General features: G+C 44.1%; 2 long non-coding RNA genes across 2 annotated transcripts; one reads left to right on the forward strand and one right to left on the reverse strand.

Annotated features, from left to right (window-relative positions):
* The first annotated feature begins 51,662 nt into the window (after positions 1–51,662).
* Positions 51,663–85,029, forward strand: LOC148149439 (uncharacterized). The gene is made up of 3 exons (XR_015757778.1): positions 51,663–51,728; positions 65,809–65,918; positions 84,786–85,029. It is a non-coding gene; the product is annotated as an uncharacterized LOC148149439 (long non-coding RNA).
* On the reverse strand, positions 58,718–95,743 carry LOC122553814 (uncharacterized). Its single transcript, XR_006312854.2, has 4 exons — positions 95,643–95,743; positions 86,411–86,493; positions 62,744–62,847; positions 58,718–59,825 (listed from the first exon to the last, which is right to left on the reverse strand). It is a non-coding gene; the product is annotated as an uncharacterized LOC122553814 (long non-coding RNA).
* Between the last annotated feature and the right edge of the window lie 48,436 nt (positions 95,744–144,179).

Genomic DNA, 144,179 nt, shown 5'->3' on the forward strand with positions numbered 1-144,179 from the left:
CTTTCCCCTCTCACCTTAAACCTACACCCTCTAGTTTTGGATTCCCCAACCCTGGAGAAAAGACTTTGACTGCTCATCCTATCCACACCCCTCATGATTTTATAAACTCCTATAAGGTCAGCCCCCAGGCTCTGATGCTCCAGGGTATGTAGCTCCAGCCTATTCAGCCTCTCCCCTATTATTCCAACCCCAGGAACACTCTTGTAAGTCTTTTCTGCAGCCTTTCAAGTTTTACAATGTCTTTCCTGTAGCAGGGAGACCAGAATTGAATGCGATGTTCTAAACGTGGCCGAACTAATGTCCTGTAATGCAGCAACATGATCTCCCAACTCCGATACTCAATGTACTGACTAATAAAGATAAGTGTACCAAATGCCTTCTTCACTGCCCTGTTCTTATTATCTGGTTCATGCTGAACAACAGCCTACTCTAAGGCACATACAAGCTACACATTCAAAGCCAGAGTGAATTGTTGCTCGCTTTCGGGTGTCTTCCCATGGAGCACACTGGGAAGCAGTGGAAGGAATTCTGTGCCAATTAACAGTTGGGCACAGTGGCATTATCAATGTTTTCATATCTTCACACTTTGCCCTTAGACCATAGTATGAAAAGATTTGCTCATTAATAGTCTGCCACACATTCTCAAGGATATCCCTTCCATGACCATTACTGTTGGCTGCCATCAATATCTTCTGAATGCGTGGGTTCTTTAGGGACTTATATGGTCTAGTGTGGGTGAGGGTAGCTCTCTTCTTCAAGAGTTTTATGCAGGAAATATATTTGCATCTCTGCAACAATTTACATGTTATAAGAATAGGCTGAGCATGACAGGTGTTGAGAGAACCTACTCATTGCGCTGTCTCCAACAAGACATTCTCTGTCTCCTCGCATAACAACTTACAAAATTCTGACAGGACTAGGCAGCATGGAAGGATGTTCCATTTGGCCAGGAAATCCAGAACCAGTTTCAAAATCTAAGGGGTGGGTTATTTAGGACTGAGTTGAGGAGAAATGTCTTCAGAGAGTGGTGAGTCTGGGAAAGTCTGTGTCACAGAAAGTGGTTGAATCCAAAACAATGAATGTTTTGAAGAAGGAATTAAATGTAGTTCTGAGGGCTAAAGAGCAAAATGGTCTGGGGAGAAAGCGGGAACAGGGAACCAATTTGGATGATCAGCCACGGTCAAATTGAATGGCGGATGAGAGTCAAAGGGCCGAATGGCCTACTGGTGCTCCTATTTTCTATGTTTCCATGGGATCCTCCTTTACTCCCCTCTGACCAAAACCCCTATGACATAATCATAGTGAGCAGTCCTTATTGTTTCAACCAAGTATTAACCCTCTCAGATCCCTCCAGACTCATGTTCAACAATGACTATCTTCACACTGGCTGCTAGTACAGTTCAACAGGGACCCGCTGGAATGATGAGGGCGGGCCGAATGGTCTCCTCCAGTTGTGAACATTGCAAACACGTCGTTCAGGAGTGAGGGGGATGTTCACAACAAGCAATGGTGTGAAGCTTACCAAATTACTTTCAAAAGATATCCCGCCTGCAACAGTCTGTCCACATTCCAATGGAACACCCTCAGGATGGTTGTCACTTTTGAGCCAAATTGCAGGTGATTTTGACACCCAAGCAAGATGATTGATCGATTTATTTATTGTCACTTGTATTTTGTTACACAATACAGTGTTGTGTAGTGTCGCCACTCTCTGGCACCATCTTAAAAACACAGAAAAATAAACCAAAATATAGAATTTAAAGACAGAACAATGAAGAGATAAAGAAAACGTATCCAATGTAACAGTCCTTCTTGTTAAGTGCTCTGCCATGGGCCAGGGGTCCAGGCGTGAGTCCCCTTGGCCGCACCACCGCCACTGGAACAAGTGTCTCTGCTCTTCCAGGCCATCTCATCTCCACCGACGCCCTCGCCACTGTGAGGTCTCGCTAGACTTCACCAATGCAGATGGCACTGATGGTGCCAGACACCGTACTGATCCAAACTCGACTCCGCCACTGCCACGAGTTCGCTTCAGACCCACCTCGCCGGTGCAGCCATTGTTGATGCCACAAGGTCTTATACTAGGCCCAGACCTGCCTCCACCTCCATGAATCTGCGCCGGAAGCAGACATCATTGGGAACCCAAACTCGCGTCCGTTGCAGCTGCCATGAATCAGAACTAGGACTGCCTCCACTCTGCAAAAGCTGCTGGGAACCCAAACTCACCTCCAATGCCACTAACATGAGTCCGTGCTGGGTCTACTCAAGTCCGCGCTACTGGGCCTACTCGAGTCAATGCTGCTGGGCCTACTCAAGTCTGTACTGCTGCAACTACTCAAGTCCATGCTCTTGGGCCTACTCAAGACCATGCTGCTGGACCTACTTGAGTCCATGCTGCTAGGCCTACTCAAGTCAATGCTGCTAGGCCTACTCGAGTCCGTTCTGCTGGGCCTATTTGAGTCTGCACTACCCAGCCTACTTGGGTCTGTGCTGCTTGTGCTGTGTCCCTGGCGCTGTGAGGTAGCAGTGCTAACCACTGAGCCACTGATTTCCATTGTTCTACTGTCGACTGCTCTGGCCGTTAGCTCTGCATCTGAGTCCAAAGGTCAAGGGATCGACTATTGATCTAGAAAATCCCATCGAGTGAAGACTGGCACTGTGACTCTGGTATACGTGTTGATATCCGCAGATTATTTGTCTGCAGTGGTTGCGCCTGGCACATAAAGCCATCATTCCTGATGAAGAGCTTTTGACCAAAATGTCGATTTTCCTGCTCCTCGGTTGCTGCCTGACCGGCTGTGCTTTTCCAGCACTACACTCTTGGCTCCAATCTCCAGCATCAGCAGTCCTCACGTTCACCTACATAAAACCATCAGATGCCCACAGGAATTAAACCCAGATAGACCTCACTATATAATACTTATTGTACCACAAGGTCTTAAAGGGCCATGCGAGGTTATGCTCCACTTGTCTGGTGGCAGCAGAACACGTTATGTATCAGATTATGCTGAGATAGCGGCCCCATATCCTCTGCGTTACCAAGACCACTTACTCCCACTCTAAACATTGTCCATCTATGCTACAGCCTCAGGTCATTTTTCAAAGGCACGTGGGCCAGTCCAGCATTAAATGCCCATCTCTAGTTGCACCTGAGAAGGTGGTGGTGAGCTGCTTTCTTGAACTGCTGTAGCTCACTCCTGTAGGTTGACCCACAATGCCATTAGGGAAGGCGTTGCAAGCTTTTGACCCAGTGACAGTGACGGAACAGCGATAGATTTCCAAGTCAGGATGGTGAATGGATTGGAGGGGAACTTGTAGGTGGTGGTGTTCCCAATTTAATGCTGCTGCTGTCCTTCTAGATGGAAGTGGCTGTGGGCTTGGAAGGAGCTATATAAGGACACATGGTGAATTTTAAAACCCACATTAAATCTGTCAGCTGTCGCTAAAACTCTTATGCATGTCTTTGTCCATCCTCAACTATTTCAATTGGATGTCTCGTTTCTCCCGCTTTTCAAACACACCCCCTCATGACTGAAACATACTGTAACCATCGAAGTCTTGGTGCCTCTCCGACTCTGGTCTGTCACACATCCCTGATTCCCTTCATCGCTGCATTCGTGGGGCCAATGCCATTAGACCTTTCTGCCCTTAATTCAGGAATTACCTCCCTCATTACCCTCTGACACGCCACATCTCCCTCCATCTTTAGGATGCTCACTAACCTATCCCTTTGACCTCAAACTGTCCTCACAGCTGCTTCTGATGCTTGCTCTCAAGTTTTGCACTCCCGTAAAGCAGCTTGGGATCTTCCACTGCATTAAAGATGCTACACAAATGCAAGGGGTTGTTGCTTGTATGAGGAACGCCAAAGGTGAGCCGCTGATACATGGCTAGCAGCTTGGTTACAGAGTTGATAACAAGCCAATCATGGAGCGAAGCCATTTAGCAGCTTCACCAGACCTGAGGGAGCTCAGTGCGTGATCTGACTTTATTTTCGTGGTTTCTGAGAGTGTGGGATGGGTTCAGCTGTGTTTATGGTGATATTAGTCACTTTTAATTGAGGGTTAATTGCTAGTTAGTATCAAATTTGCAGATTAGCAGCCGAGCCGACTGACAACTGCAAAGTACAGCTACAGTAAATGACTTTATCGTTGTTCTTGCTGCCAAACACTGGAAAGAGTGTAAATATAAATGATGCAATAACACCTTGCTATGCTAGGGCAGGCCTGTCAAAGACTTTTCAAGTAGTCACTAGAAGCTGCAACAGGGATTAATAAGACCTAAAGCAAAACAAACAGAGCACCAGTGTTCGTTTCACAAAAGTGGAGAAGTTATGTATAGAAACATGGTTACATCACACTCGAAAAACAGAGCACAGTTCAGTTCTGGGCTCTATGTTATAGAAAAAGTGCACTGAAGGAGGTGCAATGAAAGTATTGATGGGATAATGCCAGAATGAGAGCTTGTAATGATCAGATAAGACCTGAATGGATAATGGCCTAGAATAGAGGCCTTTACAATTACAGTGGAGTTCAATGGGATCAACATTCAAAGTGGAGTTGCTGCCAGTGATGGGGGAAGACAAAATTAGGGTTATAGATAAAAGATAAATCAGAAGGGAACCCAGAAGAGGTGGTGAGGGAATCAGCAAGAGAGAAAAACATACTTGACCTAATCTTCACCAATCTGCCTGCCATTGATGGATCTGACCATGACAGTATTGTTAAGAGTGACAACTGCACAGTCCTTATGGAGACAAAGACCCACTTTCACATTGAAAATATCCTCCATCATGTTGTGTGGCACTATCACTGTGCTAAATGGGAGAAGCTTCAAACAGATCTACCAACTCAAGACTAAGCATCCATGAGGTGCTGTGTGTCATACTCCAACACAATTTGCAAACTCATGGCCCAGCATATCCCTTACTCAACCATTGCCATCAAGCCAGGGGTCAACCCTGATTCAATGGAGAGTGCAGGAAGGCATGCCAGGAGCAGCACCTGGCATACCTGAAAATGAGGTGTCAACCTGGTGAAGCCACCAAACAGGGTAGCTTGCATGGAGGAGAAAGTGAGGACTGCAGATGCTGGAGTTCAGAGTCGAGAGTGTAGTGCTGGAAAAGCACAGCAGGTCAGGCAGATTCCAAGGAGCAGGAAAATCGACATTTCGGGCATAAGCCTTTCATCAGGATTGCTTGCATGCCACGGCATTAGCAGCAAGTGATAGAGTTAAAGGTTCCACAACCAACTGATAGGATCTAACCAATGCAATCCTGCTACATCCAGTTACGAATGGTGATGTACAATTAAACAACTCACTGGAGGAGGAAGGTCCATAAATATCCCCATCCTCAATGATGGGACCACCCAAGACATCTCAGGGCTTCCCAGCATTACCAATCTTCAGCCAATTTGATTCGGTCCACATGACATCAAGAAACAGTAAGAGACACTGGATACTGCAAAGACTATGGGCCCTGACAGCATTCTAGCAGTAATACTGAAGACCAGTGTTCCAGAACTCGCTGGTCCACCAGCCAAGGTCTTCTTGGTGCTCCACTAGCCAAGGTACAGATACGTCACTGGCATCTACCCGACAATGTGGAAAATTGCCTGGGTATATAGTGTACACAAAAGGCAAGTCCAGCCCAGCCAATTACTTCCCCATCAGTCTACTCTCGATCATCAGTAAAGTGATGGAAGGTGTCATCAACAGTGTCATCAAGCAGCACATGCTCAGCAATAGTCTGCTTAGTGATGCCCAGTTTGGGTTCTACCAGGGCCCCTCAGCTCCTGACCTCATTACAGCCTTGGTTCAAACCTGGTCAAAAGAGCTAATTTCAGTCAAGCCGCATTTGACTGAGTGTGGCATCAAGGAGCCTTAGCAAAACTGGAATCGGTGTGAATCAGGAGTCAAACTCTCCATTGGTTGGAGTCATAGGAGAATGGTTGTGGATGTTGGAGGTCAGTAATCTCAGCTCCAGGGCATCACTGCAGGAGTTCCTCAGGGTAGTGTCCAAGGCCCAACCATCTTCAGAGGCTCCATCAATGATCTTCCCTCCATCATAGGGTGTGGAGTGGGGATGTTTGCTGATGATTGCACAGTGTTCAGCGTCATTCATGACTGCTCAGATACTAACCACTAGTATTACTGCGGTATAGGAGAAAACAGGCCACTGACTAGTGAATCATGACGTCTAAGTGTATGCCTTTAGGGTAGGCAGCAATGCTACTTGGCTCATCATCTGGACCCTCAGAATCCAAAGATGTGCCGGTCAGGTGAATTGGCCATGCTAAATTGCCCATAGTGTTAGGTGCATTAGTCAGGGATACATATGGGGAATGGGTCTGGGTGAGTTACTCTTCAGAGGGTCGGTATGGACTTTTTGGGCCAAAGGGCTTGTTTCCATACTGTAGCTAATCTAATCTAATCTGGGGGCAAGGGATCGAATCTCACCACAGCACATGGTGAAACTTAAATACCATAAAAATCTGGAATTTAATGAAAGCTGGTCTAATGGTGACCGGGCAGCCATTATTGATTGCTGTAAATACTTATCTGATTCAGTAATGCCGTTCGGGGAAGGAATTCTGCTGTCCTTCCCAAGTCTGGCCTATACGGGACTCAGGATCCATGGCAGTGTTAATCTTAACTGCCCTCTGAAACCTGTTAACAAGCCACTCAGCTGAAAGGACAATTAGCGATGGGCAATAAACGCTGGCCCAACTAGTGACACCTACAAATGTATAAAGAAAAATGCCTGACCTGCCACTATAGGGTCAGGACAGGTCAGGAATGGCCAGGATTAATCATCATCCTAGTTTAGACTTCTCTCCACCCGGTCCTGGGAAAAGAGGGACCTGATGTCAGCTGTGACTCACTAGATAATACTCTAACCAGGCCCTGTCTGGATAACTAAGCATGTCATTTAGACAGACACTCCAGCCAGGAACGTGGAAAGCATACTGGTTTTAAAAGTTGAATCAAGGCTTTACTGGAAACAGATTTGTCCTGTGGGGTTGGAGAGAGCAGACAAAGGTGAAATTGGATTGATTCGAGCTGAGAGTTGGGGGAATGGGTAGCATTTTTTTGTAGGTGTGGATGGGGGAGCAGGTGGTTAAGGTTGGCACTTTCAAGATATTTCCAGACGATGCAGGAGTTTGGAGATGGGGCTGCTCTTCCTCATTAAGCAGGAGTGACTATCAGAGGAGTTTACCAGGAGGTCTCGGTTCCGATCTAGGAGGTGGGTCAGAAATATAGGAGGCTTGCGAGGTGAGAATCTTTGCAGGACCGGGTACGGGAGACTGATCGGGATAGGGGGTTCCATTTAGACCAGTTGGTGCAGCCTAACACCCGATCAGACCGACGGGCCTGGATGAGACACAGCAGTTAGAATTTACTGGCAGGAGGCCTAACCTGATGATGTGGAAGCCAAAGGAGGAAGCTGAATGATTACAAAACAGTGAGTGAGGCAGGGAAGGAGGAAACCTCCAGGAATGCTGTGTTACCCAACTGTCCAGGGTCATTTTGGTAATCGGACTTATTTACGCGGCAACCTGTGGAAAATCTGAGTCTGCAAGTCTCCTGTCTATTTTACGAACATGGGCTATTGGTCAGCCAGTGTAGTTGCAGTAACTGCCACCTTCCATCTCCTTCCATCCTTGATGGTCACCAGAAACCATGGCTTGCCTCCATTCTCATGGTCAACACTTATGGTCAACTCCCATTGTCAAGTGTCCCTTTCTTCATTTCATAATAGTTGGTCACCCTTGAGGTTTGGAGAAGATGATGTCTTGATGGGCTGAAGGCCAAGACACAATGACTCAGTGGTTAGCACTGCTGCCTTACAGCACCAGGGACCCAGGTTTGATTCCAGCCTTGAGTGACTGTCTTTGTGGAGTTTGCACGTTCCTTCTGGGTCTGCATGGGTTTCCTCCGGGTGCTCCGGTTTCCCCCCACAGTCCAAAGATGTACAAGTCAGATGGGTTGGCCAAGCTAGATTGCCCATTGTGTTCAGGGATGTGTGGGTTAGGTGCATTAGTCAGGGGTAAATGTAGAGTAATAGGGTAAGGGAATGAGTCTGGGTGGGTTACTCTTCGGAGGGTTGGTGTGGACTTGTTGGGCCGAAGGGCCTGTTTCCACATGTAGGGATTCTATGACTTTTGAGCTCAAGGTATTTCAATACCCAGAGGACAACACTCCTGCTAATTCTTGCTCACAATAAGCTTAAAAGCAAATAATCAAATTTACCAGGATGTTGCGGGATTAGAGGGTTTGTGTTATAAGGAGATGCTGGATAGGCTGGGACTTTTCTTCACTGGAGTGTAGGCGGTTGAGGGGTGACCTCATAAAGGTTTATAAAATCATGAGGGGCGTGGATGCGATGAATGGGTATTGCATTTTCTCTAATATGGGGGATTTCAACCCCAGGGGGCATATTTTTAAGGTGAGAGGAGAAAGATTTAAAAAGTGTATGAGGGGTAATTTATTCTTACACAAAGCATGTGGAATGAACTTCCAGAGGAAGTGGTGGATGTGAGTGCGATTAGAGCGTTTAAAAGATGTTTGGGTAAGTACACGAATAAGAAAGGTTTGGAAGAATATGGCCAAGTGCAGACGGGTGGGACTAGTTGAGTCTGGGATTATGGTCAGCGTGGACTGGTTGGACCAAAGGGTCTGTTTCCATGCTGTATATCTCTATAACTCTATGACCTGGGCCTCTTTTATCCTATTGTGCCCCGATCATTTGTTTTTTGTTGCTCAGCAACGGGCAGTCAGTAGCTTATGAGAATAAATAGACACCCACTTGCTTTAATCAGGAGCTCTATTCCAAGCTGCTGTAAATGATGAAAGTAAATGAGGAACACATGGGGCTGTGTGATTCCAGTTTTCTATTCCCCTCCAATGGCGTATTGGGAGTTAAAATCGAGGCTAGTGTGTTTGAGGTGTGTTGAAACAAGATATCCCTGAGAATAAGCCTCAAAAGCACTTTCTCAAGGTCAGTCTCAGTGGGTGGGTTAATATAGCAAAGTCCTCTGCATGGAAAAATGCTACAACCACAAAACAAAAACAAGTCATCTTCAAAGAGGAACCAAATGATCTCCATAGTCTTTGAATCTCAGACCAAATAGGACTACAAAGAGATTCGGGGATGCCAAGTGGATTGAATCATTGACCCCCTCATACCTCATCAAAGTGGCCCACAGTTTTATCTTTGCCCAATGATGACAGATTTCTCAAATGATGGCACGGTTGCCAACTCTGGTTTGGATGTATTCCTGAATGTTGGATCATGTGACCTCTCAGTCAAGCAGCCAGTTTCTTTCCCCTCCACCTCCTATAGTTTATGAGCTAATAAATTTCAGCGCTCAAAGAAAATGAAAGAGAAAGCACATTCTTTTTCACACCCTAATGGAAGAAACTGTTGCACAGTCTGGTCGTGAGAGACTGAATGCTCCGGTACCTTCTGCCAGATGGCAGGAGGGAGAAGAATTTGAGTGAGGGGTGTGTGGAGTCTTCCACGATGCTCTTAGTCTTTCAGATGTGCAGGGATGATGGATGGATGGATGAAGACTGGTGTGAGCTGGGATATGAGCAGCAGAGTTCAGGATGAGTTCAACATTGTTGGGGGCGGAAGGTAGGAGGTCAACCAGGAGAGCATGGGAATATTACAGGGTGGTGATGGACTCATGAAATTATCGCTGGACTGGTAATGCTCTGGGGACATATGTTCAAATCCCACCATGGCAGTTGATGGAATTTGAATTCATTGAAAAAATATCTGGAATTCTTTGTCAGTTGTCAGGAAAAGCCTCATCTGCCCTTCACAAATGCCCTTTGGGGAAGGAAACTGCCATCCTTACCTGGTCAGACCAATCCGTGACTCCAGACCCACAGCAATGTGGACAATTAGGAGTGGGCTATGAATACTGGCCCGGATAGTTACATCCTCATTCTGTGAACGAATATAAAAAAAATTCTGAACCCTGACTCACAATTTGCCTGTGCATTAATAATGGAGCCTGTTTTTTATTCACTCATGAGATGACGGTGCCACAGGCCAAGCCCAGCATTTATCACCCATCCCTAATTGCCCTGAGGGCAGTTCAGAGTCAACCACACTGCTGTGGGTCTGGAGTCACATGTAGGTCAGACCAGGTAAGGATGGCAGATAATCCACACCTAAATGACATTAGTGAACCAGATGGGTTCCTCCAAACAACCAGTGATGAATTTGTGGTCATTGTTAGACTGTTAATTCCAGATTTGTTTGAATTCAAATTCCACCATCTGCCATGGCAGGATTCTGTGGAGATCCGCAGAACATTATCTGGATTAACAGTCCAGTGATAATACCAGTAGGCCATTGCTTCCCTATGAGTCAAAATGCATCAAACGTTAGTAGTGCAATATGCTGGGGCATTACTGAAAACCATTGTAATTTATGAAGTGCATTGAATATAATATTATATCTCAGGGTGTTTCTGGAGAGTGTAATCAGGCAAAACTTAACACAGAACTGCATAAGGAGATATTAAAGCCAATAGCTGGAGGACTGGTCAGAAGTAGAGCAAACTCAAGGTAAAAAGGTAGTTAGGGAGGTTTATAAGTTCAATTTCAAAGGCTAGGCCCAGTCAACCAGGGCTGCATTGTTGGAGCAATTAGGGACATGCACTCTGTAAGGAAGAGAGTAGCACAGATATCAGAGGGCAGTAGGGCTGGAGAAGGTTACACTGATCAGGACAGACGATTACATTAAAGGATTTGAAAACGTGGATGTGAAAACCAAGCCATTACCAGACTGGGTGCCCAACTACATCAGCAAGCACAGGGCTGATAGGTGAACAAGACTTGGTTCGAATTGGGAGACGGGCAGTGGGATTGTTTTTGGCAGAACCAATGTTTACTTTAGGGGGAGTGGTGGGAGGCTAAGCAGCAGATCACAAGAATAGTTGAGTGTTGAGGTAGTTCAACTTTGATTCGGTTAAATCATCTATGAAGCTGGTTTGGATGAACAAAACAGGAAGAGTGTTATTTTTGGTCTCTGGTTTGTATTGCCATGTTTGCACAGATATCTCGTTTGGCTACAGCAGCCAGCAGAGAATAACTAATGACCTAATGAGTGAGTTTGCCTTTACTTTATCTTGGCATTCTTAACTCTGAAATACAATAGCCAAGTGCTGAAGCTCTCTTTTGTGTTTACTTAAAATGAGCAAAAAAACCTGGCATTTGCATTGCAGTTTTCACAACTTCAGATGATCCCAAAAAGCATTTCACACTCAGTGGAGTACCTCATGCAGCGTGCTCCAATATTAGAAACATGGCCATCAACTTGTGCACAGCAAGATCCCACAAACTATAAAGGGATAATGTGGTTTTCTTTTGTTTGGTTTTGGGGGACTCAGTATTAGCCAGGACACTGGGAAAGCTTTCCTCAAAATAACACTAGAGAGCATTTTTTTTTGTTTGTGGAGAGAGGGGCACCTAGGTTAACTTATTGAAAAGATACATATCCAGTAACGCAATGCGAACTCACTATTTCAACCGCAGCCTGGATGATGCGCTCATTTCTCTGAAGTGGGATTTTGAGCGCATGACTGTCATTACTTGTAAACCTATTGCAGATGCTGGAGGTCTGGAATAAAATCAAAAAGTGCTGGAGAAACTCAGCAGGTCTGGCACCATCTGTGGAGAGAGAAACAGAATAAATGTTTTGAGTCCAATATATAACTCTGCCAAAATTAGCTACACCAACACAATTAAGTTCTATGCAAGACGCTTCACTTTCATTCATTCGTGGGATGAGAGGGCATCACTGGCTAGACCATCATTTATTGTCCATCCCCAATTGCCCAGAGGGTAATTAAGAATCAACCACATTGTGTCTGGAGTCACCTGTAGGTCGGACCAGGTAAGGATGGCAGATTTCCTCCGCGAAAGGGCATTCGCGAACCAGATGGGTTTTCCTGATAATTGACAAATGGACATCATTAGACATCATTCCAGATTTCTTTTTCTTGAATTCAAATTCCATCATGTGCCTTGGTGAGATTTGAACCCGGGTCACCAGAACATTACCTGGGTCTCCAGATTAACAGTCCAGTGATAATACCACTGGGCTATCAACACCATCCCTCCCCAACCCCCCCCACCCCCCACCCCCCCCCCCCCCCACTCCCCACCCCTAGGCTGGTATATGTCATCAAACTCCCAACAGTGTATAAGAGGTGTGTAGCAGGCAAAATACTACACTTGCTGGACTTAAGAATGACTAACCAATGTTAAGGGGGGGGGTATTGTCTACACCATAGCATGAGTGTGGTCATGCAGTGGTAGTTCAAGTTATATGAGGCATGGAGGATGACTGAAGGAAGGGCTGGAATGTAAAAGGTATGAGTCAAGAGAATGGCTGAGGGTGGAAGTCCATGTAGCCCAGGGAGACAGACTGATTGGAGAAGGAAGCTGCTGGTGCCCAGTCTGAGTGATGCTTCTGGCTTGCAGTGATTGAGGGTCCATCCACATTCTGTTCAAGCATGAGACCAGGACCGTTGATCCCTTGAGATAACAGTGAGAATGTTGACTTCCAGCCCTTCCCTGCTACAAGATTGGCCACGTTCCTCACACATGCATGTGTCATGATCTGAGAGCCTTGGGATTGTATGGGATAGGCCAACCCACTGCCCCAGGATGGAACTGATCCATACCCACAGTTGGACTTAAACTATGTAATGGACGATTTCACCCTTTGAATGGGAGTATAATTTATTTATATGTTGTGCGCTAGTTGCTTTGGTAGACTGGACATTGTTGGCATTCCCTCCACCATTCAACTGATATCATTTCAGTGCAATATCACCGTTCATTGCTGTAGTTAGAGCTGCTTGGGACTAATTGCCCTGTCACCATGACATTAAGTGTACTGGAAACTGAAACAGTGACTGCTGTACTGACTTGTTGTGGGATTACATAATGTCTGTGCCAGTGTTCCCTCTCCATCTCTTTACTTACTCAGAGCATGCTTATAGCTGCATGATGCAGTGATTCCCAGAAACGGCTGCTTCAAGACAGCTCAGTCATGTTGGATCTCCCTCCATCACTAGGAGCAGAAATAACAGCAACAACATCAAAATGCATTTATTTAGCGCTGTTAACATAGTCTAACATCCCAGGAGATTTCACAGCAGAATACTCAGTTTATGCTGCACTGCTGAAGAAGCTATTAGGACAGGTAACCAAACTCTTTCTCAGTCAAAGAGGTCTATAATAATGACCATTGTTTATTTTATTATTCATTTGTTGGATGTCAGCATCACTGACTAGTTCAGCATTTATTGCCCATTCCTAACTATCTCTCAGAAGTGATGGTGAGTCTCTTTTGTGAACGATTGTAGTCCGTGTGGTGGAAGTACACTAGAGTGCTAGGTTCAGACCCAGTGACAGCGAAGAAACAACAACATAGTACAAGTCAGAATAGTGAAGGCCTTGCAGGGGAACTTGCAATTTGTAAAAGTAAAGTACTGCTGATGCTGGAGATCTGAAATTAAAAAAAAGAAGGTATTGGAGAAACTCAGCAGGTCTGGAAACATCAGGTGGAGAGAGAAACATCACTAACTGTTTGAGTCCTTGTCCTGTTGAATGGGTCGAGAGGTCAAGAGGAATCTTGCTGAGCGGTTACAGTACATTCTCTAGATGGCATACACTGCTGTCAGTATGTATTGGTGTTAGAGGGAGTGAATGTTGATAGTGGTGGATGGGGTGCCAATCAAGGTGGATGCTTTTTCCGGATGGTGTTGAGCTTCTTACAGTCACACTCATCTAGTCAAGTGTAGAGTATTCCACCACACTCCAACCTATCGATAGGCTTCGTTGAGGCTGGAGGTGAGTTACTCACCATGTCATTCCTAGCTTTTGACTGGCTCTTCCAGCCATGGTACTTACATGACTTGTTGAGTTCAGTTCCTGGTCAATAGTAACTCCCAGATTATTAACAGTGAGGATTCAGTGATGTCCAGGGATGATGGCTAGATTCTCTCTTGTTAGAGATGGTCATAGCCTGGCCCTTGTGTGGTGTGAATGTTACTTGTCACTTTTCAGCCCAAGCCTGGATTTTCTCCAGATCATGTTGAATTTGCACATGGACTGCTTCAGTATCTGAGGAGTCGCGGATGGTGCTGAACATTGTGCAATCATTGGCGAACATTCCCACTTCTGACTTTATGATGGAGGGAAGGTTACTGATGAAGGTGGCTGGCCTGATACATGACCCTAAGGAGCTCCTGCTGAAATGTCTCAGATCTGAGATGATTGACACCCAATAGCTAAATTCCTTTCGTTCTTGGTATGACTCTAGAGGGTTTTCTTCCTGCTTCCGATTGTCTTCAAATTTATTAAGAACCCTTGACTGAATCCTTGATCAGATGAAGAGTCCGGCCCGAAACGTCGACTCTCCTGCTCCTTGGACGCTGCTTGACCTGCTGTGCCTTTTCCAGCTCCACATTTCATCGACATTAAGAACCTTTGATGTCAAACGTGGTCAAATATTGCCTTAATGTCAAAGGCAATCGTTATAACTCACCTCTGCAATTCAGTTGTTTGTTCATGTTTTGATTCGGACTCTAATGACTTCCGGAGCCACGTTGCCCTAACAGAACCTAAACTGTGAATCAATGAGTAGATATTGTTGTGTATTGCCAATGACATCCTCCACCATTTTGCTGGTGGCTGATAGTAGGCAGATGGATTGGAAATTGGCAGGCTTGGAATTTTCATATTATTTATGGACAGGAAATCCTGCTCAACCTTCTTGTAGCTCAGAAACATGCCTGTGTTGAAACAGTACCAGAACAGTTTACTAATGGCACAGGAGCATGTGTCTTCAGCGTTACAGTCAGGTACTTGTTTGAAACATTATTTTCTGTGAAGGTGAGGACCATAGGATGAGCCTGAGACAAATCATCCACTTCATACCTCTGGCGGACTTTGGTTCCAAATACTGCAGTCCTCACTCTGTTTCACCCCAGCATTGAGGATAAAGTGAAAAATCACACAACACCAGGCCATAGCCCAATAGGTTTATCTGGAAGCACTAGCTTTCAGAACACCGCTCCTTCATCAGGTGGGTGTGGCGTAGGGCCATAAGATGCAGAATTTATAGCAAAAGATTACAGTGTCGTGCAACTAAAATGATACATTTAACAAACCTCACTTGTTGTTAAGTCTTTCATCTTTTAGAATGGCTTACAGGTTTCAGTTCATTAATGTGTAAATCCCAGAACTTCTTTTAAACCACATTCTCAAAATAAGTTAAGGTTTCATAATAAAAGGTGACCTATGATCTCAGCTCAGACAATGTCTTAAAGGTGTGACTCTGTCTATATCCCAATCTTGACTCAGACTGGTCCTATTTCCAAAGTGGAATTTACAAAGTATTATATAGATTGACTGTCTGCATTGACTGCCTAACTATTGTGCATTTTTTTGAGAGAACTAAAATGTATCTGTAAATATAATTCTGCAAATACAAATTCACCCCATAGACTTATATGTGTATGCACGTGCAGGAAAGAGAGAGAGAGAGAGAGAGAATGAGTGTGTGCATGTGTGTGTAAGTGCATGTGAGAGAGTGAGTTTGGGTATGTGCAGGTTTAGCAAAGTGTATGTGTGAGGGTGGTGGAGTATAAGCCAGTGAGAGAGAGAGAGAGAGAGAGAGAGAGAGTGTGTGCATGTGTGTGGAAGTGCATGTGAGAGAGTGAGTTTGGGTATGTGCAGGTTTAGCAAAGTGTATGTGTGAGGGTGGTGGAGTATAAGCCGGTGAGAGAGAGAGAGAGAGAGAGTGCGTGTATGTGTGTGTGTAGAGTGTAATGGGGTCACCTGTTGTGTGACATGAATGCAAGGTCCCAGTTGAGGCCATCCTCGTGGGTACTGAACATGGCTATCAGTCTCTGCTCGGCAACTCTGTGTTGTTGCCTGTTCCAAAGTCCGCTTTGGAGGATGGTCACCCAAAGATCCAAGGCCGAATGTCCCTGACTGCTGAAGTGTTCCCCGTTCGAGAGGGAACACCCATCTGGTGATTGTTGTACGGTGTCCATTCATCCATTGTCATAGTGGCTGCTTGGTCTCGCCAATGTGCCTTGCCTGTAGCATATGAGATAGACAATGTCGGCCGAGTCACATGAGTATCACTTCACAACTACCTGATGAAGGAGCAGCACTCTAAAAGCTAGTGTTTCCAAATAAACCTGTTGGACTATAACCTGGTGTTGTGTGATTTTTAACTTTGTACATCCCAGTCCAATCCGGCATCTCCACGTCATCATTGAGGATGCTATGTTCAAGGAACTACTTCCTTTTTCAGTTGTTTAATTGTCCACCACCATGTCCAAATAGTCCTGCCCACAACATACTCCTTCTGCTGTTTAACATGATGCATTTTTATAGACTAGATATTCACCATAATAAGCACCACATTTTACAGTATTTTGGCACTGCTCCTGATGTGGGCTCCTAGATTTCCCACTGAACCAGAGTTCACCCCTGGCTTGATGGTAGTGGTAGAGTGAGGGATATGTTGAGGCATGAAGTGAACTGTAATTCTGATACTGCTGATGGGACACAGAGATGCCCAGCTTTGAGCAGCTAGATCTGTTCTGAATTTATCTCAGTTACCTCACCTGAAAAGAGGAGAGAAAGTGAGAGAGAATGGTTTAAGGAGAGAATTTCAATCTCCTTGACATCTGAATGTAGGGCTGCACATGGACAGATGATCACAATTGGAGATGCCAGATTTAGAGGCTTGTAGGGATCTTGGAGGATAGTAGGACTGGAGCTGATAGTAGGGAGGGAACAAAGTCTTGTGGGGAGTTTAAAGTTGACGAGTGGGAATCCCTATAGCTCAGGGCCTATCAGTGTGTGTTTAATGAGTGGGCTTTGGTGTGAGGTGGGATTGCAGAGCTTTGGTTGAGCTGATGTTGATGATGGGTGAGCGGAATGAGAAGTGGTTTAGAGTGAGTCTGTTCAGATTGTGAAGGGGACTTGGTGAATGAGCACTCTATCCTGGACGATGGGCGCCACCAACCTATACTCCCAAAAGTGGGTCTCGATGGTGGCACTTTAAAACAGAGCCGGACCAAAGCAGTTTTCATTTCTGGATTCATCAGACTTGAAGACTGGCAGCTCCTGTCATAGTGTTCATACAGCTGGCTGAAAGCTCCTGGGCGTACTTTCCCAATTTGTTTCAGCTTCTCAACAGGAGCGCCCGAGTCAGGGAAAGAGGGCGACTGTGGGAACAACCGAACTTGTGAGACACAGCGAAGATTGCCAAGGCTTCCGGGGATTAAGTGATCAGAACCCCGACCCTGGTTGGGTCTTCTCCAGCTGCTGAATTGGATTATCCCATGGTTGTGGGAAGTGCTTACATGCAAGTCCTTCGTTCTTTATATGGCGTCCACCCCAGCCTCGGAGCACCAGAATGCAATGGCGTGCATTAGCGCTATAGTCCCTGTTGCAATGCAGGGAGAAAAAGATGAAGAAGTTAGAATCATTCAGCAAAGCAGGGTCATTTTGGTCCATCCTTCCTGTGGTGGCTCTTTGAATCAACTGTAAAATTACCCCACCGTCCTACCCTTTACCATATTCCCTGTGAATTTTTATTTTTAAAATGCATCTGATTCTATTCAGCAAGTTAAAATTGAACCCGCTTGCACCACGGTTTTAGGAGCCACATTCTAGATCATAACAACTCTGCAAATATCTCTCATCTCCCCTCAGGTTCCCTTGACAACTGCCTTAAATTTAGTGGCTGGTGGAGAATTTACTCCCAGTGAGACAATCGCATGCCCTAACAATCTGAGAGTCTGATTTATCAAAACAAAGATCTGTTCCGTGAAACCAAACAACATTAATCAGTGTGAAGCTAGTCCCTAGTGAGTGTGCACTCCAGATTGTTGACAACCCCTTGAGGACATGCTACAGCAAATGAGTGTCCCTTTGGAGCACACATTCAATTAGCATTGGGGTGTCGCCTGTGAAGCACATGTGGGTGTCACTAAAAGATGAAAAAAAATTGTTCCAAACTTTCTGTAAAGTTTGGGAGAACGCAAGATTTCTTCTCATAGAGTCACAGAGATGTTCAACACAGAAACAGACCCCTCCATGCCGACCAGATATCCTAACCTCATCTAGTCCCATTTGCCAGCTCTTGGCCCATATCTCTCTAAACCCTTCCTATTCATATACCCATCCAGATGCCTTTTAAATGTTGTAATTGTACCAGACTCCACCACTTCCTCTGGCAGCTCATTCCATACACGTACCACCCTCTGCGTGAAAACGTTGCCCCTTAGGTCCCTTTTAAATCTTTCCCCTCTCACCCTAAGCCTATGCCTTCTAATTCCGGACTCCCCAACCCCAGGGAAAAGACCTTATCTATTTACCTTATCCATACCCCTCATAATTTTATAAACCTCTATCAGGTCACTCCGGACCTAAGTGGCAACTTTTCCATGCAGAGGTGATGCGTGTATGGAATGTGCTGCCAGAGGAAGTGGGGGAGGCTGGTACAATTACAACATTTAAAAGACATCTGATTGGGTATATGAATAGGAAGGGTTTGGAGGGATATGGGCCGGATGCTGGCAAATGGGACGAGATTTGGTTGGCATGGACGAGTTGGACTGAAGGGTCTGTTTCCATGCCGTACTTCTCAATGACTCTATGTTACCTCTTGCTGCTGTGTGGGCTGTTCTCCAAAGCTAATTCCAATGTATGAATCCAGATTGTGGAGGTAAAGCCTCTGAATACAGGCAAGGGGACCTGAAAGCATGGTCACCCCTTGCCTGGTGAACAGAATGCAAGCAGCAAGTCAATTTGAGTTGAATCATTTCATGGTGGCACAGTGGTGAGCATTGCTGCCTCACAACGCCAGAGACCCAGCTTTAGTTTCAGCCTTGGGTGACTGTCTGTGTGGAGTTCACACACTCTCCCCTTGTCTGCGGGGGTTTCCTCCGGGTGCTCTGGTTTCCCTCCACGGTCCAAAGATGTGCAGGTGAGGTAAATTGCCCATAGTATACAGGCGAGATGGAGGGATAGGCAGGGGTGCTCTTCGGAGGGTCGGTGTCAACATGATGGACCGAATGGCCTGATTCTGCACTATAGCGACTCTCTATTCATTTGAATGACTCCTCCATGTCATCCATTGGCTGCATTCATCAGTCTGGAGTTAAGGGTAAATTATACCTCTACTCTAGGCATAGCTACTGAACATGTGTATAAGGAGCTATGTCATAGGGGTGACTGATCACATGGAACAGGGTGCTTAATCTGTTGGATACTACATCCCATCTATGTCGCTATGTTGAATAAAAAGCTTCTAATATCCACTCACAAAACCTAGACCCGAGCATACTGCAATCCCTAGGAAGTTGGGGGGGGGGGGGGGGGAGCTAAAATGTGTGAGCGTTAAAGAAAACTGGTCTGTGCTGCTTGGATCTGCCCTGTGCATTTTAAAAGCACAACTATACAAGGAGTGAATCTGACTGGGAAGGATTGGTTAGTGTCATCACTTGGGAGAGAACAGTGGACTGCTGGAGTTTTGGGCATTCCCCCAGGTGCCTTGGTGAAGAAGGTAGAAATTGGGTGAGATGCTGGTACCACAGAGGCCCTCCATCTGCACACATGTTGTGAAGGCAGTGGGAGCAGGTAGCCAGGGAGATAGTGCCACAAGAGCTTCAATGACCATGCTTTTAGTCGCCTGTCATCATGGCCATGGACGGAGCTCAGTGCCACATGGTAACACTGGTAACACTGTTGAAAAGAGACTTGGCATGTTTAATGCACTGAAGCCAAAAGCGAGTGGTTGCTCTTTGCTGGGCAATTGGCTGGTGTTGCCCATCCCTGCTCCAATCTGGAATGAGAGGTCATCGCTTTAGGCTAGGGGGCAGCAGATTTAAAACAGAGATGAGGAGAAATTGCTTCTCTCAAAGGGTTTCAAAATCTGTACAATTCACTACCCCTGAGTGGGATGAATGCTGGGACATTGAGTTAAGTGATAGACTTTTTAAAGCAGTGATGGGTTGAAGAATTATGGACAGTGGGCAGGAGAGTGAGTTGAGGCCAAGATGAGATCAGCCATGATGGTATTAAATGATGATATTAGAAGCTTTTTATTCAACAGGCTCAAGGGGCTGAATTGCCTATCCATTCTCTGAGCTATTATTGTAGAATCCCTACAGTGTGAAAGCAGGCCATTCAGAGTGCGTTCTACCCAGACCCACCCCCTGTAGCTCTGCATTTCCCATGGCCAATCTACCTAACCTGCACATCTTTGTACTGCGGGAGAAATCCCATACAGGTGGAAGGAGAACGTGCAAACTCCACACAGATAGTTGCCTGAGGCTGGAATCGAACCCAAATCCCTGACGCTGTGAAGCTAACAGTGCAAACCACTGAGCCACCATGCCACCCCCTCCCATTACAAGCCTTCCCCGCCAGATTATTAATTCTACCAGGAGGCCATTTCAAGCAGACATTTCAAACAATATAGATGGGAAGGTGAAGTCTGAAGAGTGTTTACTATTCAAATCCACATTAACAAGCAACATGAGGGTGCAAGCAAGGAATACAAAATGGATAGAAGGTTCTGCAGCATGTTGAAACTTGAAGTCAACCTTCTACAACTGTCCACCCTATCAATGCACCTGCCCCCACCCACCCCCAGTCCTCCCCCCAACCCCATCTCCTCTCTCCCCTCCCCCACAGAAATACCCCGAGTGATCCAGACTCGAGTGAGATCAAGCCACCTGGATGTGGTGTGGGTCCAGTTGCCATGGTGACACCGACCCCGGCAAGTGCTGCTGTGTGGTTTGAAGACCGTGACACACTGGGATTGTTGAAGTGAAAATCTGGTACAGTTAGAATTCTGCTGCATCTATCAAACATAATTCGCCCTCACACCTCCGAGTGTGTTTCAAGTCTCATTCCGTCAACTGAGAACCAAGTCTGGGAGGGTGGGGGGAACGCTTCCAGTGGAATTCTGATGCCTAGCATCACCAGTGTGGGTTTAGAGTTGGGTATGGTGGTAGTATTTCATCAGGCCAGAGGGTGCTGCATGGGGACCTAAATCTCCTTCTAAAACCCTGTGGAGCTCATTGTCATGGAGGGATGTGGAAGCCAAGTGGGATTCAGTGTGTTTAAGACAGAGATAGATAAGTCTTTGATCTGTAAGGGGATCAAGGGAAACAGGGAGAAGGCAGCGGAATGGGGTTGAGAAGCCTATCAGCTATGATTGAATGGGCGTAGTAGACCCAATGAGCTGTATGGCCTAATATGGCTCCTAATATCTTATTTATGGTCTCCCCCTGTGCATCCACCCCAATAAAGTCCAAGGATGGTGTGCACCTCAATGGCCTTCCCACTCCCCCAAGCCAATTGAGGTCCTTAATTATGTGATTAATGGCCACTTCTGCTCCCGTCTCCTGACCAATATTTATCCCTCAACCAACTTCACTAAAACGCACATGGGCCGGTGCTGTTTGTTGGAACTTGCTGTGCACATGTACAGTTTGCTGCCACATTTCCAATGTTCAAACAGTGAACGTACTTCGAAAGTGCTTAAGGAGCTTTAAGGCATTTTTGATGTCCCCAGCTTGTGAAAGTTGCCTCATAAATGCAAGTTCTTCTCGTTCTTTTGAAATTGGGCCCAATGAGGGGTGAGTTAGCACCGTCTTAAATTTATCAGGAACAGAACTTCTTTTTCCAGCACATTTCATGTTGATGTGCTTCACAAATCGGTAAAGAAAAGGATGTCGAGTCAAAGGATGAGTTTCCTAACTTGTTTGATGAAGAGATTGCTTTAAAAGAGAGTCTTAAAGGCTAAAGAAGAAAGTGGAAGGGTTGAAGAAGAGGAACGTCAAAGCTCATAGGCCTGGCCACCACTGAAATACAGGAGAGCACAGGACGCCAGAGATGGATTCCAAAGAGGAATGACTGGACATTCTTGGATAAAGTGATGGGCTATTAGATGATCTATGGAGAGATGGGGACAGTCTAAGAGATTGAGGGTGGGAGTTGCAGATGGAAATGAAGATTCTGACACAAAGCCAGTCGGGGATAAATAAACATTGCAATTGAGGGACCAGAGAATTTGGAAACAAGTACAGGATTTGAAGGTTTGATGTATTAAACCATGGAGTCTATTAACGCGGGCAGTCTGATTCAAACATCAGGAGAAAGTCATCTCAACACCAATGGAGTTTGAATCTTAAATAATTCTAAAATGCTTCAAAAGGATTTATACCTCTATTCTTCAAGCTGAGGATCAAGACCTTCCCTCAAACTCTAGTAATCAACTTAAGAGTAAAGAAATCACAGCAGAATTACAATCCTGTCGGTTTCTGTAAAGTCCATTGAAATCCATCCAAACTGATTGGTTTTCATTGTTTCTGCACCCATTTTTAATGGGTGTTTTGGTTGGTCAGTAGTTTAGCATGTCCACCTTTTTCGCAAGCAACAATCACCCACCTCCCACCACCACCCACTCCATTACAGAACCCTCAACTCTGATATTCTCACCCATTCCTCTCCCTCCCAGAACTATGATGGAGTTCGCACTTTTCACCCAACCAGCCTCCATGTTCAAAGGTTCGTCCTCTGTTATTTCTGTCTCTTTGACAAGGAGCACCACCAAGAAACACATCGCACCCTCCACGCTCCTGTCAGCATTCCAAAGGAACTGTTCTGTCCGTGTGACACCCTGATTCCACTACTCTATCAACCTCACACCTTGTTTCCCTCCCCCATCCACCTTCCAATGTAATGGCAGGGTGTGTCACACACGCCTTTTGTACTATACGAGGACCCAGATACTTCTTTCAGGTGAAGCAGAAATGTGTTTGTGCATCTTTCAATTCAATAATCTATCATTACTGCCCACAATGATATCCTCTCTACTCCGGGGAGCCCAAATGCAGACTGGGAGACCACTTAATGAAACGCCTCCACTCCATCTGCACGCAGGAGCCTGAGTTTCTGGTCACTTCTCTGTTTATTAAATTCACCACTTTTCTCTCACACTCATAATTCTGATCTTGGCCTGCTGCACTGTTCCAGCAGGAGCTGAAAAAACAGCACCTCATCTTCAGATTAGACACTTCACAGCCGTCTCTCAACATTGAATTCAACAACTTCCAACCATGAACTTTGCCCTCTGCTTTAATTGTGTTTTTATTTCGGCAAGTTACAGCCTGCATCTTGTTGAAGTGATTTTGCTCTCAGGCCAAGATGTTCATTATGCTGCTATTAACACTCACTGCGTAGCGATGTTTTGTTTCTTCACTATAACTGTTACTGCTCCCTTGCTTTCACTCCCTGACATCTTACTTATTTAATCTCTTCCACCTCCGAACCAGCACTGCCTTCCCTTTTGTTTTACCTACCTACTTCTCCCACTTCCAACAGCATTAGAAACTACTTTTGCCTCTGCTCAGTTCCAAAGATAAGTCAGTTTCAACTTGAAAGAGAGCTGTTGGGAATCTTGAAAGCGTTCAGATAAGATTTACAAGGGTTGGCGGGTTTGAACTTTAGAAGAGGGGCTGAATAGGCTGTGTCTATTTTCCTGGATCGTCAGAGGCTGAGGGGTGAGCTTATCGAGGTTTATAAAATCATGAGGGGTATGGAAAGGGTGAATAGACAAAATCTTTTCCTTGGGGTGGGGGTGTCCAAAACTAGAGGCCATCGGTTTAAGGTGAGAGAGGAAAGATTTAGAAGGGATCTAAGGGGCAACTTTTTCATGCAGAGGGTGATGTGTGTATGGAACGAGCTGCCAGAGGATGTGGTGGAGGCTGGTACAATTACAACACTTAAAAGGCATCTAGATGAGTATATGAATAGGAAGGGTTTCAAGGGTTTAGACCAATTGCTGGCAAATAGGGCTAGGTTAGGATAGAATATCTGGTTGGCATGGACGAGTTGGACTGAGGGGTCTGTTTCTGTGCTGTACATCTCTATGACTCTGAGAGTGTAATGGAGACTGACACCAGAATGGCAGGAAAATCCTATGGGGAAAGATTCATTTAATTGGGCCTGTCCTCACTGGAGTTTGGAAGGATGAGAGGGAGGCCTGATTGAAATGCATTAAATTCTAACAGGGGTGTTGGAGGGAGGATGCTTTCCCTGGATGCGGAGTAGAACCATTTTAGGGTATGAGGTAGACCATTTAGGCCTGAGATTAGAGAAGTTGCCTTTTTGAATTCTTTTTCCACAGAAGGATGTGGAGACCACGCCACTGAATATAGTCAAGAGAGCATTAGATAATTTTTCAGATTTTAAGGGCATCACGGGGTGTGGAGAGAAAGCAGGTGCATGGCATTGAGAGCCCGAATCGACGGCGATCATACTGAATGATGGAGCAGGCTAAAACAACTGAATAGGCGAAAGTGAAGACTGCAGATGCTAAAGATTAGAGTCGAGATTAGAGTGGTGCTGGAAAAGCTCAGCAGGTCAGGCAGCATCTGAGGAGCAGGGTAGGGCAGGAATAGACTGAATAGCCTATTCCTGCTACAGGTGTTTAGGCTCCACAGCTGCTGTCAGACCTGCTGAGGACTTCCAGCACTTTTTACTTCGAGATGTCAGTCAGACATTGTGTCTTTCAACTCTCACTTCAGGACAGCAGTCCCTCGAATTTTCCTACTGGCTGCACCTGTCTGTCAGGCCCATGTGCAGCAATGACCTCTGGAAGTGGCAGTCAATACTGTGGTTGCCATGCCAACACCAATCACCATGCGCAGACTATTGGAGGGGCTGTGCTCTCATAGCTTTGAGGCAACGTTGCTTCAGTGGTCATGTTGGCTGCCAAATTTCCTACACTTCAGAAACCACTTCACCGGCTGTATAAACACTTTGGGGCTTTGAGTGGGGAACTCTGTTAATCACAAAATACAAGTCGCTGCTCACTCTCTTGCGGGACATTGTTGAACCATGTGGCTTTTAATAACAAGATGGCACATGGGGTGGACACAGTTTCACAGCTGGCAATGGAATGAGGTTGACCCACAGCCACCCTGGTTCTAGCACCAAGCTGAAGAAATTGGCTTTCCACCACCGACTTCAAGGCAATTTGGGGCAGTTTATGAAAGCTTCCCTTGCTGCCAGAGCTCACATCCCAGGACTGAGCATTAAAAACAAGATACCTATTAAAAACCTACCGCTTTAACTAACATTTCAATTGCCTGTCCTGCTTTGAGATGGAAATTTAAATCACAGAAGATGAGCAAAGACAGGATTCTGAGGCTGGGGGAGGCTGGTAGAGATAGCTTGGTGATTTAATAGTAAGTGTGTGGGTGGTTAGAAAAAGGATTTTAAATGAAAGGTGAGAGGGGTGATATAAAATGACATGCTCAAAGGACCAGAGAAGTAGACATGCCAGGTAGGGAAGTTTGTGGAGGAGCAGGACAACTTGACAGCAACTTCCTGATTTCCACATTTAACCATTACTGCCCCATTTACTCCATTGCAATGATAAGTGCTGAGAGCCTCTCCATTGTGACTAATGCAAGATCTGGGCTGGAGCGCACAGAGAGATGTGAAATGGTTTGGATTAGTTCTTGTCTGCGAGCCATAATTTATGACACATGGAAAATCGGCAGGGTTGGTGTGTCCTTATCGAAAGCCCTGTCAGTGGATTTATTTTACAGTAACAGCGTGGCTTGTGGGTGTACATAGCAAACAAACACTTTTCCAGTCATTCCCTAGAGTGTGAAATCTCAAGAGAATCAGATCCCAGCCTTGGAAGTTCTAGTGCAAGACTGGTAGTTTTCACCACAAACTAAAAGGGAATGATATGCGTTCATGAACACCTTGTGCTGGATGTGAGGGATTTAGGTTTTGCTCCATGCTTGAAAGGCTTGATGCTAGACCATGCCTTACAAATTGTCGTCTCTCAGTCTTTCTCATTCCCCCGTTAGATATGCTAAACAGCCATTAGCATTGAACTGTCCCCAACCCAACAACTTTCTCAAAAAACTCTTGAGAGTTCATAGGAAACAGCTGTCTGGCTGTTCACATTGAAACAGTGTCTGACTCCACTGGGGAGACAGCTCATTCAGGCCACTTGTGGTTGACAAGATCTAGTCACTTTCTCCTAACTCACTTGCTAAAGTGGAATGTTAATCCTTCATGGGTAGAACACTATAGCACGTTGTGGCCATTACATTAGACAGTACTGGTAGCATTGACATTGGTGGATAAGCAGTTGGTTTCAAGAATCTTGGCTTCGCAAGTTGACTGAAATTCTTTTTGATCTGGTTCCCTTCAATATTGACTGGTTGACAGCACTCAGAGTGAAAGAGTGTATACCTTTTCTTTACATGTAGCTCATGAGTGCTAATGGCTGTTCTCAAACAGTGACTTTCACAGTTTACCAATCCACACACAAGTACCTCAGGCCACTAACACACCCAGAACAGAGATGACAGTCAATTTATAACCCATTCTTTCAATACTCCTGGAAGATCAACGCACAACTTTCTGCAGGAGATGGCCTTTTGCTAATGGATGAAGTTGATGAGGAGTCATTATCTCTTCCCTTTCGATCTTTCTGCTTGAAGTTTCCCAGACTCTGTGGAGAGATGACATTCTATGAATCCCCCCAGGACTCTGTGCGATGGTCACAATTTGACTGTATTGATCTTCTTTTAAAGAAGCACATGTTGAGATTACAAATTTGAGATGTCAATAAGTATTTCTAGTTCTCATCTGTCACCATGACAAAATGAAATTCTTCACTCAGAAAGTGGTGAATGTTTGGAGTTTTCTAGGCCAGAGGGGTATGGAAGGTCAGTCATTAAGCAAGTTAAAGACCAAGATTGAAGGGCTTGAAGTAAAAATCAGTGGCTATAGGAACAATGCATGGACATTGCATTGAGGTAGATGATTGGCCTTGTTCTAGAATGGTGGTGCCAGCTCACGGAGCTGAATGGCCTACATCTGTTCATATGTATCTATGCTTCTGGAATTGTTAGGCCAAAGTAAGCTATTTCTCTATATCTATCTCCTCAAACCCTATTAAGTGACTTTGATTGATGCAACTCTGTGAGTTAACAAAGGATTCTTTGATAAAGAGCATGCAAACAGAGCCATTAGATTGCTGATCAAAGGACTCCACTGACTGCTATAACATTGGAGTTGCCAAAGTGGATTGTGAAGTCTTTTGTAAACTTGGCTGTGTCCAGTTTAGCGAATTGTAACACTTCTAAATTCCTTCTTACTTGCTCAATTCCAACAAATTCAATTTGGGGAAGGCGGGGAGTTGTAGGATTTGAACTTTGAGTGCTTTATTCATGCAGTTGGTCTGTGTCTTCACATCTACAACATGTCACCATTAATATCCTTCAGCATTGCTGGCCTCTGGAATGAAGGAGACATGCTCCCTGATTTTTCTCTTATCTATATGTTATAAACTTAGGCACTGATTGTCAGGTGATGCAGAATTCTTTGTCCTTTGGATTTGGAGTTTAATGTCACATGCTCATATTAAAGTTCCTTCATCGCCTCATATCTCTCTGGCTTAATAAATTTCTCCAACTTTAAAACTCTCCAGGACCTTTGCATTCCTCTGTATATCCCCAACTTCCTTTGCTCCTCCATTACATAAGCTCTGGGAATCCCCCTACCGATTTATTTTTTAGATTAGATTGGATTCCCTACAGTGTGGAAACAGGCCATTTGGCCTATCAGGTGCACACCGACCCTCCAAAGAATAACCCACCCAGACCCATTCCCCTACCCTATATTGACCCCTGACAAATGCACCATGGGCAATTTACCATGGCCAACCCACCTGACCTGCACATCTTTGGACTGTGGGAGGAAACCAGAGCACCTGGAGGAAACCCACGCAGACATGGGGAGAACGTGCAAACTCCACACAGTCACCCGAATCGAACTGGGTCCCTGGTGCTGCGAGGCTGCTTCTCAACTCCCTTGTCTCCTCAAGGACACCTCTTGAAGTATACTTCCTCGACCATACTTTTGATGATTTGTAATAGCTTTTCCTTGTTTTAGCACTGCCTGTTTGTTACCACGTTGGAGATGGCATAATGAACACCTTCGATTTGGAAGCAAAATGTTTGGATGCGTTGTAAATCCTTTAAAAGGTTTGCGGTATCTGTGATGTTTGAAAGGGACCTTTTTTGAGATTGTGTGAATTGCAAAAGGATCGATTATAATTTTCTAACATTGGTCTAAGTTACTGGGGGAAACCTCAGCCTGGAAGGACTACCAACAGGAAGAAAGTTTAGAAAGAAGCCACTTGGCCAGACATGAATGAAAGTTGTGGTCACAAGGAGAGCCAGTGGAAGTGAAGGGTTAAAATTCTAATGCCAACATAAGGAGAAAGCATCAGAAATAGAAAGAGTAACACATCAAATACTTGAAACAGAAAGAGCAAATCACTCTCAGAAGTCAGTTTTTCTACTTGACATAAAAGAATGGTGGCTCAGTGGTTAGCACTGCTGCCACACGGTGCCACGGACCCAGGTTCAATACCACTCTCGGGCGACTGTCTGTGTCGATTTCCTCCAGGTGCTGTGGTTTCCTCCCACAGTCCAAAGATGTGCGGGTTAGGTGAACTGGCCATGCTTAAATTGCTCATAGTGACCAGTATGAGCCGGCTAGGTGGATTAGCTGTGGGAAATGCAAGATTAAGGAGAAGTAGGATGGGTCTGTGTAGGATGCTCTTCAGAGGACCAGTATGGATTCGATGGGATGAATGGCCTGCTTCCACTCTGTAGGGATTCTATGGTACTGTGTAAGCTGACTCCAAACATTTCAAACCTGGAAAGTTGTGGGAATAGCATGGAAGCACCGAACAGTTGGGTGTTTTTCCGGAAGCGCGCAAATAATGAGGGGTGATGTTATTGGTTGATTGGTTAAAACGGAACCTTGGAAAGTGATATTATCAGGATAGTGTGACCTGAGGGGGAGAGGGAGTTTGTATGAGTATATCTTGCTCATTGTAATTGCACCCATGAAACTCAGAATCAGATGCTATTATCAGGTAGGGCTTTTAACTTATCCCTTTGTATATAAAGTACAGTATACTGTGGAACATAAGCTGAACATTGTTGTGGTTGTGTAACATTTATTGTGCTGATGATTTAATGTGAAATTCATCTCATTACTTGAAGTACAATATGCATTTAAATTTACGTTTAAGTTGTTTGGTTCCAAGCCATGCTAAGGTAAAAGCTGTCAAAAAAGTTGAATCTCATTGGTGATTTCTTCATCGGGAACAATTCAGCACATGTGGTTATATTGGTTTTTGGTTCCCGGAGTGGTATATATAAATGCAAGCTGTTGTTATCTTCAGGCATGATGATAGATTCTCTAACCCCGGCTGTGGTTTGGCTTGTGGATGAATCACCCTTTGTGTGTAGGCATGAACATGAGAGCTGTCAGTAACTAACACAGATCAGAGCACTATTGGAAAATGTTCTCAGACACTGGGCTATCTCTTTGACTCTAAATAAACCTCCCCAGATGATTTAAATCTTCAATGATGCCTACAATGCTTCATAGTCGTACAGCCAAGGAAGTTTCCTGGCATGTTACCCTGTGCATGCTGATTTCACGAATACAATGGCCCTTAGGACATCTGGATGGGTGGGGTGGGGAAGGGGAGAAGTTGGCAGGAGAAGTAGGAGATTATCCCCAGTCTCCCTATCTCCTCAACTTCTTACAACCCTCAGCAATACCTCCACTCGCGCCTCTTGTGTATCTTCCGATTCCACTGTCCACCATTGGCTGCTGTTCCTTCAGCCACCTGGGCCCTAGCCCCTGGTATTGTGTCCCTGAATTCTCCTCCTCTCTACTGCACCAGGAACCTGGTTTTGATTCCACCCTCAGGCGACTGTCTGTGTGGAGTTTGCACACACTCCCATGTTTGAATAGGTTTCCTCCTGGTGCTCCAGTTTCCTTCCATAAGTCCAAAGATGTGCAGGTCAGGTGGATTGTTAAAAACAAGGACTGCTGATGCTGGAAACCAGATTCTAGATTAGAGTGGTACTGGAAAAGCACAGCAGTTGAGGCAGCATCCGAGGAGCAGGAAAATCGACGTTTCGGGCAAAAGCCCTTCATCAGGAATAAAACTAGGTTAGGTAGATTGGCCAAGCTAAATCGCACATAGTGTCTAGGTGGATTAGCTATGGGAAATGCAGAGTTATAGGGGACGGGAGTTGGGTCTGGGTGGACTGTTCTCCGGAGGGTCAGTGTGGACTCGATGGGCCAAATGGCCTGCTTCCACGCTGTAGGGATTCCATGACTAATTAATTAAACATGATGTACTTTTGTGAAGCTCTATGACTACTGTGGCATTTGCCGTGACTGCCAGTACGTGGTCTGGGTTAGATGTGATTCGGGATGTTTGCTGTCATCAACTCTCCTTTGTTTATATTGTGTCTGTGGGTTATCTATTGGTCAGCGGGGGAAATTAAGCAATGGGAGAGTCTAAAACAGAAGAGACTCTTAGTTTAAAGGTGTCTTCTGTTATAACAGCAATAAATGCAGCCACGTTCCTAGTCAGCCCTCATTACTAGGGATTCTTGGGAGATATACTGAATACATCAGTTCCATTGAAAGCCAGTTTAGAATTCCTGTCTCTACCCACACATGCGACACCATTAGATTAGGTGTGGCTAATGCATGATCTCTTCCACCAGCCATTACTTTACACAAGATTCCCACTCTGCCCTTTTAAAACCCTCCTTAATATTTTGGTCAGCCATCCTAAAATCTCTTGATGTATCTCGGGATGTTTTATCATAATAACACCTTCCATGTCCTGACACATCCCGGGATAAGCAAAAAGAAAGGAGAAAATACTGACGAAGCAGGAAAGACATTGCAATGCTCCCCTGCAAGCTCTGAAGGGACCACAGTGACTGCTGACCCTAGTCTCAATGGAGAACTACAGTCTGTAACTGCAGGTGCTAACTTGCATAAACCCACACGTCTCTATTTTTTTTTAAAGATTGTGGTCAACAGCACTGCTCTCTCCTAACTCACCCCAGACAAAGAGAACCACGTACCATCTCAATTAATTCTATAATTACTTAACTTGCAAAGAAAAACACAGAAATTTATATCATGTTCTCCACAATTTCAGGACATGCCAAAACACTTGAAGGTTGTCACTGTTGTAATTTAGGAAATGTGACAGCCAGTTTGCTCAGAACAAGCTCTCGTCAACAGCTTTTAGTGATAATTATTGGCCAAGACATCATTTGCTGATAGCGCCCGTATTACGATCATATTCTCCTCAGAAAATAAATAGGCTCTTGGTTTGAAATCAAATCTGAAAATTGTTTGCAGATCTGGTTGCCCAGTTATTGGAAGGATATCATTAAACTGGAGAGGGTACAGAATAGATTTACCAGGAAGTTGCCAGGAAGGGAAATTTAAGAGATAAAAATAGACTGGGAAAACGGGCTTTTTACACTGGAGCGCAGGAGGTGGAGGGGGTGACCTGATAGAGGTTTTTAAAACCATTGGGGGTGGGGGGGGGGGGGCATAGATAAGGTGAAATGACAAGGGTCTTTTCTCTAGGGTGGGGAAGTGCAAAACTAAGGGATGTATTTTTAAGATGAGAGGAGGAAGATTTAAAAAGGACATGAGGGGCAACATTTTTACACAGAGAGTGTGGAATGAACTGTCAGAGGAAGTGATGGATACATGTACAGTTACAACATTTAGAAAATGTTTGGATAAGTTCATGATTAGGAAAGGTTTGAAGTGAAATGTGCTGGCAGGTGGGACTGGTCCGTGGTCAGCATGGACTGGTTGGACTGAAGGGTCTGTTTCTATGCTGTATGACTCTATGAAAGACAGTAACTCCAACAGTACAACATACTCTCAGTGTTGCACTGGGAGTATCACTGGGCTTGACTCTGTGACTTGTCCTTACCCATTGATTCACAGGGTCAGTTTCCTTCTCCACTGGCAAATAGGATTTGGAAACTGTCAGCTTCAGTCCAAGGCTGATCTCCATGCGATGATATCAGAGGGGGTCCTCATGCTTGTAGACTGACCTCAGATCAGAGGCTGTAGGCAGGCTAATTTCACACTCAGAACCCAGAGGTTCATGACAAACAGCAGAATGACAGATGCTGAAAGCACTTTCTTAAGGGGCTGAGATACAAGGGTGGGGGGGTTATGCAATCATTACATAAAGCTCTGGTTTGACCACATCTAGAGTACTGTGTATAGCACCTCAGAAAGGATATGTTGACTTTAATGGGGGACTGTAGCAAGGCTTCACCACCGTGAAGGAAGGGTTGAACTGTGAAGACAGTTTACACAGGTAAGGCCTGAGTTCCTGAGTGAAGAGGTGACCTAATTGCACAAGATGATTAAAGGCAGTGATAGATTTGCTGTAGTGAAACTGCTCCTTTCTGGTGAGGTCATGCAGAACAAGGTGGAATGATATAAACATTGAAGTATGCCTGAATCCCTCCACACAAAGGCTTGTGGAAAATTGAAAACTGCTTTCCCAAAGAGTGCTGAGGCTGGGGTCAGTTAAAAATGTCAGAACTGAGGTCGGTAAATTGTTGTTAAAGCAAGGGCTTTGAGGAAACAGTGGGTCGATGGAGTTGGGGTAGAACCGCAGAAAAGACCCCAGAGGCTGAATGGCCACCTGCAGGTTTGCCCTTGTGTACTGGGATATCCTCTTCACTGCTTCAAGTCAACAGAGAGATTCCTGCCATTGAAATGCTTCGAGGGGAGGGCGTTTGGAGTTGGACTTGGCCCTGGTGCTCTCAGTCCTGCATTTGCTTTTGCCGACAGGACCCCCCTGAACAGCTCTCCTGGACGGTTATGTTCTTGCTGATAATTGAATGTTTGTTGCATTGCTTTGGGTGGGAATTCTCATCTAGAATGTAGTCAAATAAATTGCTCACAAGGCAGTGTGCTATGTTTATGGCTGCACATGCTTCCCTCCCAGTTATGCTCAAAATATTTTAAAAACTGGATTTTGTTTGCCCCAAAGTATCTGCATGCCTTCCTTTCGGTTGTGTAAGTTGCATGCTTCGCTACCTCTCTCCACCTCTCTCTCTCTCTCTCTCTCTCTGAGATCAGCTTCTTTGGTCATCTGCTCTACAAATCTCCTTATGGAGCTCAACCACATTTTGTCAAAGAAGCACCTGAAACATATGGTGTTACATAAATGTAATGCAGCGTAATGAGAATGTGTACACTAAAGATCCGTGATAAGTATAAGATGATATAACACTGACATCAACAGTACGGAGAGCATGATTTATTATTTTTCTGTATTTTTGATTTATATTGAAATTGGAGAAGAATTGTTCTAAAAACATGTCATTTCTGAAGGATTACTGCTGTTCTTTTGAAGCAAGGTATCTGACATTCACGTGAGCACTGTTTACACAGCTTCTTGTTCAAACAGTAGTATTTTGGAGATGAGCTGGAACTGCAGGAAGTGTACAAATTAAGATTCAACTGGGAACTAGTAGCTGATTGGTCTGTGGGCTAGTGACCAACTATTGATGACAACAGTCCTCCGCCTGCCAACAAGTATATGATTGGTTCCCAGGTAACTAAACAGCTTGGGGCTATGAGCAAGAGATTGAGAAGGTATCAGACCTGTGCTCGCTCAGAAGCTCCCCCTTTGCATTAAAAGCCACTTTAAGCCTGAGGAAAACCAGTATACTTTACTTTCAGCAGTTGCTGTAGACTGTGACTTGTAATTAATGAGCCAGAGACCTTTCATACATGTGAATCAGCCCATGGCTCTTGCAAATGATTGAAAGCCTCTCAAGAAGGAAAACCGAGAAGCAACAGTCTGTGCAGCACAAGAACCATCTCAGAAGTTCCTGTGAACAGAGACCACTGAAATGCTTTTCCTCATTTTCCCTCCATTCATAACACCTATATTTTTTTCCAGTCTGTGTCTGTCTGCATGCATATTTGTCAGGGAAAATTTATAAGGGAGTTAGAGTTACATTTAGTAGTATGCCAACTGTTCATAATTGTTTACCTGCAATAGAGTCAATTTAATTGAATGAGTAGTAATAGTTGTTAAGTACAAAAGTCTGGTCTGAAAATGTGTTGCTGGAACAGTGCAGCAGGTCAGACAGCATCCAGGGAACAGGAGAATCAACGTTTCGGGCATGAGCCCGAAGAAGGAATCCTGAAGAAGGGCTTATGCCCGAAACGTCGATTCCCCTGTTCCCTGGATGCTGCCTGACCTGCTGCACTGTTCCAGCAACACATTTTCAGCTCTGATCTCCAGCATCTGCAGACCTCACTTTCTCCTACAAAAGTCTGGTCCATGCTTTCTGTCAACCTGGGTCTAAAAATCAAAAAAACTTGGGGGATTTAAAATCTTTAACTTTTGTGACAACCCCACGAATAGTGTGACTTGATTTCTAGAGCACTAACCCTGTGAGGGTAACAGCAGTCACATACTATCAAGACCATGGAGAAGAATGGGGTGGCACGGTGGCTCAGTGGTTAGCACTGCTGCCTCACAGCACCAGGACCTGGGTTCGATTCCAGCCTCAGGTGACTATCTGTGTGGACTTTGCGCATTCTTCCCGTGTCTGCGTGGGCTTCCTCCCACAGTCCATTCATGTGCAGGCCAGGTAAATTGGCCATGCTAAGTTGCCCATTGTGTTAGGTGCATTAGTCAGAGGGAATGGACGAGGGTGGGTTACTCTTCGGAGGGTTGGTGTGGACTTGTTGGGACGAAGGGCCTATTTCCATGCTGTCAGGAATCTAATAAAATATAATCTAATGAACATTGTTAATTAGATGTTGGTGCATTGTTCTGTGCTGCATGATGGCTCAGTGGTTAGCACTGCTGCCTCACAGCACCAGGGTCCCAGGTTCAATTCCAGCCTCGGGTGACTGCCTGTGAGGAGTTTGCACATTTTCCCCTTGTCTCTGCATGGGTTTCCTCTGGTTGGTCCGGCTTCCTCCCACAGGCCAAAGATATGCAGGTCAGGTTGCTAAATTGCCCATAGTGTTAGGTGCATTAGTCAGAGGGCAATGGGTCTGGGTGAGTTACTCTTCGGAGGGTCAGTGTGAACTGGCTGGGCCGAAGGGCCTGTTTCCATATTGTAAGGAATCTAATCTAAGAACAACCTGTACTAGATATTACTAGAAGGATATTGCAGCTATATAGAAATTGGTGAAGCCATTGCTGGAAAACTGAATTCAATACTGGTCTCACTACTATAGAAAGGATGTTGTGAAGCTTGAAAGAATTCAGAAAAGATTTACAAGGATGTTAACAGGGTTGGACGATTTGAGCTATATGGAGAGGCTGTGTAGGCTGGGACTACTTTCCCTTGAATATTGGAGGCTGAAGGTTGACCTCATAAAATCATGAGCGACATGGAGAGGGTGAACAGTCAAGGTGTTTCCCCAAGGTAGGGGTGTCTAAAATTAGAGGTCAAAAGTTTAAGGTGAGAGTGGAAAAAATCAACAGGCACCTATTGAGTAATTATTTCACGCAGTGGATGGTGTGTGTATGGAATGAGCTGCCAGAGAAAGTGGTGGAAGCTGATACAATTCCAACATTTAAAAGACATCTGGATGGGTATATGAATAGGAAGGATTTACAGGGATATGGGCCAAATGCTGGCAAATAGGATTAGATTAGGTTAGGATAGCTGTTTGGCAGGGACAAGCTGGACCAGAGGGTCTGTTTCCATGCTGTTCATCTCAATACTCTGTAAATGAAATAATTTGCTGGAAGTTCACTCTTACATAAGGCAGAGACCTTGTGCAGCAGACTAAGAGTGGAGATGTAGCACAGATGATAGACCTCAGTAGCTCAAAGTTTATGGTGACTTAATGCACGAGAACTGATGAACTGAGAGTTATATCAATAAAGACAGATCAAACTGTCTTTATTGCAGGTGGGGTCAAACGTAATTTTCCAAAACCAAGGAGTGAACTCCAGTGATCTGAGATTGGAAGGAAGGTAACAAGGAATACATTTTTCACAAACTTTTCACTCAACAATAAAAAGTAATCAATCATAGGCTTTTAAAAGCAGCAAGAGCTGGTCATTACTCAATTAGACAATTGTCAATTTTGAGAGTTCAACTAAAGCAGTAAGATTTCCCTGTTGTTCAGGCTGCATCTCATGAGATGTTGATCTCAGTCTTCACCCACCTTGAATTGAGTAAAAACAGGAAGCAAAACCCCATCATGAAGAATGGATAGGAGAGATTTATAGGGTCAAAGGAAAAGCCTTATAATCACATTGGATGTACTGAGTGAGAGGCACCACTCCTTATTACATGTACATGAAGCCTAAACACCTTTGGAAGCACCTTGAAAGGAAAGGTCCTATGTTTAGACAGTGCCTTTTACAATTCCAGGACATCCCAAAGCACTCCACAGCCAACAAAGTATTTTAAAAGTGTAGAATCTGTTAACGTATGAGAAACATAACAAGCAATCTGTGCAGAATAAGATCTCATACCAAGTAACGTAGCAGTGATGAGATAATCTCTTGTGGGCTGAGGGATGAATATTAACCAGGACACCAGATCTGGACAATATCCAGGCTTGGGCTGACAAGTAGCAAGTAACATTCGTGCCACACAAATGCCAGGCAATGGCTAACACCAATAAGAGACACTCTAACCACCACCCCTTGACATTCAATAGTATAACCATCACTGAATCCCCCACTGTCAACATCCTTGGGGTTACCATTGACCAGAAACTCAACTAGACTCACCACATAAACACAGTGGCTACAAGAAAAGGTCAGAAACTAACGATACTATGGCATTAAACTCACCTCCTGATACCCCAAAGTCTATCCACCATCTAGTCAGGCGTGTGATGGAATACTCCCTACTTGCCTGGATGGGTGCAGCCCCAACAACCCTCAAGAAGCTTGACACCATCCAGGACAAAGCAATCTGCTTGATTGGCACTACATCTACAACATTAAATCCCTCCACCACTGGCGCTCAGTAGCAGCAGTGTGTACTGTTTACAAGATGCACAGCAGAAATTCACTGAAGATCCTTAGACAGCACCTTCCAAACCCCTGACCACTTCTATCGAGAAGGACAAGGGCAGCAGGTATCTGGGAACACCACCACCTGCAAGTTCCAGTCCAAGCCACTCACCATCCTGACTTGGAAATATACCATCGTTCCTTCACAGCCATTGAGTCAAAATCCTGGAATTCCCTCCCTACCGGCATTGTGAGTGAACTCATAGCAAGTGAACTGCAGCGATTCAAGAAGGCAGCTCACCACCACCACCTTCTCAAGGGCAAAGAGGGATGGGCTATCCATGTTGGCCAGCCAGCAACCCCCAAGTCCCACAAGTGGATTAAAAAAAAGGAGACTTCCATATTATGCAAGAACTTTGACATCAACCAGAAGGTGCCTTGGTTTAACTCCTCATCTGAAAGAGGGAAACCTTTGACAGTGCACTGAGTTTTAGGCATGTGTTAAATGTTCAAGAATTTGACTAAGACTTGAAACCCATTGCTTCCTCACCTAGACACAAGAGCATGATCCACTTACTGAGACATGGCATAAGATCCCAAAATAATGAATAAACCTGTACTGAACCATACACTCCTTCTGCATATCAGATCCCTTGCAATTCATCTACCTTCCAACAGGTCCACCGCGGGCACCATCTTCCTGGTCCTACACTCATCCCTGGAACATCTAGATAACAAAGATATCTATGTAGGCTCCTACATATTGTCTACAGCTCCACCTTCAACTCTATAATTCCAACCAAACTGATCTCCAAACTCCGAGACCCTAGGTTTCTGCTCTGCCCTCTGCAACTGGATCCTCTATTTCCTGACCCACAGGCTACAATCAGTGAGAATAGACAACAACATCACCTACACAATAATCCTCAATGCCAGCACCCTGCAAGGCTGCATACTCAGCTGCTTACTGTACTCCCTGTACACTCATGACTGTGCGGCCAAATTTTGTCCTAACTATCTATAAGTTTGTTGACAACACCACTGTTGTAGGCCGGATCTCAAACAATGTCGAGACGGAATACAGGAAAGAAATGGCGTGCTTGATGGCAGCAATCTCTCACTCACCGTCAGCAAAATGAAAGAGCTGGTCATTGACTTCAGGAAGCAAGGTGGAGGCATGCCCCAGTGTATATCAGTGGCGCTGAGGTGGAGGTGATCAAGAGCATCAAGTTCCTAGGAATGATGATCCCCAACAATCTGTCCTGGTCCACCCACGTTGATGCTAATGTCAAGAAAGCACAACACCTTGTCTTCCTTAGGAGGCTAAGGAAATTCAGTATGTCCATAAAGACTCGTACCAATTTTTATAGATGTACCATAGAAAGCATTCCATTTGGATGCATCATGCCTTCATAAGGCAGCTGCTATGCCCAGGACCATAAGAAATGACAGAGAGTTGTGAACACAGCCCAGTCCATCACACAAGCCAAACGTCCAACCATCTATACTTTTCACTGCCTCAGGAAGGCAGCCGACATCATCAAAGGCCCCTCCCATCCCAATTATAATCTCTTCCAACCTCTTCTATTGCGCAGAAGATACAAAAGCTTAAACACATGTACCAACAGAGTCATGAACAGCTTCTTCCCCGCTGTTATCAGGCTTCTGAGTGGATCTTTCAAATTTTTAATTTAATGTTGATCTCGCTCTTAGTGCATCTTCTCTGCAGCCATAACATTGTATTCTCGCTCTGTTCTATTACCCCAATGCACTTTGTGTGGTATGTTCTGCCTGCACTACACTGAAAGCAAAACATCACTGTACCTAGGTGACAGTAATAAATCGACTCAAATCAAAAGATTAGCACTTATGTAACAGCATCTATCAGGTAACTATTTTTTCCCTCTGGCATAACAAGCTCTACAATTAACAGAGCTGGAGGCACAAGTTTAATTGAAAGCTCCATGTCGTGGTCAAGTCCACACTTTTCCAGAGCTGTGCATGCTTCAACATGTTTATATCTTTGATCCATTCATTATTGTCCAAAACAGAACAGTCCTTGGCAATGAGCCCAACATGAGAGTGCCTGTGTGCTAGCATGGTATTGATAATTGCTAAATTGAAATAATTTTAAATAGCTGGAAGGCAGGTGCCGTCCGTCTGAGCAAGTTACACAAAGTGGGTTTTGGGTGAGACTTATACAGTTTAAAACGATTGAGTTGGCCGGGGTATGGGAGAGACTTAGACACTAGGAGTTCATGGACAGGTAGAGGGAGAGAGACAGCACTTGGTCATACAGGCAGAGATAGGGATAGACAAACTTCGATATCGCATGTACAAGGAGAAGGAGAGCGGGAGAGAGAAAGACTCCAGGATTATATTTTCAGAAGGGAGGCCTTGCTTTAGACCTAAGGATTGCCAAAAACATGACTAGCTCAATGTGAGATGGCCTTTATGCATGCAATAATGTTTCCCAAAACTGGTCCACAATGTGCCGGTTCTAAAGTCCATTGAAAGGGCACCAATCTATATTCACTGAAATTAGACTTTATAGACATTTATCCACATCTATCCTCTTTCTACAAATGTTGAAGAGTGTGGTGCTAGAAAAGCACAGCCGGTCAGGCAGCGTTCGAGGAGCAGGAGAGTCGGCGTTTCAGGCATAAGCCCCTCATTCCTGATGAAGAGCTTATGCCCGAAACATCTACTCTCCTGGTCCTCGGATGCTGCCTGACCAGCTGTGCTTTTCCAGCGCCATGCTCTTTGACTCTAATCTCCAGCATCTGCGGTCCTTGCTTTCTCCTAATACTAAAAACAGCCAATTGTTGTTTGCTCAGTGCCCCCTGCTACCAGTATTTCCACGCTCCACCTTCACAACCACCAACAGGCTGCACTGCAACGACTTATCGAGCTCACCACAACATCCTGCAAGGGCTGCTTTACAAGATCACATCCATCCTTTGATTCCACTACAAGTCGCATCTATCACCTACATTGCAAACACCCCACCCAGTGATACTGTGGAAGAATCTTCACCACTCAGTCTCCAATAGTTCACAGAGGAGACCAGCACCAGGGCAGGACCAATAAACATTGACCTTCCCAGCCAACATATACCCTGAGAGTGAATATACTTCAAGCACTGGGTTGCCTCTTTATGCATCAGGAGTAACTATGTAAATGCTGCTGTTTACTGTTTTGTCCTGAATATTGTCAAGTATTACTGGGGCTATTCCCACCTGGATGAGTATAACAGCACAGTCCTGACTGAAGCCTTGAAGGCAGTGGGGAGGTTTTGAGGAGTTAGAATTGAGATATTTGTGGCAGAGCATCTAGCCTCTGACTTGCTCTTGTAATGACGTGTACAGTAATAGCAATTTGCATCTGTATTTTAACGTAGCAGAAATCCCAAGAAAATCTACAGGAGCTTAATCAATAAAAACACTGACAACAAGAAATATTAGGACAGGTGACTAAGTGTGTTGAGAAGGTGGAAGAGCAAGTGGGGCATGGTCGTTTGGGAAGGAAATCTACAGCCTCAGCCTAGCTGGATCACTAATGATCATAGGAAGGAAGTGGGAGATGGTCACGAGGTGCTGTTGGAGGTTACAGAAGTGGGTGAGGCCACAGAAAGGTTGGAGCAGAGGGGTGAGTATTTCAAAATTAAGACTTGGGTGGACAGGATGCAATGTCGGCAGGCCAGCATTGTGATGATGGGCGAATGGAAATTGATGCAAATTAGGATACAAGCAATAGATTGTCAGTAGACTTAAGCTTCTTGACAATGGAGATCTCTGGGATGTTCGTGATGGGAACTCAGTAAGACTGATTAAAGATTGAGGGTGCTTTTTTGGGTGGTTGACATTTTTTTTACTGGAGGGAGTACTTTGGTGATTAACTAACAATCGTTAGCCCAAAGCATAATGTTATCTAGGGTCTGTGGTAGGCTAGCATGGGCTCTTTCATTGTTGAGGAGATGTGAATGGAGTCAAACGCAGTGGAATTACCATTGAAAAGCCTCAGTGTGACCACTTAAAAGAAGAAAGGTGATTGATAATGGACCTGAGATGGTTAACCCTGAGATAGTCTTGCAGTGATGACCTGGAGCTGATAAGAGGTCTGGCAACATAGGGAGAAAAAATAGAGACTTACAGTCATCCGGCATCTGTCACAACAGGATGCCCTCAAGCCCTTTACAGCTCCTAATATGCTTGATGTCTAGGTGTTGTGGAAAGCAGCAACTAACTTACGTAAAGCCCTACAAAATAATAGAGCAATTAATGACCAGACAATCTGTTTTTGTGGTCTTGATTGAGGGATAAATATTGCTCAGGACACAAGAGCAAACTCCACTGCTGTAAGGGAAGATGGGACCCCAGTTTCACATCTCATCCCCAAGCAGCCTTTGTTTGCTGAGCTTTTAGGGTTCTGTATCCAGGACTTTCAAACTCAGAAGTAAGTTTTTAAAAAGTTCTTTCTGAATTTCCAGCCTCTGATATACGTTTGTGGTCAGAATCTTCATTTGGCTTGACTAGTTAAGCTCCTGGGAGAAACTGAGGACTGCAGATGCTGGAGAGTCAGAGTCGAAAAGTATGGTGCTGGGAAAGCACAGCAGGTCAGGCAGCATTCGAGAAGCAAGAGAGTCAATGGTTCAGGCATAAGCCCTTCATCAGGAATGTGTTAAGTTTCTGGTCAATGATCATCCCCAAGAATGTTGATAAGGAGAATTAATTATGGTCATGTTCAACTGTTCAATGTCAAGGGGAGATGATTAATTTCTGTCTTGTTAGAGATGGCATTTGCCTGGCAGTTGTGTGGTGTGAATGTCACTTGCCACTTGTCAGTCAAAGCCTGAATCTTGTCCATGTGGCTAGGGACAGCTTCGATCACTACCTAAAGAGTTCCAAATGGCACCAACAACTATGCAGCCATCAGTAAACATCCCCACCTCTATTTTATGATGATGGGGAGGTAATAGATGGAGCAGCTAAAGATGATTGGGCTTAGGACTGTGCCCTGAGTAACTCCTGTAGTGATGTCCTGGGACAGAGGTGGATGGCCTCCAACAGTCACAACCATCTTCCTTTGAGCCTGGTATGACTCCAACCAGTGGAGACTTTTTTAGATTCCTACAGATTTCAATTTTGTTACCAGTGACCCAAAGTTGACACCTATCTAGCTCTTTGTAGATTCTATGATTTTGTGGCCTTGAGATAATAGCCAAGTTAGAAGTGTGAATAGCAGCTTGTTGAATGATATCATTCGAGTTAGCTCAAATATACGTGGCCAAGCAACAGCAATTGAAACAACAAATCACAGCTGGAGCCAAGATGATGAAACATCATTGTAATATATTTAATAGTAGTTTATGCAGTGTAATGTTTGCTGTTTGTGATATTACCCAAACAGTGTGGGAAAACGTGCATGTTTGGAGCACACCTGTGACTCTGTGTGTGTGTGTTTTCTAATAGAGAGACTTAATGTCCCAGATGAGCCCTTGGGACAACCACTAGGGGAGAGAAAAGCAGACAAACAGATGGATGGTCAGGAGCTACTGCAAGAGCTTTTATTTACATTGCATCTTTAACAATCAGATCTGCCAAGATGCGACTCAGGGGCATTTATCAGACAATAAATTGACACAGAACCAAAGTAGAAGATATTAGGACCAGTAAGCAAATGCTTTATCAGAGATGTAGGGTTTAAGGAGCATGTTAAAGTAAGCAAGAGGGATAGCGAGCTCTGAGGAGAAGGGTTCCTGAGGTCAGGGCCTATAGGGATAGCCACCAAAGATGGGGAGAAGGCGGGTGGGGGGTCCATAAGAGTTATTGGAGGTTGGAGGGCAGGAGATAGAATGGGACAATGCCACAGCCAGGTTTGTAAATAGAAGTGAGAATTTTGACACAGAGAAAATGCCCCCAGAGGAAGGGGAGACACAAGGAAACAAAGTCAAGTCGGCAAATCGTGAAAACTGAGCAGCATGGGAATGTTGGACTGAAGGGCCTGTTTCCGTGCTGTGGACCTCTATCACTCTCTGAATGGCATAGATATTGAGCGATGGGCAACTAACAAGCAGAGTCTGAACTGAAAGAGACAAACACAAAGGAACATGGGAACAGTATGTAACTCTGACATCCTTTGGATCTATCATTAGTTCAGCCAGTCAGCCTCCATGGCTCAGGAAGCATTGCTGTCTGAGAGCAGGAGGCTGTGAGCTCGGGTCTCCCTCCAGTGACCTGTATGTGAACTCCAGGCTGACATTGCAGTGCAGTATTGGAAGAGTGTTGCACCCTCAGAAGAGCTATCATTGGAATGAAACAAAGGCTTGGTCTTCACTCTCTTGAATTAATGTAAAATATTCCACAGCATTAATCAAGGGAGACCGGGGCGAGTTATCCCTTGGTTCCTAGGCCAATATTTGTTGGAGTTATTTTAATCGAACATGCTTTGACACGCCTCTGAGGCAGCCAGTCTTGATCCCAGGTCTGCTGGTTCAGAAGTAGTGACACCATCACTGGGTCACAAGACCCCGAAATATCGATTATTTCTTTTTGAGCACCATGGGAGGCACGGTGGCACAGTGGTTAGCACTGCTGCCTCGCAGCGCCAGAGACCCGGGTTCAATTCCCGCCTCAGGCGACTGACTGTGTGGAGTTTGCACGTTCTCCCCGTGTCTGCGTGGGTTTCCTCTGGGTGCTCCAGTTTCCTCCCACAATCCAAAGATGTGCAGGTCAGGTGAATTGGCCTTGCTAATTTGCCCGTAGTGTTAGGTAAGGGGTAAATGTAGGGGTATGGGTGGGTTGCGCTTTGGCGGGTCGGTGTGGACTTGTTGGGCCGAAGGGCCTGTTTCCACACTGTAATGTAATCTAATCTAATCTAAAATGCCATAAACCACATGACCAACTGCTGAATGCAGAAGCAATGCTAGCAGGAGTTTGCATATTAGTTGTTCATCATGGCAAGTTGTAGCTTATGCTGTTTATAAACCTGATTAAACTTTTCAACTAAGCTAGATCCATGCTACCCAATCCGTGTTACTTACTGATAACACACGAAAGCACAGCAACGTTTATCCCTCAACCCACCAATACTAAAACAGATAATCTCATCACTATCATATGGTTGTCTGTGGAAACTTGCTGTGCCCACATTTGGACCCTTACTTTCCTAGCTTGGCTGCATTTCAGAAAATGCTTTGTTGGCTCTAAAGCACTTTGAGATACCTGACCCATCTTACCACAAGCCAGATTTCAAAACCTGTCTGCGCCAACCTGAGCCACAATCCCCAGGACCTGACTTCCCCTCGACATGACTCCCCGTATTCTAGATCTCACACTTCCCACTCCAAATGGATCTCTCCCTGTAGCTGGACCTAACATTCCCACCCAATGTCAGACTATATCCTCAATGTATCCTTGCACTCATCCATTTGCCTGTGTAATGGAACCTCCAGAAATAGGTGGCGATAATGTGGGACAGCACGAAATAGGAGTGCTTGAGCAGTTGTGCTGAGCCCTTCAGTGATGTTGTGGGAGAGAGCAGAGCAGGGGGCTCAAGCAGTTTGTGTCTGAACCTCTAGCAAGAGGCGATGTTGGTGAAAGTGGACCACTAGAGTTGTTGAATGGTCCCTCTCTGGAACAAAAGATGTTATTTTGGGAAAAGAGACCTTGTAGGAAGAGTGGGCAAAGGATTCCTCAACCCTATCTAAAATAAGGGTTTAATTCCATAGAAATACTATAAATGCAATAAGAGTGGCATGATGGCTCAGCAGTTAGCACCGCTGCCTCACAGTGCCATGGACTCAGGCTCGATTCCCGCCTCAGGTAGCTGCCTGTGTGGAGTTTGAACATTCTCTGCGTGTCTGTGTGGGTTTCCTCCCACAATCCAAAGATGTGCAGGTCAGGTGAATTGGCCATGCTAAATTTCCCAAAGTGTTAGGTGCATCAGTCAGCGTTAAATATAGGGTAGGAGAATGGGTCTGGGTGGATTACTCTTCGGAAGGTCGGTGTGGCATTGTTGGGTGAAATGGCCTGTTTCCATGCTGTAGAGAATCTAATCTAATCTGCTTCTTTGTTTCATCTTAATTTCCCTTCATGTTTGTAATGATTCGATGCCACTGGAATAAAGAATCTCTGCTTCATGATCTTTTGGTTTTCTGTGTCGAATCACATTTACACCCTCCCTTGTTCTATCAGTCACCTGAATCCCTCATCCACGCGGCACTCTACACTCCTGACACCCTAACCCTACCCCCATACTTACCTTACATTTTTACCTTTGTCTCAGTAGCTGTCAAAGTTGCTGCAGGATACTTAATCTGTAAAATAAGGCTCTTAATGATGATAAAGGGCACGTGGTTTCCATGGTGATTCTCTCTGCAGCCAAATGTGAGCTTCCCTGCATTCTTCTTGGAAAACTGCGTTCAACTCTGGTCTCCCTGCTAGAGGAAGAATGTTGTTAAACTTGAAAGGATTCAGAAAAGACTTATAAGGATGTTGCTGGGGCTGGAGAATTTGAGCTACAGGGAGAGGCTGAATAGGCTGAGGTCATTTACCCCGGAGCGTCGGAGGCTGAGGGATGACCTTGTAGAGGTTTATAAAATCATGAGGGACATGGATACACTGAATAGCCAAGGTCTTTTCCCCAGGGTAGGGGAGTCCAAAACTAGAGGGCACAGGTTTAAGATGAGTGGAGAAAGATTTTAAAGTGGGCAACATTTTCATACCGAGGGTGGCGCGTGTATGGAATGAGCTGCCAGAGGAAGTGGTGGAGGCTGGTACAATTGCAACATTTAACAGGCATCTGGATAGCTATATGAATAGGAACGGTTTAGAGGGCTATGGGCCAAATGTGGGCAAACAGGACTAGATTAATTTAGGTTATCTCATCGACACAAATGAGTTGGGCTGAAGGGTGTTTCTGTGCTGTACAACTGTATGACTCTATCTCCACTGTTCTATATCAAGACGACCATTGGCCAGAAAATTCCAGGGCAAAACGGATCAAAAGGTAAGTATGTAAGTGTTAGCCCAATCAGGTCAGAGATTCTGATTGGATCTCTGGGCCAATGACCCCAACCTCCAGTCTGAGACAGCATATCACCATTCCTTCATCATCGCTTGTTCAATGTGCTGGAAATGACGTCACCAACCCAAGGAAACCTAAACACAAAAATAAAAAGCAGGCCATACCACCAGAGCTTCATCGGGAGGCTCATTGATTATGCTACCCAGTATGGTGATGAAACGTCTGAAAATGAACTTTCCAGCTCAGCGGGCAAACCTACATCCAGAACCTCAACCTGATCTATAAATCTTCTCAAAGTTTGCTCATGCTATCCTTCACTAACGCTGTCAACATGAGTGTTCGTCAGACAGAAAGTAGAAACAAATGCCTTTGTATAATGAGTTTTTGGAATTCTCTTCCCTAAAAGATGGTGTGTAGGATTGTGAGCCTTTCCCTAAAAGGTGGTGGTAGCTTTGAATATTTTTGAGTCACTGGCAAATAGCTTCTTGGTAAGCAAGGTTACAAGGGGTAGGCGGGAATCTGGATCTGAGGTTATAGTCAGATTGGTCATTTTGCAAGGTTTGTGAAGGTTTGTGGCTAAGGTTGAGGTTTAGGGTGTAGGTTTGCTCGCTGAGCTGCAGGTTTGATATCCAGACATTTCATTACCTGGCTAGGTAATATCAGTGGCGACCTCCAAGTGAAGCGAAGCTGTTGTCTCCTGCTTTCTATTTATATCTTTCTCCTGGATGGGGTTCCTGGGGTTTGTGATGATGTCATTTCCTGTTCGTTTTTTGTTTCAACCCCTCAGAAAACGAACAGGAAATGACATCACCACAAACCCCAGGAACCCCATCTAGTAGAAAGATATAAATAGAAAGCAGGAGACAACAGCTTCATTACCTAGCCAGGTAATGAAATGTCTGGATATCAAACCTGCAGCTCAGCGAGCAAACCTACACCCCAGACTGGTCATGATTTCTGCAGTGCAGGGAAGCTACCAAGGATACATACATGTAAAGCTGCAATTAAAATCTTCTATCAACAGTGACCTTAGAGTCAAGATGAAGTAGGTGTGACAAAAGGACACCTGTTGTCTCAACCTGTGGTGTTTAAACTTACAAAAGGGACTTGAGGGCACCTCACCTGAATGGGAGATTAGCAATTTTGCTCAAGTGATAACGTAACTTTTCCAGGACCTTCCTCTGAATTAATTGTGTAACCTTCTTAAGATGGCGGCAAGGTGGTGTGGGATGGGTATTCCAGAGCTTAGAGCCCAGGCGGCTGAAGGCATGACCTTCAGTGATGGATTGAGATAATCTGGGACGTTGTGCAGACTCCCAGCCCAGGGCCTGTTGCTTATCTACTCCGTTCGCCTTTACTACTTTTCTTTTTCTTTTACCATGTTTAATGTTTTTCAATTAGACATCAAATTCATCATACCTTCACTTAAAAGCTTCAGCTGTGAGCTTCTCCTAAACAATGGTTCCTTCTGGCAGTCCGAAGTGGTGGTCTTCCCCAGCGTGTTGGTCTTCGCCTGTGGAGCGGTCCCTAGGAGAGCGGTTTGTCCCGTTTTGTGATCTTGGCGGCATTCCGGCTCAAGCTTAATTTTGGGCGAGTGCTTCCGACTCGCTGTTCCGACATCCCAGCATGTCGTTTCATCGATGGGTGGCTGTCTTGCTCCAGCCCAGTAATCCGATGGCCCAGTGTTGTTATAAGTGGCATTCTTGGCAGCGGATTTTCTTCGGAGGCTTTCCACCCAATGGAGTGGCGTTTCCATATTTGTCCCGTTGTGTCGTTCTCATCGTGGATGTGGATCTCAGTCTGGCTGTGTGTATCGTCTCTGGATCAGCTTTCTTCGAGACCAAGAGTCTTTTGAATGGATTCTGATGAACTTTGTCTTATATTTACTTCTTGTAACTTATTTCATTAATATATGTGTCATGGTAACGTGACTTAGAACACTTGTTGTTGCATTTTTCTTGTAAACATACATCTGGCAATAAATACTCGGTTCACCAGCACTATAACTATCACGCAATTTCTGTATATCTTAAAAACATGGCCTCTTTTACATCCCAGAATGTCTCAATCCATCACTGAAGGTAATGCCTTTAGCTGCCTGGGCCCTAAGCTGTGGAATACCCGTCCCACATTACCTTTTTCTCCATATTTAAACCTACAATTTTGGCTAAGCTTTTGGTGCCGCAGATGGAAGTGAGGACTGCAGATGCCAGAGATTAGAGTCAAAACGTATGGCGTTGGAAAAGTGCAGCAGGTCAGGCAGCATCCGAGAAGCAGGGGAGTCGATGTTTTGGGCATAAGCCCTTCATCAGGAATGTTCTACGGTTCCAGATTGGGTAACCCAAATTGTTAAGCTCATGTCTGAGTGGTGTCAAACTGGCTCCCTTTCGTATGCACCCGGCCCCTCAGTTGGTCATAACAAGGTTAATTTATAATGGATTCCATTCTTTCTCCCAGATCTAAATGCTTTTGTATTTTAAAAGGAGGCGATTTAATCACGCGTCTGACAGCTCTGAGGACTGTGGATAGCTCCACTGAACTGGTCAGGAAACAGAGCTTGGTGTCGCCACCGGGCATATGAAGGTTGACCCCCAGGTGACAGCCATTGCTGTCCTGCCCTGACATTCACCATTCACTCATTGAGGCGGCTGGATAGTGACTTGCTACAGCAATCAACGGAGATTGACCACATCCCCCCCACCAGCCTTCCTTTCTGTAACACAAAGGGCTGAGATTAATTGTCTTGCCCTCTTCCTACTGCATCGGCCTGACATCAAGCACTGATCAGACGGCAAACTTGGGACTTTCCAAATGAACTAAGGAGTGCATTACTCTTTTATCCATCAGAGAACTAAGGTGACCTGTAACCTCGCTGCTCAATTACAGCTGAAGATTGGAGCGCCTCTCAATGATGACCTTTGACCCTGAGATAAAAGCTCTGGGAGCTCACTGCGCTTGTAGAAATGTCACGGACTCATGGCCAGTCCACACACACTGCCCATGCCTAGCTTGGGCACATTTCCCAAAGTGCTTTTGTCTGATTAAACATTGATGTACGTGGCATAGGACAGAAGGATTCAGTCATCTTTCAGAGTAGACAAGAGTTCCTTCCCCCACCACATTCACCGCCTCCTCAATTTCCTCCTTGCTGTCACTGTGACCTATGACCCCCATCCTCTCTGACCTATGACCTTTCTGCTTGTTACCCAGGTTTATGATGAGTAGTTAGTCTGACAAGATGCAGTAAATCAGCCTAGTACCAAACAAGAGGAATGCTTATTAAGTTCAACTCAGCAAAAGAAATTCGGGCTGTGTTAGTCTTTGCTGGCTGTGCTGTGTTGGAAAGATGCTGTCTACACATTTACCAATCTAAAACTCTCCATCAAGGGAGGTGGCAGCTTTCACCAACTGAGGGGAAAAAGGCTCAAAATGGAAGAACCTGTTTCTACATAAATGTAGCACCTGGATTACATGGACCTCGAAGATTCCTTCAGACCTGTGCTGAGTTAGTTGATCACATAAATGAGCTAGAGGGCTATTAGGTTTCAGCATCCTTGGGCTATGCAGGGAGAAGCAAAAAATACTTAACGCAATGATTTCCTATCATTGTGTCAACTGTGACACACTGTTAAGTGAGAAGCTGGTGACGTTTGAGTCAAAATTCAGACTAACCCACTCAGTGCAGTAGTGGTGGAATGCTGTAATGTTCAAGCCAGCTTTAGGACAAGACTCTCAACCAAGTGAACTCTCAGATGGAAGCAAAGCATTCTTGACACTGTTTCAAAACAGAGCGCATGAGTTCTCCCCTGTCCCCTCCCTTGGTTTTCTGGCCAATACTTAGCCTTCAATCAACATGTCTGAGAAGGAGTTTTTCCGGTCGTTTATCACAATACTGCTCATGGCACCTTGCCACTTGCAAATTTTCCGCCATGATTTCCTACAACAGGGACTCCATTTTGAACACTCATTACAACTGGTCCCTGGGTGAGGTTCCTCAACTTGTTATGGTTCCAAAAAGGATATCCCTAATTGTTAAAGTTCTGGGTGAGGAGAGAGGAACTGGCTCCCATTTTGTTTTCACCTGCAGCCCCCTCTCAGCTGGTCACATTAGGTTAATTTTAAAATAATCCTTTGCGAATATCTTATTCCCAGATCGAAATGTGTTTATGTTTTAGAAGGAGCCAATTTTAACTAGGTTTCCTTGTGTCAATGAAAATGTTAGCTTATCAGTTATTAAATATGAAAAGACAAAATGATGCAGCAAATAGACACACAGATTAGGAATAAATGAATCCAAAAATAAAAATCTGTCTCCAAATCACTCTTGAGGATTAGGTTGTAGAACATTGCAGTCATTGATGACAAAGGTAGCATTGACGTTGATAGTTAATTGGGTGATTTTGAGATTCTTGCCTTTTCAGATTGATTGAAATTCTTATGTCTTGGTTCATTTTGATGGTAGTTAGTTTGCAGAGTGAGCGGGTGTTCTTTTAGCTATCTTTACCCGCAGTGCAGGAATGTTTAACCACTCTTCTCAGACCCGGACTTTCACATTATTCTGATCTCTGGAACATCAGAGTCAAAAAATGTGATGCTGGAAAAGCACAGCAGATCAGGCAGCATCTGAGGCGCAGGAGAATCAGGAATCGATGAAAAGCTTATGCCCGAAACGTCGATTCTCCTGCTCCTCGGATGCTGCCTGACCTCCTGTGCTTTTCCAGCACCACACTTTTTAGATTCTGATCTCCAGCATCTGCAGTACTCACTTTCTCCCTGAAACATCAGGCCACAAACACAACCAAACCAGGGGATGCAATCAGTTTTGAATCCTTTTTTTATTGTGTACGCCTGGGTGAGTAAATATGTCTGCCTGAGTTGGCTCACACCTGAGATGGAGTTGTGTAGTCAGCCTCTTGTTATCTCCTCTGTTTTTGTCTTTCTGTGTGAAATTTCCCTGATGCCGTACAGACGGGACATTACACGGGTCCACACAGGACTTGACAGACAGTCACTGGTTGTAAACCTCCAGTCATTCTTTGGTTGTAGCATTCCTCTTTTGAAAAAAACATGCGTTGAAATTAAAAGTTTCTTATTTCTGTACATAATTCAGGGTTCTGATCCACCACTACGATGGCAAACCTCATTGACCTTAGAGTGCGCTGGGCCCACTCTTGAGCTGCTGGAATGTGTGGTCAGACTTCAAGCCTTTGTTTGTCTCTGCCTCTGTCAGCTTGGACAGGATTGAACTTTCCCCTGACTTCCCCAACAGCTGAATAACCCGAGGATGCTCGCCACTAAAGCCCACACATAAAGGCAGGCAGGCAGGCTGGAAACGAGCAATAGTTGGAACCGCATTGCAGCGGCGCTCATAAGGTCAGAAGGAATCCAAGCAGGAATAGGCCATTCAGTCCATCAAGAGTCCTCCGTTATTCAGTAAACTCATAGCAGAACTGATTGAAGCATTAAATCCAGCTTCCTGCTCCCATAACCCTTCACCCCTTTGTTTATTAATGATCTGACTAACAAGGCCTCAATGGTGTGGCCTCTAATAGCGTTCCCTCTGATTTTTTTTTTCCCAAAGGCACGGTTTCCGAGGCCTGTGCGTGGCTGCAACTTCCAGGACCAGATGCCCATGCCGCAGTCATCGTGCCAATGGCCGTGTGTGGCACATCGGAGCAGCCACCCTCTCACACAGCTTGGATGGAAGGTAGGCCTCCACTGTACTTTGGGAAGCATCATTTCAAAGACTAACAATCCTCTGAGAGAAGGAACTTCTCTTTACCACATCTCAAACGGAAGACTCCTTTTTCTGAAAACGTGCGTTGTAGCTTTTTTTTTATTTCCCCAAGAGCGGAAACAACTGATCAGCATCTACCTTGTCAAGCCTCCTCAGAATCATATGTCAAGACCAGTTCCTTTTCTCTAATAACAATATGGCTAAGCTCCTTGACCTTTCCTCATACAACAACCCCTTCATCACAGGGATCAAACTTGTCACAGAGTCATAGAGATATCCCTCTTCAGTCCAACTTGTCCATGCCGACCAGATATCCTAAATCAATCTAGTCCTATTTGCCAGCATATCCCTCTAAACCCTTCCTATTCATATACGCTTCCAGATGCCTTTTAAATGTTGTAATTGTACCAGCCTCCACCACTTCCTCTGGCAGCTCATTCCATACATGCACCACCCTCTGCGTGGAAAATGTTGCCCCTTAGGTCCCTTTTAGGTTTTTCCCCTTTCATCTTAAATCTATGCCCTCTAGTTTCCCCTACATTCAGGAAAAGACCTTGACTATTTACCCTATCCATGCCCCTCATGATTTTATAAACTTCTTTGAGAGCCTTCATTGAAGGGCTTCCTTTGCTAATAAGGAAACCAAAACCGTATGCAGGACAGTGATTGTGGTCTCAGTAAACGTACAATTGTAGCAAGACTTCCTGACTTTTATACCCCCATTCCCTTTGCAATGAAGGCCATTAGTCCTTTTACCTTCCTAAGTATTTGCCAGTGGCTCAGTGGTTAGCAGTGCTGCCTCACAGTGCCAGGGACCTGGGTTTGATTCCAGCCTCAGGGCAACTATCTGTGTGCAGTTTGCACGTGCTCCCCGTGTTTGTGTGCGTTTCGTCTCACTATCCAAAGATGTGCATTTTAGGTGAATTGGCCAAGCTAAATTGCCCATAGTGTTCAGGGATGTATACGTTAGGTGGATTAGTCAGGGGTAAATGTAAGGGAATGGGTCTGGGTGGGTTATTCTTCGGAGGGTCAGTGTGGACTTGTTGGACCAAAGGGCCTGTTTCCACACTGTAAGGAATCTATGATTCTACTTGCTGCAACAGCACGCTACCTTTTTTTAAAAGCAGTACAGGCCCTTTGGCCCTCAATGTTTAGCCGACCTGTGAAACCAATCTGAAGCCTATCTAACCTACTGTTTCAGGCAGGCAGTTCCATGGCCCTACTACTTTCTGAGTAAAGAAACTACCTCTTACATCTGTCCTATATCTATCACCCTTCAATTTAAAGCTATGTTCACTCACTCTTCCAAGGAAAAAGGCTCTCCCTGTCCACCCTATCTAACCCTCTGATTATCTTATATGTCTCAATTAAGTCACCTCTCAACCTTCTTCTCTTTAATAAAAACAGCCTCAAGTCCCTCAGCCTTTCCTTGTAAGACCCTCCCTCCATAACCAGGCAACTTCCTAGTAGATCTCCTCTGAACCCTTTCCAATGCTTCCTCATCCTCCCTATAATGCGGCAACCAGAAATGTACGCAATACTCCAAGTGCGACCATGCCAGAGTTTTGTACAGCTGCAACATAACCTCATGACTCCAAAACTCAATCCCTCTACCAATAAAAGCTAACACACCATGCGCCTTCTTAACAACCCTATCAACCTGGGTGGCAACTTTCAGGGATCTATGCATATGGACACGAAGGTGCTACTAAGAATCTTACCATTAGCCCAGCATTCTTTATTCCTGTTATTCCTTCCAAAGTGAATCACCTCACATTTTGTCTACATTAAACTCCATTTGGCACCCCTTAGCCCAGCTCTGCAGCTTACCTATGTCCCTGTATAACCTGCAACATCCTTCTGCACCCTCCGCAACTCCATCGACCTTAGTGTCAACCTCAAATTCACTAACCTATCCTTCTATGCCAGATCATTTATAAAAATGACAAACAGCAGTGGCTCCAAACAGATCCTTGTGGTACACCACGAGTAACTGAACTCCAGGATGACCATCTCCCATCAACCACCATCCTCTGTCTTCTTTCAGCTAGCCAATTTCTGATCCAAACTGCTAAACCACCCTCAATCCCATGTCTCCGTATTTTCTGCAATAGCCTACCATGGGGAACCTTTTCAAACACTTTATTGATATCCGTATACAGCACATCAATGCTTTACCCTCATCCACCTGTTTGGTCACCTTCTCAAAGAACTCAATAAGGTTTGTGAGGCATGACCTACCATTCAAAAAACCATGTTGACTATCCCTAATCAACTTATTCCTTTCTAGATGATTATAAATTCTATCTCTCATAACCTTTTCCAACACTTTACCCACAACTGAGGTAAGGCTCACTGGTCTATAATTACCAGGGTTGTCTCTACTCCCCTTCTTGAATAAGGGAATAACATTTGCTATCCTCCAGACTTCTGGCACTATTCCTGTAGACAATGACGACGTAAAGATCAAAACCAAAGGCTCTGCAACCTCCTCCCTGGCTTCCCAGAGAATCCTAGGATAAATCCCACCCGACCCAGGGGACTTATCTGTTTTCACACTTTGCAGAATTGCTAACACCTCCTCCTTATGAACCTCAATCCCATCTCATCAGTATTCTCTTTGATCAACATTGTCTTTTCCTGTGTGAATACTGACGAAAGGTATTCATTTGGTGTCTCTCCTATCTCCTTACACTCCATGCACAACTTCCCACTACTGTCACTTTTCTTGTGACTCATGTGTGAGGCCACCCAGATCAAGCCCTCTGTACTGCAACAGCCTGTCTCAGTTTAAGCATTTTTCTGCTTTTCCATTCTTTGCTCCACGGTGGACCATCTAACATGTTCCCACATTGTCCTTAATTGCTCAAAGTTTTGGCCACTCACTTGAACTTTCTCAAATCCCTCTGCAGTCTCTGTATTATCCTCACATCTTGTTTTCTTGCCTGTCTCAGCAAGTTTAGCTACAATGCAGCTTTCCCCTTCACTAGTTACTCACTAAAAGTCTTCACTGGGGCCAGGTCTACTTGGAACAATGTCCATCAATATAGTTCAACCATTTCTTCCTCAACTGAGATCAAAATGGCTCAGTAAAACAGCTTTTTTAATAACTAGGGAATAAAGCTTAGTTCATCCACAGGAATTCCTCACAAGCCATTTTTGAACATCTATATATCCAAGGTGGCAAGAAAAATGGCTGCCTTTCTTAAAAAAAGCCGAAAGAACTACGGAGACTGGAAGTCAGAACCAAAACAGAAATTGCTGGAAAAGCTCAGCAGGTCTGGTCGTATCTGTGGAGAGAAATCAGAGTTAACAGAGTCTAGTGACCCTTCTTGAACAAAGCTGCAGGTCTGGCAACATCAGTTCTGAGGAAGTTAATGTCTTTGGTTTGCCTTTCATATTATTTTTCCTGCAAAAGCAAAATGAGACTTTTGAAATGAGCTCAGTTCACTAGGAATTCCTGAAATCCAGAGGAGTTTCCAGGGTTTTACTTGAAAGTAAAACCAAAGAATGCAGTTGCTGGAAATCTGAAACAAAAACAGAAATTGCTGAAAAACGTCAGCTGGTCTGGTAGCTTCTGCGGAGAGAAATCAAAGTTAACGTTTCATGTCCAGTTCTGAAGAAAGATTACTCAACTTGAAACGTTCAGTCTGCTTTCTCTCTGCAGATGCTGCTCAAATTGCTGAGTTTCACCAACACTTTCTGTTTCTGTTTGACATTAAAGTGATGCCCCGAGTGAACCCAGCAGATGTGCTTTGAGTACCTCAGCTCACCTTTATCAACTTACTTAGTTCTGCCAATCTCTGGATTGCCCCGGACATAATTACAATGAGTATTTCTTATGGGTGAGAGATGATTGGTCTGTAATGTTGACTTCATGGACCATCTATACTGCCTACAGCAGCATAACTGAAGTCATATCAGTAAAAGGAGGCATAGTCTTGATCAGAAGAGGCTGTGAGCTCTGAGAGATTGATGGCATAAACTGAACAGATTACTAGAGCAATGAGAATGCCAAGAACTGGAAAACCGTATTCACGAAACCAGAATATGACAGAAAGGACAGGTCAAGGCCCAACAAGAATGTATATCCTAAGGGTGAATGGGAAAGGGAATTGGTGTTTTGTATAAAATAGGAAGCTAGAGAATAATTAGCTTCTTTGAGATCTACACATTAAGAGTGAATGGAAAGGGGCTTGGGGTGGTGTAAGTGCAAATGGGAAGGGGTTTGGAGCTTTGGGATTCAGTAAATGAGTTTGAATAGGAAAGGTTCTTACCCATTGGGATTCTAAGTGGAATGAATGGGAACATCATTGGATCTGTTGGGATTCTAAGTCATTAGAACAAATGGAAAGGGGTTTAGATGCAGATTCTATGCAGCAAGATTAGCCGGGACAGAGTTTGATACCTTGGAACTTTATACATCTTTTCACAGTGTCCCACTTTAGTTCCCAGCCTTTATTGTTCCACTGTCAATAAACAAAGTTAAGCTTTGCTCTCCTATAGCCCAAGACAGGCTGAAATCTGCACCATAAAGAGCCTGATCTGTTTAGGCTGGGCCTCTTCCATCAAACCGTTGAGGGGGAGGAGGGACAAAGAAAAGGGTGGTCATTAGCCAGGTCTCCTGGACGACTGCAGGGCCTTTGTCCAGGCACTAATTTATTTATGAAGGGATCCTGTGTACAGACAGACAGTCGGGGTGTTATAAAACCGAACACATTGCCCCAGGGACAGTCTGAAAGAGAAGGGGGCTGATCTTGGCAAGAGAAAATAGCAGCTATTCCCCACAGGCTTCAATTACTAGTCATTACTCAAGAGCAAAAAAAACAGTGTGTATCTGTGATAGTTAACATAACTGGGGAATTTTCCTAAGTATCCAGGTGTCTTCCCAGAGAAGCTGTTTCTGTGTAACGCTGTTCAGAGATCTTTCAGCTCTGAGCACTGTTTAAGAAAATAGTTTTCAGTAAGTCGTGAAAGTCCTGCGTTTAAATGTCAATCAACTTTCAGGAGTGCCCACGTCGCAGCATAAGAATCTGTCTCACTTTCCTAATTACTTGCTCAGAAACCTTCAGCCAATTCAAACAGAAAAGAATTACCGCCAGCGATTTTATCAAGGGGCTTAGGCGGTTCATAATGAAAATCAACAGCACCTACCCCCACTCCCTGCACTATTCCACCACCCCACCACCACCTTCGCTGTTTAAATGTCAGAGGTGGTGGAAGGAATTGTCACAGTGAGGGAGCGCTGCGTGGTCAGAGGGGAATAATCAAGACTTCATCTGCTGTTTTGAGTGGAACAGAAAGATCCCATAGCACAGAAGAGCAGGGGGAGGCCTCCTTGGCATCCAGATGGAAGTGTATCCTTTTAACTGAATGTGAGAGCAGATCTTCTGGTCATTTATCTCATTGCAGTTTGTGGGATCCTGCTGTGCACAGGTTATTTTGCGATAGTGATGATACTTCAAAGGTACTTCGAGGCATATAAAATGCTTCCACAGAGATTCAAAAGGGCAGATAGAGTATTTACTTTAAAGTCTTACCATAAAGACAGCTCCACCCCAAATCATTTGCACTCCCTCACTACCACCCTGTGACATCAACCCAAAATACGGGCTCAGGTTCTAGATTAAGGCTTGAATCTCAATGCAACTGGTTTGAAAGTCAGGTGTACCCACTGAGCCAAGGCTGACATTTTTGTTAAATAACTTCCAGGACAGGAATGCTGCAGTCTATCAGGTACTGGGGACTCGCAACTCCCTAGAATTGTTAGGCATCAGGATCTCATTCATCAAGTAATGGCGATTGAAACAAAAACAAAATAATGTGGATGCTAGTAGTCTGAAACAAAGCCTAAAAACATTAGAAAAACTCTACTGGTCTGGCCGCATCTGCAGAGAGGGAAACACAGTTCACGTTTCGAGTTCAATATGACTCTGCCTCCGAACTATCGGACTCAAAATGTTAACTCTGTTTCTCTCTCAACAGGTGCTACCAAACCTATTGGCTTTCTCCAGCACTTTCTGTTTTTACTTATGAAAGATTTATGTGTTTGCATGCAACACCAGTTATGTTTGTTAGCTGGTATCATGAGGATCTAGCATAAATGGTCAATACTTCCCATAAAATCCCTACCATGTGGAAAGAGGCCATTCAGCCCTTCGAATCTGCACCAAACCTCGACAAAGCATTCCCCCATCCTATCCTTGTGACCCCAGATTTCCCACAGCTAATCCACCTCGCCTGCACATCCCTGAATGCTGCAGACAATTTAGCATGGCCAATCCACCTCACCTGCACATCTTTGACACAGACACAGACACGGCGAGAATGTGCAACCTCTACACAGACAGTCACACAAGATGGAATCAAACCCGAGTCCCCAGCACAGTGAGACAGCAGTGCTAACCACTGAGCCATTGTGCCACTTATAACCATTAACTTTTACTTCAAGTTAAAAACCATGCTCCTCACAGTGCTGTCTTTCTGACATGTTCAGTCAGCGATAATAGGAATTTGCATTTTTGCAGAATCCTCAAGATACTAGTCAAAAATCACACAACACCAGGCTATAGTCCAACAGGTTTATTTGGAAGCACTAGCTTTCGGAGCGCTGCTCCTTCATCAGATAGCTACTTCCAATTAAACCTGTTGGACTATAACCTGGTGTTGTGTGATTTTTAACTTTGTCGACCCCAGTCCAACACCGGCATCTCCACTTCAAGGTCCTAAACGCTCCCTGTGACTTCACGGGTGTGTACACAAGCTGAAATTTAACTCAGGCCAAATCAGGACATATCGGGCTTATTTTATTTGACCATGTGATAAAGGGAACCAATATCATATTTGACTTTCCAAAAATGTTTGATAAGGCTCCACATAAAAGATTACTGTCAGATAATGAATTATATTAGGCAACTTTCCCTGAAGGGCTAAATATAACAGACTGTGATTGTTGTTTTGAAAATTATGCTTTATTCTTATAAACATCTATAAGTACATACAAAGGTTCTACATCATATCTGTACAGTCTTTGCACAGAGCAAAAAACACAAACAAAATATTGGAATTTTGACATTTCTCACAGTTTCTCTACAGTTGCAAAAAAAAATGCTTTTCCTATTTATACAGCTAACAATTTAATGACCATTTGGAGGCACTCGAAGAGTTTGACAGTAGAAGAGTCCCTCATCATATCATGGTAGAAAGAACTTAAATGGTTGGGTGCCATGATTTAGTGCGTCCCTCAGCACGTACCCCTGGACCTTGGAATGTGCCAGCCTCTAACACTCGGTCAGGGTCAACTCCTTGCTCTGGAAGATCAATAAGTTCCAGGCAGAGCAAAGAGCATCTTTCACCAAATCGATGATCCTCCAGGCACAGTCAATGTTGTCTCAGTGTGCAAGCCAGGTTACAGACTGTAGAGCACAGAACTGCTCAGGACAAACTTCGACGCAAACCACTGCATCTTTCTCCAGACTTACTTTGCAAAGGCACATTGCAGCAGGAGATGTGTGACAGTCTCAATCCCCCACCCTGCCCCCCCATCACAGCTGCTTCGAGGGCAGCATACGGTGGTACAGAAAGTCTGGACATACGTGAAGGATCTAATGGGTATTGTCCTTCTCACCACCAGCTAAGTGATGTTTTGGTGCTTGAAGAAAGTTCTGGTGATGGGGCATTCTGCCAAATGATTTTGACAGTCTGTTTGGGGAGCCACTCGACAGAATCCACCCTCTCCTTTTCCTGCAGGATTTCGAGGATGTGAAATGCTAACCACTTCCTGACGGATTTGTGGTCAAAGGTGTTTCTCTTTGCAAGTTTTTCTACGAGAACATTCTGCGGTGCCGAGGCCAGTCCCATCCTTCACGACACCAGGGACAGGTAGAACCTCAACACGTAGTGACACTTGGTGTTTACAAACGCACTACTTGATGCAGCCACACACAAAAGTGGCCAACAGGGTGAGGGCAGCATCCAGGGCGTTCATCCTCCCTTTATCTAGAGCTTTGTACACGGTGTCCCTGCGGACATGGTCCATCAAGGTGAAGTGGAAGATGGATCAGGTGACTGCAAAAGCACAGTTTGGGGAATAGGTCAGACCTGCACATTCAGTGACACTGAGAGCACTTTGTGTCTATAATGGTCTGTGGTGTCATAAAGAAGGATCACTCTCCTTAAGCATGGAGACCAAAACTTTACACTACTTCAGATGCAGGCTCATTAAAACTTGAACAGCTGTGGCAAGAATCTCAATTTTTGTACTCCATCCCCTTTACAATAAATTTCCTAATTACTTGCTATATCTGCACGCTAACGTTTGTGATTCGTGTAAAAGAGCACCCAAATCGACCCATTTATACGACAGAAATGGGTGGCACGGTGGCTCAGTGGTTAGCACGGCTGCCTCACAGTGCCGGGGACCCAGGTTAGATTCCAGCCTTCTGTGACTGTCTGTGTGGAGTTTGCACATTCTCCCCGTTTCCTCTGGGTGCTCAGGTTTCCTCCCACAGTCCAAAGATTTGCAGTTTAGGTGAATTGGCCATGCTAAATTGCCGATAGTGTTAGGTGCATTAGTCGAGGGAAAAAGGGGTTTGAGTGGGTTACTCTTCAAAGGGTCGGTGTGGACTTGTTGGGCTGAAGGGCCTGTTTCCTCACTGTAGGGAATCTAATCTAATCTAAAATATACCATCTCTCTTCATTTAAATAGTGTAGCACTTAACACGTAAAGGGTCCCAGTTTGTAACTGGGCAGAAACATTGATGCTACCTTATTAAGAGAGTCAATTAGTGCAGTTGACTAACCAGTTGGCATGGAGACCCTCAGGTTAAACTATCACTGGTCATCTCTCTCTGTCTAATGACAGGGCAGCCCTATGGAGGGCTATCCACTCGGACTATGGCGACTTTACCTTTTGCTTGTATTAGAGAAGATCCATTCAACTGATTCCTGGATTGGAGAGAGTTTCGTGAAGAGGGGAAGTTGAACAGGTTGGGCCTATTAATCATTGGGGTGTAGGAGAATGTGATGTGACCTTTTTTGTAAGTATATGCAGTTCTGATAGAGAGGATGTTTCCCTTCATAAGCCAATCAAGAACAATGGGATACTAGGTCAAAATGTGGGCCATTTATTTAAGACATGGCCGCTGATGAGGCATTTCTTTTCTTACATGGTCTTTAAGCTTTGGAATCCACTAGCTCATTAAGCAGTTGACACAGGGTCATTGGATGTATTCAACCCAGGGTTGTAGGGGGAGCTGATTGGAAAGTGGAGTTAAGGCCACAGTCAGATCTGCTATAATCCTATTGAATGTTGAAGAAGGCTGGAGGGGCCGAATGGTCTACTCCTGTTCCTTCTCCTTATGTCCTCATGTCAGTTAACAAGGCAAATCCCAAGGAGGACCCAAAAGGAGGGGAGAAAGATGGAAAAGTTTAAAGACAGACTTCCAGAGTCTCGGGAGGAGCTACTGATCGATGTTTCAGAATGATGGTGAGAGGCAGATAGATTAACAGCAGGAGATATACAGTCAGTAACACAGGGTGCTGGGGGAGAGGGGTTACTGAGTGACAGTGCGAGGGAGTTGGATTAATATCAGGAGAGATACAGTCAGTAACACAGGGCACTGGGGTGTGAGGGGTTACTGAGTGACAGTGCGAGGGAGCTGGATTAACATCAGGAGAGATACAGTCTGTAACACAGGGTGCGGGGGAGAGGGGTTACTGAGTGACAGTGTGAGGGAGCTGGATTAACATCAGGAGAGATACAGTCTGTAACACAGGGTGCGGGGGAGGGGGGTTACTGAGTGACAGTGTGAAGGAGCTGGATTAACATCAGGAGAGATACAGTCTGTAACACAGGGTGTGGGGGAGAGGGGTCACTGAGTGACAGTTTGAAGGAGCTGGATTAACATCAGGAGAGATACAGTCTGTAACACAGGGTGTGGGGGAGAGGGGTCACTGAGTGACAGTTTGAAGGAGCTGGATTAACATCAGGAGAGATACAGTCTGTAACACAGGGTGCGGGGGAGAGGGGTTACTGAGTGACAGTGTGAGGGAGCTGGATTAACATCAGGAGAGATACAGTCAGAAACACAAGGTGCTGGGGGAGAGGGGTTACTGTGTGACAGTGTAATGGAGTTGGATTAACATCAGGAGAGATACAGTCTGTAATACAAGGTGCTGGGGGAGAGGGGTTACTGAGTGACAGTGTGAGGGAGCCGGATCAGCATCAGGAGAAATACAGTCAGTAACACAGGGTGCTGGGGGAGACAGCATACTGTGTGACAGTGTAATGGAGTTGGATTAACATCAGGAGAGATGCAATCAGTAACACGGGGCACTGAAGTGATTTGTGGTTGAACAAGAAATATAAAATATCTGTGAGCGGAGAGTGAAAGAGAAAGGAACTGTGGAAGATGGAAGACGGCATCTTTGATTGGATGAAAGGGAGTTCTATTCTATACACTGGCAAAAACCTAAGGAGGAAAGTTATTCAACTGTAAATAATATCAAAGTGTGTTGTTTGGTCCATCAAAGAGATGAACTCTGTACAACAAACTCCCCTGTGCAGCAGATGGCTTTGTGGTTTGGACTCACTTCCCTTTGAGGCCTGTGTGCAGAAGAGGATTGCTGAGTTTGTGGTGGAGCTGGGCACCCTGCAGATTTGTGCCTTGCATGGGCCATATTGTGTAAAAAGTGATTGGTAGGTGGCTGCATCTTTCATCTGGGATCAAATGAGCATTTTTATAAAGGGTCAGTGGGGATGGGCTGTGCGCAAAAAGAAGTAACCACACAGATCCAGACTTTGCAAATGCACAAGCAATACTGTTGAGTAAGTCCTGGTCGATTGTAACTCTGTTCCCATAGTAATCGTAACACGTGCACCAGTTTCCTCAATTTTGCACAGTGCCTTAATTTTATTTATCAAGTTGGTCAAGTCGAACGCATTGGGCAATGCAAATTGTTCTGAAGCTGTGGGTGCACTGTACCTTTAAGAGAGTTAAAAGCTTGAAGTGACAGCACCAAGTGTTCTCAATAAAATACAATATAACATGTAGCCCCGGCTACTGGGTTAGCTAGGGTTGCTGGTTGCCTGGAAATGACAAAACAGGTTCAAATTAGGCCAATCAGTTAAAATTACACACCAAAAACTAACAAATTCCAATTAAGTTTGAATTGAGTATATTGACAATCTTAAAAGCTAAAGACACAATCCAATGCTTGAGGTATAAGACCGGGGAAAATTGAACAGTTGGGAGGAGAACTGCTACCAGACCAACAGCTATAGACTGCCAGTCAGAACTCTCTGAGAGGTACCTGTCTAGAGAAGGAGTTTGCACAGGGAAAAACCTTAACACTGACCTGGAGAGCCAATCTACCGACAAAGATGAAGAGAAGATTTGACTGCTGGCTGGTTTTAAAATTTGAATTTTCCTGTAAATCTTCATTGGGAGTTTTTATCAGACTAGTATTCTTGAAGGGAAAGTAAAGATTGGCGAGAGAAAGGAGGTGTAAATAGTTGTGAGTTAATTATTCCCTGTTATACTTTAAGAAATAAAGTTGTTAATGTTTACTTTAAATAGTTCATGACCCCTCAAATCTAGAGAGATTACTGCATAGGATAAATCTTTTCTGTGTTGCAGATTTAAATTAAGCAGAAGGGGTTACCCCTTGTCGTAACAAAATTCATTCAACGAAGAGCCCTATATGTTTTCCCATTCCCTCCTTCAGATGTCCTCACTTTGTCACTTCAGTCCTGAAAACGTTGAATATGTTGGACCAGTGTCCTCTTGCCACTTGAGTGGTTAAAGCTGATGTGTGACAGTCTAAATGATATTTTTCTGCAGACTGGGGGTGCTGAGCACATCATTGCCTAGCTGCCAGCCATATGCATACCCTTTCTGAACCCCTTCTTTACAGATCGCTTCTGGACTACATACGCCCCGATCTTTACTGCCATACCACTCACACTCCCCAAACTCCAACTGACCTCCTCCTCTAGTGCTACAATGCTGAGATCTCAGCACCCGTCCAATCCTGGCCCTGTGTATGTCGTCCACTCCATTTGCTCCCAGCTTTGGTGCTGTTCTTTCAGCCACCTGACCCCTAAACTCTGGAAGACAATGAGGTCTGCAGATGCTGGAGATCAGAGTTGAGAATGTGTTGCTGGAAAAGCACAGCAGGTCAGTCAGCATCCGAGGAGCAGGAAAACCGATGTTTCGGGCCAGAGCCCTTCATCAGGAATGCCTAAACTCTGGAGTTTGCTCTTTCTCTGTCTCTGTCTCCTCCTTAGTGATTCCTGAAACACTATCTCTTTGACCAAGATTTTGAATACTTGTACCAAGTGATAAATATTGTTTGATAATCACAACTGTGCAGCCTCTTTATGTTTTTTTTTAAACAATGTTGATTGTGCTGCATGCATTAGCTGCTGTTATTTTGCAACAGATGGAGAACGCAGGAACTTATTTTTAATTCTTTCAAGGGATGTGGGTGCTGCTGGTTAGGCCAGTATTTATTCCCTGTCTCTCATTGTCCATTGGGCAGTAAAGTGTCGAGCGTTTGCTCTGAGTCTATAGTCACATGTAGGTCAAACTAGGTAAGCAGTTACCTTCCCAAAAGGACATTACTGAACCAGATGGGTTTTCCCCGACAACTGGTGGTGGATTCGTAGTCATTGTTAGATACTTAATTCCAGATTCCATCCACCACAGTGGGATTTGAACCTGGGTCCCCAGAACATAACCGGGGTCTCTGGATTAATAGTCTAACAATAATGCCATTGGGCCATCTCCTCTCCATTGCTTAATCTGTAACAGATCCAAAAAAGAGGTGAAGAAAACTCCAGTGGTGAAGAACAAAATCACCATTTTTTTTCCAAAATTGTCACATTTGCCACATGTCATGTCTTAGTCAGTCATGTATTGTCACCAAAAATATCACTTTCTGAAAAATGTCACCGAAGTTGCACTTGAATCCAACCATACTAATGGCGTCCACTGCCTCCTTCTGGACATTTAGTGCTTTGAAATAACAGAAAACGGCTGTAAAAGCTCCAAATGTCAGCTAGCAGAACTGATGAAGGGTCATTGATCTGTGTTTACTCTGTTTCCGCTAATACTATCGGTCCTGCTGAGGGGTGCCAACCTTTTCTTTGATGTTGATTCAGCACCTGAAATCTTCTCTGCCATTGAGTTCCATCACAGTTAATCTGCACCTCCCTCCTACTTCCTGCCAGGGCTCCATATCACTTGTTATCTTCATGCGACAATGATCTATCGACCTCGGTCTCGAAAGCTCTGATTGAACCCAGCAGCCACAGCATTTTGGAGTGAGACAGTTCCACATTTCCCAGCACGAGTTGTGAAGGCCTAGGTCTTTGAGCTCAGTTGGCTGGATGCCCCATTTCCAATACAGAGCGACACTAACAGCATGGGTTTAATTCCCACACCATCTAAGGTTACCCTAAAGGACTCTCCTTCTCTACTTCAACCCTCACCCGAGGCATGGTAATTCTCAGGTTAAACCATCACATCAGCTGTCTCCCTCTCTCTAATGAGAGAGGTCTGGTCTGGTAAGACTATGGCAACTTTATCTTCTGAAGCTCAAGCACAATTAAGAAATTCCAAATGGCCATCAATATGCCATGGGGATCACAATATTTAAGGAAGGATAACAAGGTGGCTCAGTGGTTAGCACTGCAAGCTCATAGGGCCAGGGACCCGGGTTTGATTCCAGCTTCGAGTGTCTGTCTGTGTGGAGTTGGCACATTCTCCCTGTGTCTGTGTGAGTTTCTTCCCGGAATCCAAAGATGTGCAGGCCAGCCATGGGAAATGTCGGGTTACAAGGTTAGGGTGGGCCGAATGGCTGGCTCCCAGACAATGGGGTCCTATGAAAGGAGATAAGTTGAACTGTAGTAAATATGGGTGCACTACATTGAGCTCAATAGTTATCAAATTCTTTTAAATTTCTTTTTAATCGCCTCCAAGTGATCGCAGAGGGTTCCTCCAGAATCTCAATGTGGCTTCTCATTCACCAATTTGTTCCTTCACAGTGCCCCAAGTTCAGGTAAAGAGCAGAACAAATTTGTCACTGCGCTCTTCGATCTCACAAAATCATCAAAACTGGTGAATCAAACTGCCCCCTGGAAGGTGCAGCAACAAGGTGAGTGTCTGGCAAAGTTCGCAAACACCACCCATCTCCTAAAAGATGGCCCGAACACAAACGTACTATGGAATGCCATACAGCCAACCCGCTCTGTCGCAACATGGGTCAAACATGGGCTCCTTTAGAGTCATAGTGATGTACAACACAGAAACAGGCCCATCGGTCCAACTTGTCCATCTTAAATTAATCTAGCCTCACTTTCCAGCACTTGGCCCATATCCCTCCAAACCTTTCCTATTCATGTACTCATCCAGATGCCTTTTAAATGTTGTGATTGTACCAGCCTCCACACTTCTTCTGGCAGCTCATTCCATACACACACTGCCCACTGTGTGAAAAAGTTGCCCCTTAAGTCCTTTTTAAATTTTTCCCCTCTCACCCTAAACATATGCCCTTTAGTTCTGGACTTTCCGACCCCAGGGAAAAGAACTTGTCTACTCACCCTATCCATGCCCCTCATGATTTTATAAACTTCTATAAGGTCATCCCTCAGCCTCCAATGCTCTAGGGAAAACAGCCCCAGCCTATTCAGCCTCTCCCTATAGCTCAACGCCTCCAACCCTGGCAACATCCTTGTAAATCTTTTCTGAACCCTTTCAAGTTTCACAACATCTTTCCGATAGGAGGGAAACTAGAATTGTACATAATGTTCCAAAAGTGGCCTAACCAATGTCCTGTACAGCTGCAACATGACCTCCAACCCCTGTACTCAATACTCTAACCAATAAAGGAAAGCATACCAAATGTCTTCTTCACTATCCTATCTACCTGCGACTCCACTTTCAAGGAACTATGAACCTGCACTCCAAGGTCTCTTTGTTCAGCAACACTCCCCAGGACCTTACCATTAAGTGTATAAGTCCTGCTCTGATTTGCCTTTCCAAAATGCAGCACCTCACATTTCCCTAAATTAAACTCTATCTGCCACCCCTCAGCCCCTTGGCCCATCTGAGATAACCTTCTTCGCTGTCCACTGTACCTCCAACTTTGGTGCCATCTGCAAGCTTACTAAGTATACCTCCTGTGTGATCAGGCTTCATTCCTTCTTTCTTTTGGTTTACTCTGGACAGGCTCCCACAATTGGGGTAATAATTTATGCCATTTACTATAAGCTCTTCAACTTCAACCAGCTGAGGGTGGGGCATGAAGAGGATGGCTGCACATGGAGTTGACCACCGGGGCCTGTGCCCACTGGAGGTGCCCAAGCTTGGCAGCATCGCCCCTCATGACCAATCACAGTCAGGGTGTCCTCACGTGTGTAAGAAAGAGAGAGAGAGAGAGAGAGAGAGAGGCAGAATCTGGGAGGAGCTGCAAGTGAGCAACTGATGCAGGAGAGAAAATGGTTGAGTTTGAAGTAACAGCTTGGAAGGCAAGTGGTTGCCTTGAGCAAGTCACTCGGCTTTACTTTAGCCAATTCCACATCTCAGGGGTGGCATCGTGTGGCTCCAAGGCCAAGGGGTCGACCAAGTGTGGCTCCATGTCACAAGGATGGTCGGGTAGTACTCCAGGTAATGGTGTGTCTCAGTACTGCTCTGCAGGGTGCCACCTCTTGTGGGCCTGAGGGGGGGGTAAGGAAATGTAGAAACTGTAAGGAAGAAGAAGGAAGAGTCTGCACAGGTGGGCAAGCTGCAAAGGAGACTGTCAGCTTGCAGAGTAGGGGTCTGCAACACAGGAGAGCAAAGATTGAGGCTGCAGAGAAAATGGAGAGGCAAGGGATGGATGGAGAAAGTTCTAGAAAAGGAAAGAGAACAATTTGAAATCTGCCAACAATGGAATACTCAAGTACTTGGGGGGCCAGAAAAACTTGAAATCAGTGATGTCATGAACATGTTGAAAGTGACGTGGAATCTCTAGCTTAAGGCAGCATAAGATCAGGAGCCATTATTTGGGAGAAACGTAATGGATGCTATTATAATCAATACTGACTGTAGTTAAATTGATATCTGTGATTGAGATCTGAAATGCAGTAATTTGGGAAGTACAATGTACAAGTTGTGTGCATATTCAATCAAACACACTAGCTGTGACTTTGTGAATCTGTCAAAGGTGTGTTTCAGGTGCTAGCCTGTTGGCTGGTGGCAATTTAAATACTGTGCTGTTTCAGAAATTAAAGCTTTTCTGTGTGTTGTAGCTTTATTTTTAATGCAGGGTTGAAATTTGAGGAAAATGATGAGTCCTTGAAATTCTGTTTCTGTGTGAGTCCAAATATCCTGTAGGCCAACTCAAATACAGAAGACGTTGTTATCTTATCTGACTACATCACCTAGTAAATGAGTTAGTGGGAATGAAGATGTAGTCCCTGAAAAACAAAATGTAGCCTATGGAAATTATAGTGTATCTCTCAAGCAAATTTCAAGAAAAGCCCTCAGTAATGATTGTTTTGACATTTTTTTGATTTAGTTTGATTTGATTTATTGTCGTCATATGTACTGAGATGCAGTGAAAAGTATTGTTTTCTAGTATGCTAATGTATGCTATCCAGACAAAATCATACAAATCAAACAGAGTACAGTATATAGTGTTACAGCCACAAAGGAGCTGCAGAGAATAGTCAACTCTAATATACGAGAGGTCTGTTCATAAGTCTGATAACAGCAGGGAAGAAGCTGTTCTTGAATCAATTGCTATGTGTTTCCAAACTTTTGTATCTTCTGCCCCAAGGGAGGAGGGTGCAAGAGAGTACAACTGGGCCAGGGAGGGATCTTTGATTACATTGGCAGCTTTCCCAAGGCACAGAGATGGAAGGCTGGTTTGCTTGATGGATAGGGCTGCATTGACAGCTGTCTGTAATTCGTTGTGTGGTCTCAGGCACAGCAGTTGCCATACCAAGTTGTGGGACAAGTTCACAAAAACTCAAGGCTGGTTGAGCAGTGAATGACCAAGTTGTGTGTAATTGTCTGATGAAGTAGTGATCGCAAAGTGCATCATACTGAACTCTTAGCTTTCACTGGCCTTGATAAATAGAGACAGATACAAGAGCACAGTGTTTTACTGAGCTTATGGAAAATACATCGACCGGATCGTGACTATGGTTTCCAATTCTGGTCACCAGGAGGATGTGAAGGCTTTGAACAGGTTGCAAAGGAGTTTTACTAAAAAAAGCACCAAGAATGAGTGATTACAGACAAGTTTAGATTACTTCACTAACAGCCAAGAAACCTGAGAAGATTCGATGGAGGTGGATAAATTTCTGAAGGTTCAGATAATATAACCAAAAATTGTTTTCAGTGGCTGAAAGATCAATGATTCAGATTCTAATTGTTCAGGAAAAGAACCACAGAAGTAACATTATATAAGGATTTGAAGTATACTCCTTCCCCGAAATCGAGGTGGCTACTGATTCAAATTAATGTTCAGGAGAAGATTGGATAACCGAATGGTGTGAAGGGGTAAACAAAGATTGGATTGGTGAGGGCTAACGTTCTGTCTGAGCTGTGCCTGCATGCAATGTTCCACGCATTGTGATTGATATGCTAATCAAGGCATGGGCTTCAATTTCCAGAAGTCACTGCAGCCGGTAAGAAAATTAGAGGGAACGCTGGAGGCGGTGGGGGGGTGGGGGGGGGGGGGGGTGGTGGCAGTGAAAGGAATGATAGGATTTCTTTCTGAAAGAACCATTGCGGACCCAATAGGCTGAAAGGTCTCCTTGTGGTTTGCGCCATTCCAAACAATAGGACCCAAGATTCACCATCAGGGTACTTGACAGACGCTCCAATTTGACAGAGAAATAATGCAGCAGACTTAGAGAGGGTACGACGGACGAAGTCAGGCGTCAGGGAAAGAATGTTAGGGTCAAGGCCTGCAGCAGGGAGAGGAGCTCAAAATGGAGTCAGGCCACAGTGAGAGCATGGGAAAGACCCCCAGTCTAGCAGTGGAACGGAGATCTGTCCATCAGACGAGAAGTACATGGGCAAATCTACAGCAGGGCAGCAAGCTCTGGAGGCAGCCTGCAAAGCAGTCCAGGAACAAAGGAAACACTCAGAGCAGGGAACGTGGCAAGCTGCATGAATCTGTTGGCTGAACACTTGGCTGAACACAGAGCTCTATGGTTGCCATTTCTGGGTGAACATGCAAATGGCAGGTGAGAGTGCGTCTTCTGGACTGTGCGAGTGGCCCAACTGCGCCAACTGAGATTACTACTCTAAATGCTATTGGCTGACTGTGGACCTCAATCACATTGGATAGCTGGGCTTTAGCCAAGGGATGAGATTGATAGGGTAAGTACTGGACGGTTGAGGGCCTTCGCCTCACATAGATGTGTTGAATCCGAGCGTGTGGCATCTTGGGGAAGGCCACTGAGGGCATCACAATGATTGCCCACTCACCTCACATTGATGGCAGTCAGCCATTATTTTACCACAGCAACAAGGTGCCATAAACACGGGATTAAAGATATCGCACGGCGCAAGCAAATATTGCATCAGTAAAGGAAAAATCAGAAAAAAAATGGGACATAAGAGGGCACGGTGTCTCACAGTGCCAGGGTTTGAGTTCAGCCTTGGGTAATTGTCTGTGTGGAGTTTGCACATTCTCCCCGTGTCTGCGTGGGTTTCCTCCGGGTGCTCCGGTTTCCTCCCACAATCCAAAGATGTGCAGGTTAGGTGGGTTGTCCATGCTAAATTGGTCACCATAGTGTCCAGGGGTGTCTATGTTTAATGGACTAGCCATGGGAAATGCAGGATTACAAGGATAGAGTAAGGGGGCTGTATTTGGGTGGGATGCTCTTCAAAGAGTTGGTGTGGACTTGCTTGGCTAAATGTCCTTTTTCCACATTGTAAGAATTCCATGGTTCAATCCACACTACCTAATCAATTCAAATCCTTGTATGAAAATGAAAAGTGCAGGGAAGGTTTTGAATGTCCTGGTATTGTCCAATGTTCCACTTAGTTTGCAGGTTACAGTATTACAGTACAGCTTTCTAAACATCTCACTCTCAAATGAAGGGATCCAGAATGCCCACATTTGTCAGATCTTGATGAAGGACTTCCCAAGGCTCCACTGTATTTGGATCCTTCCCTGTCTTCAGTGGTGCGCGATGGTGAAACCTTTCTTTGTTTCCTAGCTTCGCAGTAACTTCGATCCATGCCAGAGCATCAGCCTCCAGTTAGTGTTTATGGCAGTCAGCCTACTAACTAAAGTATGAGCAGCTCAGAACATGAATCCATAGATCCACCAGAATCAGCTTCAAGCTCAGGAGAATGGAGATGTGGCTACCTTCAGATCATCAGAGGCTGGAATCCCATCTGATGAAGGTATTCCTTCCAATGGGTTGGGGGGGGGGGGAAGGAGGTAAACAGAACTTATTCATCCCAACTGCCATAAAAAATGGCCAAGAATATGGCTCGAAATTGAAGTCTTAGCCAGGAAGAGGCTTTGAGACTTAGGAGTGGGGCATGGTATGAGGAAGTAATGGGGAGGCAATGGTCAAGTGGGATTATCATGAAGCTGTTAATCCAGAGGCCTAGAGAATGTTCTGGGAACCCGGGTTTGAGTCCCTCCATGGCAGATGGCAGAATTTCACTAAAGAATCTGAAATTAAGAGCCTAGTAATGACAATGAATCCATTGTTGATTGTCAGAAAAACCCATCTGATTCACTAAAGTCCTTCAGGGAAGGAAACTGGTGTCTTTACCTGGTCAGGCCTACACTTGACTCCAGATGTGCAGCAATGTGATTGACTCTTAAATGCCCCAATTAGGAATGGATGAATAAATTTTTAAGTGAAAATGAAGAAATTGTTAAGGGTCAAGTATTATTGGTTAAAAGGGGTACAGTGAAAGACTTCAGGGGAGGTGTAGCATATTAGCATTCTATGATATAGTCATCAATGATGCCATGGTGAGGACAGAACAAGATGGACATGGGACCTGTGATTCTAGGGTCTCAGAATGAGTCCCTCATCCTCTCCCTAATGTACTGTGGTATGTTTAATAAAACCCGTTGGTTTTAGCTTGCCAAAGTGCAAAGCTTATCCTACTACAGCTAGACATTTGAAAATTACCAATTGCCTCAGATGCATCAGTATCCTGGGGCGATCACTGGGATCAGAATTTTAAAATTGCACCGCTACTAGGTCCCAACTCCACAATCTTTTGCAACCGTGGCCCCAGTTGATGCAAAATAAAAATCGATGGCAACCTTTCCTTTCACAACTCCGATGGCTTCGGAGATGAATCCAGCTCCAGTGAAGAAAAGTTCACGAAACCATCCATCGCTGGAGACGGGAAAAGATTAACCACAGGGACAGCTGATTTCGGAATCCCCAACCCTTAGAAGAATCCCGAGGGATGAATACAATTAATTGTAAGGCCAAAGTCAACAATAAGAGAATTGACAGTCCGGAATATTACAGGCACCAACTCAGGTGCGGGACAAACTGAGGCTCTCGACTGTTTAACAGGGTGGAACGACACTCAGGCTTCATTGAACATCACTGCTTTCAAGAGGGATGTTAAACTAAAAGAGCTGGTTGACAGGTCTTAAAGAGAGAACATCACATATCCTGTGTGCCCAAGCTATGGATATATTTATATATTTATAAAGAACTGGAACAGTTTATTAAACAGCCCCTGTTAAAGTTGACAGGATATCAGGATCACCAGGAACACCATTTAAAAAAAAAGTGTAGCCTTAGCATCGCCATTAATTAAAGGACTCTATACCATTAGTAGACCCTGTTATAGGGGGGATTATATAACTCTTTTATGTTGGGTATGGCCTCAGCCTGCTTTCCTATTCAATTCAGGATCCTCTGTGTTTGTGTAGTTTAAGACCCTGTGCTAAAGGATAGCACACTTATAGCCCCAGTGTGTACCACATTGCAAGATGCATTAAGAGTGTTAAACAAAAGTGCTGGGCCTCAGCTATTTACAATCTATGTCAGTGAGGTGGTTGCGAGGTACAGGTATAAAGTATTCAGTTTTGCTTATGATACAAAGTTAGGTGGGAGAGCGTGTTGTGGACCATAGCACCATGAGACATGGGAGCAGAAGTAGGCCGCCGAGACTGCTTCATCATTCGGTGAGATCATGACTGATCTGGTCATCCTCAACTCCACTCTTCCCCCAACCCTTGATTCACTTTCTGATGGAAAATCTGTCCACCCCAGTCTTGAATGTACTTAAAGACACAGCCTTGACAGCCCTGTGAGGCAAAGAAACCACGAAGTGATATTGACAGGTTAGCTAAAGTGGGAAAGATCATGACAGATAGAATATAAGGTTTGAAATAGTAAGGTTGGCCATTTTTGGATGGAAAATAGAAAAGTACAGCATTTTTAAAATGGCAAGAGACTTGGGAAACTTGGGATGGAAGTGTTCTTGTGCAAAATCAACGAAGATTAACTTACAGCTATAGCAATTGGAAAGCCAGTAATACCGTTAGCCTTCATTAGAAAGGGATTGGAGTTAAGAGTAAAGATCATTATTACCCCATACAGAGCATTGGCAAGACCCTGTCTGTAAAGGCTTGGTCTCCTTAGCCAAGGAACTACATATTTGCATTAGATAGAATGCAGCAAAAAAAAAATCAAAAGATTGATTCCTGGGTTGAGGGAATTGTCTTAGGAGATTGAGCAGACTGTACCTACATTCTCTAGAATTTAGAAACTGACAGGTGACCTCATTGAAATATATAAGGTTCTTTAGGGGCTTGTAAAAGTAGAAGGTTCCCCTAGTGGCAGAGAGTAGAATATGGAGTTACAGAAGGGATGACCATTTCAGACAGAGGAGAAATTTCTTCTCTCAAAACTTTGTGAATCTTTCAAATTCTCAACTCCAAATTTCTGTGGCAGCACAGTAGTTGAATGTCTTTAAAACACCAGTCACTAGATTGTTGGATATTATGAGTATCAAGAGACATAGGTGCAGTGCAGGAAGGTAGAGCTGAGGTAGAAGATTAGTCATAAATCATATTGAATGGTAGAACAGACTTGAAGGGCTGAATTACCTTCTCCATCTCCTACCTACTGTATTCTTAAGATGCACTAGAGCAATTTACTAAGGTTTCTTCAGCTGGATCTTCCTGCCATCATCTAGGACATCAATGTCAATGGAAATATGGGGCGCCATCATCTCCAGGTTTTGCTTCAAGCCATCCTAACTTGCTTCATATTGGACTAAATTTTCCTAAAACTTGGTTAAATGTCAATTTCAGGGACTTTCATGAAGGGTTTTTCTCTATGCAGCCCTATTGAGCTATGCCCTGCAATTCTCTGTTGCTCAATGCATTATGTACACACCATGCCTCTACAGCATCACTCCTGCATTCACCGGTGATGGAAATGCTCGCTGCTGCTGGGACCCTTCCAGTTTCCTGACACCAAGCCCATGTTTAAAACCCAACAGGGCATCACGTCAAACAGTGTCAACCAGGAATTACCCTTCACATAGACATATTCCAAGGGAAATAAAATGGACAAGTTTCTAAGGCACTTAAGTGACCACAGACAGCATTTCATTGGAAATAGTATATCTTATTTGTAAAATTATTGGCATTTTAAGTCATTATCTGTCTGACCAACTACCATAGTAGCTGAAGCTACAGGAATGAAATGACAGTGCCCACCCTTCTTAAGTAGAACTACTCTTTCCCTGATGCCCATCATAACATAACATCTTGTCCGAGCTCAAAGTTGTAAAACCATCAAACAGTTGTTAATGTTAACTTTTTTTAAACAATCAGTAAAGTGAAGAAAGAACAAAAAGAAAAGGTTTATTTCTTTCCAGGAGTAAACTGGGACAACTTTCGAGCAACACATTCACAGTCAATGGACAATGCCTTCACCTGACACATCTCCATTGGGAACCGAATGCCAATTAAGTCATGTCAGGCATTTTATGCCTAGTGTTGCTACGTTCTGTAATGATAAATGTGATGTTCCTCCTGATTAATGCCTCCATCCTCCTTGTCAGAAGACTGCTTCTGCTCTCCCAGCTCTTCAGTCTCCATCAGTCCTTCCTCTTTGCTTGCTCCAGTTGTGCAGACCCAGCTTGCTAGAGTCATAGTCATAGAAATGTACAGCATGGAAACAGACCCTTCAGTCAAACTCTTCCATGCTGACCAGACATCCCAACCCAATCTAGTCCCACCTGCCAGCACCTGGCCCATATCCCTCCAAACCTTCTGATTCATTTACCCATCCAAATCCCTTTTAAATGTTGCAATTGTACCAGCCTCCATCACTTCCTCTGTCAGCTCATTCCATACACGTACCACCCTTTGCATGAAAAAGTTGCCCCTTAGGTCTCTTTTATATCCTTCCCCTCTCACCCTAAACCTATGCCCTCTAGTTATGGATTCCCCCACCCCAGGGAAGACACTTTGTCTATTTGTTCTATCCATGCCCTCCATGATTTTACTAACCTCTACAAGGTCACCTCTCAGCCTCCGATGCTCCAGGGTAAACAGCCCCAGCCTATTCAGCCTCTCCCTGTAGCTCAAATCCTCTAACCCTGGCAACATCCTTGTAAATCTTTTCTGAACCCTTTCAAGTTTCACAACATCCTTTTGATAGGAAGGAAACTAGAATTGCACGTAATATTCCAAAAGTGGCCTAACCAAAGTCCTGTACAGCTGCAACATAACCTCCCAACTCCTGTATTCAATACTCTGATCAATAAAGGAAAGCATACCAAATGCTGCCTTCACTATCCTATCTACCTGCGACTCCACTTTCAAGGAGTTATGCGCCTGCACTCCAAGGTCTGTTTGTTCAGTAACACTCCCTGGGACTTTACCATTAAGTGTGTAAGTCCTGCTAAGATTTGCTTTCCCAAAAGGCAGCACTTCGCATTTATCTAAATTAAACACCATCTGCCACTTCTCAGCACATTGCAATTACTTCCCTAGCTTCCCACAGTGTTCTAACGTACACCTGATCAGGTCCTGGGGATTTATCCACTTTTATGTGTTTCAAGACATCCAGCACTTCGTCTTCTGTAATATGGACATTTTTCAAGATGTCACCATCTATTTCCCTACATTCTATATCTTTCATGTCCTTTTCCACAGTAAACACTGATGCAAAATACTCGTTTAATATCTCCCCCCTCTCCTGCGGCTCCACACAAAGTCCGCCTTGTGAGCTTTGAGGGGCCTTATTTTCTCCCTAGTTACCCTTTTGTCCTTAAAGTATTTGTGAAAACCCTTTGGATTCTCCTTAACTCTATTTGCCAAAGCTATCTCATGTCCCCTTTTTGCCCTCCTGATCTCCCTCTTAAGTATACTCCTATTATCTTTATACTCTTCTAAGGATTCAATCGATCTATCTTGTCTATACCTTACATATGCTTCCTTCTTTTTCTTAACCAAAACTTCAATTTCTTTAATCATCCAGCGTTCCCTATACCTACCAGCCTTTCCTTTCACCCTGACAGGAATATACTATCTGTGGACTCTCAATATCTCATTTCTGAAGGCTTCCCATTTTCCAGCTGTCCCTTTACCTGTGAACATCTGCCCCCAATCAGCTTTTGAAAATTCTTGCCTAATACCATAAAATTAGCCTTTCTCCAATTTAAAACTTCAACTTTTAGATCTGGTCTATCCTTTTCCATCACTATTTTAAAACTAATAGAATTATGGTCACTAGCCCCAAAGTGCTTCCCCACTGACACCTCAGTCACCTGCTCTGCCTTATTTCCCAAGAGTAGGTCAAGTTTTGCACCTTCTCTCGTCGGTACATCCACATACTGAATCAGAAAATTTTCTTGTACACAATTAACAAATTCCTCTCCATCTAAACTCTTAACACAATGGCAGTCACAGTTTATGTTTGGAAAGTTAAAATCTCCTACCATAACCACTCTATTATTCTTACAGATAACTGAGATCTCCTTACAAATTTGTTTCTTAATTTCCCTCTGACTATTAGGGGTCTATAATGCAATGCCAATAAGGTGATCATCCCTTTCTTATTTCTCAGTTCCACCCAAATAGCTTCCCTGGATGTATTTCCGGGAATATCGTCCCTCAGCACAGCTGTAATGCTGTCCCTTATCAAAAACACCACTCCCCATCCTCTCTTGCCTCCCTTTCTTTCCTTCCTGTAGCATTTGTATCCTGGAACATTAAGCTGCCAATCCTGTCCATCGTTGAGCCATGTTTCTGTAATTGCTATGATATCCCAGTTCCATGCTCCTAACAATGTCCTAAGTTTATCTGCCTTCCCCCTTCAGCCTCTTGCATTGAAATAAATGCAGTTCAATTTATCAGTCCTACCTTGTTCTCTGCTTTGTCCCTGCCTGCTCTGACTGTTTGACTCGCTTCTTTTCTTAACTGCACCAGTCTCAGATTGATCTCTTTCCTCACTAACTCCCTGAACACCCCCCCACCCCACCACCACCACACTCCCCACCCCACCACCTTACCAGTTTAAATCCTCTTGAGCATCCCAAGCAGCTCTAGTAAGTCTCCCTGCCAGTATCTTAATCCTCTTCCAATTCAAGTGCAATCCGTCCTTCTTGTACAGGTCACTCCTACCCCAGAAGAGATTCCAATGATCTAAAAATGTGAATCCTTCTCCCATACATCAGCTTCTCTGCCATGCATTCATCTGCTGTATCCTTCTATTTCTATCCTCACTAGCTCGTAGCACCAGGAGTAATCCAGATATTACTACCCTCAAGAATCTCTTTTTTAAAATTCCTGCCTAACTCTCTATATTCTCCCTTCAGAATCTCATTCTTTTCCCTTCCTATGTCATTGGTTCCAATGTGTGTAATGACCTTGAGGACATTCTGCACCCTCTCTGAGACATCCTTGATCCTGGCACCAGGGAGGCAACACACCATTCTGCTTTTTCACATCTGTCTTTGCCTCAGACTAGAGAGTCCCCTGGTACAATCAATCACTTGGAACCTGACGTAAGCCTCATTGCATTAGAGCCAGTCTCAATGCCAGAAACTTGGCTGTTCGTGCTACGTTGCCCTGAGAATCCATCACCCCCTACATTTTCCAAAACAGCATACCTGTTTGAAATGGGGATAGCGCTACCTGCCTACCTCTCTTACCTTTCCTGGAGTTAACCCATCTATGTTACTGTATTTGTAACTTTTCTCCCTTCCTATAACTGCCATCCATCACATCCACTTGTTCTTGTAAATTCCTCATTGCCTCTAACTGTCTCTCCAACCGATCCATTTGATCTGATAGGATTCGCAACCAATAGCATTTATTGCGGATGTAATCCTCAGTAACACCTAAACTCTGTCTGGACTGTATTGCAAAGTCCGCCTTCTCCCAGAACCTCATATTTGGGAGGCCTATTCCCTGCTGAGGTAAAAAGGCTGCACTACATCTACACTCAGTCTGAGTCAGAGAGTTCCATAATGGTTGCTAAGGGTAACTCTTGTCTCCCAGTAACTATCTATGTAAGGCTTCCCAGCCATTTAATTTGAAATTTTTCAAATTTCTTTCAAACTCACTTTTCCTTACTATCTTCTTCCTCTACCTGAATAGTCTTCTAAAAGCCAAATGTTTGACTGTGCCCTACCCTTTCTCATTGCTCTCATTTCTTTCTTCGTGTACAACTTGAGAAATTTTCAGATGTCCATATGTAGGGCAGTGTTATATAAGAGCAAGTACTTTTTGTAACTGATATCTATGATGTATCAGAACTCAAACACCCTGTCTACAAAGTATTGTCTCCCATTGTCACAATGTTATCGCACATCTCCATAATTCCATAACTATTGGCACTTTCAAGCTCAAACTTACACAATTTTGATTACCCAAAATTTGCCCAGCTGTGATGATGACTTCCCGCCTGTAGTGGCATTGCTGTTTCTCATGGCTGCATCCGCCAACAACTATTTTCAATTCAACTATCCTGCTTTTGTAAATGCGCAGCAGTACACATTGTGATTTAGCTATTATTGATAACATTAAAAACGTTTATATCAAAGAAAGTACAGAATTATATAACTTTAAAATAAGGAGTAAACTGTGTCTGTGATCTTGGTCCTATTTTCATAGCATTTCTAAGACTCTCCCGATATAAAACATTGAGATGTACTATTACAGCCTCAAAATTCTCTTAGCTCCCTAAATCTGGCCTCTTGCACATTCCAAATGTTAATTGCTGCATCATGTCATGTTTTTCAGCTGCTAGGCCTTATGCTTTGGAATATTCTCCCTCCGCAGCTCTTCCAATGTTCTTTACAATTTACCTCTGACCAATCTTTCAGTAATTTCTCCTCATAGTTCCTTCTGTGGCGCATTGCTAAATTGTATTTGGGATAATCTGACATGTTCAAGACACTATAATCCTGCCTCAAAATTCTTATCAAATTTTGCCACTTTATTACCAATATTAATACTAGATAAAGTATGCAGAATAAATCAGGGCAGGAGGTAGAATTCCATCCATGGGCCCATATGTTTTTTCAGATGGATATTCAGGATCCAAAAGCACTGTTGGTAAGGAGAGAGAGAGAGATCCCTGATGTTTTGGCCATTTTATATCTTTCAAACAACATCATTAATGGGGAGGCAATAGCCTAGTGGTATAATCGCTAGACTATTAATTAGCTAATGTTCTGGAATCCTGGGTTCAAGTCCTGCCATGGCAACTATTGGAATTTGAATTCAATATAGAATCTGGATTTAAGAGTCTAACAATGATCACAAATCCATTGTCAATTGTTGGAAAACCCCATTTGGATCACAAACGTTCTTTAGGGAAGGAAATCTGCCATCTTGGCCTATATGTGACTCCAGGAGAAAGTGAGGACTGCAGATGCTGGAGATCAGAGCTGAAAATGTGTTGCTGGAAATGCGCAGCAGGTCAGGCAGCATCCAAGGAGCAGGAGAATCGACGTTTCAGGCATGAGCCCGAAACATCGATTCTCCTGCTCCTTGGATGCTGCCTGACCTGCTGCGCATTTCCAGCAACACATTTTCAGCTCTATATGTGACTCCAGACCCACAGCAATGTGGTTGACTCTTAACTGCCCTCTGGGTAATTAGGGATGGGCAATAAACACTGACCTAGCCAGAGACTCTTTCCTCCCATGAATGAATAATTTTTTTTTAAAACTATTGCCTGAATATTTTGCTGCTGCTTGTAGCATCTTGCTGTTTGCAAATTGCATGCTTCCTTTTCTACATTTTAATAACAACCAGCACTTCAAAAAATACGACATTCTGCACTGGGTTGTCCAGTTTATGTTAGGCACTATATAAATTCAACTATTTTCCTTTTAAGTGCTGCCTCATACCCTAACACTCACTGGAAATTCTAATAGAATATAAGGTGAATGAAGACCTGTTACTTGCCTCATTTCTTAGAAATAACATGCAAATTGAGTTAACCAAAAGAACAAGAGAGTTAATCACATATAAATAGGTGAGAAAAGAGTTAAGTATCTTTCTACCGGTTAATGTGAGGGATTTTGTTTTCAAACATAAGGCAGATTAATTGACTTCTGATTTTTGTTCTTATGAAGAACAGGAATCCAATCATGGTTTGTGGGTTAGTGGAAAATGTAGATACTCCATTTATGCAAATATGACCTATTACTTTCAAAAATGCAAGGAACAATTAATAGAATCCCCACAGTGTGAAAAGAGGCCATTCAGCCCATCAATTCTCCCCCAAACTACTGAATACCATCCTACTCAAACCCATCCCCTTCCTCGAATCCTACATTTCATATCACTAATCCACCTAGCCTGTACATCCCTAGGCACTACCGGGCAACTATAGCATGACAACCTGCACATCTTTGGACAGTGGGAGAAAACCGGAGTACTCGGTGGAAACCCATGCAGACAAGGGAACGGTGTGCAAACTCCACACAGACAGTCACCTAAGGATGCAATTGAACCAATGCTCCTGGTGCTGTGAGGCAACAGTGGTAAACACTTAGCCACTGTGCCGCTCAAATAAGGCACACATATTTATGCTTTAGCTGCAGGATAGTACATTATATGATACTGAGCACATGGTGGCTTAGTGGTACTGTCACTGAACTTGTAATCCAAAACTCTAGGCTAATATTCTGGGACATAGGTTTGAATTATACTGTGGTGGATGGTGAAGTTTGAATAAAAATGTGAGTTTAATGGTGAACATAACCATTGTCAAGTGCTGTAAAAGTCTATCTGGTTCATTAATGCCCTTTACGGAAGGAAATCTGCCAACATTACTCAGTCTGGCCTACATGTGACTCCAGACCCATAGAAATGTGTTTAGTTCTTAATCGCCTCTGGGCAATATATATCGTCTTAGCCAGCGGCACCTGTGTCCCATGAAGAGTTGAAAAAGAATATTATTTACGTGTTCTGTATGATGATACTATGGCTTTAAGAGGTGTATTTTTCCTGGTTTGTTTTTGAAGAGATAGAGGGGCCAAGCCATATTTTGGAACGCCAATAAGGTAAACAACTTGTGAGGCCTGAGTTTTTTTCAAGCTGGAACAATAGAGGCAGCCTGGATGGGTGAGGGGGGGGGGGGGCACCCCAAGAACCAGGATTTTTAGACATTTTGTTTTTCAAGAGGCGTTGTTGCTGGGGTCTCAGCTGAACTTGGAAGCTGCAGTGCATCTCTCCCAGCTACCTTCTCTTTCAGCATTTTCTCTTGATGTTTTCTCATTCTGCTGCTGGAGTTGAGTGTGAGACTACCTATTTTTCTGAGCCTGCCTCTGTCAAGGTGTGTTTACGGGATGTTCCTACATTGGAGGAGTTATTGTTTTGTGGTAAAACAATCTATTATTGTGTTACGTTTTCCAGTTGAGTTAAGTTATTCCAATTTCTTCTTCCTTTTGTTGTACTTTAACTATAGTGGATGAATAAAGTGTGTTTTGCTTTAAATCCGGCAGTTTGACCAACTGAATTGCATCCAGAGCACGCCTGATACCTACCTGTAAAATAAGAAAAAGTTAGGATCTAGACTATCTTCTGAATATTTTGCGAGGGTTTGGTCTGGTCCATAATACCCTGATGTCTGTATGCACATCCTATTTGCTATTCTCACCATAATATCCCGATCTCACATTCATAATGGTGACTGTGAATGCGTAAATTTTACAATTATATCAGTGCAGGTGCAGCAGCAGCACCACTGCTGGCCAGACAGTGTAATTACAATGTTATGAGTTTACATTAGTAATTTCCATTCTAAACGTAGGCAAAGGAGCTTCCAATGGAAACATGAAAAGTACTGTGCATGTGACTTTAAAATAGGGACTGGAATGCATCTGAGTTCCCAGCCTTTCGCTCTGCTACAATTGAAGACTATGCAAGATAACTGAAGGGTGTTATTATAGCATGCCAAGTTTACATGGAAAGCTTTCAATATAACTGTGGAGGTCAGAATTTATAATAGGAAAAAGTGCAAACAGATGTTTGACCGTCAACATATCATCTAATGGCAGGTGCCATGTTATATGGTAGCAAGAATCAAACATTTAATTAGTTAAAGAAAAAACGTAAAATAAACACAGTGTTCCTCGCAGCAACACAAAAGGTACAAACCTCGCTGCAAAAAGTTACATCTGCAACAGATGTTTGCAATAAATCCTTAACAGAAATAGTGTGACTAATCCTGGGATAAAGTGAAATTGTTATAAAACTCAAGTTGTAAATTGGAACCATCTTTTCTCGTTTCTCCTGTCATTTCTGCAGCGTATCTGTCCACAGTTTTATCCCAGGAGATTAAATCATTTATTCCCCTATCCTGCAGCACACTTGCTAAAATTCAATTCAACAGCAGATAACTTGTCACAATGGTGAGATTTGGCACTTGAAGGTTTTTCATTGATGCATTGTCCAAGTCATACCATGCTCTTTTCCATATCTATTTCTTTTAACACTTTGTGGACATGGTTGATGTTTTCCAATGACTGAGTTAAAAAGACTTTCACTTTATAGATAATTTTTAATCAACCTTTTCAGAGATGCTATCACACACTTCTAGTGGGGGTGGGACTTGAACCCCAGCTCTCTGGTCAGAGCGGTAGCATTGAGGTACAAGAACCATACCTTTCATCCATGTCCTGTGTTTCACTTCATCAAGAATTCTCAAAGCTCTCACGCCCAATAAAACATATATTGAAGTACATATGGGAAATATGATAGTCAATTTGCACACAGCATGCTCCCACACACAATACTGAGATAATGACTTGACAGTCTGCTTTAGCGGGATAAACATTTTCCAAAAGGCAAGAGATAACGCCCCTGATCTTCTCCTTACCTCATCTTTTATGTTTATCTGAGAGGGAAAACCTGGTATTGGTTTAACGTACCATCCAAAAAGGAGTCCTCTGATACTATAGAAAACCCATCAGTATTGCCATGAAAGTCTCAAAAATTAAGTGCTGAAGTCTCTGGGGTGAGGCCTGAAGTGTAATAGAATGTACAAATAATGAAGATGATGCAACTGATGTTACTCTAACATCTGAAGTGGAGAATAGAGTAAAGAAAAAAAGGAGCATTTAAAGAAGGAGGTTTTAGACACTATGCTAGAGAGCTGTATTCAATAACCTGGAACATATAAATGTAAATAGTGTTGCAATATTGAAGGGAATGAGAGCCTTACTCTAGGATAAAGATGACTGAGGTTGCGAGAAGCCAAGAAGACATTTAAGCTTCAGAAAATAGAACAGCTTCCAAGAGTGTATATGTAGACAGTCAGCATCTAATTAGCTAAAGCAGAACTCATAACCTTCTGATTCAGGGACAGACTGCTAGCAACCTGACATTGCCACAAAAGGCTGGGTTTCACTGTGTCTCTATCTCAGCCTGATTTCTGGTCATTCACCCTCACTTCCTTCAGGGTTACACTGGAATGGTGAACACAATGGGCTGAATCTGACTCCAACTTGCCATTCCGCATTCTTCCTTCATATGTGTGCCAATCTTGGCTTAGTGTCAAAACTACTGTCTCCAAGTTAGAAGGGTTGTTATTTTTCCTGCAAAGAAACCATAAACCAAAATAACCAAATATACTGAATGACCCCCAATAATTTTTACTTCAAGGCAAATCACAACCAAAGCAAATCAAGCAAGAATGAATGGGCAAATGATACTTCAAGTAAAAAGGTAAATTTCAGTCCAAATTGTCAATAGAACAAAGATGTGTCACGCACAGCCATAACCATTCAGATACATATGTAGCACTATGAAGTTACATAACTCCACAATGTATTGTTCTTTGTTCACACCAGGCAGGTCCAGAATTCTATCCACCAAAAGCTTGCCTTTCAGAATTTCACAAGTACAATTATCTGACCGGTAAGATCCAGTTTGAGCCCTAATTGGAAAATGCCCAGCTCTTAAGCATCTTTGAGCTAGTCACATGGCTTTCCAGATTTTTAGCCAACTTGCACAATATCTGCAAGCACTCTTGTCTCCTTTCACGCCAAAGACAAAAACTGACATCTAATTTGCTTCTTCTGCTTACAAGTTGCAATGTGTTCCTTTCTGTATCTGTCTTCTCTTTGCATTTGCACTTCTGCATTGATCATTGCTGTGGGCGGCACGGTGGCACAGTGGTTAGCACTGCTGCCTCACAGCGCCAGAGACCCGGGTTCAATTCCCGCCTCAGGCGACTGACTGTGTGGAGTTTGCACGTTCTCCCCGTGTCTGCGTGGGTTTCCTCCGGGTGCTCCGGTTTCCTCCCACAGTCCAAAGATGTGCAGGTCAGGTGAATTGGCCATGCTAAATTGCCCGTAGTGTTAGGTAAGGGGTAAATGTAGGGGTATGGGTGGGTTACGCTTCGGCGGGTCGGTGTGGACTTGTTGGGCCGAAGGGCCTGTTTCCACACTGTAAAGTAATCTAATCTAATCATCTTCACTGCTCCCCACACCATTCCACCCCCCTGCCATCTCTTCTGCTTATACCTCCCTTTTGTGTCTGCAGGCCTGCATGGTGTCTGACTACCATATGACTTCATCCGTAACATCTTCACCGCTGGCACTGCCTCCAGGACAAGGGTCACCAGTATAATGTTACATTGCTTATGATGGTGACATAACTAATGAGGTGGCTCTGACATCAGTAGGAGGGAAGACATCAGACCAGAAGAAGCATATGAAGAAATGGGGCTTACACATTACAGCAGAGAGCTGTATTTAGTAACCTGTAATTTACAAATATAAATAAAAGTGTGTCACATTACATCAATTTTAGAAGAGCAATAATTAAACACAAGGAGACAACAGCCTCAGGGACAACATATTAGCAGACACCCACAGCCCAGAGATACTCAAAACTAAATATAGCAGTATTAATCTCAAGCACAAGGTTGCAGCAAGAGAAATAGTCATCAATACAGGATCTGAAGGTAAAATAGAGTCTACTGGTCACATCTGAAAAGGAAAACTCTGCGGGAACAGCAGGACCTTAGAAAGCTTCAAAGACAAGACTCCAAAAGCCAGGAATACAAAAGAGGACTTTGACTGTGTGTTTCTATGTCATTACAAATACAAGCATTAGAGTGGGAAGACTCTGAAGATGAGAATAAGTATCTCAGAAGACTCAAAAGCAGAGCTACAAACCAGCAGCTTTCTAGAGAGTGGAAGCACAGAATCAGAATACTTTGACTATAAGAAGGGAAAATCCTAATTCTCAAATCCCCAAATCCAAAATCTTGTAATTATCCATGGAGGTGGCAGCTTTGGGAGGGACTATGCCATTACCTCAACTATGAGATAATACACAACACCCGCACCGTGGAAAAAACTGGAAGCGCTAGCTCCAGTGCTGTAGGCCAGCTTCAGGTTTGTTCATGGAGATACAGTAATGTCAAATCAACACACTTTTATGTGCTGTAGGCCCAATATCTGATGATGAAAGACTAAAATACAAGAGCAGCACTGTGCTGCAGAGGCTGGATAAGAACACAAAACTGCAGATGCTGGAAACCAAGGCAGACAGGCAGGAGGCTGGAAGAACACAGCAAGCCAGGCAGCATCAGGAGGTGGAGAAGTTAACATTTCAGGTGTAACCCTTCTTCAGCAAAATGGGGGTGGGTGCAAGGGGAGCTGCAAGCTGTTTCAAGTTCTGGTGAGGCAACAGTTGTGAGCAGATTTGGGCTAAAAATCCCTAAAAAAATATGGTGTTGACTTTAGCGTCTTGCAGAGGTTTCAAGGAATGATCCTGGGGTTGAAGTGTTTGTTATATGAGGTGCGGTTGTGGACTCTGGGTCTGTCAACTCTCAATGGAGTTTTGAAGGTTGGGGGGGTGTCTGATTGAAACTCATTGAGAGGCCTGGTTAGTTTGGGTGTGGAGAAGACGTTTCCACCAGTAGGAGAGATGAGGACCCCAGGGCATAGCCCCAGAGTGAAGGAACCAACCTTTAGAACTGGATGAGGAGAAGTCCTTTCAGCCAGAATGTGGTGAATCTGTGGAACCCATTGCCACAGAAGGCAGAAGATGCCAAGTCATTGAGTGTATTTAAGACAAAGATAGATAGACTCTTGATTAGTGAGGGGATTATGGGTTACAGGGTGAAGGCAGGAGAATGGGGTTGAGGAATGTATTACCTGTGATCGAATGGTGGAGCAGACTCAATGGACCGAATGGCCTAGCTCTGTTCCTATATCTTACAGTCTTATAGCCTTGTGTTCTGGGAAGACAAAATGTGGAAGAAAGTATGACAGAGATTTACACATTGATTAAGACAATCACTGTGCATTTTACCCCAAATTAAATTTAGCTATAGAGTAGACAATTCTTAATGAGTAATCGGAGCATTGGATTTTTTTCATTGGTTTATATTGTCACATACAATCATGTGGGTGCAGAGCTTTGAAGTTTGAACTTAACTGGGGACCACATGGTAGTCAAACCAGGGAATGAGAAGTTGTTGATCTACCTTCAATCCAAGGAGCATTTAATGCTGTAACAGGTCATTCAATTTGCTACATAGGTAGAAATCAAGATTAAAAAAAAGACGTTAGTTCTGTGAGGAACTATTGGGGATTTTTCTGACCCTGCTGGAAAGCCCACCAAAACATCAAAAGGAGTAGGAGTCAACAGCATCAATCACACTCAGGTAGTACAGTGGCTCAGTGGTTAGCACTGCTGTCTCACAGCACCAGAGACTTGGGTTCGATTCCACCCTCCGGCAACTGTCTATATGGAGTTTGCTATTTCTCCCCACATCTCTGTGGGTTTCTGCCCACAGTCCAACGATGTGCAGGTTAGGTGGATTAGCTATGGGAGATACAGGGATGGGGTTTGCTCAGGTCTCAATGGGATACTCTTCGGAGAGCCAGTGGTGACTCGATAGGCCGAACGGTTTACTTCCACACTGCAGGGATTCTATAAAAGATATGTGTCAGGGCAGAACACAGGTGCAATGTGTTTCCTGCAGGAAGATGTGTGCTATAGATGTGGGTAGTTTGGACCCTTCAAGGAAATATTGTAAGTTAGCAGCACCCTCTTCACCTCAAACCAAAGGAAATGTTCTGTAAAAGAAAAATGTCTGAACAGTAGAAATTACACAGCAATGAAAATGTTCAATAAATTATAGATATAGAACAAAAGTTGAAAACAGCATTCCCAGGTCAGGTTATCACAGAATCATAGAATCCCTAAAGTGTGGAAACAAGCCCTTTCAGTCCAACTAGTCCACACCGACCCTCCGAAGAGTAACCCACACAAACCCATTTCCCTACCCTATTACTCTACATTTACCCCTGACTAACGCATCTAACCTACACATCCCTGAACACTATGGGATAATTTAGCACGGTCAATTCACCTGACCTGCACATCTTTGAATAGTGGGAGGAAATCAGAGCACCCGGAGGAAACCCACGCAGACACGGGGAGCATGTACAAACTCCACACAGACAGTTGCCCATGGCTGGAATTGAACCCGGGTCTCTAGCGTTGTGAGGCAGCACAAGAGTCAGCACAGATTCCAGGCCATCAACTTGAAGCTACAAAGTGTTTGAAACAAAGTGTATTGATAAAGGAACAGTTTGTCTCAATACTGGAAGACAGCTTGCCATGGTTGAAGTCTGTGAACGTCACACTAGCAAACATAAAACTTCATGGTCCAGGAGGCATCGATCTTCAAGTGCGTGGGCAAATTATCATGAATTGTGGACAGAAAGGATTAGATTAGAGTGATAAGACAATTCCATGTTCTGAAGAATCATTATATTTCATTGTTGAACACAACACAAATATTCAGCCAGGTTTCTTAGAAAGTGTAAGTAAAATATCCCAGATTGAAGACCAGAAAGAATTTCCAAATCCGTTTAAAGACTTAGAGTGATTGAAGCAGAGGATATAACATTACTTTGCAAGAAGATGCAAGAACCATCTGTGTGTACACCCTCAGATCAATTCCTCATCCTTTGAGGGGAGAAGTAAAATTTCAGTTGGATAGCATGAATGAAAGGAGGTTTATGTCACAAATGAAAGGACTGACACAATAGTGCTCATCCAAAGTGGATGCCAACAATGGATTCTGGCAAATACCTTAAAACACGTGTCAAGATTACTGATTGCATTTACTACCCCATTCAGGTGGCATTGTTTCAACTGTTCCAGCATTCGGGATCTCTTCTGCATTAGAAAGTTCACAAAGAACAATGTCTCAAATACTGCGAGAGAAACTGGGAGCCATTTTGAATACTGATAATATACTAGTTCATGGTAAAATGAAGAAAGATCAGAACCAGTTGAAAAGAGAGAACATACTCTTGTCAAAAATGTTGAATCTTCTAGAACAATAACCAGCACTTCACTGGCAAATGAGGGCAAACTCAAACAAATTGATGCAGCTCCAAACTTTGACAAGGAGTGTGAAAAGGGTCAGAACTCTCTTCAAGGGAGTTCAAAATATATTCCAGCAAGTGCTGAAAGGTAATACAGAAAAACAATGTTTGACAATAGTGGAATTTTATTGATGTACAAGCATAGAATGTTTATATTAAAGTCAATGTGAAAAGAAATCATACAGAAATTCTAAGAGAGATATCTCAAGGTACAGGTTCACAGTTCCTTGAAAATGGAGTCACATGTAGACAGTTAAAAATTACAAACCACCAGGTTATAGTCCACCAGGTTTAATTGGAAGCACACTAGCTTTCGGAGCGTCGCTCCTTCATCAGGTGATATGTCCACTATCCCCTGATGAAGGAGCGTCGCTCCGAAAGCTAGTGCTTCCAATTAAACCTGGTGGACTATAACCTGGTGTTGTGTGATTTTTAACTTTGTACACCCCAGTCCAACACCGGCACCTCCAAATCATGACACGTAGACAGGGTAGTGAAGAAGGCATTTGGTACATTTGCCTTTATCAATCAGTGCATTGAGTATAGGAAGTTGGGAGGTCATATGCAGCTGTTCAGCACATTGGTTAGGCCACTTTCAGAATATTGCATTCAATTCTGGTCTTCCAGCTATAGAAAAGGTGTTGTGAAACGTGAAAGGGTTCAGAAAAGATTTAGAACGATGTTGCCAGGTTTGGAGGTTTTGAGCATCAGGAAGAGGCTGAATAGGATGGGCCTATCTTCCCTGGACTGTGGAGGCTGAGGGGTGACCTTATAGAGGTTTATAAAATCATGAGGGGCATGGATAGGGTGAACATTCCAAAGTGGGGAAATCCAAATCTAGAGGACTTAAATTTAAGGTGAGAGGGAAAAGATATCAAAGGGACCTAAGAAGCAACATTTTAATGCAGAGGGTGGTGCGTGTATGAGATGAGCTGCCAGAGGAAGTGATTGAGGCTGGTACAATTTCAACATTTAAAAGGCATCTGGATGGGTATATGATTCAGAAGAGTTTAGGGAGATGTAGTCAAGTGCTGGCAAATGGATTAGATTAATTTAGGATGTTTGGTTGGCTTGGATGAGTTGGACCGAAGGGTGCATTTTCATGTTGTACATCTGTATGACACTAGGTATCACAAAGTGCAGGACAAGAACACAAACGTCAGCAAACATTCTGAAAGACATTTGGAATTACATCGTGTTGAGCCAGATATGTGTCATGCACAGCCAAATGCTTGAGATGGTAATAATAATGAGAATTATGTTGATAATTGTGTTAATGTTTCCATAAACTATGTAGATAATAAGGGTCTATTACTGAAATAGTATAAATCAGGTAGCAATAAAGCTGGGGATTGATGTACTATAATGATTTATGAACATCATAATCATGTAACTGATATGGTGAGTCTAACATCAGTAGAAGATAAGACATCAGACTAGAAGAAGCATATAAGTCAGACACAGTTGTATATGGTGATGAGGCTGAAAGGGGTAATGTTGGAGACTGTATTAAGCTGCATTCAATTTCAATGTCAAGATTAGAGTGGTGCTGGAAAAGCACAGAGGGTCAGAACCCCTCCCATTTATCTCTCCACCCTGGAGGCTCCCAGCCTCATTCCTGATGAAGGGCTCCTGCCCGAAACGTCAATTTTCCTTGAATGCTGCCTGACCTCCTGTGCTTTTTCAGCACCACTCTAATCTTGTCTCTGATCTCCAGCATCTGCAGTCCTCACGCTCACCTTCAATTTCAATGTGTCATATGGGTTCAGGTTGTTGCAAGACAGAACAATGTAAAGTAACTTTTACATAATTTCCATCATTCAACAAACTACATCTTGTTCAGGGCAAGAGTCTTTTCATGTTAAGACTCACAAATGGCTGTTCTTCCACCATTGTAAACTTAAATAGGCCTTTAGACCAAGCAAAGGGAAGAGGTTTAGTGGCAGATTCAAATACTACAGACAGTAGACGGGAGACCTGTATTTAGGAACCAGTAAGGTAAATAAATGAATTGTTCCTCATGAGGCATCACAACTGATCCAAGGAAGACAAGAGCCATCAATGAATTTCTAGCACTGAAGTGTATAAATGATTCTTAGACATGGTGAAGCAAGTGGGAAAGTTTATCCTCAACCTAGCCAGTCATACTCAATTTATAATGAGAGAGCTTTTAAAGAAAAGTTAGCACTGAAGTCAAGAGCAGATGGAAACTTTACAAGCCTTACCAAATGATGAAAAGGTAACAGCCTCAAGGAATGTATGCATTGATACTCACAGTCCATTGATACTCCAGGACTAGTATCGACTGTAAATGTGCAGGTAGTGGTATTAAGGTGAAAGATTAAACAACATGGACAAGTATTTCTTACCCATGAAACTTCAAAACGACCATTTTATAGTTGATGCAAACTGATCAAAGTCCCTTTCTAAACAATCTTAAAACAATTACAGATTGTAAAGACCTGTTAGATAAATTAGTATACTGCTTCCAGGTCAAAGGGCTAGAGACAAAAAAAACTGCGGATGCTGGAATCCAAAGCAGACAAGCAGGAAGCTGGAAGAACACAGCCAGCCAGGCAGCGTCAGGAGGTGGACAAGTCGATGTTTCGAATGTAACCCTTCTTCAGGACTGGGGGTGAGTGTTGGGGGGTGCTGCAGATAAAGGGGGAGGCGAGGGTAGTGAAGTTTGGATATGTGATACAGATAGAGGATATGCCGTGCTTGGTCAATGGGAGAAATGAATCCGGTTGGTGGCAGGGAGGAGTGGAAGGGAGGGGGAGAGGCTGGGAAGGGAGTCGGAGGATGGGAAGGGAAGTTATTTGAAATTGGAGAACTCAGTGTTGAGCCCTCTGGGCCGTAGGCTGCCCAAGCTGAAGATGAGGGGTTGTTCCTCCAATTTGTGATTTAGTTCATTGTGGCAATGGAGGACGCCAAGGATGCTCATGTTGGAAAGGGAGTGAGAAGGGGAATTAAAATAGGCGGGGACTGGGAGGTCCAGTCGGCCCCTGTGGGTCGGCTGAGATGCTCGGCAAACCTTTCCCTAAGTTTACGTTTGGTCTCCCTGATGTAGAGAAGACCACATCGGGAGCTCCTGATGCAGTAAACTAGGTTGGAAGAGAGGCAAGTGAACCTCTGTCTCACCTGAAAGGACTGTTTGGGACCCTGGATGGAGGTGAGAGAGGTGGTGTACCACCAGGTTTTGCATCTTTTCTGGTTGCAGGGGAAGGTACCTGGGGTTTCATAGGGGTTGATGGAGAGAGTGGAGCAAACCAAGTACTGTTGAAGGGAAAGGTCCTTGTGGAAGATAGAAAGGGGTGGGAAGGGGAAGATGTTCTTGGTGGTGGGGTCTAGTTGGAGTTGACGAAAGTGCTTAAGGATGATTCGTTGGATGCGGAGACTAGTGGGTGGACATCTGGGATGCTTGGGAGTGGAATGTCTCCTTGTCCGAACAGATGTGGTGGAGGCAGAGGAATTGGGAGAACGGGATGGAGTTCTTGCAGGATACTGGGTGGAAGGAAGAGGTGTAGACTAGGTAGTTATGGTGATCTGTGGGTTTGTTGTAAACATCCGTCTGGAGATGAAAATGGAAAGGTGAAGAAAGGAGAGGGAGGTGTCCCAGATGGACCAAGTGAATTTGAGGGTAGGGTGGAAGTCGAAGTCAATGAACTGCTCCATTTCAGCCCTGGGTGCAGGACGCTGTATCAATGCAGTCAACAATGTAACAGCAGAAGAGGTGGAGCACAGTGCCTGTGTAGGGACTGGAGAGGGGCAAAGAGGCAGGCATAGTTGGGGCCCAGCCAGGTGCCAATGATCGCCCCCCGGATTTGGAGGGAATGGGAGAGGTTAAATGGGTGAGGTCCAGTTCGGCAAAGCGGAGGAGGGTATTGGTGGAGGGGGACTCGATTGGCCTATTGGAGAGGAAGAAGCGAAGTCTTGGAGGCCATCTTTGTGGGGTATGGATGTCTTGACATCCTGCAATGAAAACAGAGCTCCCCCCTTGTTCCCTCTTGTCCTCACCTACCACCCACCAGTGTCCGCATCCAAAGCATCACCTTAAACACTTCCGCCAACTCCAACTAGACCCCACCACCAAGAATATCTTCCCCTCCCCACTCCTCTCTGCCTTCCACAAGGACCATTCCCTTCGACAGTCCTTGGTTTGCTCCACTCTCCCTACCAACCTCTGTGAACCCCCAGGTACCTTCCCCTGCCACCGGAAAAGATGCAAAACCTGCTGGTACACCACTCCCTTCACCCTCATCCAGGGCCCCAAACAGTCCTTCCAGGTGAGACAGAGGTTCACCTGCCTCTCTTCCATCCTGGTTCACTGCATCAGGTGCTCCCAATGTGGTCTTCTCTACATTGGGGAGACCAAACATAAACTTAGGGAGCGGTTCGCCGAGCATCGCAGCTGGGCCCACAGGGGCTGACCGGATCCCCCAGTCACCGCCTATTTTAATTCCTCTTCGCATTTCCTTTCCGACATGACCATTCTTGGCCTCCTCCATTGCCACATCAAACCGAACCACAAATTGGAGGAACAATACCTCATCTTATGCCTGGGCAGTCTACAGCCTGGAGGACTCAATATTGAGTTCTCCAATTTCAAATAACCTCCCTTCCCAGCCCATCCCCCTCCCTTCCACTCCTCCCACCACCTACCAGATTCACTCCTCCCATTGACCAGCCAGCCTCCCACCTGCCTTCACCTGTCCCCACTTCACCAGCCTGCCCCCACCATACCCTTTATCTGCAGCTCCATCTACAGCCAACCCCCCCAGTCCTGAAGAAGTGTTATGCCCAAAACATCAACAGGTCAAAGGGCAGCACGGAATTCATGTTGCACTTGAGTATGAGGGCCAATGCCAGGCAGTCTGGTACTGAGGGAGAACCGCATTGTCGGAGGTGATACTAAACTGAGGCACCATCTGCTCTCTGAGGTGGATGTAAAAGATGCCAAAGAGCACAGGAATGGTGATCCAGCCAATATCTATCTCTCAGTTAGTATCACCTAAACAGATTATTAGGCAATTCCTATCACCTCCTGCGCACTGAGATCAGCATTTTCCACATTAAAACAGTAGCAATTAAATATTCCTTCAGATATCAAGCATTGTGGGACATCCCCAAGGATGTGAACGGCACTATATAAATGCAGGTTCTTCAGCTCAGTGACCGGCAAGCTTTTTCTCCATGACGCTTGAATGGCCTCAGCACAAAAGGAACCAACCCATTCCACAGAGAATACAAATATTATGTGGCACATACCATTGCCAGTTAAATGGTCCTTGTATTACGAAAAACAGATGTGATATCTGCTGCTTTAAAATGAAAATTTAGGTGGTCTTACCCATTTTAATGCAGTTTCAATCATTGTCAGCAATGTATCTTTTTTTTTCTGAAGAACCACATTCTGTTGAAAGGACCAGATGTGGCCACAGAGTTTTTTAGAAAGACTCAAATTGTAAATATATAGCAAAGCGTGAAAAACTGGTCAATCAAAGCCAATGTTTATGTTCATTTGGGATTAATCCATGTATGGCCTGTATTAAAACGTTTTTTTATCCTGTTGATGTTTATTCAGGAAAGTAACTCAATTCTCCCGAGGGATAGAAGTAGCTGGAATTGAAACAAAATAGAGAACGAGTTCTAAGACACTATTGCTACTGATTCTGAAGGGGTTAATGCTGGAGACTGCATTAATGTCCACCCGTCCTGAGGCTGTCATACAGGCCTGGGTGGGGATAAGGCAGAACATGTAGGCCTATAGCCACAAGTCCCCTCATAGTTTTTGCAATAATGTCAGTTGTACCTGAGAAAAATGCAAAACCAAAAGCCAGTCTGGGCCTATGGTAATTTTATTGGTAAAAGCTGGATAATTCAGTGACTCAGGTCAAATTCACTGTGGATCGTTGGAAACATCAGCCACATATTGAACTTCAAGTGAAAGCATTTATGATCAGTGCCAAATGAAATGGAACTGTGGCATTTTCCAACACGGGTGAATGGAAAAAGTGAAGGGCAAGCAATTATAAGCCCCTCAGGACGCTCATGTGAAGCAGCAATAGAGAGGAGTCTTTGGAAGAGGCCTCAGCACAAGCCATGTGCCTGATCACGTTGGGGATAAATGTGTTGAGAGTTCATTTTCAACAAATGTGGCGCTGTGTTTTAATAGCTGCTATTAAATTGTGACCTTTCCCAACATATTATGTGAGAATTTAACAAAACCAAAGTTGTAAATAAACATCTCGTTCCAATTCTTGCTTCAGAACCCATTCTTGGCTCGGCTCCCAAACATTTCCTTGGTGTGCAGCTTACATTTCCCTGAACTATCACTTGTTAACCATTGATGCCTAGTGCAAGGGGCTCTTTGCTTTTCTTTTCGAAGACCAAAGACGGATTGAGTGATCACTTGTCCAATTGCACCAATTCTGTGAACTGCCTGGAAGTCACCACTTTAACATTCCCACTTGTTACAAGCCCCATGGGGGAAACCATAAATCAAAATAAATGCGTTTACTGCATGAATCCCGAATCAAGAAGTTACCAAAGAAGCTGAGAAAAACTCAGCAGGTCTGACAGCATCGGAACCATTTCTGATGAAAGGTCATCGATCTGAGATGTGAAATGTGTTTTTCAAACTCCACAAATGCTCTCTGACTTTATTTCAGATTTTTGGCATATTTGCAGTACTCTGCTTTTGTGAATAAATTATCAACAAGATTCCACAGATCCTTTAAAGAAATTACAACTCTTCTTTACTGCTTCTTGGTCAATGGTTTTCACATTGCCTCATCTTTGGGAAAATGAAAGCTTTACTCATCACAATGTTTTCTTTGCAACACATTTGAAATATATCAAGTTCTTAACATAATAAATACTTTAACACCTGTACATGGGTAACAACAATGATATGTTGTGTTTACAAAACAGATTTCATTAAAGTGTTATTTTAAAATGTTGTAAAATCCAACACATTCACCTGGCTTTAAGACATCAGTGTTGTCCTGGTTCCTGAAACTCTCAACATGACGTCAGTAACCACCAAGTTCCAGTCTGCATCAGGCACAATTTTAATGTAAACAGCTACGACATCAAACTCCACTTTGGTCCTTAGTTTTGTACTTTTCCAGGAATACTAGTAAGCTGTGGTCTGTGATGTTTTTTTTTAACATTTAGATTGAACTTTAGACAGACTGGACCTTGGGAGGGGTCCAAATATTTGCTTATTGCTGGTAAATCATCTGGCTTCTAGATATTGGCAGCAATGTATCGGACTGCAGGGAGTAAACTCCTATCTTACTCCCATATTTATCCCCTCTCACCTTCTTTCCCCCTGGATTCAGTAATTTCCTCACTTAGATGAAGGACCAGATTGTCACCAGCATTTTCACATTTTCCACATTCACCTCACTGGTCTGCACAGCATCAGACAAAATGAGAGGGAGTGTTGACAGAGCGTGGCATGGTGACTTTGCTGTTATCATTTGCCTCAATCTGTCATTTATTTCCATACTTGTCCCATTTTTAACTCCATTAATTCAGTGCCACCATTTCATCTCGTCTTCCTTCCATCCTAACACACACCTCCTCTTTTGTTCTTTCTTTTCTTACCCTCTTTCCCTACCTCTGCCCTTGCTTGAAAACCTTTCTCATCTCTCAGGGTTTCCACTTCAGATGGAAGTTGGACAACCTGAAGCATAAGCAGCATCTCATTCTCCGTCGATATTGTCAGATCTGCCACGTGGGTCCACTCCAGATTTCCAACATTCATAATTTTTCCTTTTGTTTTACATCATTACCGGGAACCAGATGCTTCCATTGTCCCCTGTCAAGTACAGCTAACTACAGATGTAGCTTATCCAGCACACCAAACGGCTCGGCATAATGGTCTCAGTCTAATACTCTGCTGATTTGACACAGCCTCTTCGTTGATTGATGACCCACAGTAACATGGCTTGATACCTGGCTTGATAACTGCTGTGTTTGCTCTCACTCCCTCATAGGTTCGCCAACCATTCTTGTTTAGTTCGGAGTGTCAAGGAATTCAAGATTAATCTCTAGCACACAGCTGAGAAACATCATCGAGGAGATTTCAAATAAAACTCTTGTGTTTTCCATTTACTTTGAGAAATTCCATTTATCTGTTGTTAAACAGCTTTATGTTTGGAAGATAGCTTTGACTGACTGCCTGAATGACAGAGGGTCTGTTCACCCTGGACTGTTAGGGTGATGCATTACAAGGATAGATATCTTGGCAGTGGGGCACTCCGATACTGGAGATCATGTGATAGAACATAGAACATAGAAGAATACAGCGCAGTACAGGCCCTTCGGCCCTCGATGTTGCGCCGATCCAAGCCCACCTAACCTACACTAGCCCACTATCCTCCATATGCCTATCCAATGCCCGCTTAAATGCCCATAATGAGGGAGAGTCCACCACTGCTACTGGCAGGGCATTCCATGAACTCATGACTCGCTGAGTAAAGAACCTACCCCTAACATCTGTCCTATACCTACCCCCCCCTTAATTTAAAGCTATGCCCCCTTTTATAGCTGACTCCATATGTGGAAAGAGATTCTCACTGTCGACCCTATCTAAACCCCTAATCATCTTGTACACCTCTATCAAGTCACCCCTAAACCTTCTTTTCTCCAATGAAAACAACCCCAAGTGCCTCAGCCTTTCCTCATACGATCTTCCTACCATACCAGGCAACATCCTGGTAGACCTCCTCTGCACCCGTTCCAGTGCCTCCACATCCTTCCTATAGTATGGCGACCAAAACTGCACACAATGATGAAAGGGGTACATCCAACTGGACTTGTCAATCCTGGGTCTCTTTCTGTCTGTTCCCAAGGCATCGCCATTCAATACATTCTGTCAATCCTTGACTCAAAATTTGCTTTTATCTGACCCGGGTATTCGTGGAAATCATAGAGTAGAAACAGGCCATTTGGCCCAACAAGTCCACACCGACCCTCCAAAGAGTAACCCACCCAGACCCATTCCCCTATCCTGTCACTCTACATTTCCCCTGACTAATGCACTGAGCCTACACCTCCCTGAACACTATGGGCAATTCACCTGACCTGCACACCTATGGACTGTGGGAGGAAACCCACGCAGACACGGGGAGAATGCGCAAACTCCACACAGACAGTCGCCTGAGGCTGGAATCGAACCCAGATGCCTGGTGCTGTGAGGCAGCAGTGCTAACCACTGAGCCACCGTGCCGCCAAATGATTATTGATTATCATTTGGAAATGTTTGCCCTGCCCTTGTGTTGCAGTTGAACTCCTCTTTTCCATACTCGCTGACCCGCATGTATCTTAATGCAATTCGGTAGTAGGAAAGAGAGAAAGCTATAAGTCCACCTTAAATTGGCATGCTTTAAAGAGAGAGGAAATCCATTATCCTATTGAAGGGCTTGGGTGATTAAGCTTGGACCTGGGATATCTGTTTCCAGGACTGGGATGGATTCCAGCTCCTGGAGTGCTCGGTGCATGTGTTTTAGAATTCCTGGTGCAATTGGTGAGGATAAGAAGTTGACATTTCATGCCTATTATGGATAAAACTGCCTTCCAAATGAGGACAGTGATCCAGTAAAGGTCACTGAAGCCATCATTAAATAAACAAAGAGCTCCTGATTTCCTACAAGTCAAATATGTGTTGTTATCATTCAGTGTTCAGCAAAAAGGATTACAAGCCTTCATTCTAGGTCCCTGATCCATGGTCACTCAGATACTTTGCATATGATTGCAGCTGGCCTTCAAACTTCACAGTACGTCCACTGCAGACACATCTCACAGCAGCTACCAGTGACACAACGCGAAAGTGACTAACTGAATGAAGATGGAACATAACATTCAGCATAAATAGCACCTCTTTGCTCACTGCCAATTGTACTGATGAAGAGTCACCGGAATCAGATCGTCATCTCTGCTTTCTTACCACAGATGCTGCTGGACACACTGAGTTTCTCCAGCAACTTCTGTTTTTGTTTTGGATCTTCAGCGTCAGCAGTTATTTATTGTAAGAAATTGGAACGTAACAAGCTGTAAGTCCAATGCATAAACCAACTCAATATCTCATCCACAAAATGAAGAAACTTTAATGGCTGTTATAAACTTTAAGCCCTATTAAAACAATGACCCTAACCTACTGATCAGTCCTTAATCAGTCCTTTCTATCTCTTTTTGTATTTCTGTATTCTTGTTGGGATGATTGATTGTAAAACCAATGTCAGGGTGGCTGCAAAAGAAGTTGGTCTTAAATAAATAGACTAGCAGTGCCATTCAAGAGTTGATGATAGTTGGCTCTCTACCGTTTCTTTTCCTAAACATAAGATTTCAATGAATGAAATGAAAATTTACTTCTTTATATTGCCATTCATCTCAAACTATCCCAATGTGCTTTACAACTAATGATGTGCTGAGCTTTACTGAGCTTACAAGACCCAGACTGAAACCACATATATAACACAAACATTTGAATTGAATTGAATTAGCTTTATTATCACATGTATTGGAACGAGTATAGTGAAGAGTTTGCAAATTGCCACTAACGGTGCCATCTTAGGTACAAGGTACCTAGGTACAGAATCTTAGGTACAAATTCGTAGGGAAAACAAAATTAGAAAAATAAAGAAATAAAAAGACCAGCATTACAGATCATAGGGAAAAATTTGAAAGTAGGGGAATAAAAAGTTCACAACAACTGTCCTTCCTACCGGGTCCATGCTGACACCTAGTCTCCAGTCCTCACTGAGACTTAACTCCAGACCACACTGGGCTTCACCTCAAGGCTCTCAAGGCCAGGAAACTGCTCTGAAATCATCTCAAGGCCAAAGGCTCAAGCTGAGACCAAGCTGGACTGAAAGACCGATATGGGCGACCAAAAGATCATCCCTGTGGGCCAAGAGACTGCCACGTGCCACCTTAACTGTTCTTGGAGCTATAACGCCAGGGATGGAGTAGTATTAACAATAAGCATTACAGGACAACCCAGAGTTGTGAAAAAGTTCCATTTTTTACTTCATTTACAAGTCGCTTTGTGCACATGTTGGATCACAATGCAAGACACTGGAAAATAGTTGTTTGTAAATGTGAGGAAACGTTCATATGTCAGTGGAATCTTTCAAATTACACCCCTATAAGGGACAGCACTCATAAGTGCGAATGATCATAGGTTGGACATTTGTAAATCAGGCACCCTATAACTTGAGGAAATGGAAGTGTGCGTCAATTAGCAATAGTCAGAACTAGGACCATATCGAATACCAGAACAATGCGCACTTACTTAGCTTGTTTTCGAGGGTAAAATATTCAAAGATGCTGCATGTTCTGGAACCAACCAGAAACCAGGTTATACGAGACTTTCTATTGTTTAACGTGACAGGACTAATTAATGACCTCAAAGCTGAGGCATCCCAAGATAACAATGACCACAACATGATTGAATTTTGCATCCAATTTGAAAGGGAGAAGAGTGGGTCTAAGACTAGTATTTCAAACCTAAATAAGGGCAACTATGTGGGCACAAAGGCTGAGCCAGCTGAAGTGAACTGGCATCCTGGGCGAGGGAATAGACCAATAGACACCGTGGCAGATATATAAGGGGCTATTTCAGAATTCTTAACATAAATAAATTCCTATAATAAAGAAAACTTCTCAAAGGAGGACCACTATCTGTTGTTGACTAATGAAGTTAAGGAAAACATCAAGAAAACAAAATAACTGCAGAAAGATGATTGACAGATGAGGTGATTGGTCAGAATGTAAGAAACAGCAGAGAGTGACGAAAGGGCTAATCAGGAGGAAGAGATTGAGCATGAGAGGAAGCTGGTTAGAATGTCAAAAAGAATGGATAGCTGGATTTTCTACAGTGTTTACAAAGTCAGAGTGAGTAAAGTGAGTGTTGGTCCTCCAGAGAGTGAGAATGGGGAGTCAATATTGATAATGTACAAGCAATGGTTGAAATGAACAAATTTTTTCATCCATCTTCACTATAGAGGATACTGGAAACATTATAGTAATAGAGTCATAGAATCATAAATAGCTACAAATCAGGAAGTAAAAACAGAGAGGAACTTAGCAAAGTTAAAATCACAAGAGAAGTGGTACTAAACAAACAGCTGCCAAGTCTTTGGATCCAGATGGACTTCATCCTAGTGTCTTATAAGAGGTGGCCAATGAGGTAGTAGATGCATTGGTGTTTTTTTTCCAAAACTGCCTACATTCAGGCAAATTTCCGACAGATTGGCAAGCAGTAAGTATAACCCTCTATTCAAGAAAGGAGAGAGGCAGAAAACAGGAAACTACGAATCCATTAACTTGATGTCTGTCATGTAGAAGATGACAGAATCAGTGGTTATAGTTGTGCACTTAGCAAAAAAAACAAGGTAATCAGAAACAGTCAGCATGGTTAGTGGGCTCCAGATAACTCAGATGGTTTAAGTATGGCTATACTACTGCCAAGGTCAAGGGTTCAATCCCCCTTTTGGCATGTCTCCTTAATAGACAATAGACAGTAGACAATAGGTGCCAAGCAGGGTTCAGACTCTTGGCAAGTCAGGTCAGAGTTGTATAGAACTTTAGGTTAGGCCACATTTGGAATATTGCGTACAGTTCTGGTCACCACACTACAAGAAGGAGGTGGAGGCTTTTGAGATGGTACAGAAATGGCTTACCAGAACATTGCCTGGTTTGGACAGCATCAGATATGAAGAGGGATTGTTTTGGTTTCTTTTCACTTGAACGTTGAAGGATGAGAGACAAGCTGATAGAAGTTTCCAAAATTACGATAAGCATGGATAGAGTGTACAGGTTGAGTCCTTTTCCCAGGGTAAAAATGTCAATTACTAGAGGGCACAGGTTGAAGGTAAAGGGGGCTAAGTTCAAAGGAAATGTGAGAGGCACATTTTTTACACAGTGTAGTAAGGGCTTGGAATGCAGTGCCAAAGGAGGAAGTGGAGGTGGAAACAACAGCGGTATTTAAGAAACATATTGACATATATCTGAATAGGCACAGAATAGAGGAACACAGACCACGTGTAGGGCAAAAGGGCTTTAGTTTAGAAAGACATCATGTGTGGGTGCAGTCTTGGTGGGCTGAAGGGCCAGTTCCTGTGCTGTACTGTTCTTTCTTCTGTTCTTTGTTTCATCAAAGGGAAAACCTGTTTAACCAGTTTATTATAGTTATTTCAAGAAGTAAATATGTGATGTGGATAAAGGGAAGCCTATGGACGTGTTATACTTGGATTTCCAGCAGGAATTTGATAAGGAACCACATTAAAGATTTTTGTGGAAAATAAAGGCTCATGGTGCAGTGACTTATGTATTGACATGGATAGAAAACAGGTTGGTTTGGCAGTAAACAGAGAATGTACATAACTGGGTCTTTGTCTGGTTGACAGGATGTAACAAGTAGAGTGCTGCAGGGGCCTCAGTTTATTACAATTGACATCAATGACTTGGATGAGGAGAGTGAAGGCTTCATAGCTGAATTCACAGATGACACCAAGATAAGTAGAAAAGTCTGTTGTGAAAATACATACCGTAAGGATAGTCTGAGTGAGTATGGAGTATGAAGTTGTTCACTTTAACAGGAAGTATTAAATGAAGACTGTAGAGGACTTGAAGGTGCAGAGAGATTTAGGTAATCTGGTGTCTTTCTAACAAAATGTTAGTGTGCAGGTTAGTATCTAATCAAGAAGGCTAATGGGTTGCCATCTTTTATTACCAGAGGAATTGAACATGCAATTAAGAATGGTATGCTTCAGTTATACAGGACATTGAATGCTGAGTATGTTGCACTATCATTAGCCACGGGAGAGGTCCTGGAAGACAGGAGGGTAGCGAATGTTGTGTCCTTATTCCAGAAGAGTTGCAAAGAAAAACCTGGAAACTATAAAAGGTAAGCTTAATATCTGTGGTAGGCAAGTTACTTGAGAAGATTCTCAGGGATAAGATACACATGCATTTGGAAAGACAAGGTTTGATTAGGAGTAGTCAGTATGGATTTGTGTGTGGCAAATGATGCCTCACAAATTTGTTAGAGTTCTTTAATGAAGTGACCAAGAAGGTTGATGAGGGCAGGGTGGTAAACATAGTCTCTATGGATTTCAGTAAGGCCTTTAATAAGGTTCCACACGGCAGGCTGCTCTGGAAGGTTAGATTGCATGGAATCCAGGGGGAGCTGGCAAGTTGGATACACAATTGGCTTGGTGGTAGGAAGCAGAGGGTAATAGTGGAAGGATGCTTGTCAGACTGGAGGCCTGTGACTAGTGGAGTGCCTCAAGGGCCCATGCTGGGCTCATTGCTGTTTGTTATCTATATCAAAGGTTTTGATGAGAATGTACAAGGCATGACTAGTAAGTTTGCAGATGACACTAGAATAAGCGACATTGTGGACAGTGAGGAAGGTTATCAGAAATTGCAGCAGGACCTTGATCAGTTGGGGAAGTGAGCCAAGAAATGGCAAATGGAGTTTAAGATTGAAAAGTGTAAGGTCTTGCATTTCGCAAAGTCAAAGCAAGGTAGGAGTTTCATGGTGAATGATAGGGCCTTAAGGAGGGTAGTGGAACAGAGGGACCTTAGAGTTCAGGTTCACAGTTCTCTGAAAGTGGAGTCACAGGTAGACAGGGCAGTGAAGAAGGGCTTTGGCTCACCGGCCTTAATCAGTCAGGGCATTGAGTATAGAAGTTGGGAAGTTATGTTGCAGTTGTACAGGACACTAATGAGGCCGTGCTCTAAATATTGTGTTCAGTTTTGGTCACCTTGCTTTAGGAAGGACATTATAAAACTGGAAAGAGCACGGAAGAAATTTACAAGGATATTGTCAGGACTCAATGGTCTGAGTTATAAGGAGAGGTTGGACAAGATAGGACTATTTTCTTTAGAGCATAGGAGACTGAGGAGTGATCTTATCGAAGTGTATGAGATCATGAGAGGCATGGATAGGGTGAATGCACTCAGTCTTTTTCCCAGGGTTGGGGAATCAAGGACTTGAGGGCATGAGATTAAGGTTAGAGTGGAAAGAATAAAAGGGAATCTGAGGGGAAACCTTTTTACACAGAGGGTGGTACGTATGTGGAATGAGATGTGAGTGGAAGTGGTTGAGGCGGATACATTAACAACATTTAAAAAGCATTTGGACAAATACATGGATAGGAAATGTTTGGAAGGATATGGACTAAGTGCAGGGAAATGGGGTTAGCTTGGATGGATATTTTGATTGGCATGGATCTGTTTGGGCTGAAGGGCTGTAGGACTCTACAACTGTATGAGTACAATTTTGGCCTCCTCATTTAATAAAACATGTAACTGTGATGGAGGTGGTTCAGATGAAGTTCATTAGATTGGTACCTGGGTGAAGTAAGTTTTCTTACAAGGATAGTTGGACAGACTGGGCTTGTTTCCTTAAAAGAGAGAAGGGTGACCTGATTGAAGTGTATGACATCCTGAAAGGTCTTGACAAGGTGGACATGAGAAGGATGGTTCCTCTTGTGGGGCCAGTCCAGAATTAGGGGACACTGTTTTAAGGTTAGGAGCTTCCTCCTTTAGGACACAGATGAGGAGAATGTTATCCTCTCAGAGGGTGGTGATCCTTTGGAGCTCTCTGCCTCGGTAAGTGATCGAGGTGATGCCATTGAATAGATTTTATGGCAGTGGTTTATGGATTCGTATTAGACAGGGGGATTGAGAGTTATCAGGAGATGGGGTGGGGAAGATGGGAATGTGGAATTCAAAACACAAACAGATCAACAATTATCTTATTAAATGACAAACAGGCTGAAGTGGCCAAGTAGCTTCTATTTCTTATCAATAAAAAGGGGTTAAATCAACTCCATAAAATCTTATGAACATTACTTTCTATTCCTCTCTCCCTCATATAGTTATCTCACTTCTCTTGAATAAGACACCGACATTAGTTACCTCAATTATTCCATGTCCCACAAGCTATCTATTGATTTCGGGAAAGTTCCTCCTGGATTTTATAGAATCCCTACAGGGTGGAAACAGGCCCTTCATCCCAACAAGTCCACACTGACCCTCCAAAGAGTATCCCAACCTAACCCATTCCCCTACCCTGTTACTCTACATTTCCTCCTGACTAATGCTCCTAACCTACATAGTCCTGAACACCTTGGGCCATTTAGCATGGCCAATTAACTACACATCTGTGGGAGGAAACCGGAGGAAACCCAAGCAGACACGGGGAGAATGTGCAAACTCCACACAAACTGTCGCCCGAGACTAGAATCAAACCCGGGTTCCTGGTGCTGTACGGCAGCAGTGCTAACCACTGAGCCACCGTGCCACCCCACTTATTCATGACCATCTTATTTTGAAGACTTCAATTGTGCTACAGATGAAGCAGCTTCTCTGTGACTATCCCCTCCAACCCTATCATAACTTTAAAGATCTGTGCCTGGTCTGGTGGGTGGATAATACCCAAAAGCAGATGAAAACCCATTCCAGTAACCAATAACGATAGCAGAAGCCAGTCACTACTCTTGGACACCCACTTCAACTTAAGACAGGTTTGTAAGACGAACAGGAAGAAGTTGAATGGCTGAAGAGATATCCATGAGTAAGTTTGGCATTGGATCTCCTGGGAGAAGCTACTAAGCCTCATGGATATGGAGTTCAATAGTACCAGAAACTGAGCTGACCACTAAATATGAATATCATGAGTTATCATGTTACTGATGTTAATAATCAATGAAGGGAAGGATTTCCATTTATTTTGTGCCTTTCCTGACCTTAGGAAGTCTGAAAGCACTTTACAGCCAAGGAGGTATAGTCAAAGTGTCGTGATTGTTGTAATGTGGAAAAATGTCCAAGAGGCAACTTTCCCTCGCAGTCTTTTAACATTTAGGAAAGGATCCTGCTGTCAGAGCAAATGAGAGCCCTGATGCTACACTTTATCAGGAGAAGTCACACGCACTGCCCAAATGTGGATGGCGAGAGGCCCCTCAAAGCTGGACAACTAATAAGAGGTCTTTCAGTGCAGAAGGAGCTGTGGCCTGGTATCCAATCACTTCTGTCCTCGGACGCCCTCTCAAGCCCTTTTGAAACTCATGAAGCAAGAAAGCATGGGTGCCATTGGCAGGTCTCCCATGAGGAGGAGCATGGGGCATCCTAAAGCCTCAGCTAGGCAGGGCAGGAATGGGGACAGCTCAAAATCTTCCTTGATGACTGACCTCCTGGTCCACTGCTGGGAGGACACCTCCGGCAGATAGCCTTTCCCAACACCGAGGGAGCTTCCGATCAATGGCCGTTGATTGACTTGTGACTGTCCACAGGTGGGTGACTATTCTGCCCAAGACTCTGGCCTCCCAGACCAGGATAATAAGCATCAATTCCCACCTTCATGTTGGATGAAAACCCTACCCTGGGCTGCTGTCGGTAGGAGGGACTGTAGCCAGAAGACACAGATCAAGGACAATTGCCAAAATGAATCAGAGACATGAGAATTCTTTTCGCAGCAAGTCTGGATTACATGAACTGGAGGTGGAAGAAGGTTCAATAGTAACATTGAAAATAGAGTAGAAACTATACTTGAAAAGGAATAAACAAATCACAAGGGTTACTGGGGAAAGGCAGAGCAGGTGACAATTTGACTGCTGTTTCACTGACAATGCTGAGGCACAGTGGAAGGAATGGCCTTCTTTTGCCCTGAGGTGGAGGAGCCGGTGTTGGACTGGGCTGGACAAAGTGGTCCTGCTCCACAGCCACCTGATGAAGGAGGTCGCTCTGAAAGTTAGTGCTTCCAAATAAACCTGTTGGACTATAACCTGGTGTTGTGTGATTTTTAACTTCTTCTGCCCCGTCAGCATCTAACAACTTGTGAAGGAACTTTACCGCGGAAAACAGGCCCAGGACATCAGTCTCCTCAGTGACTCTCCTCAGTTCAGAGAGCTCATTAACGAACATCACGCTCTAATGAAATGGTCACGGGAGTGCAAGTTTACAAGGTTTTAAAAAAGCCTTTTGTTTGGAGAGATGGTGTCTCATATTTCCACAGCTCCTGATTGCCAGGCATTTTGTCATAGAAGAGGCCATCCAGGCCATCAGCTTTGTGCTGGCTCTGTTAAAACGTCTCCCAACCAGCATTGCTGTCCTGCCTTTCACTCACAGCCCTGTACATTCTTTCCCTCTGAGCTTATGTACCTGCAATAGTCTATCAATTTAGCTTGTTCCCACCAAGCTTTCAGGGTGTGAATTCTAGATCATAACAACTTAACGTGTGTTAAAACAAAAGTCTCCACAGTTTGCCTTTGGCAACTTTGCCAGTGCCTCAGATCTGCATTTTCCAGTTACCTTGTGTCAGTGGGAAACAGTTTCTCATCGAAAACCCTCATGATTTTGATCATTTTCAATCTCTCCTGCTCCAAGGAGTACAATCCCAGCTTCTCTTGCCTGCTCTTTTATTACCTGTTATGATGCAGTACATGACAATACATCGAGGCATCACGCCCCCACCCCCATCCCCTCACACTTCTAATATATTTCTGGCTTGATTCAAAGAACTGTGCTGTTTTATCACAGTTTTGCATGACACACAGTAACAGCTAACACAATCCAGATGCATCACTCCAGTCAGTGTACTGCCAATAAAGCACTCGGGGAGTGCAGTCTGGTGAGGAGATAGCTACCAATGTAGCTGGGGGTGGGGGGAGGGATGTTGTCAGTGGGGAGGGACAGTGAAGGATAAGGGGAGGGAAAGCAGGCATTTCAGACTCCAAATGAGCTGGTAGTTAAAGGCCAGCTGATTATGAACAGAGTATCACTCATTACCAGAGGAAATAATGTCACTTGGAACCCCCAGCATCCTTGATTAACAACCCTCCATACCACTTCCCAGCCCTCTCTCTGAAACTCCTCTGAACATAGACCCCGTCGAGTGATAGAGTCATAGAGATGTACAGCACGGAAACAAACCCTTTGGTCCAACTCGTCCATGCCAACCAGATAGCCTAAATTAATCTAGTTCCATTTGTCAGCATTAGACCCATATCCTTCTAAACCCTTCCTATTCCCATCCCAATATCTTTTAAGCATTGCAACTGTACTAGTTACTACCACTTCCTCACATTTTACACACGCACCACCCTCTGCGTGAAAACGTTGCCCCTTACATCCCTATTATATCATTCCCCTCTCACCTTAAACGTAGGGAAAAGACCTTATCTATGCCCATCATGATTTTATTAAACTCTATAAAGTCACCCTTCAGCCTTCATGCTCCAATGAAAATAAGTCCTAGCCTATCCAGCCTGTGCTTATAACTCAAACCCTCCAATCATGGGCTAGTAACATCTTCAAGGCACAAGTCAGAGGTGCAATGGAATTCCTACTTGCCTGTATGCATGCTACTCCAACAGCACTCAGAAAAACTCAAGTGCATCCAAGCAAAAGCAACCTCCATCTACCACCTTCAATGTTCACACCTTTCACCATCAAAGTACAGTGGCAGCAGTGTGTGCAATCTGCACCAAGGTTCCTTAAACCATACGTTCCAAACCCATCACAACTACCACCTAGCAGGACAAGGGCAGTAAATGCATGGGAACACAACCACTTGCAAGTTCCCGTTCAAGTCGTGCCGCACTCTGACTTAGAAATATATCACTGTTCCTTCACTGTCACTGCATCAAAATCCTGGAACTCTTTCTCTAACATCACTGTGTGAGTACCTGCAGTTCAAGAAGGCAGCTCACCATCACCTCCTCAAGGGTAATCAGAGATGGACAATAATTGTCAGCCTGGCCAGCAATGCCCAAGTTCCAAGAATAAGTTAAAGAAAGCTCAATGACCTTCTAACTAAGGAGAGATAACAAAAGCACCATCCTCTCAGATGCCTGACTCTCCCCACCACTTCACCAATTGCAGGGATCAATGGGCTCTGGGGTGTAAAGTGCCCTGGTGTTTAATATAATTCATCCTATATGTAGTAACACATTTGTCAACCAAGCTGTGAAGTAGTTAGCTATGCTATTTATACTTTTTCAAAAGATTTGAAATCCATCGTGCAATTAAAACATGCACTTAATGTTGAATAATGTGCCAAGTTGCTCAGATTGGCAAAATACAAAGATTGACGTCCAACATACATTAAGATAGTGACAAAACATTTTTAAGGATGCAGAGTTTAAGCAGGTCCTTAAAGGGGATTAAATAGAGAGAGAGAGACAGAGAGAGAGAGACAGAGACAGAGGCAGAAGGGTTTTGGGTGGAAATTTCTGAAGCTGAGACCTGAAGTTACAGATGGTTAAAGGTGGGATGTAGTGAATGGTGCACAAAAACAAGAGGAAGCTGAGGAAGAGACATAGATAGAATAGGGGCGTCTCCTTTTTCCAGGGTGTGGAGTTCAAAACTAGAGGACATATTTTTAAAATGAGAGGAGAAAGTTTTAAAAGGTTCAGCGATGGGCAGTCTTTTCACAGAGAAAGTGGTGGGTAAGTGGAATGAACTGCCAGAGGAAGTGGTTGATGCAGGCACAGTTACAATATTTAAAACATTTTTAAAATATTGACAACATTTGGACAGGTACATGCGTAGGAAGAGTTTAGAAGGATATGGGCCAAATGCAGGCAAATGGAACTAGTTTAATTTGGGAAACGTGGTTGGGATGGACAAGTTGGACCGAAGGGTCTGCTTCTGTGCTGCATGACTTGCTCTTGCAGCCACAGTATTTATATGGCTGATCTAATTCAATCTCTGATTAATGGTAACCATATAAAACTGTGATGCCAAGCACTGCCAATATATTGGGTATCTGCTTTTCTGACTGGATCTACAGGACCTACTTGGTCTAAAATGACTAAATGAGTGGGTAGGCCTTTGGACTAAGAAAGATATAGTTTAGTGCATGATAACAATCAGGTACAAGTTACATTAGTGAGGTGGACCTTATTAATAACACTGTGAGGAGACCTAGGTTTAGGTCTGTCTTCCTAGACAGCTAGAGGGGACGTGTCTTTCCCCACCTAAATCATTAGCTTTCATTAGCAGGGGGATTGAGTTTAAGAGCTGTGAAGTTATGCTGCAGCTCTATACAGCCCTGGTTAGACCACCCTTGGAATAATATATTCAGTTCTGGTCGCCTCATTATAGGAGGGATGTGGAAGCTTCAGAGAGGGTGCAGAGGAGATTTACCAGGATGCTGCCTGGACTAGGCATGTCTTATAAAGAAAGGTTGAAGGAGCTACGATGTTTCTCATTGGAGCGAAGAGAGATGAAGGTGACTTGATAGAGCTGAACAAAATGATGAGATGCATAGATAGAATGGATAGACAGACACTTTTTCCCATGGTGGAAATGTCTATCATTAGAGGGCATAATTTTAAGGTAATTGGAGGAAGATTTGGGGAGATGTCAGAGGGAGGTTCTTTACACAGAGAGTGTGTGGAATGCACTATCGGCAATGGTAGTAGAGTCAGATACATTAAGGACATGTCAGTGGCTCTTGGATAGGCCCATGGAAGATACTTCAATGAAGGACATATAGGTTAGTCTGTTCTTAGAGTTGGATAAAGGACCAGCACAACATCGAAGGCCGAAGGACCGAAGGGTCTGTACTGTGCTGTACTGTTCTATGTTCTAAATCACAATGGCAGCATCACATTGGTTGGAGCTAGATCTGGTCTTCAGCATTTACTCTTTCAGAACCATTACCTTTATCATGATAAAGGATCGGAACACTGAAGAACATCTAGACAGATTGAAATTTTAATCCTGACATGCATTTTTAAAAGAGGATTGCTGCAGCCGAGGAATGACCATAAGTGTGAATTCAGTGTGGACCTATGGAATTTCAGACTGGTACAGAGTCAGGAAAATTTCAAACAGAAATACTTCTCAAGAGGAGAATACAAGAGGCTGACTTACACACTCTCCCTCTCACGAGGAAGCCATCCCCAGCAGTCATGTTTGTGTTTCACCTTTCTGAGATATACAAAAACAAAGTTAAAAACTGAACCGCAACCAAGGTTCTGGGTGTGTTAGTGGCCTGGCATTCTGGAGTAATGTGGTGTTAGGAAGGTCAAAGTTTAAGCACAGCTATTAAACACCTCTGCACTGCAGGTAAAGCAAGAGAAAATACTGTTCTGTCACTCTGACTGCTGTCAGGCAGCCACCATTAAAAGAAACTCAGACAAAGGCAAGAAGCTCAAAATCGATTGCTCAACTTCCAACATAACTCCACCAGTACCAACCCTTGTATATGTCGCAATGTTCTACAGTCTACTCTTTACAGTCAACTCAGTCATAGATCCATGTAGCTATTTCTAAGATTTATGCTGTTTTTGTACTCACTTCTTATTCCTGTGCTGTGTCAATATGTGTTGCATCATTATTTCTTCTCGTGTTTGACAACAAATAAACTCATTCTTTTATGAACTTACTGATCTAAACTTGGCTCCTTTTAAAACATAAGTTGATTCGGACTCGGAGAAATGTATTCAGAAAGGAAGGAATCCATTTTAAATTCTTTTCTAACGATCTATTGAGGGAATGGATGAATAAAAAAGGGGAACTAGATCTCTCCCCTCACTCAGGAGTTTAAAATTGCAGGCATCCTGCAACAAATCAGAACAAATTGGGGAACCTTATTCAGGGGCTGGTCTTAGCTTATACCTCTGTAATATCCAGGTTGTTGATAATGAGGACTCAACAATGGTACTGTAACTGAATGTCAAGGGTGATGGTTCGGTTCTTTCTTGTTGGAGATGGTCATTGCCTGCAGGCCACTTGTCAGGTACAAATGTTACTTACTATTTATGAGCACAAGCCTAAAATTGTCCAGGTCTCGTTGATTATAGACATAAATTGTACAGTGATGGAAATGTGTTGCTGGAAAAGCGCAGCAGGTCAGGCAGCATCTAGGGAACGAGAATCGACGTTTCGGGCATTAGCCCTTCTTCAGGAAAGAAGGGCTAATGCCCGAAACGTCGATTCTCCTGTTCCCTAGATGCTGCCTGACCTGCTGCGCTTTTCCAGCAACACATTTCCATCTCTGATCTCCAGCATCTGCAGACCTCACTTTCTCCTCATAAATCGTACAGTGTCTGAGGAGTTGTAAATGGTGCTGAACATTGCTTAGGCATTGGCAAATATCCCCACTTTTGACTTTACGATGGGAGTCATTAATAAAACAGGTGAAGCTGGTTAGGACACTACCTGAAGGAACACCTGCTGAGATGTCCTGGAGCTGAGATGATTGACCTCCAACAACCTCAACCATCTTCTCATGCTGTAGCTATGGCTCTAACCAGTCGAGAGTTTTCTGTCTGTTTTCCAATTATTCCAGCTTTGCAAGGGTATCTTGATGTCACACTTGGTCAAATGTGACCTTAATAGCTAGGGCTTTCACTGTCACCTCACCTCTGGAATTCAGCTCTTTCAACCATGTTTGAACCAAGGCTGTAATGAGGTCAGGAGCTGAGGGGCCCTGGTGGAACGCAAACTGGGTATAATATGAGCAGGCTATTGCTGAGCAGGTACTGCTTGATAGCACTATTGATGACGCCTTCCATCACTTTACTGTTGATCGAGAGTAGACTGTTGGGGCGGTAATTGGCCAAGTTGGATTTGTTGTGGTTTCTGTGCTTAGGACATATCTGGGCAATTTTCCACATTGTCGGGTAGATGCCAGTGTAGTACCTGTACAGGAATAGTTTGTCTAGGGGTGCAGCAAGCTCTGGAGCACATTTGCTGAAATTTTGGATGGATCCATAAAACTTACAGTTCTTGACAGCTTGAAGAGCCAATCACATTGTCTGAAGGCTGGCATCTGCGATGCTGGGAATTTCTGGCCAAAGCATTTGTCTCATCCTTTGTACTGATGTGCAAGGAAACCTCATCATTGAGGATGAGGTAGTCAGCAGGCTTATCCTCACTTTAGTTGCTTAACTATCCATTGGCTGTGCCAGACCACAGAAATGTGATCTGATTCATTGATTGAACAGAACCTCAGCCTTGTCTGAGTATCCGCTTTTTGGACTAGCTCCATGCTGTACTTTCTTGTTTGAGCTTCTTGCCTTTGTGGGTTGATGTTTTGTCTGAGTTTCTTTTAATGGTGGCTGCCTGACAGCAGTCAGAGTGACAGAACAATATTTTCTCTTGCTTTACCTGCAGTGCAGAGATGTTTAATAGCTGTGCTTAAACTTTGACCTTTCTAACACCACATTACTCCAGATCAACACCTCCTTTTTAGGTGTGCCTGGTGCTACTCTTGCCATGCCCTCTTGCACTCTTTATTGAACCAGGGTTTATTTCCCAGCTATATGTCTTGGTAGAGAATATGCTGGTGCATGAGATTACAGATTGTAGTCGAATACAATTCTGCTCCTGTTGATAGTCCATCACACTTCAAGGATGCCCAATGCTGAGTTGCTAGATTTGTTCAAAGTCAATCCTATTAGCTCAGATGATGTGAAAATAGAACTCCATATCCATAAGGACTGTCCTTTCCATAGGGACAGCATAGTGACTTAGTGGCTAGCACTGCTGCCTCACAGCGCCAGGAACACAGGTTCGTATCCAGCCTCGGGCAACTGTCTGGGTGGAGTTTGCACATTCTTCCTGTGTCTATGTAGGGTTCCTCTGGCTGCTCCTGTTCCCTGTAACGGTTCCAAGATGTGCAGGTTAAGTGGATCAGCCATGCTAAATTGCCGATAGTTTTCAGGGATGTGCAGGCTCACTGAGTTAGACATGGTTAATGCAGGGTTACAGGGTCTGGGTGGGATTCTCTTTGGAGGATCAGTGCAGATTCCATGGGCTGAATGGCCTCTTTCCACACGATAGGTATTCTAAGATATTCTATCCTATCAATACTGTTGAGAGCAGATGAATCTGCAACTGGCAGATTGATGAGGATGAGTGTAAATATGGTTTATGGAACCCTCTTGTTGGTTCCCTCCCCACCACTTGTAGACCCACTCGAGCAGCTAACTTAGGACCCAACCAGCTCAGTCCACATAATGCTACCAAGTTCCTCTTGATGATGGACAGTGATGTCCCTCCCCAGAGTACATTCTGTGCTCTTGCCACCTTCAGTACTCCTCCAAGTCCTATTTAACACGTTTGGTACCAATTCCACCAGCTGAAGCGGGCTTAATAAATAGCATGAAGTTTCCTTGTATGATCCCATTGAAAGATGGAGTGGACTGGAGGAGTTAAAGGACCTGTTATGTTCTTAGCTGCTGGCACACTTGTTACTGAGTCAGAAATCTTTGACCTAACTTTGTACCTAACTGCACCGCAGGAGCATGTTCACCACACAGACTGCAACAGCTCCACGAGGTGGCTGAACACCACATTCTCAACAGCAACTGCGGATGGGCAATATATGTTGGCTTTGACCATCAGAAAAGGCCTGAACACCAGAAAGTACCAGGAGGATGTGGACGGAAGTTTACAGAATTAGTGGGGATGAACAGAAGTTGCAGCCAAACCGAGCTGAGAATGGTCTAAATTAATGGGAAATGGGAACACCAACCCTCAGTGGGATTTTATTAACAACAGTGGGACTGACTTTCAATAGGCATCCCAACACAAAAGAGGCAGGAAGTGAATTTTAATCTTGAGATGCTGTTCAAAGAATCATTTTCCTAACAATCACAATGATTCCCCGTGCACCCTCCCCTCAGCATCTCCCCACTCCCACCCGGATAGGGTGCCATTGGAATGCTATCCTGACCCTAGTGGCAGCCTATTCCTGAGCCTCTGTCTTCATAATGAAGAGGGACCTGCTGGGTGCCAAACCCTGACCACTGTTGGACTTTGGAAAAGGTGACAGGTCTCCAGCAAGCAAAAGGGGAGAGGGTGGAGAGGGCAATAAAAGGGGATGCTCATACTAGAGTGAATTCAATGATAGAAGACCCAAGGGCATAATAATGAGACAAGTGAAGAAATGTTCCTCAAACAGCTTTTCTGGCAGCATTGGCTATTGTATAAATGCCTAATAAAGGAAAGATGAGAGAAATGAGAGTCAAACACAAACTAACAATACAGCTTCAAACAAAACGGAGGAAGGGATCATAATCTGATATTATCGAAGTGGATGCCAAGTCCTAAAGGCTGCAGTGTGCCTGATCGAGAGATGAAGTGCTGCTTCTCAAAGTTGCTTTGAGCTGCTTTGGAACATTGCGGCAGGCCGAGTACAGGAAGTAATAATGCCTCATGCCAAACTCTGAGCACTCACACACAACACCAGCTCCAACAAAACATGAAGAACAGGTTTTTCCAAATTGGCTGTTGTTACCTGGGAACAGCTGTTAACTGTTGCAAAGCAGTTGATCAGCAGGACTCCATGCCAACGCTGACTCAACAACAAGAAAATGAAAATAAAGAGATTCCTTTTGGCCTACTACAAAACAAATCTGTTTTTTTTCTCTCTAAATTGTATTTCCAAATGTTTGTCCGTTAGTACGTTGACTTTCAGAGAATCACAGAATAGTTTAGCACTGAAAGATGTCATTCTGCTTGCATTTCCTCCTATCCCTCTGACTTTTTCCACAGTCTTGGAGTTTTCTTTCCCCTCTTCCCCCCCAACCATGTCTCCAATCTCTTTTGAAACTTGCTGCTGAATCTGTGTCCACTAGCCTTCCAAGTAATGCATTCCACAACAACATGCTAAAAAACACTCTTCATTTGTTTTGGGTTCATTTGCAGTTCACTTTCAGGCTGTATACTCCAGTTACTGCCTTTTTCTGCTGCTGGGTCAGTTTCTCTTTATTTATTATGTTCAAACGTGTACCGAATGCCTAAATAAAATATCTTGTTAATCTTTTCTATTCTAAGGAGGATCACATGTTCTACATTCTGATTAGTAGACCAATATCATTTATTGTATCCATTACACCCTATGCGGTCTCCTCTACACTGGTGAGACTGGACACCTCCTCACAGAGCGCTTCAGGGAACATCTCTGGGACACCCGCACCAATCAACCACACCACCCCGTGGCCCAACATTTCAACTCTCCCTCCCACTCTGCTGAGGACATGGAGGTCCTGGGCCTCCTCCACAGCCGCTCCCTCATCGCCTGACGTCTGAAGGAAGAACGCCTCATCTTCCACCTCGGAACACTTCAACCCCAGGGCATCAATATGGACTTCAACAGTTTCCTCATTTCCCCTCCCCCCACCTTACCTCAGTTCCAACCTTCCAGCTCAGCACCATCCTCATGACCTGTCCTACCTGCCCATCTCCCTTCCTACCTATCCGCTCCACCCTCCTCTCTGACCTATCACCTTTACCCCACCCCCATTCACCTATTGTACTCTTTGCTACCTTTTCCTCAGCCCCACCCTCCATACCCATTTATCTCTCCACCCTGGAGGCTCCTTGCCTCCATTCCTGATGAAGAGCTTTTGCCCGAAACATTGATTTTTCTGCTCCTCGGAAGCTGCCTAACCTGCTGTGCTTTTCCAGCACTACTCTGATCTAAACAATGACTATATCAGTCGATTAAGGTATTGGTATAGTATTGGCATGGAACCAAGTCCCATTCAACATCTCTAATGTACTCTTTGACCAGAAATGGGTCCCATTCTGGCATCAAACTAATTTAAAAACTCATCCTCAAGAATTCCCTAAGTAGCCTCACCCCTCCCTACCCACTGTACTTAAGCCTCAGATAACTTCCCAATTCTCCTACTCCAGACTTCATGTATTCCCTTTCCCATTGGCAGGCATGCCTTCTATCTTTCTAGATTCTAAGCCTGAGGCGAAGCCAGGCTTGATATTGTATTTGATCTCAATTCAGCCAATTATCAGCTCCAAGGTTGAAGATGATTAATTCTACCTCTGTAATATTGTTCATCTCTGATCCTTCCTCAACCCAGTTGGTCATCCATGTCTTTACTACTTACTCTGTCCTGGGTGACATCCCATCTTCCACTCACGAATAAATGCTTGCACATTTTAATTCCTGCTGCCAGCAGCCTAACACATACCAAGCCTCAGCTTCTCATCACCCCTGAGCTCAATGATTTATACTGGCTTTCGAGCTGGAAAGCCTCAATTTTAAAATCGTCACTTCTGTTTTCAAGTCCCCACATTGTAATCATTGTCTCCACCCTGTGACCTACACCAGTCCAGGAAACATTCAAGATCTCTGCACTCATTCAATTTTGGCCTCTTGCTGTACATCTCAGATCTTATCACCTCCATCATTGGCTGCTGTCCCTCCATTCAAATGTTGTGACACTAAGCTCTGGATTTTTTGCCCTAAATCTCTCTTTCTTGCCTCTACCTCCTTGACCAAGATTTTCATCATCTTCTGTGGAACAGAGTCAGCATATCTTTCACTTATAAGACCCTTAAGTGCCTTATAACATTTGTTAAATTAAATGTACAATTTAAATGCAAATTATTGCCCACTCTGCATACAAACTAAAGAAGAAAGAAGCTTACCTAATGTAAAAAGAAGACAATCCTCTCATTTGAACATAATTTAAGTGATTAAAATGGGTTTTATATTGTTCCCCTATTCAGGAATTAATACATTTGATGATTGCTGTTTTGTGAGGGAGAGCTTCCTAATATTAATCCTTCATTTGAATTTATTGGGATTGTTTCCTGCTGTATGTATGTTCTACATTTCCTTTTATTTCACGGTGTACCATCTAAAAGTAGCCTTCAGAGGCTGGAAACCCCATTTTCCTCCAGGCTCCCTTCATAATTCTTGTCATGTTCCTTCTGACAGACAAATGGGTCTTGACTCTCCATAATCAGGATGGCAATAATGTGCAATCACATAATGACTTCAGTCCAGAAAAGCATCCCAAACCACTTCATAATTTAATCAGACAAAAATGGACACATTGGTTGATGCTGTTGGACCATTCTAATATTTCACATGGTGTGTTGTTAAAGTTTTGTCTGATTACACTTGGGTGCAACAGACTACTTTAAGGAACTAAGTAATTGCAAGATGTTATTGTGGTTAGCTGAACTCAAAATTGGCTGCATTTGTGACATTAAACACAGGTCGTTTGGTTCCTGAGCATACTCTACCATTCAATTACATTCAGTTTATCCATCTGAACTGTGTTTACTCACCTTGGTTCCTTACTTGAGAAAGATTTGGCAATCCTGGTTTTGCAATATTTAATTAATTAAATTGCAGTAGATTTTATTTAATTGAAAATTGTAAAACTGAGATCGTTTCATGGATTACAGCCTTTCATTGCCAGATTTTATTTTCAAACCAACATTTTAATCACCCTGTTGGGATTTGAACTCTCATTTGAGCAGATTAATTAGACAGTGGACTGGTAGCGCTGAAGCTGCAACAACATCACCAAGACAAGTGGTCACTGCATAGGTGTGCAGCTATTGGAAGAAAACATTTCAGAAATTCACAGGGCCATAGATCAGGTTTCTGCTTTCCCCGGATGGGAACCCTTCTTTGACCCAAGGAACGAACTTTTTATTCGTTCAAGAGATATGGGCATCACTGGCTAGACCAGCATTTATTTCCCAACCCTAATTGCCCTTCAGAATCTGGGATCTGCCTTCACGAACCTCGGTAGCCTGTATAATGTAGGTAAATCCACTAAGCTTTTAGGAAGTTCCGGGATTTTTACTAGCCTCTCTGCCTCCCATTGCACCTCTTGGGAATTGTTAAAATCCTGGCTGTTAACTATTCCTCTCTCTGCGGCTGCTGTCTGACCTGCTGACAATTTCCAGTTTTTAATCAGTTTTGGATCAAAAGGTATTTTCCTTCTGTGAACAAAGTCTATCAAACTTTCTGATCTCTTGCCATGTGCTATAGGTCCAAAGTTATTTTTGATCTCTTACCCTTTATTTGTTTTATTTTTAAGTGAGGGTTGCATGATTTCTACTTCCTTTTTGATCAATAAGTGTTAACATCTTCTGGCCAACAGGCTTTATTGCACTAATTTGTCATCCTTTTATCTGTGGAACTAGTTTTTTTATGCCGTGTAATGTTCAGCCAAGTGCAAGAAAGACTGTGGGTCCAGAGATACTTACAGGTGAAAGTATTTAAGGTAACTCACTCACTTCATGGGCGTTAAAGCTGTATATGTTTTCATTAGGCTTGAGATCTGGCAGAATTCCCTTCACACCACCCACGTTCAGAGCCACATTAAGTAATTACTACCCTCTGAGAACCTTTCTTGCTTCTTCACAGTTTCTGTTCAGCTACAATTAAGCAGGCAATCATTCCAATGAGAAAGATAATGTCCTGAATTGGCCATCATATCTGCAGAGTCTTTGTGAAGATCTGAGTTTCCCTTCAAGCGGGAGGTGGTGAATCTTTATTCATTCATGGGATGTGAGCATTTATTAGGAGAAAGTGAGGACTGCAAATGCTGGAGATTAGAGTTGAGAGTGTGGTGCTGGAAATGCAGAGCAGGTCAGGCAGCATCCGAGGAGCAGGAGAGTTGACGTTTCGGGCAAAAGCCCTTCATCAGGAATGAGTCTGTGAGCCAAGGGGGTGGTGAGATAAATGGGAGGGAGGTGGGGCTGGGGGGAAGGTAGCTGAGAGTGCGCACTCTCAAGAAGTTATTAGTGAGTTGCCTTCTTGACCTGCTGCAGTCCATGTGCTATATCTAGATCACTCGTTGGGGAGGGATCTTGATTGAACAACGCTGAAAGAATGACAATATATTTCCAAGTCAAAATGATGAATAGCTTGAAGGGGAACTGGTAGCTGATAGTGTTCATATGTACCTGCCACCATTGTCACCACCTACATGGTATCGGTGTGGGTTTGGAAGATGCTGTCTGCGGAGAATTGGTGGATTTCTGCAGGGCATTATGTCAACAGTACACACTACAGCCACTGAGCATCGGTGATGGAGGGAGTGAATGTTTGCGGATGTGACACCAATCAAATGGGCTGCTCCGTCCTGGATAGCGTCAAACTTCATGAGTATCTTGAATCGAGTGACTAAATACAGTAACTAAGTTACTAAAACAGCAATGATTCACCAAATCCCCACTACATCTTTTTAATCTTTCTTGTTCCATCTTGTGAACAAGAGACCACAAAGATATGACAAGCCATGAAAATATCGATGCATCATCCTCCTCTTAACTTGTTATTCATTCAGAAAGTTGGCATATTTGTCCAGCTGTCTTGTGAAAAATGGTGCATTGGGAATGAATGTGGTCTCCATTCTGTTTGGCTCAGTCTTTACCTTCAGAATACCTCTGAAAACTGCTTAATATTCCACTCCACACAAATTTTGAGTTCAGTATCTTGTCATTTCCTCCAGGCCATTCCATCTCCTTCCACTTTATCAGTAGCTACAATGGCAAGTAGCAAAACTGTCAAAAAGACGAATGGACCCTTCCATTATTCATTATAACTAGAGGGCTTGAGCAAAACAGGGAGCAGGTTTTGCTACAATTACGCAAGGCCCTGTTTAAGTCACATTCGCAGCACTGTGGCTCAAGGCACCTTTGAATGGATATATTGCTCTTGGAATGGATACATGGTAGATTCATCAAAATGTTACCAGAACTCCAGGGATTCGAATATGAGCAGTGGTTCATATTTGCAATATTGCAAACAATTCTCAGTCTCTATATTATAAGAATGGGCATAGAGGGTCACATAGAGCACAAGCACCATCACAGTCACATTGAAAAGATATCGTTGTTTCCATGGTTTGCGATCACATAAGTTAGTCTTGAATTCTCAAGATTGTAATAGGAAAAGGAATGATTTGATTGAGGTTTTTGGGATTTTGTAAGGAGTTCAATTGGTGGGTTGAGGAAATCTTTTCCTGATTGTGAGTTAGTCAGTTCAAGGGAAAGTAAACCTTAATAAACAGAGCCGCATCATTAAAGGAGGAAAGTAGAATGTTTAAAGTGTGTTAGAATCATAGAGTCGTAGAGATGTACTGCACAGAAACAGACCCTTCAGTCCAACTCCTCCAAGCCGACCAAATGTCCTAAATTAATCTAGTCCCATTTGCCAGCACTTGGCCCATATCCCTCTAAGCCCTTTCTATTCATATACTCACCCAGATGCCTTTTAAATGCTGTGAATGTACCAGCTTCTATCACATCCTTTGGCAGCTCATTCCATACACGTACCAGTCTCTGCATGAAAAGGTTGCCCCTCAGATCTCTTTTAAATCTTTCCCTTCTCAACTTAAAACTATGCTCTCTAGTTACAGACTCATCTACCCCAGGGAATCTATTTACCCTATCCATGCCCTCATGATTTTAGGATCCTCTATAAGGTCACCCCCTCAGCCTTTGATGTTCCAGGGAAAACAGCCCCAGCCTGTTCAGCCTCTCCCTAATGCTCAAACCTTCCAACCCTGGCAGCATCCTTGTAAATCTTTTCTGAACCCTTTCAAGTTTCACAACGTCCTTCGTATAGCATGGAGACCAGAATTGCACACAGTTTTCCAATTAGTGTTGTAACCAATGTCCTGCACAGCCACAACACGACCTCCCAACTCTTATACTCAATGCATTGACCAATAAAGGCAAATATATCAAACACCTTCTTCACTATCCCATCTACCTGTGACTCCACTTTCAAGGAATTGTGAGCCTGCACTCTAAGGAATGTCTGTTCAGCAACACTCCCTGGGACCTTACCACTAATTTTATAAGTCCTGCTCTGATTTGCATTTCCAAAATGTAGCACCTCACAGTTATCTAAAATTAAACTCCACCTGTCACTCCTCAGCCCATTGGCCCATCTGATCAAGATTCCATTGTAATCTGAGGTAGCCTTCTTCACTATCTACTACACCTCCAACTTTAGTGTCACCTGCACATTTACTAACTATACTTCCATTATACACATCCAAATAATTTATATAATTGACAAAAAGCAGTGGAGGCAGCACCGATCCTCACTGAGACTGGTGAGCAAGGTTAGACCACATAGAATACAGTAGAACTATCTATTTGGATGCAAAACTGGCTCAAAGGTAGAAGACAGAGGGTGGTGGTAGAGGGTTGCTTTTCAGACTGGAAGCCTGTAACCAGCACACCACCGGTCACAGGCCTCCAGTCTGAAAAGCAACCATCCACCACCACCCTCTGTCTTCTACCTTTGAGCCAGTTTTGCATCCAAATACATAGTTCTACCTGTATTCTATATGGTCTAACCTTGCTCACCAGTCTCCCTTGGGGAACCTTGTTGAACGTCTTACTGAAGTCCATATAGATCTCGTTCACCACTCAGCCCTCATCAATCCTCTTTGTTACTTCTTCAAAAAACTCAATCAAGTTCTTGAGACACAATTTCCCATGCTTTGTCTCTATGTCTTGGGGGAGGCAATGTGCATAGTGGTAACATTACTGAGTGAGCGATCCAGAACCCCAGGTTAATATTCTCGGGACATGTTTTTGAAACCCACATGAAAGACGGTGAAATTTGAATTCAAATAAAGCTAACCACTCTTCACTGTCAGAAAACAAAACTTACTTGGTTCATCAATATCCTTTGGAGAAGGTAGTCTACCATTCTTGCAAGGTCCGGCCTGCATGTGACTCTAGACTCACAACAATGTGGTTGACTCTTAACTGTCCACAAGGCAATTAGGGTGGGCAATAAATGCTGACCTGGCCTGTGATACCCATACCCCATGAACTTTTAAAACAAAATCGCCTTACATTGCTTTACTGAGGAATGACATTCTGACTTATGACATTGAGGATGCTATACAAATGCAAGTTGTTGCTGATTGACCCTCACCTGTATTTAGGGTGATTTACCAAGTTCCAGATAATGGTCATGACCAATGTGTGATTCAGCTTTCAAACTTGTTGTCATGACAACACCTGTCTTCTGATCTCTGTCCAATGGCTGCATGAAATGATGGGACCTGAATTCATTAGTGCCCGAAGCGAGGGGAGGGGAGTGGGTAGCAAGACAAGGCAAATGGCAATGCCAACACCATGAGGGCAGGGAGGCCCGAAAACTTCCAAATGGGTTTCAGGTCTCATTCTCATAATGAGACATTACTAGGCCTTCAGATGGATGAGTCTGGTAGATGGAACCAGCTGAGAATTCACCAGTAACACAGAGGCAACAATCATCACCATGTTGGTGGGCCTCAGAGTTTCCAAGTCAGAGTCTTGGGCAATGGAGTGTTGCAATGTAAAGTAATCATGGAGTCCACAAAGTCAGGTGATGGCATTACAACCAATATGACCGCACAAACATTTAAATTGGGAATGCTTTACAGCTCAGTCACCCACCAGGCATGACCATTAATCACATTCAGCAAACCTTGCTAAACACTGGTAGGGGCCAATTAACAGTGAATATTGGTAATTAGCTACAGTCCACAAAGGCATTTCTTTCTATTACAGAGACACCATTATGCAGCTTGAGGTGTACCACTCCACAAGCAAGGAGGCAAGTCTCTCCATGAGCTACCACAGGCAGAACATCCACCTGCACTGTTGGTGTCATGTTGCATCACACACTAGCCATTCTAAGTTCGCCACCTTGTAAAACACCTGTAACATTGTAAAGCATTCCATTGCACTTCAATACCAAACCACACAAGGTGATAGAACAGATGTGGGCCAAGTGCTGGCAAATGGGACCAGATTAATTTAGGATATCTGGTCGGCATGGATGAGTTGAACTGAAGAGTCTGTTTCTGTGCTGTACATCTCTATTACTCTATGACAGACAACCAAAAGCTTGGTCAGAGTAGTAGGTTCTAAGGAGTATCTTAAAGCAGAGGTGTTGCTGGACTGGGAGTCAATATGAACCAGCAAGCACTGACTTGATGTAAAGTAGGACAAATACACTAGAGCTTTGGATGACCAAAGTTGCAATGTACGAAAGCTGGATGGTCAGGAGTGATCCCACAGATCATGCTTTAGATATTGTCCACCCTCTTCAGTGTAGCAGTGAGGGATCTTTTACAACAGCCAAAAACTTGGTTTTAAGTATCCTCAAAAGACAACCTCTGATGGGGAAAGTGTAAGAGCGGGACAGACACTGAGATGTTAGGAGGGAGAATGCAAGTGTGGAAGAGTGAGATGGAGGGAAGACTGAGTGAGACTAAGAGCTACACCCTCAGGAGACTGTCTGTGTGGAGTTTGTACATAGCCTCCATGCCCACATGGGTTTTCTTCAGGTGCTCCAGTCTCTTCCCACAGTCCAATGGTGTGCAGATTAGATGGGTTGACCATAGGAAATGAAGAGTTACAGGGAGAGGGTAGGAGTGTGGGTCTGGGTGGAATGCGCTTCAGATGGTTGGTGTGGACTCAAGGGGCCGAATGGCCTGCTTCTCCACTGTAGGGATTCAACAATTTTATGATTTGGAGGGTAGACCACAAGTTGATTGGATGAGTCCAGAGAGTTAGCATTTAGCAGAAAGGCAATGGAAGGGGAAACAAAATAACTTGTCAAAATGAGGGCCAAGATCTTCTGGTTTCTGGATATACCCTGGAAGATGTGCTATGGAACACATGATGACACTAGGAATTCACTGGGTAATGCATGGGAAGTTTCCCTGAATCCCTGGACCCTCTGAAATAATCTCAGAAAGTTCCAATTTAATTACCTGGATAGTTATCCAGGAAGTGTTGAGCACGAGAAAGTCTAACTCCTGGCCAGCCTGGCAACAGATACCCCTGCCAACCCCATCCTGACTGCTTACAGACCCCAGAGAGACCCTGCCTCTCTGCTCCCCCTTTCACACACTAGCCTACTAGCCAGCTTAGCTTTTCAAAAGAATCTTGGGAAATGATTTAGCTGAGATAGTGCCCCTGAAAAAAGAGGGATGTGGCTCCTGCTAAGATTCTCTACGCCACTTCCCACGCCAAATTTTGTTTTATTCATTCACGGGATGAGGGCCTCGCTGGCAGACAGCATTTATTGCCCATCCCTAATTGCACAGAGGGCAGTTTAGAGTCAACAACATTGTTATGGGTCTGGAGTCACATGTTGACAAGACCAGGTAAGGATGACAGTTTCCTTCCCTGAAGCACATCAGTGAACCAGATGGGGTTTTTCCAACAATCGACAATAGATTCACGGTCATCATTAAACTCTTAATTACAGATTTGTCATTGAATTCAAATTGCACCATCTGTCATGACGGGATTTGAACCCAGGTCCCCAGGCCAGTTCTGAGGAAGGGTCACCCGGCCCGAAACGTGAACTCTGATCTCTGTCCACAGGTGCTGCCGGACCTGCTGAGCTTTTCCAGCAAATTCTGTATCTGTTGGTTTTTGTAGGCTGTGGTCGCTGGATTAATAGTCTAGCGATCATACCACCAGACCATCACCCCCCCCCCCCCCCTCTGGAGGATCTTCTGTCCCCAGATAGGTCAAAAAGAAATCAGGGAGCTTCTTTTGTTGAGGGCAGATCGGGTCAGGAATGGGCTAATCGGAAGGTCTGGACTGAGAGCTGCCAGTCTGAATGGAAAATGAGAGGGAGCTGGTGAACGTCCAACTCTGCCACTGTCCACACTCCAACTATATGCTCTCCCTCTCTCTCTCTCTCTAACCGCCCTTGTTTATTTCCCTCTGTCCTCAGACAACCTCCCGTGACTGAGCCGAGCACTCGCAGTTCTGTTGTTTACATCTGTTCCCCAGGTTTCAGTCTCGTGACAGCAAACCAGAGGCTGTTCCCCTCCCCCTCCAACATGACCAGCCACGCCCCAGAGCCTGCACTTTACTGACTTGTTGACATTCAATAGAGAGAGAGAGAGACAGAGTGGGGGCTGGGGGGGGGGGAGTTGAGATTTAGCTTCTGCCAGTCGTAAAATCAACAGAGTGTAAATCTCAGAGTAGCTGAGATCAGCAGAAGGCTGCTGGGGGCAGGAGGAGGTCAAGGCTGCAGCTTTCCTAAAAAAAAGAGTCGAAAATATTATTTGTTTTGAAAAAAAAACACAGGACTTGGCGACGCAGCCAACTCACTGCTTTGAACCCTGGGGACCAACCCCGTCAGCTGGTTTGAATTTATTTGTTACTGGGGGTTTTGAACACAATGCTCCGCAATCAGAAGGACCTGGTCACGCAAATAATTAATAGATATTCTCAACCTCTGACCACCACCCTTCTCTCCCCCCACCCCGACCACTCCCCTGTTGCAGTGGTTACCCAGACCCTGCAGTGTCTGAGGGAGTGAGATTGGGAGTACTGCCCATATTGAGTATCTCCCTCTCTTGCACTCTCCCCACCTGGCACATTCCCGCCCATCTTCATGTTCTGCCACCTCCCCCCCCCCCCTCCCCACCCCTAGCGCACATTCCTCCTGTGTCTTCCGCTTCCCTCTCTCCCAGTCTCACTACACTCTCCCTCCCTCTCCTGTGTCCTCTACACTCCATCCATCCTGCACTTTCTCCCTCTCCCTCATACATCTCCTCACATTCTCCATCCCTCCAAGACATTCTCCCTCCCTCTTGTCACTGGCCTGCTCTCCATGACTCTACCTTCCTCCGTTGCTCTCAATCCATCACATTCTCTGCCCTCCCGCCAATTAAAAAACATCCTCCATTTCCCTGTCACACTTTCTTTCAGTCAATCCCTCAAATTCTCCCCTCAGCATCCACTCCTCTAGCCTCAGACAGGGGACAGGACATTTTAGAATACCTGTGGCACATCTCAATGTGCGTACAAGCCTCACAGTGTGCACCCAGAATTCCTGCCTGTTTTGACTGGCGTTCTTAATAAAAAGTTTCAATGGAAGTACTACACTGTGATATAATAACACGTTTTTATAATGCTCTTACTGGAAGGTTGGATAGGTTGGACATTGAGACCTTTTTTCCTCAGATGGTGATGGCTAGCACGAGGGGACATGGCTTTAAATTGAGGGGTGACAGATATAAGGCAGATGTCAGAGGTAGTTTCTTTACTCAGAGAGTAATAGGGATGTTGAACGCACTGCCTGCAACTCGCCAGCTTTAAGGGCATTTAAATGGTCATTGGATAAACACATGGATGAAAATGGAATAGTGTAGGATAGATGGGCTTCAGATTGGTTCCACAGTTCGGCGCAACATCGAGGGCCAATGGGCCTGTACTGCGCTGTAACTGCGACATCAGCAAGAGAGAAGATACCAGTCCAGAATCAGTGTGTGAAGAGAGAGATCTTAAACACAACACTAGTGAGTTGTATTTTAAATCTTACTATGTATTGTTATAAATAAAGGAGTGTTACAGTACCTTGGGAGTAAGATCCTTAATTAATTAGGAGGCTACGGGATCTGACAGCATTCCAGTAGTAGTACTGAAGATCCATGCTCCAGAATTTGCTATACCCCAGCCATGCTCCTCCAGTACAGCTATAACAATGGCATCTACCCAACAGTAGATTCATCAAAGGATCTTAGACAACATCTTTCAAACACACAACCACTTCCACCTAGAAGGACGAGGGCAGCAGATACATAGGAACACCACCACCTGCAAGATCACTTCCAAGCCATTCCCCATTCTGACTTGGAAACATATCGCCGTTCCTTCACTGGTCACTGGATCAAACTCCTAGAATTCCCTCCAGCATTTGGACTGCAGCGGTTCAAGAAGGCGGATCTCCACCAGCTTATCAAAGCGAATTAGGTTCGTGCAATAAAATTCCTGGCCCAGTCACTGAAGCCCACATCACACAAGTGAGTAAAAGAAACAATGTGGAATATTGCCCAGGTATGTCCTGTGGACAAAAAACAGGAGAAATTCAACCTAGCCAAGTTTGGGTTCCACCAGCACCACTCAGCTCCTGACCTCATAACAGCCTTGGCTCAAACATGGACAAAAGAGCTAATTCCAGCGATGAGGAGGGAGTGACAGCACTTGACATAGAGTCAAAGAGATGTACAGCACAGAAACAGACTCTCTGGTCCAACTCTTTCATGCCGAACAGTTATCCTAACTTAATCTAGTCCCATTTGCCAGCACTTGGCTTATATTCCTCTCAACTCTTCCTATTCATAAATCCATCCAGATGCCTTTTAAATGCTGTAATTGTACAAGCCTCCATCGCTTCCTCTAGCAGCTCAATCCATACATGCACCACCCTGAGGTCCATTTTATATCTTTCCCCTCTCACCCTGAACCTATGTCTTCAAGTTCTGATCTCCTCCAGTCCAGGGAAAAGACCTTGTCTGTTTATCCTATCCATGTCCCTCTTGATTTTAGAATCCTCTATAAGGCCACTCCTCAGCCTCCGATGCTCAAGGGAAAACAGCTCCAACCTATTCAGTTGCTCCCTGTGGGTCAAACCCTCCAACCCTGGCAACATCCTTGTAAATCTTTCTGAACCTTTCCAAGTTTCACAACACCCTTCCTATATGAGGGACACCAGAATTGTACATAATATTCCAAAAGTGGCCTAACCAATGTCCTGGACAGCGCAACATGACCTCCTATACATAATGCTCTGACCAATAAATGAAAGCATGCCAAATGCTTTCTTCACTATCCTATCTACCTGCAACTCTACTTTCAAGGAGCTATGAGCCTGAACTCCAACGTGTCCAGCAACACTCCCCATGAAGGCCCCATTTGTCTGAATGTAGGAGCCTGAGCAAAACTGGAGTAAGTGGAAATCGCGAAAAACTCTCCATTGCTTGGAATAACACCTGGAACAAAGGAAGTCATCTCAGCTCGAGGCTATCGCTGCTGGAGTTCTTCAGCATGTCCAAGGCCCAATTGTCCTCAGCTGCTTTCTCAATGACCTTCCCTCCGCCATAAGCTCAGAAATGGGAATATTCATGGATGACTTGGATATAGAACTGGCTCAAAGGTAGAAGACAGAGGGTGGTGGTGGAGGGCTGTTTTTCAGACTTGAGGCCTGTGACCAGTGGAGTGCCACAAGGATCGGTGTTGGGTCCTCTTCTTTTTGTCACTAACATAAATGATTTGGATGCGAGCATAAGAGGTACAGTTAGTAAGCTTGCAGATGACACCAAAATTGGAGGTGTAGTGGACAGCGAAGAGGGTTACCTCAGACTACAACAGGATCTGGACCAGATGGACTGAGAAGTAGCAGATGGAGTTTAATTCAGGTAAATGCGAGGTGCTGCATTTTGGGAAAGCAAATCTTAGCAGGACTTATACACTTAATGGTAAAGTCCTAGGGAGTGTTGCTGAACAAAGAGACCTTGGAGTGCAGGTTCATAACTCCTTGAAAGTGGAGTCACAGGTAGATAGGATAGTGAAGGCGGCGTTTGGTATGCTTTCCTTTATTGGTCAGAGTATTGAGTACAGGAGTTGGGAGGTCATGTTGTGGCTGTACAGGACATTGGTTAGGCCACTGTTGGAATATTGCGTGCAATTCTGGTCTCCTTCCTATCGGAAAGGTGTTGTGAAACTTGAAAGGGTTCAGAAAAGATATACAAGGATGTTGCCAGGGTTGGAGGATTTGAGCTATAGGGAGAGGCTGAACAGGCTGGGGCTGTTTTCCCTGGAGCATCGGAGGCTGAGGGGTGACCTTATAGAGGTTTACAAAATCATGAAGGGCATGGATAGGGTAAATAGACAAAGTCTTTTCCCTGGGGTCGGGGAGTCCAGAACTGGAGGGCATAGGTTTAGGGTGAGAGGGGAAAGATATGAAAGAGACCTAAGGGGCAACTTTTTCACGCACAGGGTGGTATGTGTATGGAATGAGCTGCCAGGGGAAGTGGTGGAGACTGGTACAATTGCAACATTTAAGAGGCATTTGGATGGGCATATAAGTAGGAAGGGTTTGGAGAGATATGGGTCGGGTGCTGGCAGGTGGGACTAGATTGTGTTGGGATAACTGGTCGGCATGGACAGGTTGGACTGAAGGGTCTGTTTCCGTGCTGTACATCTCTATGACTCTATGACTCTATGACTGCACAATTTTCAGTACTATTCACAAGTCCACAGATACCAAAGCAAACCATGTTCAAATGCAACAAGACGTGGCCAATATCCAATATCCAGGCTTGGGTGAAAAGTGGTAAGTAACATTCACACTACACTAGTGCCAGGCTATGACCATCTCCATTAAGACCAATCTAACCATCACCTCTTTACATTCAATAGCATTACCATCATTGAATCCCCCACCATCAACAAACTGGGGGTTTCCATTAAACACAAATTTATACATTTTATTCTCATCTTCTCTTGTTCTCTGTCATAGCCCTTCCCTAGATTTTGCAGATACTTTGGAACCCTATACAAATTGATCGTGCAGCCATACGAATCACAATATTCACTATCAAGCTGCTTTTTTTTGACATTTCCTCAAAGGTTTTACAAGATTTCAAAGATTATTTTCAGTGCAATGCCTTGACATCTGCATTGTACTGTTGATTTATGCGGTAAAAACAATGACTGCAGATGCTGGAAACCAGATTCTGGATCAGTGGTGCTGGAAGAGCACAGCAGTTCAGGCAGCATCCGAGGAACAGTAAAATCGACATTTCGGGCAAAAGCCCTTCATCAGGAATAAAGGCAGAGAGCCTGAAGCGTGGAGAGATAAGTGAGAGGAGGGTGGGGGTGGGGAGAAAGTAGCACAGAGTACAATGGGTGAGTGGGGAAAGGGATGAAGGTGATAGGTCAGGGAGGAGGGTGGAGTGGATAGGTGGAAAGGAAGATAGGCAGGTAGGACAAGTCATGGGGACAGTGCTGAGCTGGAAGTTTGGAACTGGGGTGAGGTGGTGGAAGGGGAAATGAGGAAACTGTTGAAGTCCACATTGATGCCCTGGGGTTGAAGTGTTCCGAGGCAGAAAATGAGGCGTTATTCCTCCAGGCGTCTGGTGGTGAGGGAGCAGCGGTGAAGGAGGCCCAGGACCTCCATGTCCTTGGCAGAGTGGGAGGGGGAGTTGAAATGTTGGGCCACGGGATGGTGTGGTTGATTGATGTTGATTTATGCTCCAAGTTGAAATACAGGGCCTGGCTTGTAGGTGGTCCCATGTGCAGGTTTTAATGGCTTCTGCCTTTAACTACATTGGGGGTCACATGACAATAGGAAGTCACGGTATACAAATGTATTTCAGCTGCAAATGAGCTAACATTGATGGTTTAGAAGGAAAATGAACAAAAACTGTTTTTTCTCGTCTGTCCCAGGACATGCATTGCATACGTAATCTTGAAAGACAGGGTAACCAAACCAGTGTGGCTCTGCTCAGGGAGAATCTTAAAAAGTGCAAAGAAAAATAAGATAGGGTTGACCGTGAGAACCTTTTTCCACGTATGGAGTCAGCTATTACAAGGGGGCATAGCTTTAAATTAAGGGGTGGAAGGTATAGGACAGATGTTAGGGGTAGGGTCTTTACTCAGCGTGTCGTGAGTTCATGGAATGCCCTGCCAGTAGCAGTGGTGGACTCTCCCTCTTTATGGGCATTTAAGTGGGCATTGCATAGGCATATGGAGGATAATGGGCTAGTGTCGGTTAGGTGGGCTTGGATCGGCGCAACATCGAGGGCCAAAGGGCCTGTACTGCGCTGTATTCTTCTATGTTCTATGTTCTAAGAAGAAATCATTCCTTGAAGAGGGGCAGCTAATGATAAGCAAGTGAAAGCAGAAGAAACAATTATCAGAAAGGGGCAGAGAAAAAAAAGAGGGGAACAAGAAGAAAAAGATAGAAATGAAGATGTTTAAAGTCAAGTATGCAGGTCATGTATCATCAACAAAATGATTTTGCCCAGATCCCACCAAAACAACAGCTGGAGCTGAGAGCCAGCAACCAACAGATCTGAAAGCAACCTAACTATTTGTTGGATTTGTGGACAATCTCATCTAATTTGAACCTCCATGCAAATTCACTGCTAAGCTGCACAGTGGTGCTGGGGCATGACATGATCAGCACAGACACAATGGGCCGAAAGGCCTGTTTCTAAACCGTATGACGCTATGAAAGAAGCAGCTTTCACTTGAATCAAAACAGTACCCACGACAGCTCGCTTCTGAAGATCTTCAACCTAATGGAGGCATTGAATATCAAAAAATAAATGTGTTCAAGCACACACCACTGGACCAACACTCACGAAAGAAGGAACAGCACTTTACATCTGAGCAGGGAACAGACAAACTGATAACCACAACTGGCATGCCTGTTATTCAAAGATCTGAACGCTTTAGAGATTGATGGATAACATTTGCAGAGACTGACGAAAATAGGATAGATTAGAATCGTCACATCTTTGCTCATGAGTGATAATTTTTCCTTGTTGACCATGTTTATTGAGTAATTGGATAATTTTTGAATACGTACAAACATTTTTATGGGTGGAAGGCTGCTTAGAAAAATGTAAATATACTTTGTGTAGTAGTTGGTTTATGATAGTCATGTGAGCCCACCTCTGCTCGAATTTGCTTTTGTTAATAGCCACTAAACATATTGCTCAAAACTAGTAATACAAACTAGTAAAAGCAGAATACTGTGAAAACTGGAAATTTGAATTAAAAATAGAATATGCTGGACTCATTAACTAGGCCTTGTTATATCTGTGGAGAGAGAAAAACAGAATTAATGTTTCAAACAAAGAAGTTCCTAAGTGAGTGTGAGGGAGTTGGATTGGTATCAGGAGGGATACAGTCAGTAACACAGGGTGCTGGGGGAGAGGGGTTACTGAGTGACAGTGTGAGGGAGCTGGATTAACATCAGGAGGGATACAGTCAGTAACACAGGGTGTTGGGGGAGAGGGGTTACTGAGTGACAGTGTGAGAGTGCTGGATTAACATCAGGAGAGATACAGTCAGTAACGCAGGGTGATGGGGGAAGAGAAATTACTGAGTGACAGTGTGAAGGAGTTGGATTAACATCAGGAGAGATACAGTCAGTAACACAGGGTGATGGGGGAGAGGGGTTACACAGTGACAGTGTGAGGGAGCTGGATTAACATCAGGAGAGATACAGTCAGTAACACAGGGTGCTGGGAGAAAGGGGTTACTGAGTGACAGTGTGAGGGAACTGGATTAACATCAGGAGAGATACAGTCAGTAACACAGGGTGATGGGGGAGAGGGGTTACTGAGTGACAGTGTGAGGGAATTGGATTAACATCAGGAGAGATACAGTCAGTTACACAGGTTGATGGGGGAAGAGAAATGACTGAGTGACAGTGTGAGGGAGTTGGATTAACATCAGGAGAGATACAGTCAGTAACACAGGGTGATGGGGGAGAGGGGTTACTGAGTGACAGTGTGAGGGAGTTGGATTAACATCAGGAGAGATACAGTCAGTAACACAGGGTGCTGGGGGAGAGGGGTTACTGAGTGACAGTGTGAGGAGATAGATTAACATCAAGAGAGATATAATTTTCCCAAATTATTACACATCTTATGATGAGTGTTGAATGGAAATTAATGAATAATAGGACTTTAATGAGACACAGGAGAATAGAGAGATTATCAGTGTACAACCCAGTTTTACATGACACTGAAAGTCAAAAAGAAATGTATCAGTCATTATTGGACCTGTTTTGACATGCTCCATTGTGTATGCAATGAATATAATCTGTGTTAGGTAAAAACTATTTTTATACTAAGTACCTTGCAAATCGTGCTGAACTTGCAAGTGGTTTATCTTACTTCAGAGGCTTCTGGTGAAAATTGATCTACATTGCAGATATAATGTGCTACTTACACTAACTGATCTCAGTTTTCTGACTCAAGATCATCCATTATTGAGGCAACAGCTTCAAGACACTCCTCTCTTAATCTTACAGAGTTGCAGAATTGAAATATGATCGTCCAAGAAATAGGAAGACAAAGAGTCTGAATTTCCTGCCGTTCAAGGGCCAGATCAGCCCCTTTCAGCGGCTATATGCGCCCAAGGTTTCTGGCAAGCATGCTTCCTTGCTGCACGTTGCTTAATTTAGATTAAATACACATTCATTGACTTCAAATTATAGTTTACACAGAATCAATGTCAGTTGTCACATAGCAGTAGTGCACTTGCTTCTGATATGGAAGGCTTTGCATTCAAAAGCGCACATATAATCAAAGCTGACATTCCTACCGCAATATTAAGGGAACAATGCCCTGGCCTGCCTCTTTGGTGAGATAATCATCTGAGGGTCTGTCTTGGTGAGTGTGAAAGGTCACACAACATTATTTGAAGAAAGGCAGGAGAGTTTTTCCTCATGTCCTGGGCAATATTTATCCCTCAACTAACTGATAAAACTTGCCTTCTTTGCTCAGAGCTTTGAGTATAGGAGTTGGGGAGTTATGTTGTGGTTGTACAGGTTGTTGGCAAAATCTCTTCTGCAATACTGTGTCCAGTTCAGCTCTCCCTATTTTAGGAAGGATATTTTTAAGCTGGAGAGGGTTCAGAAGAGATTTACCCAAATGTTGCCAAGAAGGTTTGAGTTAGAAGGAGAGGCTGGGACATCTTTCACTGGAGCGTAGGAGTTTGAGGGGTGACCTTACAGAGGTTTATAAAATCATGAGGGATATAGATAAAGTGAATGGCAAGTGTGTTTTCTCTGGGGTGGGGTATTTCAAGACAAAGGGGCATGATGTTAAGGTGAGAGGAGACAGATTTAAAAAAGACTTGGGAGCAATGATTTTACACAGAAAGTGGTTCGTGTGTGGACTGAACTTCCGGAGAAAGTGATGGATGTGCGTATATGATGTCTTGGAGGTGCTTGTGTTGGACTGGGTTAGCTAAATCTCACAACACCAGACTATAGTCGAACAGGTTTATTTGGAAGTACTAGCAGTCAGAGCGCTGCTCCTTCATCAGGATAGTTATCTGATAGTTAAAGGACAGTTAGGTAAGTACATGAATAAGAAATGTTTGGAGGGATCTGGGCCAAATGCAGGCAGGTCAGATTAGTTCAGTTCAGGATTGTGGTTGGTAAGGATTGGGTGGACTGAAGGGCCTGTTTCCATGCTGTATGACTCTATGATTCTATGACTTTATGTCATTACCATTGGCAGTCTATGGGAGCCTAATGTGCACACTCAGGCTGCAGTGTTTCCGACATTACAACAGTGATTGCAGTTCAATAGTACTTAATTCATTGTAAAGTGCATCAGATCATCTTCAGGTTTGCAAAAGTCTTTACATAAATGCAAGATTTTGCTACAGGCATTCCAAGCAGAAGGAAAACAATCACACTTCCAGCACAGAAACAGGTCATTTTCACGCAGTCTCCATGCTCCACGTGAGCCTCCCCCTGGCCTCTCTCAATCCAACGCTATCTGTGAAAGGGCCCCACTCCTGCTGTGGTGTGATTTTCAAAATGCGGATGAGAGCAATTTTTTTTTGGCGCGGTTCAACACAAGCAGCAATGTCACACAGGACCCTGCTCTCTCTGAGCTACTCCCAGGGACGCACAATGAAATAAACATCCACTCGATGAACGGCACTCTGGTCTGCCTATACTTTACAGGTCTCTCACTGCAAAGTCCCATCCATCACCAAGATTGGCATGTTCAGAGTCAAACAGTGTGGTGCTGGAAACGCACAGCCGGTGAGGCAGCATCCGAGGAGCAGGAATGTCAACATTTCGAGCATAAGCCCTCCATCATTCCTGATGAAGAGCTTATGCTTGAAATGTTGACTCTCCTGCTCCTCGGTTGCTGCCTGACCAGCTGTGCTTTTCCAGCAGCACACTGTTTGACTCTGATCTCCAGTACCTGCAGTCCTTACTTTCTCCAAAGATTGGCACATTCAAATGCCCCCTGGACTACATGGTGAGGGATGTGTTGGTACAGCTGTCACAGAGGCAGAATGGGGAAAGGCCTTCCAACCATCATACACTGAGAGGCTGGAAGCATTGCTCGGGCAGTATGTTCAACATCATGAGTTACAGAGCATTACACACATGAAATGTCAACTTTGGATGGTCTTGTCATGCATTTTTTAGAAATTTCATAACTAAAGTACTGTTTTAAAACAAAATCTGTTAAGGTCCTCGACTATAGAAGTCCTGTTGACATGACTAGAATGCCCTTTAATAAATGACATTATCCACTCACCCTCTGATACCTGCAATGGTCTCAGAAGCTTACAGTTCAATGTGCTCTCTAGTTTCTCAATGACAGCACTGGGAGTGTTATAATTATTTAATTCTGTGAATCATGCATTTTCTTGTTGAGATTTAGTGGTGTCACTGTCCAAGAACCAGTAGAAAGGCACAGGACAATTTGAACCACTAGCTAGCAGTCCGTGTTAATGTAATAGCCCATTTTCCTGTTCAAGATGCAGATGGGACTGGAAGCCAAATCGACCAATGCCAATTGATTGACCTGATTATCAGTTCATCATGAAGGACTACGTAAATCCTTGCATCAAATAGAAACAAGATGGATAACACAGTCTGTCGTGATTTTAAGAGGAAAAAAATGCAATCCTGTTTCAATGGATGCCTGAGTTTATAAATCTGTTAAAATTTTCATCTGGTGGTGTTCTATTTGAATTGCTCAGGTTTTTCCCCTCTCAGTCTTTACGTATGCCACCTGACTTCACCTTGTCCAGGAAACGGGTTCAGGACATTTCCCGTGGCCGAGCCCAAGGCTGTGGCGCTATTAGCCATTTACAGTTGCCTGGGAGCTCTGAACTGCCATTGCTTCTCAAAAGCAACTTGCGAATAGCATCTGTGCTGTGCTAAAACACTCTGAGGTGCTCCACAGATGTGGTTATCAGGCAAACAGTGATGGCGCATTAGAAGCTGATACGGAAGGTAAAGGAGGTAAGGTTTAAGGAAGATAGAGAGAGAGAGAGGCAGAGAGATTTGGGGAAAGTATTCCCCAAATTGGGTCCTCAGCAGCTGCTATTGATGGGGCAAGGTAACTAGGGACATCAAACAGCTTTGAATCAGGGGAGTGCAGAGTTCTTGGATATCGGAGTAAGGAGGAACAATGCCCCAGAGGGAATTAAACACAAAGGAATGAGAATTTTAAAATCCAGGCTGGGCAGCAATCTGGGGCTTAATTGTAAGCGCTGTCTTTCATTATGATCCAAACTCCCGGCCTGTACTCTAAACCTCATACAGTTCCAGAAAATGACCACATTCCACTAGGCAGGTTCATGAAGAAGAACGCCAGCCTCAAGAACAGCCCTTTACAGCGACGCAGTACCTGCAGTTGGGAGCATCAGCTATCTGGAGAGGTCTACACCCTCACAGCCGAGGTGGAGGATTCCCACAATTCAACCTGACCACAGTAACCATAGGCACCAAACCCACAAACTGGGCAGGGATACGGAGAACATAATAACACAGTAACGCTGACTGCTATAGTTTCAGCTTGTGTCAGGGTTTTATATTTTGCCTTTGCGATCTTGTGGACGAAAGGTGCAGGATTTTGTCGGGTGAAAGAGATAATCATACACTGATACAGTACAGAAGGAAGCCATTTGATCCATCGTGCCTGTGCTAATCCCACTCCTGTAGCTGTTTACCTAGAGCACTGAATATTTTGCCTTTGATGTATACCCAATGCCTTATTGAACATTACAATGGGACCTGCTTCACAACTCTTTTTGGCAATGCGTTCGAGATCAAAAGAATTAGTTAGACAGAGTCATAGAGATGTACAGCACAGAAACAGACCCTTTGGTACAACTCGTCCATGCCGACCAGATATCCTAAATTAATCTAGTTCCATTTAAGATTTCTTTTGCCTTTGGTTTCTTTTACCAAATAGTTTTCAAAGAGCTAATACATGCAAGGTGGACCGAATGGGTTAGGTTTAGGGTTAGGGTTACAGTTAGGGTAGGTTCAAGGTGAGAGTTATGGTTAGGGTTAGGATTAGGGCTACGGTAGGTTTAGGGTTAGGGTTAGGTTGAAGGTAGGATTATTGTTAGGGTTAGGGTAGGATTAGGGTTAGGATTAGGATAGCATTATAGTTAGTTCGGACCATCTGTGATAGGGTTAGGGTTACAGTTAGGGTTAGGGTGGGGTCGGAGTTAGAGTTAGGGTTAGGGTAGGATTAGGATCAGGATTAGGGTTAGGGTTAGGGTAGGATTAGGATTAGGGTCAGGGTAGGATTAAGATTAGGGTTAGGGTAGGATTAGGATTAGGGTTATTGTTGGGTTAGGGTTAGGATTAGGGTTAGGGTTAGGGTTAGGTTAGGATTAGGGTTAGGGTCAGGGTAGGATTAAGATTAGGGTTAGGGTAGGATTAGGATTAGGGTTAGGGTAGGATTAGGATTAGAGTTAGGGTTAGGGTTAGTGTTAGGGTTAGTGTTAGGGTAGGATTAGGGTTAGGATTAGGATAGGATTGGGGTTAGGGAAGGACCAGGTTTAGGTTTAGGTTAAATGTTAGGGTTAGGATTGGGGTCAGCTTCTCCATCGTCTGATTCTTCCATCTTGAATATACTGGGCTACAGTTCCATGGGCTTTACTTACTGATGATAGCCCATCCATCCAAGGAGCTATCCCTTCATGTATCTAGGTCTGTCTTGGTAGATTTTTGACAATATGTACTGTCTAACCTTGTCCTCTTGTTTATACTGGCTTAAGGCTGTTACAAACTTGTTAAGATCCATGCAGGAGAAAGTGAGGACTGCAGATGCTGGAGATCAGAGCTGAAAAATGTGTTGCTGGAAAAGCGCAGCAGGTCAGGCAGCATCCAAGGAGCAGGAGAATCGACGTTTCGGGCATAAGCCCTTCTTCAGGAAAAGACACCTTCCTTCAACACTCAGAACGACAAGGGCAGTGGTTGTAGAGGTACACTGCACATCAATTCATACCCCCTCCTGACTGGTAGATACATGGCTACTCCTGCACTATTGCTAGGTCAAACACCTGCAATTACATCCCAAACATTCCTGAAGTAGGGCTTATGCCCGAAACGTCGATTCTCCTGCGCAAGATCCACGCAGACCAATGATTAGATAATAATTTAACACAATTTCATAATTTTACAGAAGGAATCAGATCTGCTTGATTGATGTGCAGTGTTCCTCTACGACCACTGCCCTTGTCGTTCTGAGTGTTGAAGGAAGGTGCCTTTTTGAAATTAAAGAGCGGAGTTTCTGCATCCTGTCAACGGTGTATACCATGGCCACAGTCCAGAAGTGGTGGAAGAAGCGTGTTGATTCCAAATTGTCATCACTGAAGTTCCCCGGTGTGCTTCTGTTTCTGGCACACTCACCACTAAGTCAAAAGCTTGTTTGTTGAAGGGCAGCAGGTAACCTAGGTTGGCATTGCACTCTAGTACAGCGGGAGTCATAGAGTCACAGACCCATGCACTTGACCCGTAGCCTACAATGCACCGGTGTGCTGCACTGTTAGAGCCATCTTTTGTTTGGGTGTAAATGATGCAGGTGATCTGGAAATCACGTACGGCAACGTTTTGTAGCAGAACAGGCAGTTTCTCTCCAGTGCTCAGACCTAGAGTGGTTGGGGTAGCTTAGCTCTTGGCGGAATGCTGACTCTCAGCAAACTGACATCAGCTTGAGAGAGCTGAGGTATTTCTACTCCATCAGGCATAAACAAACCAGAGCCTGTGAACCATTTCTTACTGGAAGAGATAACGGCTGCTGTGCACCGATAAATCCAAGAATATTATGTACCCCATCACACAGATAAGCTTCACAAAACAGCCCAGCTTTCCAGTGAATCGGCCTACAATGCCAATAATCTGTCCATCATCTGTCTGAGCAGGGCCCTTATTTACACAACAGTCTCAGCCTCACACAACGAAGTTTTTTTTTAACTGATGGTAACATCTTTGCCATTTCTTTTACTGCAATGGAGAGTGGATTCGATTCACATTATGGGATAGATTTAACGGATGTGACAGAGGGGGAAGCCCACCTTCTCTTCAGGGAAGGCCACCATATCAGCCAATGCTCGGGAGAAGAGATCCCAACACCTTCTGGTCTTTCAGAGGCTGGTGGCTCTATTGAACAACAGCATCATTGGGAAGGCAGTGGCTGCCGCCAATATGGCACCCATCTGAGGTACACGACCATCATGGACATTAGCCAGAGCTGATTGGTGGCAGGATATGTGTCATAGTGTATGGTGTTCAGGACGCTTCAGGGGATCAGCAACAAGAGAAACAGGGGCAACACCCAGTGGGCCTGAGCCTCCATTCCCAAAGCCAGGTCTCTCAGTCAGGCACTGAGCACCTTTAAATGAGGACTACTACCTCTCCCCCTCACAGGAAGCCTGCAAGCAACTCCATATAGATTTGCTTTCATTCTTCCTACTTGGCCGTTGCTTGAATACTAGCAATGACACTAGTCACATCGGCCTGAAAGACTTCCACAGGCCCTCCCACCACTGGATTTATCAGGGCAGTGCTTAGTCCTTCACCACCCAGATTTTTAATGGACCCCCAGCAACAAACCCACCGTAGCAGGAAGACATTAAATTTTATCCTATGTCAGTCAACCGGAGATTGGTTCTGGTTCCCGATGAAGAGCTTATGCCCGAAATGTTAACTCTGCTACTCCTTGGATGCTGCCTGACCTGCTGTACTTTTCCAGTGCCACATTTTTTCCACTCTGGTTCCTTTATACCCACAGGATTCTTGGATCATCTCTGTTGGAGACTTAACACAGTAGACGATACTGTGGGTCAGTTGTTGGCCTCTCTCAAGACTGAGTCAGAAGGTTCAAGGTGAAATGATTCCACAAGGCTGGCATCCAATCACCAAGTCACCCTTTATTTGCATGTGGAGAATCTTTGACATTGAACCAGCTCCCGGAGAGCCAGCTCTCAGAATGAACAGGAGGCCTGACACCCCTATTGTTATCTGTTAGCCAGGACTAACCGACTGGGCCAGATTAACAGCCCCAATCAGGAAACTCATATTCTATGAGGTCCATCCAGCTGAACTTGTTACAATCGCTACATCTCTCCCTGTCTGCGTCTGAGGACATAGGCCAGTTGGTTTTTTTCATAGCTCCCGCTATGGTGTTTTAGACTGGGTCAGGTTCCTCCAAATCTGCCTCTGATATGGGCAGAGTGTAACACACAGTAGCTCACCGCTTATGCCTGGAGCATGTCGGAAGAAATTCATTCTCCTCTTCAAGTGGCAAGGGTGTCGAGGCAGTGATGTCCACCGTGTTCACCTCAGATCCTGAGATATCTTCAATGTTTGACAGAGTGGGAAAACCCATGGGTTCCGGAGCAGTCAGAAAGCTGTTGAGGCGCCTGGCACGTTTTGCTCCCACACTGTTTCATACGGTCCACGTGCTTGTTCAGGACTGTAGCACCTACCTGCATCACTGGAACTGACCTTGCATTGACCATGCCTCTTATCTATGCAGGGCCATTCCTGTAGTTCCTACATTAAACTTCATCCCTTGACATGAACCGTCTCTCTCACTTAGCAGAGTCTTGTGTCCAGCATTGGCATTCCTTGTGCCATTTAAGCAAATGTTTATTTTGATTGGCTTTGATTTGGATGCTGCTATGCAATGTAACTGTTCCAAAACAGATGTAGGTGGTCTTTCCAGGGTGTATACTCTCCTGGATGCTGGCTATGAGTTCTAGTGAGGCACTTCTGCCGTCCCAAGTCTGTATACTGGCAGCAAATCAAATGGCTTATTGAAGAAAATTTGAATGATTTGGCTGAGGTATGGTTTTGTTTTGGGATTTGGCTGTGGGCTGACCTAGAATGTCTCTGTTTCGGATAGATCCTGAGTGAGGCTACGTAATTGCCTTCACTCAAGTGGTGTTCTCCAAACTCAGTGGCGAGGTTACCGACTTCCATCGGAATACTCTGCAACTCATGTGCTCTAGTTCCCACATTTTCCAATGGTAAAGCCAGTTGTAGTGCCTGTTTGAAGTCCAGTTGGGCTTCAGCTAATAGGCACTTTAGCATGATTACATCATTAGTTCCACATACCAAACAGACACTCAGAATCTCATTAAGGATTAAACCAAAGTCACATGCCTCTGCCAGTCAACTTAACCTTGTCAAAAATCCTGATACAGATTCCACAAATTGCTGAGTAAAACTGATAGTCTCTCAGAACTAGAGGAGGTTTGGAGTCGTAATATTTCTTAACTAAATCCATCAACCCTTGAAAAGATTTAGTATCTGGTGCATCAGGGAAAGTTAGGCTTCTAATTACCGAAAAAGCTACGGATCCACAAGCTGTCAGGAGAATTACTTGTTGCCTTCCATCTGTCCTCATGTCATTTACCCGGAAAAGAAAAATGCATTCTTTCTGGGCTCAGTCTTCAACAGGATTGAACAAATCAAGCTTCCGAAATAAGGGCATGATGCCAGAAATGTTGACCTCAACTCAGAGATAACTGTTGCGAGTGAATTGCTTCAGGAGTGTGCTTTTCTCTCCTCGACACTGCAGTATTCCACAGAGGCCGGTATCCCATCACCAAGTCACCTTTTATTTACACATGGAGAGTCCCTGACCCTGACCCTTTATTTACACATGGAGAGTCCCTGACCCTGACCCAGCTCCCTCAGAGCTGCTCTCAAAGTGAACAGGAAGCCTGGCACTCCTGTTCTTATCTGTCAGCCAGGGCTCCCTGACTAGACCAGATTAACAGCCCCAATCAGGGATGTCATAATTATATGAGGTCCACCTGGCTGACCTTATTACAACTGCTACAGAAGTCACCCTTCAGATCCCAGCTTGTACTCCAGTACAGTACTGATGGGGTGCTACATGGTTGGTGTGCCAGGCGAGATATTAAACCAAAGCCCATCATCTCTCCTGCCAATCGGAGGGTCAATATCAAAGATACCGCAGCACAATTTCAAAGAACAGCAGTGGAGATCTCCCTGGAATCCAGGCTAATGTTTATTCTTCAGTTAACATCTTGAAGACTGATTACTTGACTGTTATCACATTACTGTTTGCAGGAACTTGCTGCATGTAAATTATATGCTACATCTCCTATATTTTAACAGCGACTATGCTTTGAAAATGTTCCTCATTGCTTTGGATCATCCTGAGATCAGGGAAGAAGCTGAAACAACGGAAGTCTTGACTTCTTTCGCAAAGGAATCAAGAATAAGGTGACATAATAGTGACTGGCATAAAAGGGGTGAATTCAAAAAGGATTACTTCACACAATGGATGATGGCAATTTCAAACTCTATCTTCCAAATAAGCCTCTGGGTGCTGGGGGCCAGTCAGTATTTTCAAAACTGGAATTAACAGATATTACATGAGATGATTGAGGGGACATGGAAGCAGGGTGGATGACAGACACATAAGGTATAACACTGCTCAACAAAAGACAATAGGTACATGAAAAGGAAAGATTTAGAGGGATATGGACCAAATGCAGGCAAGTGGGACTAGTTTAGTTTGGGAAACTTGGTCGGCCTGGACGAGTTGGACCGAAGGGTCTGTTTCCGTGCTGTACAACTGAGTGGCCTCCTCCTGTTCCTACAATCCCGCTCTGAGGTGACAAACAGAACAGCTGCCCTCTACGTTCCCTTTTCCCACCACAGCTTCAGCGAATTTGGTTTCCACTGGACACACCCATGGAGCATTGTTTCTTTCAAGTTAGGATGACTATAATTCAAAAATACTCTCTTTCCATGAAGCACTTTGTAATGTGCCAAGGTTGTGAAGGGCACAGTATTGATTCGAGAGAGTATGGCTGCTTTGCATTGATTATAAGCTGAAGAGTATGACCTACCCCAATGAGCAGATACACTTCGCAAATCAACTTAACTTGCCATTGAATCGGGCTGCAAAGTCTGTCTGTCTTTTACATGCCCTTATTTATATAGTAATCTCAGAATAAATCAACTAAGTGATTTTTTTTGTACTGCTCCATCTAACTTCCCAGGTGATGGGTTTCCCACAATGGGGAGTAAACCTGACTCACACTCTGTCATTCCAATGGGGTTTGCCATTGGTCCTTCCATAAATGTAGATTCTTGGATCCTCTTTAACTTGGGAGTGTTTTGGCTGTGGTTTAATAGTTTGTGCTCTCTTACATTTGAGACACAAGGTTTGAGTCTCACTCCAAGACGTGAGTCCATAATCCATGCATCAGAGAGGATCAGAAGTATCATTTTCCAACTGGGCCATTAAACTGAAGCCCCACATTTCTTTTCCACTCCAGAAGTCTGCTCCTTGAATCAGTGTCCCAGGTTTATATCGCCAGGACACAATTCCCAAACTATGAGTGGAATCTTCCATCCAGGAGCCTTATTGTGGTGTTGGGGGAATTATGGCTCAGCAAAGAATTTAGGTCTAGCGCACCCAGGAAAGGTGGCAGGGACTAGGAATAGCAACAGGAAGTCCTCAATCAGCCCAAAGTGGCCAGATCCAAGCTAGCAATCAGGTCAGGTACCATGACCTTTCTGTGGTTGGCACGGTGGCTCAGTGGTTAGCACTGCTGCCTCACAGCACCAGGGACCCAGGATCGATTCCAGCCTCAGGCAACTGTCTGTGTGGAGTTTGCACGCTCCCCCTGTGTTTGCATGGGTTTCCTCTGGGTGCTCCGGTTTCCTCCCACAGTCCAAATTTGTGCAGGTTAGGTGAATTGACCATGCTAAATTGCCCATAGTGTTCAGGGATGTGTAGGTTAGGTGCATTAGTCAGGGGTAAATGTAGAGTAATCAGGTAAGGGGAATGGGTCTGGGTGAGTTACTCTTCGGAGGGTCGGTGTGGACTTATTGGGCCAAATGGCCAGTTTCCATACTGTAGGGATTCTA

Source organism: Chiloscyllium plagiosum, unplaced genomic scaffold (genome assembly GCF_037043375.1).
Source record: "Chiloscyllium plagiosum isolate Xiang-an unplaced genomic scaffold, Cpla_swu_hap1 HiC_scaffold_8, whole genome shotgun sequence".
In the NCBI taxonomy this organism is placed as follows: domain Eukaryota; kingdom Metazoa; phylum Chordata; class Chondrichthyes; order Orectolobiformes; family Hemiscylliidae; genus Chiloscyllium; species Chiloscyllium plagiosum.